Below are 128,317 nucleotides of genomic sequence, written 5' to 3'. Positions count from 1 at the left end.
ATTGTGAATAAATAATTAAAATTACTTAAAATGCATTATTATTTATTTTATATATTATTATAATTTATAAATAACAATGAAGTACCTATATTCGTATTTCTATAAAGCCTTGACTGTAGTATTATCAATCAAAGAATAATATTTATTATGATAATTAATTTATTAATTTTGTTTTGTATGTTTATCGCCAAATGGATCTAACCGTAGTTTATTCAGCATAATAAAAATTGTTATATTTACTATGGAATATATCAGGGACAAACAATTCAATATTAATAGAAGGCCAATTTTTAGAACTTTTAAATCTAGTAGACCAGAGAATATAGAAAGAAAAAAAAAGTCAATAAAATTAAAAATTTACAATAGAAATTTATTTTTATATTTAATTATTTATATACGTGGTATTCAATTATTAATGTGAGAATTAAGCCTTTTAGTTGCAGATGATAATTTAGTAAAATTTACTTCTATTTCTGTAGTTGAAACACGCAATAGATCAATAGTGTCCTTAGATATCATCTGTTAAACGATTTCTTTCTTTTGATTTGATATGCTTTAATTGGAAAATGTACATTCACATAATATGTAGGCAAGTAGTACCAAACAAAGATGACATTTTTAATCAAAATCCTGAAAAAATGAATATTTTTCAACTAGTTCCTAATGTTTTCCAAAATAATACATCAATCTCTTTTGAAGATAAAATGGATTCGTCTGCAACTTACATAATTCTAATTGAAAAAAAAACCATCTTCTTTTTCAATTTCAATTGCTATAGGATTATTAAATAAATTTAAGTACGAATAATTTGTCACGTAATGTCTTTTTAAATTATATTACTTTAATATTGCAGCAGTAATGTTTAAACAAACTTATCATAGGGTTTTTTTTTTTTGTTTATTAATAATAAATAAATATTCATTCTTCCATAGGTTGTTAAATGTTCTATTTTTGTCGTCAATTTTATTCTTTAAAGTGTACATTTTTGAAACACTACAAAACACAAAAATAATAAAACAAACGCAATCGGGCAGTACAATACGACGAATACAACTAATTTGATAACATAAATAAGTAGTAGGTACCTATTAGCTATGTCAACTATGTCTCTATAAATATTATTTATTAAGATATTTAATAATTAGCTGCAGTTCAATACTAGTTAAGAATTCATGTCTATACATTTTACGATGGGCATCATATCGATTTTATTAATATATATTAAAATAAAATACAAATAAATGCCTGCTAATATTTTATAAAGTACATAATTTGAAAGTGTAGAACGAGTCAGTTAAAAATGGTACGTGGGAGCCGCTAATTGCCCATCCTTGGTTTATACCAAAAAATATGTTATTGTTATAAATGCTCACTGAATACCACTGAGTGTTTATCGTCTTTCGCCTAACAGTAGTGGTTTTGACAAGACTTCAAAAAGCGGGAGGGGGAGGGGTGCAAATATAGTACCATGGCATAAAAAATCTGTCTGAATAATATTTAACATTATAAATATTCTTACTGTTGCCAGCGACCTTTTCAGTCTAATACGCGCGGGATGCAAACGATCCGACGTCAGCTGTAATAATACATACCAATAATATATCTATAAACATCAGGAACGTAATATTTCTCGATTGTTCGATAGAACTCCGTTTGTACGTTGGACGATTTTATTTGTGATCATGCGCGACTGTGGCTTTACATTATTTTATTTTATTCATCATCCCCACATTCGAAGTGGAAAAATATCATAAAAGCTATAGTTAAGAGAACGCTATATCCGCGTGCGGTGTCTACGTCTTAAAAACGCATGGCATAGCCACATTTTCGTTCTGAATAATTCATTTAACTCTGACATATTTAATACAACAGTGAATTAATCTATTATCAAATACAAACGTAAGAGTATTACGTAGTGAATCTCGTAGGTTTTTTATATTTTTATTTTAAAGTGAGTTATGAGCATTTTAAAATGTACAAACAATTCAGACTTTTTAAATGCTCATAACTCACTTTAAAATAAAAATATAAAAAAAACTATGAGGTTCACTACATAATATTCTTACTTTAAAATTTAATATAGTAGATCAATTCACTGTTGTATTAAATATGCTATAGTTAAATGGATTATTCAGAACAAAAAATGTGACTATCATGCGTTTTTAAGACCCAAACACCGCATGCGGGTGAACGTACTTTTAAAATAAACTTAGAAAAATATTTTTTTTATATTATCGGATTTTAATCAACAAAATTGCATTAGATTTAATACAATTATAGAATACCTACTGAAATAACTGGTTTAATACACACTATAATTTCAAGCATTATAGACCTAACTATACAGACATTAAGCTATTACTCATATCCTAAAAATTTCCCAGAAACGATGAAATTACAATATAAACCAATAGACCACCTTCGCAAATAGGTGGAAAATCTTCATTTAGGTTAGAATTTTTGAGAAGTAGACATACTATGCCAATTACAATATAATCTTCAAATGCTGACAATACTACACATAATCACGTTGATAGAAATCTTATATCGACAAAATATCCTTCGCACCGACAAAGCAAATAATCAATTAACAACAACACTGAACAGCCAATTAAGTTTTATAAAAGAAATATGACTCTGTTTTTGACTTATTTAAATATAATTTGCATAAACATTATATATTTAAACATGTAAAAATTGCGTCGGCTAACAACCAAATCTCGGATTCAGGTATTTCGCACCCAAACATAGATATTTTTCTTGTCTTAAAATATTAATGATAATTTGTGTACAATATAATCATATACATAAGTATATGCTATATGGATACAATATAATTTTACACAATTTAAATAAAAAAAACTTGTTCTCAGGGAAGATTCCCGCTCTGCTCACTTCATCCATAAATTCTAATAACCATGCGATCAATGCTAAAAACATATTTTTTTGTGCTTTAAACAATAAATAAAAAATTGTCTATTATTTCCAACATTAAAATTTCCTTTTTTTAATTTTTATTTGACATAAACAATTTATACAATTAGCGCAATTAGTTTATATAAGAGGCTAGTTGATTAATTTTAATTATTCATATATAAATTAATATATATATATGTTTATTTATTATTTTTTTTTAATTTTTAGAAGCGTTAGGTATTAAAGTTTTATAGAAGGTCACAGCACAACTTCCTGAACTTTTCCTAAAAATAATATAGTTGTATAAGTTTTTGTTGTATAATTATTTGAAATTCTAATTAAAATAATTAACACGTTTTTACATTATTGATTACTTATATGACCAACTTATACCTACGCATTGATGATTGATACATAAATGTTTTATGTGCGCGTGACGTAATCGATAATGTGATGTATAGGTACAAAAGTCATTAAACAAGAAGACCAAAAACTTACAGATATTTATACGCATCTGTGTTGCGAATGAAAAATGTTGACGATTAAAAACTCCTTACGAAACTTCTTCTGCGATTTATGTTTTTATTTATCTTCAATATAAGATGTTATATAAAAGTCTACGGAAACAAAAAGAGCGTTATATACGATTATATATATATGTACAGATAAGATTTGTATTTTTATTTTTCCTAGACAATAAGGGTGAATATTTTTTCTTCGAACAATACTAGCGAATATCTTTACTCCAATTCTCTACTTATAGTTTAATCTGGACCAAAGTCTTAACAAATTAACAAATTTAGAATGTATTTAAAAATATTATAATATACACAATGATAGACGTTAATTTATTTAATTTGGTATAAAAGTTATGTAATTAACATTGAATTTGCATTTAAGAATAACAATAATGAGTTTATTTAATTTACATTCATTTAAGTATTTGAGTCTAGGTAGTGTATTTTTATGGATTTTTCGATTTTCGTTTGGTTATTATTCAGTTTAACGAAAAATATCATTACCCACTAAAATTTTTGGAAAACAGTATTAAATATATTATACTACCTACTTGTGTTTGGCAAATACACTCCATAGACAATTTCATATTCAGAAGACTATGGAAAGTATCAACCTTGTATGATTAAATATTGTGAACTAACAAGGCACTATTAAAATTAATAATTATAGGATGAATCAGTGGCGCAACCAGGATTTATTTGAGGGGGGATCCAAAAAAAATTTATTTTTCTACTGTATTTCTATTCTTTTCCTTAAATAATACATACATTTTATTACTTAATAAACAAAATTATATTATTTATTATACATATTTTTTATATTTTTAAATTTATATTTACAATGTAAGTTAATCAATCATTATTATTATGCCAGTTAAATTATGGTATAGTCATTAGACATAAGCCTTAATATTGATTTTATCTATATATAGAATTTGATATGTTATTAAAAAAATACCAAATCTAATAATTAATCTAATAAATAACATTTTATAAAAAATTCAGGGTATCTTTAAAAAATAAAAATAAATACTATGACATAAGCCAAGAGAAGATCCACTCACCGGGTTTGTCACTGGATGAAACCAATATAAAATAATTATACATTTTCAAATTTATTCAACGTAGCCCTATTTTTATAAAAAAACTTATGATATAATTAATATAGAATTGTTAAAATTTCAATTTTCCGAAATTCATTTTATATTTTCTGATTATAAAAAAAAACAGTTGATGTATTCAAAATTTAGCTTTTAAATAATATTATTGCTCTATTTCCACAAAATTTCCACTCAATTTTTATTATTGCTAAAACCTTTATTATGTAATTACTTATTCTTCTTTTTACATCCTAGTAGGTATATCAAAAGAAATATTGTTATAGTTGCTAATATTGAAAGTAAAATTGAAAATTGAAATGTGTTAAATACTTGCCTTTTAATTATTTACTATCGAATTTATCGAATATTGAAATGTTTTTTATACTGTGTCCAATCTCGCTATATAATATAAAGTATTAAGTTTATTCAATATTCCTATGTTATGCATGCTGTATAGAATCGTTTGAAGCACATTAAAATATATTTAGTATTTTAATTTTGAGGATGTTAAAAAAAAACATGTATATTATATATAGTATTAAAAAAAAATATTTGAACATATATCTGAACTACAATATAAACTAAAAACGAAAAACAAATATTTAATGTTAATTATTATGATTGTATCTTAATTAATTCCTAATAAAGACTTATTATATAATAAAGTAATATAATATTTATGCATTTATAAATATTTTTTCATTTAATTTTTAATTTTTTCTATAATAGTTAGGTACAACATAAAATTATTAAAATTTTAAAGCGCAAAACCGTATTTTTAAATGTTTATGATGTTATGTATAGTTTGATATTAAATACTAATAAAGTTAATAAAAAAAAAAAAAAAAAAAAAAAAACTTTGAAATTGAAAATAAAAAATTAAACAAGTATGTAAAAAGTTGACATAAACTTTTATATTTCTAAGCATAATTTATATTTGATAGAACACTGTTTATACAATTATACGACTTACGACCTATACAAATAATAGTTATTATTTTATAAAAATATTGCACTGCCTCATAAACTTTAATAAATTAAATGTATGAATTGGCACAACTAAACTTAACCAACCAATATCATACGATAGTCATGATAATAATAGTATAATTACTGGTTTATGAAATATAGAATGAGAACACGCCATGACCAGTACATTATGTATGAATTAGCCAATTTTATTGCTTTAAGTCGTTAGGTGAAGGAGTTTATTATTATTATATACTATAATATTTTTAAAACATAAGTGCTTAATAAAATACAGGCTCATTATTTTATTATAATATGATGTAGGTAAAGTCAGATTGACTTGAATAATAATTGTAGCATGTAGATAAGTATACGATACACTTAAAGGTTAAACTTTAAGGTTTAAAATATAAATTGTATATAATATAAAAAGGATAATTATTTTCATTTATCCAAATAATCAATACTTTTTTTCTTTTTTTTTTTTATTAAAAACATGCAAATGTCTTTTTGAAGACACGGTCAGATACCTATCAATATTATTTCTGTATATTATTGTACGAACACTGACACAACATATGTGGGTATGTGACAGTCAATTATGTAGATTTTAAAAAGAATAATAATATAATAGTGTTCGTATGGTATACTTTACATATTGTGACATCGTGCATACGTTAGGCATGCTTATAGAAAACTAATAGCTTTAACGATGATAGTATGTGTGGTATAAGCGAAACACAAAGTGAGGATAGAATATACAGTGTCAGTTTCTCTATAACAAAATAAATTATAATATTTATTATAAATATAGGGCAGTATTTTCATATATCGCGTTTTCCTTTTTTATTGTGTTCGTCTTACAGGAAAACAGAAAAATACTGTGTCTCAGTATCCTGTATAAAATATTTAAGCATAAACAAAATAAATATATTTATTTAATATAGCGACAGTTAAACAATTTACTTAAGATGATTTAAATTTAGCTTATGATATACATACCTATGTAAATACTAATAAGTAATAACTATATTATAGGGTAGATAAAAACAAAACATATTAAAACTATTATATTTGTATAACATTCAAACATCGTTCATAAGAAGACAATTTTAGAATAGATAAAAATCAATAGCACTATTGATTTATCAATAATTTATTAATGTCACAAAAATTGCAACAAATTGGCACAATAATGTTACCTATTGGTCATCTAGTAATAACTGATAACTGATAAGACACCTAAAATTGAATTTATTATTTTATTTAATAATATTATTAAATTACTATTTATTAATTTACACACAGATAAAACCGTTATTTTATTAATTATACAATATAATTATATGTTTTTTCTGTTGGATTAATATTTTTAGAGCGATTTATGTGCCTGATACGAATAATTTTATTTCATTTAATAATAAAATTGTTCAAATAGAGTGATACAGAATTTTAAATTATTCAGTGAAAAGTGATTTATTTAATACTTTCACATGATAACCAACTAGGGTTTTTTCAGACTTTAAGATTTCTTATTAAGTGATATTATTATTAGATTGTTAGATAAATAATTTCTGGAGTATTGTTCTGTTTAAGTTTAAAGTAGTTAGTTTCATGACCATAATAATAGTTTATAGTTTTGTTGATGATGTTTTTGTTTCAAAGAATAAATAACATTTTTATTTTACTTAGTATAGCATACTTTTAGAATTGCAAGAATTTCAGTAATTTATTTGAATCTATATTTATTTTACATTAGAAAACTGTGATAACTATTTTTATTAAATAAAAATATGCAAGTAAAAGATTTTTTAATTCATAAAATTGTTTTACAATAGTAGTTATATACATATTATAAATATATATAAGTATAGTGTTTTGACATCGAGACGATCATCATATTAAATAATAATATTAAGAATAAAATAATGGTTTGAACTTATAAGAATTATAATATTTTTATTTAAATTAAAATTTGTAAAAAAAAAAAAAATTAAACATTATAATCACTACAAACATAATAGTATATAATAGTATGCCTTATCAACAATAGTAATTGTAAGTTCAATAAGTAATGATAAAACTGTGGATTAATTGATTAAATTTATTAAGTTTGACTTTTAAAATGATAACAGTATATAGATACCAAGTTCTACGGTATTTAAACTATACAAGTCTCATGGTAAAATGATTTTAATGACGATAGCAGTTTTAACGCGCATAAGGCTTACATAATTATAACAGTATACTAATATTATCATATTTTTTTAATTATTTGTGGTTAAAATTTTGAATAAAAAAATTTTTTATTGAAAATGAATTAATTTTAGAACACGCAATTTGAATATGATCACAATATTTAATTTTGAGTATATATATATGTATAATTAGTTTTCAATTAAAAAATCGAAAATATATTTAATCTTTTTATTTTATTTTATCATCAGTAAAATAACGCCCATTTCGCAAATTGTCAGCTGTTCACGATCAGAGGGATTCTCATTTTTTTGCAAACTATTTGAATTCATTTTTAAACTACATTTGATAATTTTAATAATTAACTAATTTACATAAAAATGTAATTAGTGACAGCAATAGTAAGAGTCATTTAGTGAAAATAAAATTTTTGTTCTACTAAAAATTTAAATAATAAATTTAACTTTTGTTAGTTTTAATGTCAAATTTTTGTTTTAAAAATAATTGCTTAGTTAAACGATAGTAATTTTAATTTTATTATAATTTTATCTGAATGATTTTATTCTACTTCGGTATTAAAATACTATACTAAAACAAAATACATATATTATTAATTAAAATTTTTGTTTTTTATTGTAATATGTCGTAGCTCATGTACAAAATATTAAATTCCATCTAATTTATTCAATATTCTATTTTAGGCGAAACCGATAGATTAGGTGCCAATTAATTTTTATATTGATGGTTTTTATCGTATTTTACTCGATAAGTATCATAAATACGATTCTGAATTTCCAATACGAAAATGTCTTTAAAGGACTGTATCCCGTCAACATAATATAACAAAACACAAAAAGAAGTGACCCAAAATATAAGGATAATAGCTGTACAATGAACAGTGAAATGCTTTCAGTGTTCCGTGAACGTATTACGTAAGATGTAACCATGTATTAAAATTGTAATTTGAATGAATGTCTGAAAAAGCTGTAAAAGTCTAAAATTTAATATAATTACAGTATCTTAGCGTAGAAAAGTCATGAGGGATTTCAGCTAAGCTTCCTCTATATTGTAAATTATATACCTTCCCAAAAGCAAAATTTGGGCTATGCCACTTTGTTGGTTATCAAAATTCAAATAAAATATGTTTTTTTATCAAACTATATTCAAACAATAAGTATACTTATAATAATAATGTTACATTGTAAAAATGTATAGTCAAATATTGTTATGTTTTGTGTGTTGTATTAATGATGAACTATTAAACAAAAAGTTTTACAAACACTTTTACCCCATTTTTTCCTTCAACAATGCCGTTATAAAAATATCTGTCTGATTTTTGGAATTTTTAATTATATTTAAAGATCATGTTTTAAAATTATTGAGATATTTTAAACTACCTATTTAAAAAGTGTTCTGTGGAGATATAAACTTCTGTTTTTAAAACAATAACCCCGTTTTTAAACATTAAATTTTTTAACAGATAATATTTTTGAAAATTTCAACTTATCAACATTAAACCTCAATATTGTAGTTTTAAAGTTATTTAATTTTGTGTACTGGGAATAGTGGTCCATGATTATAAGTTTGAAAAAAATGGAGACTATATTAATTTAATTTTTTTTTTTAATAATTTAAACTAATTTATAAATATTTATAATTTGTAACAATTTTTCAAGTATAATAAATACTAAATTCAATGTTACATTTATTTTATACTCTTGTTAGACTATTTTGAAAGACATTTATCCTTGATAAAAACATTTTAATAACTAAAAAATTACTCGTTTGAGTATTTAATTAGATACAAGAAAGTTTTAAAAAAATATCCTTTATAAAATATATAGAAAAAAATAGGGTTCTTATTTGAAAAACAAAAATTTGTTTATCGTCTTTTTGTAGTATAAAAAATCTTAAGAATTTAAAAATTTGGTCTTCAAGTTTATTTAAAAATTCCAACAATTAAAATTTGAATAAATGTATTATTAAAGGAAAAAATTTTCATAAGAATTTATTCCCTACACGATATTGTTTGAAATTTATTTTATACAAAATCCAAGGCATGGTTGTATAGAGTCTAGTCTAATTTTATCGACTGTACCAACGGTAGTTGAGTCACCATCGATTTTAAAATAATTCTATTGAAAAAAAATAACGTCAAAAAAATAATATTAAAAAATACATTAATACTGTAAAATTTTATAGTTTGTATATACCTAATCTAAGATGAATATTTTTTTGCAATAATCAAAATCATAGAGACATGAACTTTATTTTTATTCAATTTTATGGAATAATTATTTATAGTACAATAGTTAATTATTGTAGCACAAATAAAAAGCATAAAAATAACTATTAGATATATTATTATCTTATTGTAAATAAGCTTTTATATATTATAGATAATAAATAAAAACAAATACTTATTTTATTTTTATTTTGTATTCTTGTTTCATCGGAAAATTAGAAGACCTTTTAATAATAAATATACATTTTATAAAATATATATTTTATATGATATGATATAATTATAACATAAAATTATAGTTACTTTTCTCGAAAAATATTAATTTAAAATATTTTTTGTATAAAAGTTGTTAGGAAGATATGTTTTATTTAAATTACGAAAAATAACGATTTTTATGATGATTCATAAATCATTTTGATGAATTGTGTAATGTAAATAAAATGACGTGAAACTGTACTTTGTTATTTTATTTTGGCAATTTTTGTTTCAGAAAAGTATAATATACATAGTATATCGGTGTAAACTTGTTTACTTGGCGTCCAATCTCACTCGAATAATATTCACGTGCCAAGTCTTTATACGCGATTAAGTTCAAAAACGTTTTGAAATTAGATTTTTTTATATCCCGATATGTTTACAAAATGTTATGATATAACATTTACAATAGAAAAATTAACATATTTTCAATGATTTTATGTGAGAAGAAAAATAAATAGTACCTAATAATACGTGCTAACAATAATAAACTTTTATAAAATAATTGAAATATTCAAAGGTAGTATAGTATTGATACCAGTTTTATAGAAGATTTATGAAAAAAGATAGTATGCAAGTGTAACAAATATAAAAAATGACTTAAAGTATATATAAATTAATGCACGACTAAAAGTTCATCAGTGGAAAATGTATTTTATATGTTTCTATACTTTTTAAAGAACTTATAACTTTGTTTATTATTTGATAGCGGAGTAAAATCAAATATTTGTATATACGTTTTATTTTTTCCGTTTTCAGTGAATTTTTATCATATCAAACTTTTAAAAAATTAGTAGTTTTTTAGGAACACTTATAATTCGATTTAATTAAGTTTTAAGACTTTTCTCACCGTATCCAAAACAAAGTAAAGATAAAAATTTAATCCTCACTTAATGCAATTTTAATTCAATTTTACATTATAATATAATATTGAAATCTTATTACAAGTTATTTCAAATATAAATAGCTTTTAAGTACAAATATCGATATAGTTAATGATTCTATGTACAAATAATAAACGTCTAGAGAAAAATTTAAAACATAATTGTTTTACAGAAAAAAGAGTTATTTTATCTTGTACTGGTTCAAAACTTTATTTTTCTATGATAATAAATAAAAACAACTATTCACATATAGTTTGTTTTCAAATCATTTCAAAAGATTCTTTTTTAAAGCCTTTCAATTAAAGATCGATACTTGAAAACCCTATGATAGTACAACGATTGTACTGTAAAGATAGTTATATTTAACATTTTTGTCTAAAAACCTATTAGAGTTTTAGTCTCTAAATCGTAGAAACGTCGCTTATACATTATTATTAAAATATAATATTATCATGTAATATAGACTACAATACATCGCTCATTTATTTGGTATAGTGTGTCAAGTTAAAGAGGATGAGAACTACCATAATCGCCAATATTTTATGTTTTTAACTTTGATATATATAATTATATAGTTGACCTATTGCCGATGGTAAGTATTTGAAGTGGTAAATACTGAACAAAAACTATAATAAAACAGTGAACTACAATAAAGTTGAATGGTTATGATTGCCTCATTGCTTGGTATTATTTCCAATAATCGTAATTCATGAGTGTAATATAAAAAGCTTTCGGGGAAATGTATTTATTTACATAGTTCTAATATAAAGTAGAATGATCAGTCAATTTATTATTTATTATGATTATTTTTTTTTTTGATTTTATAGTTTTTTTTTTTACCACAGGTAATTTAGTGGATAATTTATTATTTAAGATTTAATAGTATCACAGAAATTAAGACTTAAATTAAACAATTATAAATGATTCTGTTTGAATTATATTGAATATTTATCAGCTTTTATACATTTCCTAATAAAATTGTACTTTGTTTAATTTATTTGATATTCATACTAATTGCATTTAAAATTTAACTTTAATTGACTAAAATTTATTATACAGTTTTTTTTTCTATTATTGGAGTTATGAATGTTATGACCATAGTTGAGGGGTGAAAATCCAAAAAGTACTATTGTCAAAACTAAATAAAATCGTGTTGGATATCGATTTTTATGGAAATCATCAATACATCGATAAGCGATGTCAAAATAGATAAAAACATACTATTTCCCGGTCAAATCAGCTTTTTAAAATGACTAGTTAATCCAAAACAAACCTTTTCCATGCATAAAACTAGTATTAAGATAAGCCAAACGTACTTTTTCCAGCTTTATGTCAAAACTTACTGTTGTCCGTGTTAAAAGAATGGGCACCAATTATTAACTATACCAAAACGAACTATTGCCATTAATTATTCCAAAACGTACTTTTTTTATGTTAAAGCAATACGTACTATTGCCCCTGTTGTAGGTATAGAGAAATAATGTTGTTAATCCAAAACGTACTTAAATGTATTTTTAAAAGTTTTAGTGTGAATTAAAAAAAAAATGAAATACTAGATTATTGAACACATTTGAATTGTTTAAAAAAGGAATTAATTTTTATCAAATATAAAATAATACCTTATCTTCAAAATCACTTGTCTATTTATAAATGGTGTGATTTTATTGAAAATGTTGTTTCTGCGAATGTTTTCATTATAACCACAAAGAATACGGCGCAGTCATTGTACAACGTAGTAAAGCCGTATTGCCTTATTTTTGATTTAATTATCAAGCTAAATTACAATAATTTGTTCTTAATTGCATTTTCCATACTTTTCAAGAGATGGAAAAAAACCTTTTAAATACATATCCCAAAATATATTTAAATATGTATTTATCACTCGATAACTTAATATTAGTTTTCATTGTAATTTATTGTGTGTGTTATTAACTAGCGAAAATGTATTGTGGATAAAATATATTGAAATTAAGTACTTGGTTTGTTTGAATATAATATTTTAAGTTTAAAAAAATACCTTTTAACTAATTATTAGTCATTATAATATTGTGCTAAAATAAACAATAAAATTAAATAACTGGATATCATTTTTTATTTTTATCATTATCTTTTGTTAGTCAAGTTTTAGAAGTTTAAGTATAGGTTACACCTTAATCTAATGGTAAAGAGAATAATAGTAAAATTACGTAAAAAAAACATTAAAAATAGAAAAATCTTAAAAATAATATATTATACTATTTTATTTTGAAAAAAGCACATTTTGGAATAATTTTTTATAGTTTTTCCAAAATTAACCATTTTCATTGAATTTTCCAAAACGTACTATTTTCAATAACTTAATTTCAATAGTACGTTTTGGATTTTTGTACTTTTTTAAAATGCCATAAAAATAGGGCTTATAGTCAAAAACTGAATATTTATCTTAAAAAAATCTATGTAACTCATTACACATTACATTTTTTGGGCTTCTATTAACTGACATTGGTAAAAGAATAAGAAAAACAAAAAATCGATTCTCCTGAAAAATCAGTATTTTAACAATAGCGAGTTTTGGATTTCCACTCCTCAGTTATACTGAGTTAACTGAGTTGTTAAATATAAACTGTTTATAGAAATATTGTTTAAATGTCTCTTTAATAAACAGGTATTTAAAATTAAAGTTTTAAAGTATAATATCATATATGTGTGATTTTTATATAGTTATATAATCGTAATATAATTTTTTTAGGCAAAGTTAAAACTAATCTTAACTTTGCTTAAAAAATAAAAGTAAATCCATAAAATATAATATTATTTTTAATTCATAAAATATCTGAGGAGTTAATATAATATGACAATCGTATGTTTAAATAATTTTCTTCCTGATTGTTTAATGAACCCACTGTATTTTAAGTATGAATAGGATATTTAAAAAGATTATCATTTTTAATTTACCAATTCTAACCTATAATATAAAATAAACAAAAAGAACTCATTGTTCACACTTATATTTTCAAAAAATTAATATTTTAAAATTTTTTTTTCATAATCCGGTCTTACAAAAATTAGAAAATAAAAAAAAGGGATTTTTATTTATTTAATTTTATTGTTGTAGGTATGTTTTGAATTTTCTTTGGAAAATTAATTACTAATAGTTTAATTTAATATTTTGAAATAAGATATTTTTTCATAGTACTTATTTTGATATAAATTATTATAAAATTCAAATTTCTTACAAGTTAGTAACTATAATTAATTATGATTATTTAAAGTTTAGATGAGTAGAGTAGTGTATTAACATTTTGGGGGAACCTCTGTAATATAATTATATAACAAATAACTCCAATAAACGCATTGCATAATTTTGTTTTGTAGACCATTGGTTCCATTTTTAGACATTTCGTGAAATTATGTGTTACAATAATAATATTATTATAAGACGGCGTCATAAATAGGCAATTTAGGTACATATTGGTCATGCGTTTATTTTTTAGCTATCTCGTAAGCCATGGATTGAAAGTCTATCTATATCAATATAATATAAATCAATGCTTATGTGTGCGTGAGTATGTGTGTGATATATATATATATATATATATATTCAAGTATATTACTCCATTGTTTTAAAAAATTGGTACATAGGTAATCGTATACTCAATAATGTGTACCCTAATGCTAATTTTTTAAATTACATTTTCAAATGTAGTTCAGGTAGGAATTCGCTCCAAAACAATCAAATATATTTTTGTTTGTATGTTAGGTTGCTATTGGTTACGGAAAATAAAATAGTTATTATAATAAGATATAATTTTAGACCTGTATTTTATATTTGAACGAAATCACCTATGGCTAGGTTTAATGTTTAAATTAATATAACAAAGTTTAAAACAGGGTAAATTCATTATTTAATTTGTCACGGGAATCTTCGTACAAGATTAACTAGTTCTTAATATGACATATTTAAAATAAACATTAAATGTTTTTGATCGATTTCGTGAACAATGAATACAAAATTAAGATGATAGTATAGAATTTAACTTGTTTTTTAAAATTGCTCATTAAATAATGATAATATAATTATAATGAAAAGATAATATCTCATAAACATACAGTACGATAATTTTAGGCTATACATAACATACAATTTGGTTACTTGTTTTCTTCAAATCTGACATTTAATATGCTAGAATGATGTATAGTATCCTTAAAATTACAGATAAACATTTTTTCAAATTTAGTGCAAACTTTGTCAATAATGTTTTGTGATAAAATATTATATCACTAACACATTAAATAAATTTAAACTCTTGTTTTAATTTATAAAAGCTTGTTTAATTCTAATATGTGATATTGATCTTATATGCGATTATACGCTGAATTAGTTATCTGTTTTGCAAAATGCAAAAAGCTTTTAACACATTCATGTTATAAACTTTCTTGCATGTGAAATTGACAGAGAAAAATGTTATGATTAAGTATTATAAAATATGTATATGATTGATGTTATTTAATGATTTAGTATAATATATAACTGCATAAACATAAAGCATGTGTTGTGTTTTAGTTATAAAATGAACAGCAATTTGAAATTAAATAATATTGTATTTATACTGCATTTTTTGTTTTTAGTACATTTTGGTATACCATTTATTCAATAAAATATATTTTTTTTTTATCCATATTTATTAGAAATTTTTTAATATCTTGTATATTATAATAAAATTAAAGTATTAGTATAAATTTTGGGAAAAAAATCAAAATAGTAGCATTATGAAATAATCATAATAGTCTGTAATAGTGTGAATATTTTTTATATGATGAATAATTATAACATGCTTTTTTACAATATTAAACCTTAAAAATAGTATGAATACCAACAAAATATAAAGCATGCAAAAGCTAATATTATATATCCTTATAAACTGTATTAGTTTTTTGAATTTTAACCCAACTATCCAAAATGGATACGATATTAAAACATACTTTCTTGGGTATGGTAAATATTATAAAAAACTATTAAATAGTTGTTTTAATGAACATTAGAAAAAATATTATTTTTGTTTTATCAAAGATACATCTAGATCAGAAATGACCATCGCAGATATCAGAAAATATGTAGAGATAATCTTAAAATTAAAATAGTAGATAAAATTATGGTTTTATATTAATTCTTAGTGGATATTGGTCATTTATATGTATTTGAGTAGTTTGATTGTATTAATTAAATTTGATGTGACATTTTTTTATCAAATAAGAATCACCGTTTCCTTAGAAATTTTTAAATGGAAGACATTTTTGAAAATTATTATGTATCTAAAATTTAAATGGAAACTCAAACAAATTGCTTTTAAGTTTTTTATACTTTTATATTAAATTAATAGTTTATGATAAAAACTGGGGCAGTCATTCTTCTGTTTTTAAAAATTATATACGTACATAAGCTTAAAGCAAATACCATTGCCCTAACTTCTTTATTTGTGCCTATAAATTACCATTGGGGTAATTATTACATGGAATAAATGTTATATTAAATGTATTACTTGTTAGAGACAGACGATATTCACAAATTCAATAACCTTATAGACAAATATGAATTGCTATTATTTTAAAACTATCATAAACTTCAAATCTTCCAGATCAATGGTTGTTCCAGCCAAAAAATGTGTGTGTGTATGGAGGACCCCCTCTCCATTTTTACAATTGTAAAACTATTTTTAAGGGCACCTAATATATACATTTTAATTTAGGTACACTAGAAAATGTTTGAAGAAAAAAATTCTGTTTAAAAATTTACCGCAAAAAAAGATTGATAGACCTTAAAATAATATATCTTTAAAATACAACAATCAGAATTTAAATACATTTTTTTAAAAGAAAACAAAGAGGGAAAGTATGCTTGAAAAGTTTTATTTAATACAAAAAATATGTCTATATTATCACAGAAAACGTACCACAAAATATTATCTAGTAATCAAAACGTGCACGATCAAAAATAAAAATATTAATTATAAGTAGTTGATTATCATTGACAGATGCATATTATTTTATAGTATTAAAGTAAATATAATTAATTAATTTCAGTTTCTTTAGAATTATACCGGAACATTTGTTGTTTAATGCTGAAGTCGAATTATAAGATAATATGATATTGTGAATGATTGTATAAGTATAAAGTATACTGAGTCTTAAAATGTCTTTCTAGTTACCCATATATCACTCAGTGTTTTTATAGCAGAAATTAGTGAAAATTTAAAATAATTTGATTGAAAATAATGAATGAATATTTCACGGAAAACTCATTTTGAGTTATGTATAGAGATTCACCTTCTTAGTATACTATATAGTAAATAGACTATAAATTAGGTTTAACTTATAAATTATAATACTTTATAAATAAAGAATGCAATTAACAAATGTTATAAAATGAATAGTTTTTGAATCAATTAATTTATTAATTTTAATAAAATACATTTATATTGAAATAAATAAATAATGAATTGCTTAAAATTGGTAAGCAATAGTATTTGTCAATATTTTAATTAATTTAATTTACTTGATATTGTTTACATCCACAAGCTGTTTTTCCGCTGTCACTCAATTAAATTAAATTAAAATCAATTTCCATTATTGTTTTAAAAACGTTTATTATCATTTGCTAAAAAATAACAATGTATTTATTTTAGAAAACTGTTGGAATTTTGCGAAACTCGTGTAAAGTGTGCACAATCAATTGTCGAATTCAAATCGTGATTTTATAATGTTGTGAATACTATAAAGTGTATACATTTTTGTAAAAATAAAAAAAAATCTTTTGATGTTATTGCTTTGATTTTATAATTTTTTCTAGATTTGGGTTTGTATATTTTTTGAAAAGCGAATTCTGTCCAATAAATTCTATAACTACATACATACAAGTGATCCTGTTTATAAGTAATAAACCCTTTTTATATGTTGTGGTATCAAATTACGTTCAAGCTGTCATTTTGAAATAAGATATAAGTATAATAATACATGTCAAAATGGGTAATTTGAAATTTTCCTTTACGGGAACAAATTATTCATCTACATCACTTTAATGATATATCACCTGTAATCTGTTTTTCCACTGACAAGTACCTTTTTATAGGCATTATATAAGTTTGACATAATTTTGAAAATTTCAAATTTACAAATATGTTTTCTAAAGTATTACATAACACTGAACACTTAAGTTTATCTAAACTAATAATTACTGTTATATTATTATAGTAAAAAAATATTGTTTCATCAGTTATATAACGAATACAACTATTTATGTAAATAAATTAGGTAAACCTGTTTACAACTTAATAAATAAAACTACTTTTGAACAATCATTTCAAATTGAAATAATCAAATTATCTAAATTCTCTCTATTTTTACAAATTTATATCATTATCACAACTTATTTTTAAAAACTATATACTTATGAATTTATGATTAATTTGAAAATTTAGAAAATTCAATTTAATTTTCTAAGATGTATACAATTTTTTTCATACCTTCATTCTTATTCGTTAGATAAAAATATATTGAAATTAGAAAACAATTTTAATTAACTTATTATATTCACATTTATATTGTTATAACAGTTTAAGAATTTAGCATACATTTTTATAAATGTAGTTAATAGATAGTATAATTTATATATATATAAAAAAAAAAAATGTTTAGAATAAAAGTTTGATGTTAAAGAAAAAATAGATAATTTTAATAAAATTTAAAATGACGATTTGAATACATTAATGTAGCCAATAATAAAATAATTAGATTAAACCATAATTGAAGTAAGATATTTAACATGGTACGTTTTAAATTTGTTTTTCAACTGTTTTATCTTATTTAACTTAAAATAACTGATTCACAAACTGTGTATTTATATCTAAATATTTGATAAACAAATTATTTATTTAAAGGTTTAACTCGTCCTCTATTGTTTTCTATTTAGTTATTAAACAAGTTTGGGTATTTTAATAATATCATTTCAGCAGCTGAAATTCGCGTATTTATAGTGAATGAGCAATAAAATAAAGTTCGAACAATCTTCTTTAACAGCTATCATTTACTTTAATTATGTATGTTGTTATAACACAGATAAATTAATTCAAACATTGAATATGTAGTAATTTAAAATTTTTGTAATATATTATGATTAATTGCATTTAGTTCTATTATTAGTTTACAAACAAGATACAAGTATTAATAAATTTTTAATTTCCGATGGGTATCCATTGTGCATTTTATTATTAATGTTAAAAACGGTATGGTATAATATCGTATCAATAGAAAAATATTGAGCATGGATTTTATTCATATCGTCAATGTCATAAGATTTTATTGTGCAACGAATCAAATAACAAAGTAAATAAACTAGGGCAAAAATAATTCCATTTTTTATTTAAACATTTATTGACTCTTCTTTTTTAAAATTAAACAACGATAATAAAATATTCCTTTATTTGGTGTTTTGCAAATAGTACATAATAATATATATCATACATTAAGAATGTATGAAAAAAATATAAAATATATACTCGTATTTATTAACAATGTGTTTCATAATACATTTTTATTAACATTATTTATCATTTTATTAGTTTGACAATTGATAATTTTTTTTTTTTTTTTTAATTATAGAATGTATCCCAAAAGATATACGAAATCAGTAGATAATCAATTAAAGTTGTCAGACATTTTTTTTGTATTAACATAGATATGGATTTATTATTTCCTAGATCCATAAAAGGTAGTAGTTAACGTTGGTTTTTTATTAAAGAGCTCTAGTGTTGTGTTTGAAAATATATTTTTTTCAATGTGTTTACAAACACATTGTTCTGCAGAATTGTTACAGCATTATACAAACACACTAATTTAAAAAAATAAAGCAAGATAAAGAATTATAAAATCGAAAAATACAACTAGTAAAAAAAAGTTAACTATATTGCTGGGTTAAACCTTATGAATTATGATAAAGTGTTTTTAAATTTTTAAATTTTTCCGAACACGAATAATAGTATGTCAAGTACAAGAACTTTAGATATTTTTCATTTTCAAAGCACTGGGTTTAAATTATAGTTTTTTTTTTCTATTGTTTAAAAATGTATTTATTTTTATTATTTAAAATGTATTGATATTTCAGTCATACTACTACCACCTTTAAGCATTGCTTGTCATGATAATGTTCACTATATTTTCTATATTTTATTTATGATCAAATAGAAAATATTTTTGTTACGTGTATGAAATAATAATTATAGGTATTTACTTGCTAAACAAGTGAAGCCATATTAGATTAAATATAAGCTTTCATTGAGTACATACAAATCTGAGATAAGTTTCGAAATCAAATGACATATTATTTAAGATAATTAAAATGATAATTGGAAAATATTACCTATCAATTTTTAAATTTTATATCGATTATAGTTGCTTCAACGGCTTCGCCACAAATATTATCTACATTATATAATAGGTACCTATTGTATTATTAATATTATTTAAGAATAGTATGGAATATTTAAAAACCCAATCCAACCTATTTATTTTAAACTAAATTAGACATATGTTTCATTAATAATATTATTTAATTTCAATAACATTTTTATATTAAGATATAAAAATATATGCTTAAGAGCCTGTTTCAAATTTTTTTTGTTTGAAAATCTGATTACATGAACTACAATATAATATAGTACATAATTATGTTATGTGTAATTATTTTATTACTAATTCCACTTCAATTAGTTTTAATAAAGGATTTTTCGACATAAAAGAGAAGAGCTATTGAAATTTCAGTTGAAACTTGAAAACAAATTAAATTCACTTCATACTTGTACGCATCTAATTTAAATTTTTGCCACGCTAAGCATGCTTAAAGAAACTGTATTTAAAAATTTTAAACTGTGAATATTGTTAAAGTGCCTATTCATACATTTTAAATAAAAAAAAATTAAATTTGTTTTGTTAAAATTACTAAAAGTTTTGTAAAATGAAATTGTTTATGTAATATACGATTAGATAATGAAAAAACATTTTTTTTTTTTTTTTTTACCGAGTAAATTACATTTTACAGTAAAATTTTAATTTGTAGATTTAAAATATAATTTTAAGAGATAAATTTTAGTTATCATATTATTACTATGGCAATGTTTAACCTTTAACTAAATGATTTATTAGGTCAGTAAGTTATTTAATCAATTTTGATGTGTACCTACGAGTTATTTCAGTTTAGGAGAAATGAAATATTCGTTTTCCGATGAAGTAAAATTTCAGCGTTTATCAATCAATAGATAATAATATTCACTTAATCCATTGTTTATATTCTTAAAAGTTTATATGAGTTCTATAGATTATAGATCGTAAATAATTTATTGAAGATAGATATTTTATTATTAGAAAATTTTTTATTTTATTGTTATTTTTACCGTTTTCTATAATACGGAACGAAACATGAATTTATCGGAGTGGAAACTCCGTTACAAATTTACAATATACTTGAACACACACCCGATGCACATATTACATTTCACATTGATTCACGTGTAGAGTTTTTTTGGCCTCAAGTTTTCTTTTTTTCACTCTTACGTAGAGTTTATCTATACATGTATATTATATAAATGTACGATGTAGCTCAACCGTGGCCGTGGCGAGAACACCGTTTCGTCGACAAAATCACTTCACGTGAATGTGGGTCGACCCAAAAACACAGGGTCGTTATCAAAACGCTTATAGAATTATTTTATTCCTCGCCTGCACCGACCTCGATATCGCGTATTTTCACGTGTATATTATGTGTACTAAAATAAACCATATATATGGCGTTGCAATCGTGTTATGTAAATATATCTATGTAAATATAATAAAACGTAGTCACTATAACAGTATAGGTGTAATGCAGTTAAAATATTTATCGCATATCATTAACCGGTGCAGTAATCTACCGCAAATGTATTAATATACCAATACATAATATAGTAAGATTCATTCACTATATAAGCGCACATAATAAAATTATATTATTATGGTACCCTTTATGATGAGATCCGCGCATGTTGCAATTCTCTCTCTCTCGGGATATTCACGTGCGTCGTCGTCGCATTGAAAGTAAAAAGAAATATATTGATATAGATATAATATTTAAGTATAATATGTATAAATAAAATGTCAAAATGTAAAAAGAAATCCCTTTCGTTCGATACGTGCATATATCATATACATAATATATTTTATAATATATGTATATAAAACCGGACCGGACGATAACGTTTCGGCGTGGCGTATAATATATTATAATAAACGCGCGCGTGAACTCTGAGAGTGAAAATCCAATTGTCCCCGCCACCGTCCTCCAGTTCCCAGTATCATATCGAGGGCACCACCATCGTCTGCACCACCGCGACCAGCAGCAAAAGTATACTCCTCTCCTGAATTCCCCCCTCCACTAACGTCATTCGATATACACACATACACATACATACACTCACACTCACACAAAACCCAACCGACTCTACTCTGTTACCCCGAGGGGCCGCCCTTTCTCGCACACAACCGGCAGCTACCGCCTCCCTACTCGTCGTCCTCGCACCCGGTGCAGAAACGCGTCCAGCCTATTGAACCACGCAGAAAATCCAAATACACCGTGGCGAGGGCGGGACTGGAACGCCGCCGCCGTCGCTGGAGCGCCTCTCTGTGACCCCGAAACGTTTTGCCCGGGCATCGGCGACGACGATGACTATACGATGATACGACGTAGTATAATATACTATAGTATAAAACCCCCTACCGACCCTTTTTCGAATGGGGGTAATATTCGTACACAGACACGACCGTTATCATCCTACTACCCTACATACGCACACGACCGCTCAACATCTTCTCCCCAAACTCGAAGACCACTCACCAGAACGCGTACAGCGATACAGCACACCGCGATTAAGAACATACCGTGTAATTTGGACGCGGGATTTCTATTTTCACGGTAGATCGACCATTTCGTGTGCATAGATTATGCCCAGGATCGTTGTAAAAATTCGGATATTCTGGGGGGGGGGGGGGGGGAGAAGTAAAATACCGTTATTCTATACAATACAGTGAAACCTCTAAATATACCAAACACTGTCGCTAAAAATGTCGTTTCAAAGGCGTCTGTAAAGAGAGGTTTCACCTAAAATAAATTAAAAAAAAAAAAAAAAAAATGTTCAACGAGAAAGAGATACGCGTACCCGGGTAAAACCCCGACAAACACCACGGGCCGCCGTCGCCCCGTCGAGGGGCCGTATAGCTGACGCCACCGGCATAAGGGGCGGGCGAGACAGTGAGCAGCGAGTGAGCGAGCGAGCGCGCCGGTCCGGTATTAGAGGTCAGTATTGATCCCGGCGGCGCGCGGCCCGTTTGACTGCACACACAAAAGCGACCCGCGCGCGCGCCACCGCCGCCGCCGTCGCACGGTTGTCGGTTTTCTTGCGCGCGCGCGGCGACGGGACGGCGCGCGATGGCTGGCGGTGGGCGGGCGGCCGGAGGCTTATATACATGCAAGTTCCGGGGACAAGCAGCCGATCCGCGACAGTCGCTCGTTACCCATCGACGGTGTCGCGCGCAGAATACACCGTGTGTGCGTGCGTGTGTGTGTGTGTGTGTGCGTGTGTGTGTGTGCGCGTGTGTGTGTAATGCGTGTGTGTACGAGTGTGTGACCGTCCGCGGCCGCTCGACGCTGGATTCGATAGTATAATATCGTAACGACATTGGCAGTTTTTATTTTTTTTTTTTAATATACACACACACACACACTAAGTGACTTTGGGACACGCGTAATACCTACAACAATAATAATATTGTTATTAAACATTCGTGATATGTATTACGCATAAGCGATGCCTTTATAATATACGTACGCACACGGTTAGGTGCACTCGCGAACTCAATAACTTACACGTCTACTGCGGAGTGTTGACCGCGCGAGAACACCACCACGATACAGCGTCATCGCGTATATAGTAGGTGTAAGACGACGATTAAATCTGCAGCGGAAGAAGTCTTCGTCTCGAATCGCGAGTCGCTGTCGCCGGATCGGTTGAGCATTCCAACGATCGGTCACTATACCTCGGCACAGGACTCGTTGACACGCACGGCCCGCGTCCAGTCGCGCGGCCGTCCAACGCACGCGTCCCGTCGCGTCAGTCCACAGATCCCGTCGCGGCAACACCCGCATCGCCGCCAACACCGGAACTACCGACTGGCCATGGCCACAAGGTAACAGCGCGAGCACGCCGGCTGGATACCACTCGTGTGGTACGCGACGACGAGACGTCGACCACGCCGTGGTATTTGATGTTTCCGGATCGGACGGCCCCGGCTAGGTACAATGCTTCCGGAAAGGCAGTGCTGTGCGCAGCTATGCCCGGTACAGGCGACGACGATGCCGCCGAAGACCGAGTGTCTGCAGGACCGCAAGTGGTGGTGCTTCCTGCTGTCCAGCGTGTTCACGTTTCTCGCTGGACTGCTCATCGTGCTCCTGTGGCGGTTTTTCGCGTTCCTGTTCACGCGCAAGCAGCCTGCCGAGCTCGCGGCGCCCGGTTGTCCGAACAGCGAGCCCAAGAAAGAGCCAAAACGGCAGGGCAAACAAGAGTTCGAGGGCACATTCATGACAGAGGCCAAAGACTGGGCGGGCGAACTGATATCCGGACAAACCACTACCGGGCGGATATTGGTGAGCATTATATATTTGAATATGTTAAAGTATAATTATTATGATTATTGTCATAAAATATTTATCATTATTACAATAATAATATTATATTGTTACCAGTATATAGTTGCACATTTGCAACCTATATCACAAAATCGTTATGTATAATATATATATATATATGTTATGTTGAAGAGTAACCATCTACTAATAATAGTATGCTTTATGATTGATAAACATATTGTTATTGTGATAGTGTAGAAAGAGTTTTCGCAGTGGTTGGAGCCAGAAGTTGATCGATTCGGTTAACTAAACGTATTCTGTAGAAAAACCACGTGCCTCGAAAACTTTTAAACGCTGATCGCGTGTTGATCACACATATATTGTAGGAATGGAAATCGTTATCACTATTATTGTAATATATTTTAATATTACCATAATTCTATTGCGTTTATTATTTGAATAATATTATTGATATTACCTATCGGCTGAACTCTCCTCAATCGTCGAATATTGCACTTTACATGGGAAAATAATATATTATTTTATCGGTAAACACACCAATATGTCAATATTGTGTTACTGAGCTTGCGTGTAAAAATTCTGTGGGCATTAATATAGTCACACTGGGTTATCAAAATTTCGAGTGATACATTAAACAACAATATTTCTTATTGAAATGTATATATTACTAAATTGTAAGTTCAAAGAGACTATAATGAAAAACCTGTAAAAGCGTATAAAGTAACGTTCTTTATATCTCTGCTGACGTCGTCATAATAGTCTATGCTTCAAATTTTGGAAATAATTATTGGCCGACAGCTAGTGGTGGACTATTTCGATGGAACATTGAAACTTTTTCGGCAGACCACTGATGTTAGTTGGTTCTTAGATACAATAATTAATAACTAGATACATTTTTGTTTTATGATTATAGAGAAAAATAGATTAAATAACATTGATGTCAAAGAAGTTATTGGCCATGTTAAAAATTAAAATGATTTGTTAAATAAAAAAACTATGTAAATATTATAATTGTAAACACAAAATATGAGTTATTTGATAACTAATTTTGGACCAATATGTTTTTAAAAACTTCAAAATAAGCATACATTTATATTTTTACCCTAAATTATACTCTATTTAGTGATTAAACATTTAAACATATCCAGGATGAAACAAATGTTCGAATAATTTCACGAGTTTTCATAGTTTACTAGTGTTGACGATTCGTACACGCGTACCTTTCAATCTAAAAATATTTTAGTCAATTGTACTCGAATAAATAAATATTGTTAACAGCCCGTTGACAAAAAATGAAGTACGCTTAAAGAAGTTACAAGTCTATATTTTATAGCCTTTTATTATCTTTTTTATTAAGCTACTTCTAAGTTTGCAAACCATTTTTTAACGATTATGACCTACATGATTCCATCAACCGACATCGTGTTTGGATATGAAATAACAATAAACTTGGAAAAAATGTCGTATTTTATTCAAATAACACGCGGTGTCGGTTTGTACCACGCAAAAATAATTTTGACAAACAATGTATATGTTTGTGTGTGTGGGTGATTGATGAAATTATGTATTACTACATAATATTTAGGGTGTTCAATACGTTTGAAACGGTCATTAGACTAATTGGAACTGATAATCGATAATACGAGTATGATAAAATTAATAAGGTTATTAAATATATTTTTACATTTTAAATGTACAACAGTTTTATCCGCTATTGCTCCATGTAGATATTAAAATATGTATACAGTTATTAAGAGTTTTCAAACTTATTAAATACCTTGTATGATAAAGCGATGTATGATATAAGGTTCGAAAAATTATAATATCTATTAATATATTATTATATCATGCAGATATGTTTTTAATGAAAGAACTAAATCACTACAGAAAGATAAAACTTTATATTGTCGCATGCAGATATCTCGGGTAACGTTTTTGAAGTAATTCTATATCATTTTCCAAGATTATTTTTCATTGTTTTATTATTTTTTTTTTTTCAACAAAATGCGTAGAAGCTCAAAAGTTTCAGTTTCAAGAATGAGAGTAAAATTTTCGAGTTATTATTATAACTTAATGTTACTCGAATGCACATGATGATTGCTAAAGATTAAATGTAGTGTTTGCGTTTTTAGACTATCAGAACTTTTAATTGTATTTATCTTTAAAAAGTACATACAAAATATAAATAATAATATTATTCTAACCTTTTAAAATACAGATAGCTGATTTTGTATTATATGGTGTTTTGTTAATCAAAACGCTATTCGATTAAGTTTGATAATTAATACTTATACGTAATAATATAAAAGTGTGATTTATAAACGAATAATCCAGTAACATAAATTATAAATTTAAGTTTTAGAACTTTAATAAAACTTTATTAATTATACCTAAAGTAGTCAATCTAAGTTGAGTAAACAAATTTGTGATTTTTAATCTTTTTAATTTTTTAAGAATACAAATCTGATTTTAGACTTCTTATTTGGTATATTATTTCAAAATATTTGGGTACAAAAAACTGCAGGTGTATTATATAATATGGATATTACATAAGTTTGTTTAGTAGGAATTAGTACATGACAATTTATTTTGTTAGCTTTTTTATTGCAAAAGTTTACAGATAACGAATATTAAACTCCAAGCTATAAAATTCCTAGTTTAAAACTATTTATAAATATTTTAAACAATGTAGCGTTCGTAAAATCAATGTATAAATTGTAGGTATATTATAGTTCTCTACAAATGTTTAAATTATTTATAAAAGTTAATTAAATGATGAAAGATTAGCGATGTTAATTATTTAATATTCAAAAAATATCTATTTTTTTATGTTATAAACAGTATACAGAGACAATTCAGAGATCATAATATATGTAATGATTTGTAAAAGTTTCTTTTTTCAATGAACTGTTTTTAAAGGTATTAGAGATAAAACCTAAACAAAATACACAATAATAGTTGCAAATTATAATAGTCTTACACTTATACAAAATATATGTATAGTCTTTATTTATTTTATTTACCTTCTTCATATGAATACACAATGATATGATATAATAAATATTATGTATTTGTAAGACAATAGAGGTTTTGATAAATTAGTCAATAGCTCGAATGCTTGATGGATAATAAAATTTTTTTTTTTCAATGATATTGATATCATGTCTCATGTATATTTTTCACAACTGTCTATTTGAATTTATGAGTTGTCGATGAATGGAGTATTGTATTTTACCGCTCAATAAAAATAAAAGGTATGACAAAAAAGAAAAGGATAGGTATATAATTTTCCGAACGGCAGACACTATCGATCAACCATTTTTAATTAAATGCATTAAAAACCAACTATTTTTATTCTATTACGTTTATTCGCACTATAGAGGCAGAATATAATTTAGTCATTCAGCGGAATGATAATGGACAATTAATAACACTACTCCAGTTTTAATGTTTTATATAAAACGTTCAATTAATTAACTGTTTGTTACTATAATACAAGTTTTACACGGTAATATTTATGTACCTACCTGTATTGTGTATACATATACCTAAGTACACAGACACACAGTCGTTTAATTTCAAGTTGTATCCGATACATTTCAACGAGTTAAACGCGCGTAACTATTATGTTTGTGAAAATCGTGTACTTGCGCGATTATTCAAACTTCATTCTCATTGAACTACCCACGTACTTTATGACTGGAAATAAATCAAGATCTATTATTATACACGACTATTATCGCGTAATAACAGACACATTAACACAATACCTACGGACTCGGCAAGATACCATAAAACATGTCTGTAGACCATAATTATTGAGATTTATAACGCACAAATACTAATACATATCATTTTGTATCGTATTTTTTTTTTTTAGTATTATTTTTTAATATAGTAAAATATCGTAATAATTGTAATCTTTGTTTATTTAAAATCATTATTTTAGGTATAAGTTGCTATTTAATTAGTACTTTATCAACAATGCGATATCGTCCTGTATAACGTAATAGTCAATATTGTTCACGTTTGTTATTCGAATGCTTTAATTAAATAATAAAGTATAATAAAATAAACAATATAATATTATGAACAAAAACTTTTATAGTTTAAAATATTATAAAAAATGATTTAAAAGCTTACAATCGAAGAAAATCTTAGTATGTGCTGGATTAAAAACAATAATTATAAAGTTCTCGGCGCATATCCAAAATTCAAGGTGCTTAGACATTTTTCATGCTCTGATTTTATTTTTAGATTTGTCTCTTTTAATTTTAAATATATACATTATACATTAATATATATATAATATAATATAATATAATATGTTAAGCAAAGTATTTTAATTGAAAATGTTGCTTATTTTCAATGGTTTTTAATTCCGTTATAAGTTATAATTTTTGTAATACTTCGTTTAAATATCAAATAGTTTGTGAAATATTTTAAAATATTCATTTTATACTTGAACTTAGTGAAGTTAAAGTTTTCTACAAGGTATAATTTTCAAAATGTATTGAACGGTTTTATACAACTATTATCAACTTGACTTAAAAAAAAATATTACAAATACTTCCTATATTTATAAGAAGAATACTTAATATAACAAAATATTAATTCACTTTACAATATAATACTCACCGACAAAAGAGTTAATTTGTTTTCTGTTTTGTAAAACGTTTAAGTCATTTTAGCTATACTTGCCAGAATATAAAATAGTTCAATTATAAATACTATACTAATTAATCTTCATTATCAACAAATATGATTCAAAAATCCATAGTAAAATAATATTAAAAATATCCTCAAAAATACCAACGTGCCTACATTATATAATAATAATATAATATATATGGCGAAATATATATATATATTTAGGTTATTTAATAATTAGTGAAAAATATAATTGTTTATAATAATTATCCATATTTTATATAGGTAATATTGTTTGATTTTGATATGTTACAAAAATATAGTTTATTTTATTAACTTTTAGTAATTAATACAAAATCACACAATAGTTTTCAAATTTAAATCGTGCTTTTAAATATTTTATTTTTTTTATTTTCAATTTATTTCATAGACGTTATTAAGAACCTTTTGGTTTAAAATGTTTTCATATTATGATGGTAAATGAATATGTGTGAAAATTTAATATTTGATTATTTGCATATTTCACATTATACTATTTGGATACATATAGGTATAAACGTTTCATTACATTCGACCTCTTCTTGAAACAATACAATATTGAATAACTATTAACAGATGATTAATTGATTTGGGGCATGTAAATAAAGTTGTCATGAACGGTCGATTGAATATTGAATATTTATTTTTGTTGTCTGAATACCAAAATAACAACCTACAATCGTAACTTGGCAACTACGAAACATGTATCATGCACAGAATGATAAAACTCTATTTGTTTTTTATTTTTAGTACAGAAAAAAATAATTATTATTAATTTTTAAATCATAATTAAAAATGTATTACAAACATGAACTTTTTTTTTAAATACAGTTATCATTGACCGAAAAAAAATATATATACATATATACATATAAACTAGGTCAAATAAGTAATAATTGATGTAGATTTTTATTTAAATTTTTTTTTTTTTTTTTTTTTAATACTAATTGCGTGATAGTGTAAAAAATAGTTTTTGACATTATATAATAAACTTGTCTCTAATAGATTTGATCACGATGAAACACGATAGTTTGAAAATAATATCATAATGTACATATTATATATATATAATCCTAAATAGGTATCTAGGTATTTATCGTCATACATTTTATCTGGCATTTAAAATCAAGGTTTCTATTGTAAACAGCCATATTATGGCTTTATATCATTGTTTTTGGGAGAAATGCAAGTTATCTTTTGTTATCAGAAAAATCAATGTAAAAAATGTATGTCCCAGTTTAAGAAAACTATGAAAAGTGTGACAATGACATGGTATAACTGATGCGTAATCATAAAAACAACGGGATCAACCACAACAGATGATCTCTTGAAAATTCGAAACGGACGCAGTTCATATTCGTTAAATCGTTTGTTTGACAGCCATTATTATTTATTATAGTGAAAAGTCTCACATACATTTACATGTAACTCGTACAGGTATACATTGTTCACTTCTTCACAAGCAAACGGTTTGATGATATCAAACCCCAAAGCGATGTCATCATTTAGAGTATTTTTAAAAGACACTTAAGTGGTGTATGTTTGACCTCTGGTTTATTCTATAGTATTATACGGCAAAGCGCATTCAACTTTCACGCAATATTAATTATAGCATTTTTTTAACTTTATCATCAAATTGTGATAGTTGTTTGTGGTTTTTTTATTTACTTGCAGTCCACATATGCATCTTGATACCAGATAATGTGTTTAAATCATTAGTAAGATCTCATTGATTAATTGAAATTTAGGTTTTCTGAAATCAAATGTTATTAAATTAAAATTGAGTTACTAAAATCAAAGTTCAATCTATATCTCGATCCATCACATGAAGATATAAAATCAAAAAATTGAATATTATTATTACGCATTGTATTATGTTTATTGGTTTATGAATATTACTAAATTGTTTGAAATCATAAAAATATCATTGATCAGTTCGTATATAATATAATAATTAACTTTCTACATACAGTAAATTCTTGGTTACAAAATATATTGAATAATTCAATGTTATTTCGCTCGTTTTATTCAATATACAGTAAACTAAAATTAACATCCATTTATTTTTATTTTTTTAAAAGATTTTATCAACACAGATAAAAAATAAAATTTTATCTCATTTTTTTATTAAAGTACACATTATGTTTTATGTAAAGAATCTTGTACAAGTTTTTATATAAACATAATAAACTCAAAACAATTTCTTGATTATATATTAAATACTTCTTAAGTAACTGAAGATCATCTATTTCTTTACAATAAGACTATTGTAATAGGTAGGTACGCGTAACATGGTGATTCCAATTCGAAAATAATACATCACATATTTGTGAGAATAATTTTTAAATTCACTAATTTAAGTTACTTCGTATCATTTTTTGTGTGACTATTTAGAATATTGAAACTATCATTTATATGTTATTTTTAAACTAAATATGATGTATAATATAATTATACATTTTAAAACGTCGAGTATAAAATATAGTAATTTTTAAAATCATTTTTATTCGGAAGATAATAAAAATAAATAACAAATTGTTAGAAAAATTATGTACATATAATGATATTGATAATCAATACTCAATGATGCGTTATATTTTGTTTGGGTATTTAAACGTGGAAATGAGTGGTTCGCCTTTGATAACCTGTTTAAGAAAAGATAATATTTCTGAACTGTTTTCGGGAACATTATTATTTTCATGTAGTAAATATTTAAAATCTATAACAAAGATTGTAAATGTTTTTAATTCAAATTATTTAGTGAATTAATAGTTAATAATAATAATAAAAAAAAAAACCCATTGAAAAATTTAAATTTAATAAAAATAGAGAACAATGCAGTAATAATTTATTATACAATACTTACCATAGACGAAGCTCAATATATTATGTTTGTATAAATGTAGTGAAACTGCTATTTCGAGGGAAGTGTCGGAAATGAATAATAATACAGGAGTACATAGAGTGAAATACACACACACACACACACACACACACACATATATTTTATAGAACAAAGAAAAAATATATTTTATTTATACTCGACAATAGATGAAAGCATCATCTGTATTTTCATACAAAAATTCGAAATCGATGAAACATGTCATTGAGAGATATAAATGCAATGAGTATGTGTGATAGATTTGATGGACAAATGTGCGTTATCATTTGACGATGATGAGTCTTCTTACCAGTCGTCTGTCTTACCAACATATGGGGCGAGGGGCAGAAATTAAAAATACAAATCGAACGACGTCAATCGACCGTGAATGGAGAAAATGAGTAAAGAATAAGAAGGAAGAGAAGGATTAGGGAGTTAGTAAGAACACGTCTAAAGGAAGTTACACGCACTCGAAAGCTGTCATGTTTAAGTACCGCATTTGGTTTTACATAATCCGCACACACAGTGACATACATATACATATTCACAGATGCGCGGGCTCGCGTGTGCGCATTCAGAATGTAGGTTACACTCGTTCCAGTAGCGAGGGGTAGTTTAGTGGGTGGGGCGGGGCACCACCCCCGCGCGCTCAAATCGATCGATCGGTTTTTTAGCGGCCTCTGCCGAGTCGTAAGCGCCCGTTGTACGTTTATTTTTTTCTCCTAGTTTGCAAATCGTCACACACTATAGTATGCATTATATCTGCAGCTGTATATATGACTATTCGTACACGTGTGTGTGCTTGAATCAAAATACGAATTCCATGGGGTGCCGGACGAACAAACAACGACATTATATATAATAATATATATAGTAAAATATGATAATAGAGATAGACGTACTGCCACGAAACATCGTCGTGACCCTTTTATGGCGTAAAACGCGTATATACCTATGTTGTTTTTTTTTATACCCCACAAAAGAAAACGACAATAAGGTCGTATCCGTTCACTCACTGCCCTTTGTATATCGGACTTATCGATTAAACGTCTTTTTGGGCGGTTTTTATTTTGCCTCATCCGAGAAACTCCTTCCCGCATACTATCCACTTTGTAGTTACTAGGATTTTAAAGCCCCCCAGGTACAGGTAGACCGGAGGTTTAAATTTGTTTCAGCTCTATAATATACAATAGCTGTACATAATAACCCCATTTAAAAAAAATTTTTCGATGTTATTTTTACTTTATATTCAAGTTTTATATTATAATATTATAATATTATATAAATTGTTTGTTTTTAGTATTATAATTAAATGTTATTATCGTGATTATAAACAATGACAAATTGATCAGAAAAGGAACTGGTGACCTATTATAATATATATTTATATAAAAATAATTTACAACTAAAAGATTAATTGAACCATAATTATTAATTATACGTAAGATATAATTAAACCTTAAAGATGAAATTCACCATAAATCTATAGGTATACAACGCCGTGGATGTTTCGTATAAATAATAAATATAGCAATTTTCAGTCATCCATTTTCATGAATTTTATTGGTGATAAAAACAAAATTTAATAGTACAATCGTCTCCTTTCTAGATGTTTTTTGTTTGAGAAGGATAATATTGTTTCGGCCCCGAGCATCGTAATTTTGTAAAAGTAACTAAAGACTGTTCGACCGGAAAACAAATAACCGTTGGTTCACCGCACACGCATTTACACTGACAATACGTTTATAAAACACATAAAACAAAATCACCGACTGACACGGAATGTCCATTATATTTTAATTTTTAATATACAAATAGGAAGCTTTAAAATTATAATATACTTATAAGCATACCATACTGGTTGAATTTTAAGGAGTGATGTGTTGGAGGAGGACGGGTCACGAAATGCCAAAAATGTTTTTATTTGAGCAGGTTGGAATCCATTTTAATCAAAATAATCTTTTATTTTTATTGAATTCAAAACTTTTTCAAACAAAAAAAAAAATTAAATAAATAAATAAGGAAAATTAGGTGGTGTAATTTCTCAAAGTTTTTACACATTCTGTATTAATAAGATGGTTATTTGTATTTATTTTCCCAAACCTCACAACCTTGCTTAACAGTGAATTTGATTTTGTCCAAATAATCGATATTTTTTATTCGATATGATAATTAGAAACAATTGATAAATTATTAAAACATTAGGTATTTTTATTTGCGCAACAATTATTGACGGTGTTTTAATTTTTATGCAATATTTAAAAAATTATAGTTCATTTAAAAATACTAATAATATAGTAGGTATGGATGAAAAATTGAAACATCAAAAGTATACTAATACAAAAAAATGTTTTGATTTTAAATATGACAATGAATTAATTTTCACTAATATATTAGAGTTAACAAATAATACGTCATATTAGCTGTGAGAAATACTGCAAATTTAACGTGTTGAATACTTAGTTGTCACTTTTAATACATTTCACATAGATATTATATACGAGTACCTAATACTAAATATATATATTATATTATATATATATATATAAGGTTATTTTATAGATACAAAGTTAAAGTTTGAGTTTATAATTTAAAGTGTGATTACAATTCTTCAAATTTTAATATTGCAAAATAGTAGTTTTTAATTTAAATTACTTACCAATATATTGCAGTTTTTAAATTTCATAACTATTATATCATGTATTTTTTCCACATTAATAAAAATATATGTTTTGAAAGTTAAAGTTAAGTTGTATATAGCCTTAAAGTGATTTATAATATAACCTTAATGTACATTCTAGCAAAAGAAAGAACCATCTGTTTATCATTTTCAGCTAAAAAAAAATTTAGCAGCTGAAATAATAAAGTTGTTTTTAGTCGAAAATAAATAGTGACGGCCATTTCAAGCATTATTGGATCACTTTGAAGTTTGAAGTAATACAAAATTTTCTTCAATTTTTGCTCACGGTATAATAATATTTTGCTATCACATTACTTTTCTTATATCGTACATAATAATATAATTATATAATTTATAATATAATAATTGAAAAAATAAACCATCTGACAGTGCTGTCGACGATGATTATGACAAATTACCATGATTAATTTTCTTGTGGTTATTTGTGGGTTATTAATCAAAGTTAAAAATCATTCGATCTGGTTGATTCGCGCGCATGCATTTGAAAAGTAAGACGACCCATGGTCACGTACATCGTTATATTAAATTATCTATTGCCTATTAGGCCTTATGATTAGGAAATACCTTCCTACTGCTATCGTTCCTACATTATATGACTTATATCCAGATGTCCATTGTGTACGCCAACGATCGAGCTTTGATTGATTCATATAATAAAATATTGTTTTAGGTATCTACGTGATTTGTTTTAATTCTGCACCCTCCTTTACACAAAAATAAGCTTCGTTCCTATATCTCCTATGTCATGATGATTGATGACAATGTCTTACCATGGTTAAAAACATCGTAAAAAAATCGTAAGGCGAAAAACCTGAAAAAAATTTTATCCATATTATTTTTAATAAAATATATAAATGTTGCAAACATTTTGGTACTCATTATGGCAATTTTATATACTTAATGTCCTGAACAGGATGGACAAATCCAACATATCTATTCGAAATTTAAAAATTAATATGAATAGAATATTTTTTTAGATTCAAATTATTATTGTGCATTATAATACATTTTAATACTTTGATACTTTTTACGTATATTATTTACTTGGTTTTAACTTTTATGAGTATATTTTTGTGTCTTTCTTGGCCACGTAGGTATTTAGTATTTACGTATTATAATTTTAAGTCATCATTCTTATCGTTTATGGTTGTTTTGTTTACAACGAGCCTTATGGTCGTTCTATAATTAATCAAAAATTATTAATATTTTATAAATATTTTAATAACTAAAATTTATATAACTTTGTATTTAATAAAATCATTTACTGTAACCTATTTTTTTATTCAAGATAATAGGATACGATATACCATACTCTACTGTTTGTGTTATATATGAACTATACGCAATTAATCATGATAGTAAAATATATTAAATAATATTGTAATTCGTAAACATTAATCTCTCTGCTCATTCATGTTCTAATTAAATAGTATGATAATTTTGAACAATTATGGTTTTTCACGTTAAAAATAATTTACATTTAATCTACAGTTTAAATTTTTTATGCAGACATAAAATTGCTCATCCGTCAAAACTGATCAAAACACATATTTAAAATTTGATGTTCTTTGGTAAATTATTTTAAGCAATATTTAGCTGCATAATAATGAATAAAATATAAAATATGTTTATTTTTCGTATGCATGACGACAAAAGCATAGGTTCTGAGTGCCTTTCTAAAATATGTTCAATTACAAACCAATGTTGATAATTATATTATTACGGTTTTATGGAATTATGTAGAATATGCGAAATCGTTGCCGAGTTTTACAAACGATTTCGCGTCGTGTAGTCGAGTTATTTAATTAACTCGGTGTAACTCCGTTGATAAATTAATATCGTAATAAACTGTTAAGAATCGTTCGCATTCCGTGTGAGTGTGCGTTTCCAGGTAAACAAATCTAATAATAATATCGTGTAGTAGTTATTTATGCACGAACCGCCACGAGGTTTATACCGAATTGACTCTGTAATAATAATATACGCGTTACAAACGTTACCACATTGGTATATTGTTTTTTTCCCGTAATTTCGTCGAAGTTATTTGTGAAAAAAACTTTTCTTAAATTCAAATTAACCACAGCATTTTGAGACAGACATAAAACGTTTCTCTAGTAGTAAAACTGGTAATATCGAGTTGTTAGAAACGACGATACCGTGTCAATGACGGCCCTTGTATAACAATATCATAGGTGAGCATTTTATTTGGTCATTACAGAGGTATAGGTATACACGCTCTTTCTACGGTCGTTTACCATCCCGATTTCTCTGTACACACTATTATTACAGGCGTGTATTATCAGTGATAAACATTTCGTTTTATTGTGGTCAAGTCACTTCTAGCTTGTACGGTATATAAAGGCATCACTTCTATTAGGTATTATTATAATTATTATTATTTTTTTTTTATTAAAATAACAATCTGCGGTTTCTCTGGTCATTGGATATAACAGTGCGTTACTTAATGTAGATTAAAAGACATAGATTACAATACCTATAGTTTATAACGGTGGATAACATTTTTTTTTTTTATAACTATATAAATTAAGTGAGATAAAACAAATTTAAATAGGGTAAACAAACATGTACAAATAAAGAGTATTTATTTTGATAACATTTTTAATATCATTATAAGAGAAGAGATAAAAGATAAGAGTATCGGAGGATGAATGTAAATATTGGGTAGCATTTCCACACGTTTATTGCTTTCTATGTAACAGTGACCACTAGAAATACGCTTTGGAGTCAAACGTTACACTGAAGTCTTTAACTATGGGTTAGACTTAGATTATAATATGATCTCAAATGTTTTATGTTTTTTTTCTTTTGGTTAAAGATAAGTAGATAAGTTTTAGTGAAGAAAAGTAGAAATTATCTAATTTCTACCGCGGCATGAGCTTGCTTGATGAGTTTTGTAATAATTGTTGAATATAGTTAGAGCTAGTGTTATAGAAAAGAATGATGGAGTTATTAGCATATAGAATACAGGATGTGGTTATTTCTTCAGCGATTTCATTGATGGCGATAATAAAGAGTGTGACAAAGATAGTAGAGTCTTGTGGGACTCCGTTTTCTTGAAATTATTTTGGAAAGATTGACAGCTGAAGTTGTAATTTGAAAATTACAGTGACTGAGAAAGTTTATGATAAAGTTGAGCATATTTGTTTGATAATGATTTTGTTGGGGTTGTATTCAATTTTGGGTCTCCATGCCGTAATATCATATCCTTTGGAAATATCGAAGTTGATCATTCTTAAGCTTTGTTTGTTGAGTGGGTACTGAAATAAAAATCTCTTCTCTTATGGTAACAGGTTAGGGGTGCTCCTATATTAATTAAAACGGTTTTTATTGGAGAGAAGACCTTGAAGTTTTCTAGGTGCCGTATAAAACGATAGTTAATAATTTTTTTATAATAATTTGCATAGAGTATTTAGGAGGTAAGCAATACGGAGCTTGCGGCAATTTTTATTATTATTAGAGAAGTTTTCCATGAATGAATAAGGTATCCATAGGGACTGGTACTTTTACTTATGAAGAGAGCTTCTTCAAGTTCTTCTGTTTTCAGCAATAAGTTAGGTTAGATTTGCGAAATTTTGAGGTCTCCCGTATTAATGAGATTAGCGTAACATTTAAAAGGAGGTGAGAAAATTGTGGTCATAAGTTATAGATGTTGTTTTCTTTTGGAGAGTGTACTGTTTGGATGTATTTTGTTCAATTAGAAAGGAGAAGAGTTTCCAATTAGTTTTTTATATTTTCCGTTGGGAGAGGAAGTAAATAAAATAAATGACGTTCAGTAGAAGTGTTTATAAAATTTTTATAGCAATTTAGTCACTGCTATAAATATTAAGAAGAGTTTTTCATTTGAGCTTGTGCGATCTTGTTTAAGACAGGTTAATATCTGAGAGCTGCCCGTTAAAAGAATTTTTTCTAGTGGGTTGTCTATTGCTTAGTATTTTAATATTGTCAACAGATAGAAACTTTCCAATAATTTTTCCTCTAAGGTCAGACTTATATGAACCTCAAGTTTCACTGTGGCTATTGAAGTTTCCAACAATGATGTACGGATAAGGGAGGTGTTGGACAAATGTTCTATATCCGAAAGACTAAATTATTATTTACATATTATATATGTATCTAACAAAAGGTTACAATTCTGTGAGAGAATGTAATAGTTTGGAGGGATGGAGTTTGTTGATTAGCATGTGTAGCAGTTTTTTTTTTTAATGTTGAAGTGACGGAAGGTATGGTTGCTTTTTTATTAAAGTTGGTTTGGATACATATAATTTTGAGGGTGTGGTCTCTGATTATAAGTTGAAGTTCTTCTATTATAGAATTCGTGGATGTTCCACTGAATAATATTCATTATGTTTGAAGAATCTTATAGCTTAAGAATGTAAATATGATGTAATATGATGTTTGTTATGTTATTTAGTTTATTAATAGTCCGATCTTTTTAGTGGAGGCTAGGCTTGGAAAAAAAGATTAAATAGTTTTGTTAGACGATTTCAAATGTTCGATTAATATTTAATGTCCGGATTTGGTCTATTAAATCCATTGTAGGTCAATATTTATCTCTTCAGTTTTGGGTGTAGATATTGAGAAATTTATTGGTGAAGTTATAAAATTTATATTTAATTTTAGTTTGAAGATATTGGATGGGTAATTGGCCATTAATTGTGAACTTTATTAATCTTCTATTGATTTTAGTTCTTCTTCCGAAGAAATCCTTGATGTGTTGGCTGAGTTCGATCGAGATCGTATTTTTGTTTTCTTTAATGTTTTTTTTTTCTTTTTAATTGGGGCGATAGAGGAGATTAAGTTATTTATAGAGTCAAGAGGTTTTAAAGACGACGAAGCAGAAATTTGTCTATTATATATGTATTTTTGTGTTGGGGTTAAGATAAGTTCTTTATCGTGATTGAAGATTATACTAATATAGAGTGATTTGTTTTTATAGAAACATTATCTATACTTGATTGCTCCTTGAGAAAATTGAATATTGTCTATTAGTTCTGATCATACTTCAGATTTATTGTTGTGTATATTGATTATTTGTGTCAATAATAAGTTGAATTTTTGATTAATTTTGGAATTTTTATTTTAGTTATTAGCAGTGTGATTAATATATTCGCAAAAAAAAAAACAAGTCAATATGTCAATATGTGTGTTTTATGTTCAGTAAAACTTATTCTAAATTAATTATTACTTGAATTAATTATTAATGTGCTGGATAACCTAACCTTTTGAAGTTTGTATACATTTGCTGATAAAAAATCTTGTTCTAAACTATATGTTCGTAGATTTCCTTGTTAATGTCAGCTTTTAAATGGTTTATTTGCGAAGTTGGGTATAAATCTATATTTTTTATGTGTCTAATATTGTTAGGCTAGAAATAGATATATATTGGACTTGATAATTCGTTTTGTAGTATTAATCAATCTACATAATTGAATTGTTTGATATTTAATATCGATTGATTAAGTGTGTTGCATTAAATCATCCATAACTTGTTACTGGACAACAAAAAAAAACACTTTTTGGAGATTCTCAATACCAAATAATATCTATAGATTTGACTTTTTTTCCGTTGGCTAGTATGCACTTTTTTTGAGGGACTCCGGTTATAGAATTAAATACTTTTGCTTGTTTTCAGCTCATAGTTCTTTCCGTTGCGATGACAGTTACGAAATGTATGTAAGTTTTTTTGTTGATAAAAGTAGATTCAATTGAATCTTAAATAAGCGGTAGATAGCCATTAGAAGAAGATTGTCTTTTTTTAGTGTGTTGTGTAGCAGCTAAAACTGGATTGTTTCCATGGGTTAAGCGAAAGAAGTGATATACATGAGAGTATTTTTGTATAGTGAGCTTGGTAAAGAATAGCTAATAAACGAGTTAGAAAGTCGATTTTTTCGATCACTGAAGACCGCGATAGCGCAACAGTTTTTGATTTAAATTTGATAGGTAGTGATGTATTCAAAGTTAATGAAGAAACATTTCTTTGTGAAGGTGAAGATTTATGTTTATTTATTGTATTAGGAACAATAGATTTATTAGATGAATACATTTTAGGCGAATTTCCCACCGTGGTTTTATTCATAGTAGTAAAATGGGTAGGCATACACGTTATGTAATGTCATTATATAAACATTAAATCATATTATCTGCTGAATATTGACTTGAAATAGGCACGTGCCATCGAAATTTATAAAATATCGCAAAGAGCAAACGTGTTGTACGGATGCTCTTAAATACAAACTGATTTTTATTATTATTATTATTATTGTAAAATAATATTACGTACGTCTCTATTCTCGAACATGGTGATTATAAATCTTGACTCTTTGTAGCTAATGTTTGAAAAGTCGTGGTCATTTTGTGTCTCAGATCAAATTTCTGATTTTTAATATGGTTCCTCCGGTGAAAGAACTCAGCCGAGACGTTTATTGTAATCATTGTTCGTTTAGAATTGTACGTATATTATAGTAAATATAAACCGTCAAAAAATTTTAAAAAATGTTGTACAGTGAGTGTGTGGTTTGTTTACATGAATATGTATCTAGTTAAATTCGTCTAAAGTTTATCTTGGAAACAAATTATCGGTTCTATATTAGGTATCCACAGCAAGTTCATAAAAAATGTTTATACTATTTAAGTTCATCAATTTCAACATTTCCCAGTAATTGACGATCAGATTTTGCCACTTATTAATAGGTAAAACAAGTAGATATTTAAAAATAATAAATTAATGTATAATAAAACCCTTTTTATGTAGTTTATCAATAATTTAAAAACTTCTGTTTATTTAATAATTTGTCTATTGACTACAAGAAAATATGTGTGCCAAGACAGTATTTTTTTTGGACAATATTTCTGTGTGTAGTTACAGAAATATCTTATTTAAAATATTATTATAATTATTATATAATATCTTAGGGCGGGCATGTCAAACTTAAAGTATTAAATAAGCCAAATATATTGAATAGTTTACGACGCAGGCCTCACATAACTATTTAACGAAAAAAAATAAATATTTTATATAAATACATTTTTTAATTTTATTCTTCACGAGCACAATCGGTATAAATAAATTTGAAAAGCTTAAAAAAATGAACATTTAAAAAAATAATATTAAATATTTGTGAGATAAGTATTATTTAAATTATAAAAAATCATATAAATAAATATTTTTGGACGATATTTAACATTTCTTTTCTCCCATCAACTTTTCAATTTCGGGAAAAATTTTATTGAATAAAGCTACTTTTAATAATGAACTAAGATGGTGTTGGTTAATCTGGTTTTAACGGATAATTCATTGCAGTCCATTAATGAGAATAGTTGCTCACATAGATAAATACGTACTATTAAACATAAACCTAGGGTATTCATTTAAGTGTGTAAATTTGTTTCACTGTCAGAACGTAACTATCGTTTTTATTTTAAAAATATTAAGTATTTTTATATTTGCAGGCTAGTGATAAATATTTTGATTTTCAACCAAACGATAATATAGAATATTTTATTTTTTAGGTTTCTTAGGCAACCACTACCGTGTTCGGTCAAACAATCCAGCATATTATTATGTAATATTGTATTAACTATGCTAGTTCGCTTTTGGTAAAAATATTAGTACGTTTACCGTTCGGCAACGCCCTTTCAAATACCTTCCCTAGTTGTATTCACTTAATGAATATTTAGAAAATAATTTATATATTGGCATTAGGCGATTCGATACGCGATTATCCAGCTATAGCCTATAGGACATGAATGCCACTGCAGCGTATATTGTTCAGTATGAATCGCCAAAAATTACTCTTTAAAACAATAACGGAGTACTGATTTCATACTGACTTGCATATGCACATACACTCATTTGGGTGTTTAACATTGGACACGTCGTGTAGATAATTATTTTGGATTTTAAATATTTTAATTTATTTTTCAAGGTACTCTCTTGCGTTTTAAATGCCAATGCACACAATGACTGATTATCGGCCACCCACGTGCACTGCAACGCGTCACATTTTAATAACTTATAATTTTTTTAAATAATATTATCTTTCTATCAGGTGCTCTGTTATTTGATGTGAGGGAAATGAGCATTTGTTTTTTTGGCTTTTTTTCATTTGGTGTTTATTTTATTATTTTCAAAAAACTACAAATGCAAATCGATATTTAGAATTTTTGAGATCTGCTGCTGTGGCTTCCCAGAAAAAAAATATATATTTATTATGTTGGTACCTAATGACTATCTACTATAGTCAAACATTTTCTAACTGGTAATTAAAAAGTGTACATGTCTTATATTAAGTATTGTTGAAATTGTATATTGTTGAAGGTTTACTTTAAGTCTTTTTCATAGATAGATTTAAATTTCATAAATATTTGTAATAATACAAACGCCCTTAAGGGTGATGTCATTATAGGATGGTGATAGGGTGAATAAAACAATTTTGAAAAATAATCAATATAGGAATATTAACCTTAGTATTTGAGTGAATAAAATAGAATCCTTTATTAAATATGTATATTATATTATATTATATTTTTATTATTCAATTGAAAAGTATATCACAGTATATTAGAAATGTTTCTATACAGTATAAACATTAATTTACACATAGAACTATTTATGCGTATTTGAACTAAACGGTTTTTTTGATAGAAAATGCACTCGACTAAATAATATATTACTTTCATAAATGTATATGGTACTATATTTTGTCCTAACAGACTGAAAAATACCAAATAATGACAGTCGCTACCTCGCTAGTTAAATATAATGGTAGGTACGAAAGAATTAACAAGAAAAAATCGAAAAAAATTGCATGAAGAAAAACATATCTAGTTTTTAGTAAACGAGGCCGGGATCGAAGTATTGCATCTACAGTCTAGTAAGACCTAAAATGAGAACGCCAATGGCTGCACCTACACCAGGCACGACACGAATTTCCGCGTTTTAATATATATATGCCTTAGTAACAGTACAATTTGTCAGTGGCGACTCTATACCCCGCACCCATAATAGTTCGTATACAGTTCATAAGACATGTAATTTAAGGTTTCGCATTCGTTTTACGGGTATTTGGCAGCTAACAAAATTTATTATCTGTAAAATCTACGAAAACTTTGTGCAACGAAATTGTAGTACCACGCACGCATGACCGTGATATATTTTATTTTCACCATTTCCGGACTGCGTTGAAAGACTAATGTTTTCTATACATATATAACACTATTCGAGTATATATACGTACATGACTATATGGAGTGCGAGTGTCTATAATATTATAATCGTACCCCGGAGTGACACTCACGACGAAATGTGCGACAAAAGTTATGATAATAAAATGATATACCTTACGTATGTAATATTATTGTCGTGGGTACTGTTTATTAAAATGAGTGCGCGACAACGCCTATCGTTAAACACTTTCCACGAAACGTAAATATATTGATTAAACGTTAATAGGTATAATGCGTATCATGATATTATACGTATTGACCTTGTACGGTTAATATTATATCGTCGAACAAACCGAATTAACCTGCGAGTCCGATAAATAATTGTTTTATTTTTGTTCCCGGCGGGTGTGCACATGCGATATAATGCACGCCGACCTAAGTTCGTTATTTTTCTTATCGCGATCAATTACGGGGCTTCTACCTCCTACTCACGGGTTATTTATAAAGAATTTATCGTGATGTGTATTTTTCTTGCTTTAGTTTTTATTTTTTACTCGTAGTAATACTTGCGGAGCTTATAACTATATATAAGATATTTTTTCTCGAATGTGCAGTTGTACACTTAAAAGTAGACAATAAAATTATTAATAAAAAAATAAAATAACCGTGTTTTCGTTCGGTTTTATAGTTTCATTAAAACCGGCGACAACTGTGGCTGACAACGTTCAGACATGCCGTGAACTGATGTTTTAATAGCGGGTGTGTAACGACGATGCATCGTTGGCGAACTTGTCCTAAAGTTGACGCGACAACGGTTTTCTGTTAATCGTATTTTATTTTTTACTCTTGATACGTTATATTAGTTTTCGCTATATTTTTCACAATCATAACTTATGAAACTTATGAATAAAACATAAAATATTTATAATACACATAGTTGTATTTGTGTGTGTGTGGGCGCGCACGTGAAACGAATACGTGTCTATCGACGTGTATGTATGGTCTAAGTATCTGTGTGCGCACTTTGTTGCTACTTTTAGAACAATTTCATACTACTATTCTGATAGTAATATAGATATATATATACAATATTCATTTTATATAATACCTATTTGCACACGAGTGCCTATCCTATAATATTGTTTTTTCTTGGGTGGCTTATAAAACAGCACCTTATATTGTTATAAGTAGTTGTCAGAATAATTTTCAAAAATAATCAAATCAATCAACTTTATATATTGTGAATTTGTAAATTATATTAATTTGATTTGGAAGATAAATGTACATGATATTTTCAGATATGAACTGGGTAATATATTATTATATTAAGTAGATTGAAACATAACATGATGTAAACGTATCAATTATGTTTTTCAACTGATATCTTTTTAGATAGTTACTTTGGTCTTCGAAATAATCAGTTCTTGTATCGTAATAAAATAATATAATAAATATAACCACTAAATGTTGGTATGTACACACTAATTAAAATAATTATTACTATCAATTTATTATTTAATATCTCTTTGTACTGCATATTGATATGTAATGATTAGCCGTACCTAATTAAGTCAATTTTTGTCTCAATTATTTTAGGAAACTTTTAATTAAAATTCTTTTAAAACTACAGCATATGTACAGTTAATTCATGGTTTTTATTATGTGGTTTTATGTACTATATAAAATTGTTTTAAATCCTGAGCCTTTTATATATAAAGATTTTTGGGTTTATTTTTTTCAGCTAATAGCTTTTATGATAGAATATTATAATCTACAACAAAAATTTCCCTACATGTGTATTACTGTAGCGTATAATGAAATAAATGGAATAAAAGATAAAACTGTAGTTTTAGTGTGTGAAAGATGCGCGGTATAACTTTTCAAGAGATCATAAAAAGTGCAAAATACGGTCAAATTTACGGTCAAACTTATAATGAAAGGATGTCCATTTGAAATTGTTTTTACTACGCCATGATTAATCACTGTTGGCCTTAAAAAGCTAACAACACATATTTATAAATTACCCTTCCGAGTGACTAAATGACTTACCCTGAAACGCGATTCCCGAGAGACTTTTATTGGCCGATACGAGTTAAAGCATTATAAACGCTCGACCATTTTATTTTTATTTTTTTATAAACCTTTTGCAATGTATTGAAAAATCAATAATTAAACATGAACAGCGAATAACATTGTACAAAATTTGCTTCGATACAATTTATTACCAACTATAGTTGACGATACATATCTTGCTCAAGTGAGCATAAAATTTTTTAAAAGTTGTAATTCAACCATCCCTATTTTTTCCCGTAATAACTGTTATAGTTAATTATTATTCTATGATTTTGTGTACACATTAAAACTATTTTAGTATTTTTCTTGATATAAAAATTAAATTATTGATGTTTAACGAGCATTGTCAAAAATAAAAACAAAATATTATAAGAATATCTGAATTGTATTATGACTGTTATGATTGTATATTGTATCATCATATACGTGACGTTACAGTAAAAATAAGGAAAAACTATCTTGTTCAAACTTTCTGTGATATATAATACATCAACAACATTTCTGTATAATACATTATACATTATCTTATTTTCGATGTGCATAAAAAATATTAAAAATTATTATTGATCATATATTTACTGTTTAAATTAAAAAACGTTTTTAAATTATATTTACATTAATATTTCAAGATCGTATATTATATGATTTTATATTATTGTGTGCAACAATGTTCATCATCTGGGCTAAACAAAAATTATTAGTTGATTCGAAATACGTACCTACATTATAAAATTCATGTCTGGTACATATCCCATAATATAATATATTTAGCAACATTTTTTTTTTATATTATAAAACGGTATTTATGTATTTTTGTTTTGGCCCTAATATGTTAAATGAAGCATCCTAGGTTCCATTTTTAATTTTAATAATGTTGTCTTTTACACATTTCTAATTAGGCTTTTGACTATTAAACGTATACTTAGCTTTATTTTTATACATATAATATAATAATCAGTGACCTTTGTAATATAATATGTATGGCTTGGTTCTTCGTTTAGTCAATGGCACGTAAATAATGATAGTGATTTTAATATATTAAAATTAATAAAAATACGTTGATAAAGTATGCATATTTTATAATATCCAATATTATAAAATGATTGCTCTAATTTATTGTTAAAATTTTCTTTCTTAGTTTCATACATAATAATTAAAATAGATATTTGTTAATGTTCAATTAATATCAGTTTGTTTTATAAATTTAAGACTATTAAAAGATTGCATTAAAAAATTCTTAATAGCATTTAAATAAAAAAATTATTAAAATATTGGACTTCCAAAATTACTTAGATGACTTAATTGAAATATTTATGATATTTTAACGAGTAATTTGTTTTTGTATTTTGTGTTTAGACTAATAATTATAATTTATTTAATAACTCGATAATTATTCTAATAAAAATTAATACTTATTAGTTTACTATATAATATGATTCAAATAATTGTACATAAATTCGTTAGACACCAAGTGCGTGTATTATCAATATGATAATAATGTGTAATGCAATTTACCTATCTTTAAATTTACTGCAAAATACCAGAACTAACATTTATATAACTATTATGCTTTATATTAATCTCATAATACGTTATAAATTAAAATATAGATAATATATTTTATAGGCTATATCTGGTGCAGTATAGGTTGTTTATTTCATTTAATCAGTAATTTATGCAATTATTAAAAAAAAAAATGTTTTAAGTTTTTAGCAATAATTGGTTAGGTAAGAATAGTTGGTTCATTTATTCTCGGAAAAAGAAATTTAAACAAATATATTAAGATTGAAAAATTTTGCGTGTTTTTATTATTTTATAATATACAGTATATACTTATATTTTCACTCGTGATTAAGATTTCATTTAATTTCGATATGCATGCAATTTGAGTAGCATACATACTGAACAAAATAATAATAATAATAATAAAACAAAATTATAGAAATAGTTGCTCATTAACTGCTACTGTTAATTGTTATTGGGGATCAAATAGTATTATATTTATTTTTTTTAAATCTAATACCACGGTCCATAAATAAATAAAGAGCCTAAAATATTGTCGTCGTCACTGCAGTCGAATGGCGCGGAAAATAATCAATTTCTATTAGGCCATATGGGTTTGGCAACGATACAATTTCGATGCATTAAAATATTTAACCCTCTAGGTCAGCTAACAAAAAAAAAAAAAAAAAATAAATAAATAAATAAAATAAAATAAAACAAATAAACGCACGAGCCGAATCATCAAAGAATATATTTTTATAATATATATAAAACGTGTCATTATTAAAAAGAAGAAAAAAACGTGTGTATAAAAAGTAAATGTAATGGTTTGGTTATTAGGTTATTACAGCAGTGTCGTGTCTCCCGGAAACTACTGCGTAGCGTGTGAAAGGGTAGAATGGGTGGAGGGGTAGATGACTTGGTCGTAGTTGTATAAATATAACTCATACCCGAAACGTTTTTTTTTTCGTTATCTATTTAGTTTTTTTCTTTTGGAACGAAATTACAGTTACCACGTGGTTACAAGGCGGCAGTTTCGCGCTGTAAATAAATAAAAAAAAAGCATGTAATTTCGTAGCAGTCAGTATATTATTATTATATATATATATGACAATAACTGTGTGAGTGGGGTTGTGGAGGAGGTCATTTTAAATCATCGTAAACCTATATAATACACGAAATTACCTTGAACTTTGCAGTAAATTATGTAAATTATCGTTTATATATAAATGCATACACTACGGATATGAAGAAAAATCGTATACATTATGAAAAGAAAAGAAATTATCGTTTGAATTTAAACAGTTATATTATATTATCAGTCATTGCAATGCACAATAAAATGAAACATGGTTTGTAATATTGTTTTGTTTCGTTTATAAAATTGCATTTTTTTTTTTTTCAATATTAATAAAGTCGCAAAAATGAAATTTTGATACATGCAAATTTACTGCAAGTTTTAAATCATTTTGAATACTTATGCCAATCTACTTATTTATAGAAGTAATACTACGAGTATAACAGCATATTGCACTAATATGTTGTAAATTTCAATATTTTACGTATACTTATGTATGTATATATTATCATTATTTTTTTTGTTAAAAAATGATCACTATCAGAAAAAAACCAATTTGATATTAGTGACGATTTGGATACTACAAGATTTGAACTTTTAAGACAGTGTTGTTGTATGAACTACTATTTATTGTATACATCAACTATTACTACATTATGTTCATTATTATTATGTATTCAGCAGCCGCAGTTTAACAGAATATTTTGTTTTACTATACACTTAAATAATTATTTTCTATTTGCAATTACTTTTTAGTGTTAAATATTTTTTTCTCATAGTATATCGTGTGCATATTTTAAAATTTTGAATTGACTTTTTCATACATAAGGTAATATAATTTTTATACAATGAAGGAATTTAATATTTTTGATTTTAAGTTATGTTTATGATTATTTAAAAATACGTTCTTGCGGTTATCGGCGTATAATAAATTCAGATTTTCGACCAATGTCTCTATACATTATTATATTTATGGCACGATGACAAGGTGTATTTTGCAGTGATGATGTGTCACCCCTGGAATTAGACATGTAGTCTTTAAGCGGACGAATGCACATTCGTTTATTTATTTATTTTTACAGCCAGATGTCGCTTGTCTGTAATGAGCCTTTCGATGTTTTCACATCGCAGACTATACCAAAAAAAACATGATGAATATAAAAACATTCGACGACGTCATAATGGACAATTTCGGTGATTACATCGCCATGCATCACATTATTATAATAATTTCGTATGATTATAAATATAACAGTATTATATTCGCGCGGCGAGACAAAACATTTTCGGATAACTCATCAAACTCGCAAATAAATCAATGAATCACACCTGTGGCACACATCTGTGGAGAATTTGAAAATACCTAATTGATTTTTATTATGTTAGTTTTTACAGAAAATTTGAATAGCCCGTTGGGTAATGAGTGATTGCGACGCGTTTAAATGTTGGCAATTTTTAATACAGACAGCCAACGAAATTTACAACACGTATATGAATATACTATGTAGTTCACTCTCAGAAAAAATGTACATATAGGAAGTAAACCTTAAACACGTCTTTTGACTTCCGACTCAAATCAGGTGGCGATTGGGGCGAATGTTATTATATTGCTATAATTATTATAATAAAGGAAATTACATGGTGAATCCAATAACAAAATTGTATTTAAACATATGGTTTCAATGTTTCACTCGATTTCGTATCGGACCACCGGAAATTAGATCCAACTAATTTACATGTAATGCAACAGAGTTCTAGTTCACAAATTTTGTTTTCACTATATATTTAAATTTCAATAAACTTTAATACTCTGGTAACTCATAAAACATACGTTTAGATAATTCAGTTAAAATAAAATGAATTCGAAACTCGAGTATAGTAAAACTTACATACGATGCAGAAATTAGCAGTCAAAATATACTATTATATCTTGCAAACAGACTTGTCATTTTGTCATTAATGAATCTTATTATTTTTTTTCAGGTGGTGCTTGTGTTCATTTTAAGTATAGCATCTCTAATTATATATTTTATCGACGCCTCCAAGTAAGTTGAAAAACACAAGTTATGTACAGCAGCTTCCAAAGGTTTTTATTCATTTAAATACCGTTATTTTTTTCCAGTGAGGAGGTTGAACGATGCCAAAAGTGGAGTCACAATGTTACTCAACAAGTAGATTTAGCGTTCAATATTTTTTTTATGGTTTATTATTTTATAAGAGTAAGTATGTTCGTTCTTAATATTGATATATAATCGAATTTTTTTCTTAAAAAGGCATAAGAAAAGCAAATAATGTTGTTTAAAAAATTAAACTTAAAATCTAGTATTTGAGAGGTCTTTAAATTGTATTTAGTTGTTAGGAAGTAACTTGTTGTTCATTTATATTAAGTATGTATTGTCATATCTATTACGTATTCTTAAATAACATTTAAGAACAAGGAATGTATTTTTTTTTTATACTTACATCAATGTTCTATAATAATTAAAAAATTAACATAAAGAAATACGAAAATGAGCAAAAGAAAATTAAAATAATATTACCTAGATCGATAGTAAAAATTATTACTACGCAATTTCCTGTTGATTTTTATGGCTGTTGTAAAATTAAAATAATTTGCATAGTGTAATTTATTACTTATGCATCGTATAATAGACAATTTTTTAGATGAGTACAAATTTAAATAACATGAAATACTGATGAGAGCTTATAAGTTAGTAATTGAATGTTTTTGCGTTAGACTAAAGTTATTGTCTTTTCTTGTTTATTATGGACTAAATAGTAATAAAAGCAATTACATCAAGTTAACAATAATTTAAAATTTTATTGGGTGCTAAAAAAAAATAAAAACACAATGTATCACAATACGCTGAGTCCTAAAATTATTAAATGCTAAGTAAATTGTAATCCTATTCTTGTACATTAAATGTCGGTTTAAACTAATCAGAAATTTATTGAAACCATCAATATTATGCTATATTATATTAATTATATTTATGAATTTTCAATTAAATGTATGTCTTTGGATTTTTAAAATGTTTTCTATTTTATTTATAGTTTATAGCCGCCAGTGATAAGTTATGGTTTATGTTAGAAATGTACTCGTTTGTAGACTATTTCACGATTCCGCCGTCGTTTCTATCTATATACTTGGGTCGAACTTGGATCGGTGAGTGCGATGAAAGTTTAAGAAAACTATTATAACAAATATCGTTTTATTACTAAATTTATAATAGACGAAGATTTATTATTTATTGTTATCGTTCTAACCTTTAGAATATACATAGATTTATGCGTTTTTTTAGGTCTGAGGTTCCTCCGAGCTCTGCGCCTAATGACAGTGCCTGATATTTTGCAATATTTAAACATTCTAAAAACGTCGAGTTCAATTCGACTTGCTCAACTCGTGTCTATTTTTATATCCGTGTGGTTGACCGCCGCCGGAATCATCCATCTTGTAAGTACTGTACTGAAATTGCATCATTTAATTCATTTGTATGCTTTGTTTTGTTTTTTCTAACTGTAAAAACAATTAATCACCCTACAAAAGTAACCAGGGAAGCTACAATAAAATTGTCTATCTATTGTCCGATGTTTCAATTTTCTTCTGAAATAAACGTCGATTAAAGGTCATATCTTATAAGAGTATCATGATATTTAAACACTGTATTATTATTTCTTTGCCAGTTTTTTTCATAGTATATTTATACATAAAAATAACGTTTAGAACTATATAAAATAATTGAAATAATATAACAATGTGTTGTATATATATTAATTTGTTTAACTTCAATGATTAACCAATTATTTTAATTTCTTAATTAATGTTTATTTTATATATGGTTTGAGAATTTACATAAAAAAAAATAAATACGTATATAACACTCAAAGTTTTGGAAATTTACCACCAATTTAAACTTCTATATCAAACATGTTCTTAGTTTCGATCTTCATCTAAAAATATATAATTAAACCAAAATAATTTTTGTAATATTTTAGCTGGAAAACTCGGGAGATCCATTCGAGTTCCAAAACCAACAACGGTTATCATACTGGACTTGTGTGTACTTTTTGATTGTCACCATGTCCACAGTTGGATACGGAGATGTGTTTTGCCAGACTATTTTGGGCAGAACTTTTCTAGTATTTTTCCTACTCGTTGGCCTCGTAAGTGATATGTTTCTTTTTTAATTATATTAAATTTTAATTTCTTGTAATTTGCCTCTTGTTTATATTAAGTGTTAAATAAATATAATAGTAGAATCACTTAAAATACAATGTCACGTGCCACGTGAATATAGGGACGTATAATATATATATATATATATAAATATGTATATATATATTATATATGTATAATAAGTCGTTATTTTTTGGTTAAATCATGATTTTATTACACAATCGAGAGCGATAATATTGTAATACTTGCAAAAGATAGAATAAAATAAAATGTAATTAAATAAAATGTATTAAAAAATGAATTAGCAATATTTAAAAAAAAATAAATATAAATTATGATACTATCTACCGTTGTCACTTATTATATGTTTTGGCGGTATATGAGTAGGTACTATTCGTCTTTATTAGTATAACTAATATTCGAATTTAGCATTGATAATATAAAAAAATACAACAAACGAATAGATTAATTTTATTATACAAAAATTACTAAATAATATGATATGGACTTTTTTACGCACATTAAATAATAAATTACAATCATAAGAAAAACATGTTTTATTTTTACTTTGCGCTAATTACAAAATTATTTAATATTTATTTATACTTAAAGATTTATTTTTTAATCTAAGAATAAACGAATAATATTTTTGTGGCAGAAGCTTTCAGCAGGTAAAACGCTATAATACACGTTGTTTTAGTTAGATTTATTATTACTATTATTTTTTTTTTTTAAAGCTCTAAAAAGCTGGCTGTTATTTTTTTTACACACACATTAGCATTACAAAGTAGGTATGAGCATCAACAAAAGCTCTAGTTTAACCCTCCCCACCCGTACGGTATTTGCCTCTGAGAGACAAATTGGAGTAAAAGGTCATACATAATTTTATTTTTATTATTACTATTTCACTATACAATAAATATCCACTTTAGTTAAAATAGCTCATAATACAGATCAATAGACTAATATTAAATATTACTTAGTTTATTACTTATACATCATAAAATGTATAACATTTTTTTTTATTTATTGACATAGTTTAGCTTTATTTAAATACTTGAGGCCTTTTCTTCTTTTGGGCGCTTTTTATTATTATATTTAAATTTAACATTGACATGTCAAGGTAACTGCTAAAATGCTTGGCAGCTTATTGAATATATATGAATCGTTAAACTATTTCGCTATACAATAATATTCGTTTACATTTTGCTCGCGCTGTTTAGCTTTGGATTTGCATGGACTGCAGGGTCGTTTATAATGCCAAGGGCGGTTACGGCGCTCCGAATCAATTATTTTTTATCACATTTATCGTGGAACATGACTGCAGTTGACGAAATATAACATTTAAAAGTTATATAATATTATTATATCAATGCATGGAGTTTATTCAATCATATTTTTTATTGTTATTATATCATAGTAGAACGACATATTTTAGGAGAATAAGGTGACGTCTATTTGTATATATCTATAAAAACTCACAATACATAATATGAAATAATGTAATATAATATATAACAACCGCACGGAAGTGTGTGTGTATACGTTATTATAGAGTTCTTAAATTTTTCTGTATAATTATTTTAATTAACAGCTAATATTTGCTTAAAAAAAGTTATTTTATACCATAACTTTATACTATAATAACTTATTTTATATCAATAATATTGTAATTTGTCATACGATGGCATTGAATTATATATTTTTATTATTGCATATTATTGTTCTTGATGAGTTTGTATATTACATTGACATTATTAATCATATAGATACTATGTATTATATATTATGTATATATAAATATATTTTAACATAATTTAATATTATAATACATATAAATTCATTATTATTTTATTTTTTTTTTTATATCTATTTTGTTTTATTATCACTTAGGCAATATTTGCTAGTAGCATACCAGAAATTATAGAACTCGTAGGAAGTAGACCAAAATATGGTGGAGAGTTCAGACGTGAACATGGAAAGAGGTATATACAACATAAACACCTTAGAAGGAAATTATAATATAATATTATACATCAGTATAGTATTATATTTAATTTAATTATTTTTTAAATTCTGTCTGCCACCTATTTAGACAATTTTTATTATATCAATTATTACATTTTTAACTTCATCATGCGTTTGCTAATATTCTACATTTTATGAAGACTTTTTTTTTTTAATTGATTTTTGTTTCATTTTACTTTTTTTAACTAACCGGCAATACTCGTGTTATAATTATTTTTATAATTTTTCATGGGATTTTTTATTATTTCGATTGGCGTCCATTTTCTGCATATACGTATAATTAATATGATGAAAAAACCTCTATTTGCATGTAATTTATTTAATTTTAATTTTTTTCTTATTCTTGGTTTGCCTTGTTTATTTTATTTTTCTATCTCACAATATAATTTTTGTCTGCTGCATTAATCCTTTACTTGAACCATATATATATAGTTAAACACGAAGGTCATAAAACATTGAGGTTAACACAAAATGTGGACTAATATACAATAAAAGGTAATACATAATATTGTAATGGGAATTTTAAAGAAATTATTATCATTTGAATGGTTTTATTTTAGAAATGTACAAAGATAATGTAAATAATCGATGTATAGTTATAAAGAATTAAGTGCAATTATTTTTTATTTTCATTTAAACAATAAAAAAGCTGTATAATAATATAATAGCCATCAATGACCTTTTACTCTATGCAGGTATAGATTGTCAGAATCATGTTTTTTAACGTGGCTTTGATTATTAAATATAAACACAAAATCAAAAACTTAATACCCACCTATGTTCTTAGTTATTATTGCTTTTAATGAGCAGTATAATATATTATTCGGAGTTATTTTTAAATTTAATTATTATTGTTATATTATTATCAATTTTGTAATACACAAATAAGATTTGAAAATTGAATATTATTTTATGTAAATTGATGAACTAAACGTGGGTTTTCACGAAAATTAAGTTATTAAGTATAGATGCACTAATAAAACACTAACTACGCTAATACTATTACATTTTTTATATACACCGAAGATTATATACTATATACAAAAATAACAATATAACATATGTTTTTATGTCTGTATACACAATGAAAAAAGTTTAAATAAATTGTATAACTCCACGTGCGATTAACCTTTTAAACTTTTATATACATATATAAAAAAAAGAAAATATGGGTCACAGGGGTTTGCTGCGGTCGTCGTACCAGCCGGGGCGATACCGACGACAAAACGTCTTTGGCGCGTCACTGATAAATGATTGCAATGTCGTTTTCATGTTAAATGTTTTATGGTTATTTGGCTATATACTATACTATATTATACTAGTTGTAGACCTGACGTTTAGCCGATACGGTACTTACAATGTACACGCATAATAATAATTAATCGGTTCTTTCGGTTACGTCGGAATTAATCTTCTTTATTTCGCCAATCCATTATTCTCTATCTCTAGTCCCCACCTCTAGTTACCCTCTTTTTATCTCTAATTCTACCCTCTTTATCTTTCTACCATTCTCTCTCAAAATGTTAAATAGGTTAACGTCGTGAACTGGCCTAGACTTAACACAATTACGTTCAAAAGATATTAATGGCTTTTCGAGTAGAACTCAGAATAGCGATGGACAACGCGTTTCGTTGATCTCATCGACTGCTCGACTATTACAATATATATTAATATATAACTGTCACGTTAATAGATGATGTTTTTTCATTTTTGACGTAATCGGACGGACCACGGGAGCAAAAAAAAAAAAAAATAAAATACACTCACTCACACGATTTTAGAAAAATGTTCACGATTTGTTATAATTATAATGTTTATTATTATTATTATTTGTTTTTCTTTTTTGTTATTGTTTTGTTTTGTTTTTTTATTTTTGTTTGGGGTTTTTTTTAATATTATGTTAATATTGTATTGTTAACCGAACGGTGATAGGCTGTGATGGCAAGCTGGATACCCGAAATCACCGAGCTCGCTGGCAACAGGAAGCGATATGGTGGGGAGTACAAGCGAGAAAGGCGAAGGCAAGAATCGCCAATGAATTATTATTATTTTTTTCGTATTTCGTACATTACACATTTTATATGATATAAATATATATTATATACTATAGTATATGTTTATCATTTTATATTTTTATTTTTTTATTTGTTATTTACAAAAAAAAAGTAATCTTCTGAAACAACTCGGACCGCATTTGTTATACGCTTCGATGGGGTTAATACTATTTTCCTTTAGTCTTTCACGATCGATTAGATTGCATTTTGTTCGCTTAACGCTATATAATTTATTATAATTTTAAACATATTATATATAAATATATATATATACATACATACATATGTATATATATATATTTTATTTTTTTAAATTTGGAGTATAATGCAAAATGGGAACAATGTATTTTCACGGAGTATTTCTGCGATACAATTTTTATGGACATGTATTTTTTTATGTTTTTTTTTTTAAACGGAAATCGTCTAAAAAACGTTGGGCTCGTTCGTTTATGGGTGTTTCCATTTAAGATGCCAATTTACGCCCTTTATCGAGTGTTACGGTTTGAAATTAATACTGTTATGGTTTGTATTACTATACTAAATATTTCGGAGCATGTTTTATGTATTTTAAAACGATTAAAACAACAATAATTGCTACAATAATAATATAATCGATTGATGCGAATTGTTGTTATTTGATTTCTGTTATTATTGTTATTATTACAATAAATAAAAAAAAATATGAGCAATTAATTAAAACTTATGGAAATTCATTTATTATTTCCGTGGTCTATGGATAATACAATAATGCTAATCATCATGATAACTATTATTATAATTATTATTACTATAACTATTAGTATTATTATTACTAAAACTATTATACTAAGTATTATTACTATTATTATTATTATTATTATTATTATTATTATTATTATGATAATTATTATTTCTATTATAATAGTAAAACGCGCGATATGTATTTCCCGAAACGGCTGCCGCCATGCCGCTGCCATAACGGTCGTTTCGGAATAAAATGTGATTTTCTGAGGGCCAAGCGTAAAAACAGATGTTGATCTGTAGACTAGTAGGTGTAATCGTCACGTGTATATGAGATTCAAGCTAAAAATATAATATTAGTTTGTTGTTCAGCCAGGCCGTGAAAATACATTGTCACATAAACATCACGCGACATCTACCATCGTAGCCAAATCAGTTATCTTGGTGGCATGAACAAAATATTCCCTAACATAGTCGAAAAAAAATAGTTTAGAATATATATATATATATATAGTAAACAATATCTAAAATTTAGATGTTAGATTCGTTATATTATTATTATTGTTATTATTATTTATTTATTTTCTATTTTTTTTGCAAACCCAATACATGTAGAATTCGCACTTAATAGCTTCATTAGTTTTGTCAGTAATAAAAACATAATATACATAATATCAATATATTATTGTCATAGGATATTACTTTTCCTCATGAATAACATTTTTGTTTTTTTAAGCATTATTATCTAATTTTTTTCGAATATTACGTGCCATGAAAAAATGTAGAAAATATCTAACCATATATTATATTTTATTTATCTAATAATTTATTTATAATTATTTTTGTAATATTATTTTTGGATAATTAAAATTAAAATAAAAGTTTAGATTTTGTTTTTAAACAACTCGGCGCGGATATATATTTTTAAAATATTTTATTTTCGTCATGAAAAAAAAAATATAGTTAACATTTTGATAACTAGATAGATTTTAAAAGAAAAACAGGGGCAAAGGTGCTTTACTAGATACAATAAAGGTAGTTTAATTTTTATATTTTATTTCGTATTTTTAAGACGCTGACAAAAGGGTGCCTAAAATGAGATAACAGTTTTTTCCGCCACACAGTTTTATTTTCATTTTTATTTTTATTATTATTTTTTTTTTTTTGTTATTATTATTATTATTATTTAAAACTCAAAACATTAAAATAGCAGGTGCATTATTATGAGTTGTTGTGTGTTTAATATTTTGTTTTTTGCATTTTATTTTGTTTGTACACCAAGAAACATTGGCTCGTTGGTAGATTTCCGAATGAATCATAACAATAATAATTATACACTCACATGATCTAACCAAAAAACTAGGATAGAATAGCTATTACAAAAAAAAAAAAAAAAAATAAATAAATAAATAAATAAAAATATAAAGCATGAATATTATTTTTTTTGGAATGTAATCGTCTTATTTTAACAAGACTAAAATATTTCATAAGGTTTTGTAAGTGTGAATTTATTGAAATTATATCGAAATTGTACAGAAATAATTTCAAATTACGATGTATTATAGTTGTTTTTACGTAAATACCTAACAAAGTGTTACTGCTGATCGCTAACAAGCCACGTTTCTTTAGGTGTGCTCTCTTTAGGTGTTTTATTCCTTAAAAAAAAATTAATTAAAATTATTTTTTAAATGTACGTTTTTTTTTTTATTATTTTTGTTTTATAATTTCAAAAATACAATAACTCTAGGGTATTATTATTGGCGGTAAAAACTGACAATATGATCTCAAAAAAAAAAAAAAAACAAAAATATACTTAACCGTAAAACGTTTTAAAAAAAGTTAAAATATTATTATAAAATATGGGCTTTATTTTGGTTCTAACAGATGCATACTGAACGTAACTTAAACGATCCTACCCGAATGCTTCCGACTAACTGTTCTCATTTTGTTCAGTAAGCGTCTGTCATCATGCACTCTTCTAATGCTGTCAAAGATCATACAACTACACACACTCAAATATATATATATATAACATACACACACACACATACTTATTTACACATAAATACAAAATAATATATATATTTGTACGAGCAAATGTAAACATTCACAGAATACCATATAAAAAAAAAAAAAAATCAAATAGGTTCTTATATGATAATAATATATGTTCTAATAATTATTATAACGTGGCGCAATTTTCTCATGTATGTTTCTTGAAATTTTGAACTATCCTTGAATGATTTGGGGTTCCTTAGGCGATTTTTGCGAGTTGTATACCCGAGATAATTGACCTGATCGGAACTAGACCAAAATATGGAGGAACCCTGAAGAATGAACGTGGAAGGAGGTAATATTTTACATACCATACATATATATATATATATATATTATTAGCATTTATACACCTTTATATAATATTAAGTACTTTATTTTATTTTTTTTTTCTACTAAGCTTCAAACAATATTTTTCTACGGATTTATAGGCCTACGATATTCAGCGTCAATTAAACTAAAGCACGTTTTTCTATATTTTAAAATAATTTTCTTCTTTGTCATCACAACATGGTACTATAATATTTAATATGATACGATCGTTTTACATTATTCATATAATATATGTATACACAGGCAGTACCTAATACGAGTATTGTACGATCTAAGTACGATACATAGGTACACTGTTTACGGATTACCACGCAACTTTAGCTACCGTGCCGAGTTGCTAAATTAAATGTAATTCAATTGTTGAGTGGCTAAAATGTCATGAATAACACAAATTCGTAATTTAATAGGTTAAATTTGAAAAAAAAAACGTATACATATAGTAATGTGTATATGTGCATTAACTTTTGTTGTTTATTTAAAATAACTGCACGTAACATTATTAATTATGCCTGAACCCTATTTTTTTTACCAAAAATATTAATATTAATGTAAATATCATTGATTGTAATATACAAACTATATTATTATTATTATTACTATGTAGTTTGAACATATTCAGTAAACACGCTTATATCCGTAGTGTCTATACCGATGACAAAATAGTAAAATTAATGTATCAATAAAGTTATTGTTTATATGTTTATTTATATTTTTAGGAAAACATAAATTAAAACACATAAACAATGTAACATTTTTAAAGCATTTTGACAAATTATTAATTATATTATTATCAATTTATTTTCAAAAGCTGTGTGATCTCTACAGAATGTAACGATCACACAACATATGATACATTTATACAATATACAATATACATATAACAAATTCGTACTTTTTGATTTAGTTATATCCTGTTTTTAATTATTTATTTATCAAAAATGCACTTCACCCGAGTAATCATCATGCTTAAATATATAATATTAACGTAATACATAACGTAGTCTTATCCTGACTGTTTTATTAGGATTTGTTCGTAGTGCCCCTCGTCGGTGCATATACAATATTTTTAATTCTTATTTTTATTTTGATCAATTTTTATTTTAATCTTTATTATTTATCTTAGAATTACGTAAATATGTGCGTTAATATATTTTTATGTTTATAAAAATAGGCACATCGTCGTTTGTGGACACATCACTTACGAGTCAGTGTCGCATTTTCTGAAAGATTTTTTACATGAAGACAGAGAGGACGTAGACGTGGAAGTGGTATTCTTACACAGGTATGACAAAACATTTTAATAAAATATTGTATTTATTTAAAATAATTATAATGTCAAAAAATCATAAATGATAAATACTGAACGATAGTTAAAAAAAAATTCGAGACACAATTTATCTGTTGAAATCACGTTTTAGATCTTTACTGCCAAGCTATAATAATATATGATCATGTATATGTATTTCATTATAATAATATATACCTATATAAACGTTTTTAAGTCGAAAAATTAGGTACGACGTTGTGTGTAATTTGCAGAAAAGAGCCAGATTTAGAATTGGAAGGGCTGCTCAAACGTCACTACACCACTGTCGAGTTTTTTCAGGGTACAATGATGAACGCAGTAGATCTAGAGAGGGTGAAGGTAAATACCCACTCTCATCCTGATTCTTACTGTCGACATTTTTTCTTATCGATTTGTGCTCAGTTTCCATACATAGATCAATATTATTATTATTATTATAACAGCTATATGTAGTCTGATACGAAATAGAAACAATTCTTATTAGTTCTAGAGATAGATAATTATATATTGTGTATAGGTATTTTATTATATACAAGTTGATTTTTTTAAAGTGCAACACTATTTTTCTTGAAAACCATTTATGTTATTGGAACATTTTTTTAAATAATTTAAAGTTATAACAAAAAAAAAGTAAAAAAAAAAAAAATTGAAAAACAATTATATTTATCACTTTTTATTGTTAAGTAGGTATTTGAAGTATTTTGTTTTTTTTAGAATAACTGCACAGATAATATAATATTTCAAAACAAAATATTTTTTCTGAGAATTTTGATGCTTAAAAATTAAATTTCTAATCAGTTATTAATTAAGTATAAGTATCTCAATTTTATACGAGCGGAGTGTTGTTGTGCTTAATGTTGTCCACTACTCCGTTTAGTGTAATTTAAAATACTTATAACTTATTGATCCAAACTCGTTTAATATATATTTTTAATGTATTGACATTTTCAGATAATATGCTGTTTTGGGGTAGAAAATTAAAATTGTGTGGAGTCATTTAAAAAGCAAAAAATTATAAAATGATAACAATGAAAAATTGTAAAATTATATTGATATGAAGTAACTTTAAATTATTTAAATAAAATTTTTCAAAAAACAAAAATAATTTTCAAAAAAATGAGTGTTTAATTTAAAAAAAAATTACTATGTATACGTATATGTATGTACAATATTTAAATACATACAATATATAAATGTATACCTATATATAGATATACGTATATTATATTATTATTCATAAATTTTGTTTTAAATATATTCCTTTATTTATTTACACCGAACATTAACTATTATCGTCATTTAGATTTGTTAAGCCTCTTGATCAAACAGTATTTACATATTAGTACAGACTATAACAAAGCCGTTGAAACTGTAAAGTGTTAATGTATTTTGCTTTGAACCATGTATTTAGCTGTCATTTATTATATATTTATATATATACACCCATATATATATATACTTATATATAAATACAAATACTAAACATTTAGGACGGGAACTTGAACAGACCTTGACGATGGTAATGTTTTTTTTTTTTTTTTTTTTTTTATTATTATTATTATTATTATTATTTGAATTAGGTAGATGAGTTTTTTGTTTTACATCTATTTATAATTTATACAAAAGGAAAGTAGTTTAGTATTGGAAAAATGATTATTCTGAAATCAATACACTGTCTTTATAATATATATATATATAGTTTATATATAGTTTATATATATATATATATACATATATATTTTATACATGCGTGCAGGTCTAAATTGGCAGAAATATAAAAACCCATTTGTCGTTGTAATAACATCACTAGAAAAAGAAAAATAAGATTTATTAATTTTATAATTTATATAGCGTTTATATTATAGCCGTCTATTGATAAATATTGTACCTGTTTTTACCACCTAGTAACTAGTTAGATACTTGAACGGATTTCTAAAGCATAGATTTTATATTGTTTATACTTGATTTATATGATATTTTATATTATAAATAATTACGATACAGTGTGCAATATATAGAAGACTTGTCAGTATTAGTTGTGCTTCAATTTAGTTATTTTTGGTATTTTCCAAACCGTAGGAAGCCACCTGACCTGGAACTGGAAGGACTTTTCAAGCGACATTTTACCACTGTCGAGTTCTTCCAAGGTTCTATAATGAACCCTATTGATTTGCAAAGGGTAAAGGTATGTCCAAACAAATGGCTTTAGCACAAATTGAATGACGGTTGCAATTTTTGGATTGGTATGACGCTGGTGATGGATTTTTGTGATTTAAACAAATATATACATAAAAATAAATATGTATACATGTATACTTATATATACATATTTATACATAATATATAATACGTAATATATATAAGTGTATATGTATATATATATAACTTACAAACATTTCACTCGATGCTCACATAGCTCGAAATAATCAAACGAACCGAACTGTTAATATATTTAACACTAAACGACGACTGTGTTTTATATGATTTATTTTTTGTTTTGTTTATAAGTATGATGTTTTTCTAAAATTCGTTTTAGCAGCGCATGCTTTTATAAATTGTATTATACTGAGAAGAAAAAACATGTACGACAACCGATCAGACGATCTTTACGTATACTTATACTTTACTGTACTCGACAAAATAAGACATTTTCAATGCCCGAAAAACGCATCATTTCATTTCATCGATATTTAATTATATATTATTAAATTATACATAGTTTCATAATAAAATCATACAATAAACGCATAGTTAGTTGTATTATTTGAACATATATTATGATAATATATAATTAAGTACTTGTTACACAGTAGTGCAAATTGTCTCGCAACGCGTTATTTTATAATATTATTATTCTCTTTTTCTCTCATATACGTTTTTGTAAAATCATATTGTACTAACGCAACGTGTAAATAAATTGAAAATTTGATAGTTTATTTATAAACTACAATATGACAATGATAATAATAATAATAATAACTGTAGTAATAATAATTATAATAATAATGTTAATAATACGCGTTGTGTAGTACTGTAGACATATTTTACCGTAATCATAGTTGTCCGTTGTTGTTAGCATGGTATTTATGTGTTTTCTGTATTGTGTGCTAATAGTATAATAATGTAATGCATGCGTGTGTTTTATTGTAGCTGAATTCATTATAATATTAAATAATATTATTATACTATTTTTTGGAAAATGAGCTTTAGTGTTTAAGTTTAACGTATACAAGTTAAACTTAAAGTAATAACTATATTCGATATACGCGAACAATATTGTTATTTTTGTAATTTGTATTATATACATACAATATATATATATATATATATATATATATATATATATATATGTGTGTGTGTGTGTATCAAAACCAGATTATGAGGTAAAACACCGATAATGACGTTTCAGGTCCACGAGGCTGATGCCTGTTTGGTGTTGGCAAACAAATACTGCCAGGACCCGGACGCCGAAGACGCTGCGAACATAATGAGGGTCATTTCTATCAAAAATTACTCGGACGATATAAGGGTCATTATACAACTCATGCAGTATCACAATAAAGTGAGTATAAATCATAAAATAAAATTATTGAATCAAATATTATACGGAGCAAAAGGGTTGTTTAGATTAGATAAATTCAGTGATATCTAACGTTTACTATGTCATCGCCGTAGATTAGACTTATCCATTCTACTGGTATTTATGATATATGGTATAAATTAATTAAATGGCCAAGAGCAGATTTTAAAAAGTTTCCGAATTGGTTTTCATTAGAATCAGGTATTTTAATAAGTAAGTTCAATTGGTTCCTACTTTTCATGAATATATTTATTTAATATTATAATATACATTTTATATCAATTATTTAAATTAATTTGATATTCATTATACTTTTGAGCTTGTGGTTTATAAAATATTCTTTTGTTGGTCAATAGTCAATACATAAAAAAACTTTTTATTCATTACGTATTATTGTTATTATTCATTTTTAATATGAATATTGAGAAAATAAAATATATATTTTTTTTAAGTTATTATTTAATAAAATCTTGGTAACTTATACTTTTATTATAAATATATTTGCATATTTTATTTTAAATATTAATAATAGATTATATGGATCTCAAAATCAAAAGCGAATCAATTTACCTTACGGCTAAATGAAAGTATATATGGTATAAAAACCATTTTGGCAGTGCGATAACTGCGATAGGTTCTTAATAATCATTAGATGTCAGCTGGATTTGATTTCATGAAATGGTTGTTTATTTTTTCGTCAATTCGTATAATTCTCACAATTGTGTTTTTGATTTGGTCGACAGGCGTATTTACTTAACATTCCGTCGTGGGACTGGAAACAAGGAGACGACGTGATCTGCTTGGCGGAGTTGAAACTTGGTTTCATTGCGCAGAGTTGTCTAGCACCAGGCTTTTCCACAATGATGGCGAATTTGTTCGCCATGAGGTCATTCAAAACGGTGAGTCATTCTAAACCAATATGCTTGAGCTTATTAGAAAACACTTCTCTAACTCTTGTCGCGCGCACGCGCTCACGTCCATTCAGAAAGACGAAACCAAAGTAAACAAAAAAAAAAAAAATTTAATGGAAAATAAAACGTTATAACATGGTTATTGTACATCGTTTACCATTCACGATATCGAGATTGATATGCGTAACAATATTAAAACAATAATATGTTTTCGATCCGTTGTTAAATTCTATAAACTCAAATTAAGCTATCTTCGTCCAAACCTACATATCATTATAATTCAAATGATAAAAATTATATATTTGTTTAATAATATAATATTATTATGCCTGCACTGACATTATTAAGTACTTTTGGTGTTTTTCTCCTGTGTGTTAGAACGTTTTTGTGCGTGTGCGATCAACTATTTTAAAAATGAACCTAATCATATTAAAAATCAAAACAAAAAATGAACCCAATTTTATCGGTTGTGGTGAATAAGCGTGTTAGACGATGTCTGTTAGCAGAACACGAGGTGCGTCGTGGCACCGGATGCTATACAAACGTGGCAGAACGACTATCTGCGCGGTACCGGCATGGAGATGTATACCGAAACGCTGAGCCCGACATTCATTGGCATGCCGTTTGCGCATGCCACTGAGTAAGTGGACTTAAATAACGTGTCCAATATATTGTACCGGCGGCCGATACTTTGTTGTTGTTTTTGTTGTTTTTTTATTTTTTTAAATTTATTTTTCAAATTTTTATTCTTCGGAAATCGTACATGATTTTGTGCATCTCAAGTCTGTTGTATGCCCACGTGTTTATATATTTTTTATTTTTATTTTTTCGTACGCCTCTAATATTATACGTATCTACGATCTGCAGCATAATTTTAATATTTTATTCAACATTGATTTATTTCAATAATATTTTATAAATTGACATTCAAAAGGGCTCTACTTGGACTACGGAATACTGTAATATTGTATAAACAGTGTTGAGTATAGTTACGTAATTAATAAATAAATACTACGAGGAAATTACTTTTTCAGTATTGCAGCAGTAATTTCATTTTGATAGACACAAGTTACAAAATTATTTTTAAAATATTATTTCCATGAATTTAACTCATTATATATCACGTTATTCAATAATATTAGGTATAGATGTATATAAAAAACTAAGGTTGCTTAGAAAAATTGGATAAGAAGGAGGTTTTAAGTTTATAATTTATATCACCAATATTTTTATTTATAAAAAAATAAAATGAATTTCCTAATTTTTCGTATTGTTAAAAACTTTTAGAGTATTTTTACACATTGAAAAAAATAATTAAGTTCATTGTCCCTACTTTTCAAATGATAGAGTAATGAGATCTGATAAAAAGTGTATGTGACGTAAAAATAATCAAAATAAAATAGATTTGTAATGTTTAATGGCATTTTATGACTTTTTAAAAATAATTTACCCAACACTGTATACAAGTGGATACACATACAAGTTTTATCACTATTATGTTAACATAGTTATTTTCTATTTCCATAATAACAGTAAGAGTCATTAGTGGTAATACTAAACATTAATCAAATACCCAATAATAATACTAATTCGATATTGTTAGTAGTTATTGCTCGTTGTTTGTAGTATAAAATTGTATTACTCTGTACGATTTGGAATCAACGACGCGTGATGTAGTGCAAATACGTCAGAGCAGTATCTAATCAACAAATTCGAGAGAAATATATTTGATGGATAAAAATTTCAGGGAAAATAAAACTTAGAAGAAAATTTTCCAATATTTTAATAAAAATGTACACTAAAATCAAGTACTTTTTTTTTTGTGATTTGGCTTACTTGTAATTTAGAAAACTGTTTAGAATAGTATGACGGATTGATTGTTTATTATTTGTTTTTTTGCAAGAAAATTGATATGAAAAATACAGATTTTTTTTCTGTCATGTTATTTCGGGAATTTATCTCGTAAATATTCTTATCTGGATGCAACGAGCACTAAGTAGCATTGTGTAGTGCATATTGTTTTTAACCAATGTGTATAATTCGGTTGACTCTGTGGTCGAGTAGAGACTCTTTGAATGTTTCTTTTTGTTTTTAAAAACGATGGCTGTATTGATTTTGTGTACGTGATATAAACGAAAGAAATTAATAATAATAATAAATAAAAACGACCTAAGATTAGATTCGCTTTTGGCTCTTTTTTCATCTTGACACGCAGCTGAAAAATCAGAATAAACGTACCTGTTTTGCAAAAAAAAAAAAAATGCAACGCGCAAAAAACACTGCTGTTTTGCGAGATTTTCAAAAAAACATTCAGCTTGCAAATTTATAATACATTATTATTATTATTGTTGTTATTTTGTTATTGTTGTTGTTTTGTTGTTGTTGTTGTTGTTGTCTTAAAATATTTATTATTATTACCATTATTATTATTATTATTATTATTATTATTATTATTATTATTATTGCACGTACGTACGCGCGTCGTACACGCCACACGTATGCGCGTACGTTGGCTTGTCATTTTTATATCTGATATGGTGGACGGTCTCACGTCCTGATTTTTTAGTTTTTTTATCATGATGGATTTTCGTGACCACTTGAAAAATGTATACGTTGTTGAACAAAATGAAAGGGAAAACATTTTAATATTTAATCAGTCTATATAATGCGCGAGTGTACAATATAATACACGTTGTATAGGTATGACCATATGTTTTATAGTACTTTACGAAACAAACTGCGTAACGCCAAAAATATTCATATGTATACATATCATCGTGTATCATACCTATAGATTGATCTCAGTAGAGTGTAGATAATATAATATGTGTACCTATAGATTTTAGTAAATAATATTATCAAAACTCGAAGCACATCGTATACATTACTGTTCCTCTCGGTTTTATATTTTTTTTTTTTATATTATTGTTTTTATTAACTTATTTGTTTCTTTTTTATGTAATTAGATACTTATTTTACTTATCGTTTTGACCTCTATCCAAAAACTTTAATAATCTTACTTGTTGTGCAGTAAAACATTTTGATTATGCATTTAATAATATCATATATCTACTCCTTATTATTATATTCGCATTAAAATCAAAAGGTTTTGAAACAGTTGCGATTGGAAAGACCGTAGTAAATTTCCCATGGAACTATAAATCCAAACTAATTTTACATTTACTGGATCAGGAAAATACTATTGTTTTACGTTCGACCGAATAAGTAATATTCAACATCAGTATTGCATTCGGTGATATTATATTTATAAAGACATACCGCATAACTATGTGGCAATTTTCGAATCTACTCGCGGATATAATATATCCAAGTTTGTTTTATATTGATAGATGCCCAGTTTTCGATTTCCGATGAACAAAGCAAAAATATTTTTTCGACTTTTATTGAACGTAGTGTATTTTGTGAAATTCATATAATAATATTATAGTAACGTGACTCGCACACCTGTTTGTGCTGAAATATTATTTTTGCATTGGATACCTATATCATTAATATCTATTATATTATTATAAACATTCCTTCTATTTTTTGATAAAACTCGTGAAAATATTATTATTTTAATAATATTATATATAACTATAATTATATAAATTTTATGTAAAAATAAAAAAAAATCATAAAAATATATCATAATTCATATTAATATATAATATATTATTTAACATATCCAATTCCAGAAATTTTTTTATCCCACACCTTTTGTTTAAATTATTATTGTTATGATTTATAATTTTGTTATACTTTCCACATTTTTATTTTTTTTTGTTATACCTACGATTTTTTGATTTTGATTTTGATTTTGTTTGTTTGTTTTTTTTTTTCTATCATTTGTTTTTATTTTCGGTCTGCGACCCGATGAATGTGATGTAGAGTAGAGATGTGATAGAGCGTTTGATACCGTGTATAGTTCCTGTGAAGAGTGTGGAGTTTGGTGTATTTCAGTCTCCAGATACGCAAGCGTGGCAGAACGACTATCTGCAAGGAACCGGCTGCGAGATGTATACGGAGACCTTATCCCCGTCATTCACCGGCATGACGTTTCCGCAGGCCAGCGAGTAAGTCCCTCCTAGAGCCACACATACACATATTCATACATTAGATAACACGTTCAAAAACATACATACACTTACACATATTACTACACTTCTAACCAGAAATCACTTTCTGTCATCCCCACTTAATATTCACATAATATTATGATATACGAGCTGATCCATTTAACTGGTAAAAATAATAATTTGAAAAAGGTTTTTTTTTTAATATGAAAAACATACTGTTTATGATAGGTAAAGTTTTAAGAAAAAACATTTTTTTAATATATTTTTGACGTGATTTTATTTATTATAATTTTTCTTTATGACAACCCATAATTTTTAATTTATAAATATTGATCTTAAAACTTTTTAAAATTTTAAAATTTCTTGATATTTAATTACTAAATAAAATACTTTTTTTTATTAAATTAATAGATTTATATTATGTGTAGAATATAGGATATCTTGAAAAAATGATGATTGACTATTCAGTTCGACTAAAATTTAAACGGCCATATTCAAAAAAATAAAATATATTTATTCTTATTCCTATTACAAAATAAGAATACTAAGTTTACTATTGATAAATTTAAAATCTAAAAATTATTTTTGTAAAATATGGTTATAATAATTTCATTTTTACTTTTAAAATAATAAAATTTAACTCGTAGATCGATTGTAACCAGAAATTAATTGGATCACCACGTCTATATATATATATATAATTATACATTATACATTACACATACCTTACTCTATACAAAATACGTTTATAAATATATTATACTTAATATATTATTATTAGATTTCCTGCAGAGCTGTTTTTTAATTTAGTCTGAATATGATAACAATAATAGATAATACATTAACGTTTATTATAACAAACATTTTATAAATATATGTATAGTTTTTTGTTATATAGTATTTATCATTATTATTTCAGTAGGTTAGACCAGTGTTCCCCAACTATTTGATCCACTGTAAGTTAGAATCTTCTGCCATGCAAAACGTAAAAAAAATAATTCTTATTATATTGTTAAACTGTAATAAGCACTGTTATATAATAATATAATTTAATCTTTAAATTAATAATATCTTTAACGGGTCAAATGAATTTTGTGGTAATCCCATAGGTTGGGTAACACTGGATTAGTCGTTAGTTGTACTATATATATTATACAAATAGTTTAATATTATTTATTATATTGGACGCGGTATCGGTTCAACACGGTTCTGAGCTAAACATTTTTGCATCGGCAATATTCAATAGGTGTCTATGTGAACGTAATAAAAACATATATGAATGCGGTAGACCAACGAGTGCAAACATGTAATAAAAGGTCAAAAAAACAGTGAAAGAGTACACTTGTGCAGTATACTAGGGTCGCGTTAAAATGGAAAGTACTTTTAAAAAAATCGGATGAGTGATTCTTATTTTACATTTAAATTTTTATGTCACGTGAAAATACAATTTTTTTTTTGTTACCACTTGAAATATAGCCGTTTGTGAAAATAAAACTTCAACCCGATTTGATCCGAAGTACGTAATTGGGGTTTAACGGGTTATCATTAGAATTAATATTTAAAATGATAATTTAAAGCTCGTTCCACGACAGAAATTCATATTTTTACCATTTCCCAGGTCGGCACTGTATGTATGTATGCAGGTATAAAAATACACGCGAAGTAATTAATAGTATACTCGTACAGGTTAATATCTACGTATTAAACGATATGAGGAAATAAAATGTCATCTACAATCTGTATTTAGTCTTTTATTCCAAATACTTTTACGTTGATACAAAATCATCAAAAAAATAAATCGAAATCGTGTTAAAAAAAAAAAAAAAGTTTAAATGTTGACAATTGAATTTATCATGATCATCTAATTACACCCATCGTTATCCCAAAACACATATAATTATATTCTGTTTTCCATATTCATGGCTCATAAATATCAGTTAATCATATATTTTATATAATTATAAATTATAATAATATACGAGTATTATTTTATTATACTTATCGATATAATTTCCACGGCGTGGACATTTCTTCATTACAGTATATATAACAATATTTGAATTGTCTATTTTCATATACAATTTTTTTGAGTTGCTATATTAAAATATATGTTATATACCTATTACCTATACATATTAAGTTTGTCGAAAACTGTCAAATATAAACTTAAAGTAAAAGTAAAATTTGTAAATTATAAGTTAACAGTATAGTATACTGGTAATTGAACAACGGATTTCGTCCATAGCTTTGTAAACCAGACTTGTATAGACCTTATTTTTGTACTTTTTATCCGGATTAACAATATCTAAAATAAAAAATTAATTCTGTTTTTTTTTTTTTTTTATAGAATCTGTAGTTTTCAAGTAATAGTATTTTAATATAATTATTCAGTTATTGTAATTAATAGTCGGTAATTAAATAAATGATCATTTATAAAATGGAAAACTATTCTTTCACCATTTGAATATTATACGTAATAAGATTTTTTCCCGAACTGCGAATTCAGCCGATAATACCGCGTCCGGTGTGTTAGTAGCGTGTGGTGAAAATGTATTAGTTAAAATAATGAATGATATATAATATATATATATATATATATATAATAATATATATAATATATCTGACGTAATAATATCCAAGTTATTAAGAGTCTAAAATATTTTTAAATTTTTTATTCTTTATTTCTCGATGTAACGAAGCATGATGTTGGTAGTTCTGCTGCCAGTAGTCTTGTTAAATTTTTATTTTAAATAATATAGGATATTTTATATGCACGGTGATTCATCAAGCATGCTCACCCCAATTTTGTCCTTTGATGATAAATTTATGAAAAGTCTGATGTTTTGAATTAGTAAGTATATGCAATTAATAAAGACCATTTTTTCAAAGATTTGGTAATTTGTATGCCAGTTAATGAATAAGCTATGTTTATACAAACTTTTTTATTTCAAATGAGAACTATACTTTTTTTTTTTATTATTAAAAATTGCTATAAATATTTATTTATTTTTTATTTTAATGCAAATCTAAATTTAAACTCTAGTTTCTCAGTTATTTAATTCTATGCACTAATAATTATTTATAGGTTTAACGATATGGGAGGTATGATAAATTAAAAATTATAGTTTTTAGTATTGATATATTATGTATAGTATTTTATGGTTATTAAAATTGATCGAGTATGATAGGACGTACCAAACTATACATTGCATACTATATTTAATTTCAAAACATTATATTTTAATGATTATTATCTTTATCTTGGTTTTAAAGAGATAAATAACGTAGAAAATACTCGTTTATATTTTTAATAAAATGTATTAATATTTCTTAGCAAATAATCTTCTAAAAGCTTATAATGAATAAGGTTGATCATCTTTTAAAATTAAAATAATTTTTTATCGCTTCTGGAAGCATCTTAAATGGTTTAAAAATATAAGTTTTGAAAAATATGGTCTTTAAATATACTTAAAAATTCTAAAATTCACAATTTGTATAAATGCGCTATTAAAGGATAAAGAGAAAGGGTGACAATGATAGGTGAATTACTCTGTATTTATTTTTTTATGTATTTTTAAGTGTCAATGAAATTCAATACCATATTATAAATACATGTTACGTATAATATCGTCTACCGCGTACGTGTGTATAAAGCACGGTATTTGCATGTAAAAAAAAAAATAGTTATTAATTTTTAACAATATACTGTTATATGGTAGACATTTTAGCAAAAACAATATTGTTATTCCAGTAATACATTGTAATTTATTCATCTATAATTATATTTATTAAAAAATACGTAAATATATTCGAGAATTAATAATATTATATTATATAGTTATCATAATTTTTTCACTTAATTTTGTTTTAGTATTAAACATTTTTCAATTGCGTTTAATTATTTGTAAAAATATTTAAAATTTTTCTCTTTAAAAATATTTTAATTGATAATTTATTGAAATATTTATTACTTTTATATTAATTAATTAACGTTTCATGATATCTGTCGAAAGATATTAAACTAAACAAATAACTCATTTATTACAATAATTTCTACGTATAAGTAATATCGCGTTAAACATTGATCCACACGCTACTTAAATTATTCATATACATAATATATCTTGTGAATAATAAAATTAATTTAGTTATTTTACGTACTTAATAAACATATTACATATAAATAAATATTAATATATCATAAAATTCGTTGTTTGTTAGTTTTTTTTCAATAGTCTTAACATTAATATAGTTTTTATGGGTTAGCTGATTACCTCTGAAAATTTTTATCATGATATTTATATTATATAATATATGATTGTATAATATACCAGGTCACGAATAAAATTTCCAACCCTAAGTCTGTATACGTGAGGTTAACAGCTAAAACAACCCAGCATGATAGATAAATTAATATTTCAATGAATATAATATTATTGCCATTAACATTTTAATTATTATTATTTATAACTATAAAAATCGGTCGAGAACTCCATGATGAAAACATTAATCAGCATGCACAAAAATGGCTTATTATTTTGTTTATTAAACGCGTATAACGGCATGGATGCATGGTGCATAATATTTTGTATCGCTGTCTTGCGTCGTGCTTGCTTTCGTGTGGTTTGCGCATGATTTTTATATCTATTTTTCAACAGCCGACACAAATTTTGACAAAAAAATATACATATAATAATCACATATAACTCCTTATGATTCTGAAAAAAATCCGTCTAATGCTCGTCCGTGTTTTAACGTGCAGGTTGTGCTTCACGAAGCTGAAACTTCTGTTGTTGGCAATTGAAATAAAAGGCGAAGACGGACGGGACAGCAAGATATCGATAAACCCCAGAGGTTCCAAGATACAGGCGAGCACGCAGGGGTTCTTCATTGCTCAGTCAGCTGACGAAGTCAAAAGGTTTGTACGGTTCACTATGAGGCGTGCCAAAACGCGTTGTGTATCAATTGTACTCAAATAGAATTTTTTTTTTTTTTCATTGGTTTGACGATATTAATTTTTAAAAATCTATTCAAAAAATGTATTCTTACATACGAGAACGTATTTTATAAAATAACTTTCATGGAAACATTGATATTTAAATCCTGGCTTTTAATGTCTCTTGATTATTAATAAAACGAGTAATCAATAAAGATTTAAAAATAACGTTCACTATCGAAGTAAAAAACAAATTTTTTACTTATAATTTTGTGTTTTTAATTATAGTAACTTTTTTAGCTGTAATTAACACAATAAAAATTTGTGTTTGTGTTGTGAGTTAAATAAAAATATTTCAAAATAAGATTAGATATTCAAATTTCAAGAGTCGATTAAATTAATATACATCAGAATAATCGATGATCACTTAAAATAATATAATATAAAACGCACTTTTTTAATATTAAATCTTTAAATTCAATTTTTAATTTCATATTATAATAGAAAACGTTATACTGTAAATACATACGATAATTAAAATAGAAACTCGTTGTTAAAAGAGCATACCACTACGCTAATGGTAGAATTTAATTTAAAAAATACTATAACAATAATTATTCTAATTAAGTACGAAACTTGTTAACTAATAACCTTAGTAGTTAAAGATGTACCATGAGAATAAAAAATAAAATAATTATTCAATATTGTATGTTTGAAAAGTATAATTTTATCAATTTATTATTTATGTACATTTAGGGCTTGGTATTACTGTAAGGCATGTCATGAAGAAATTAGAGATGAAACGTTGATTAAGAAGTGCAAGTGCAAAAACTGTAAGTATCATTCACGATAGTTTTCTTTTACAATCCTATTGTGTATGTGAATCAAATGCACTGATCGACAAACCTATACATATATTTATATATATTTATATATATATATATAAATATCTAAGTATAAAGTTTCTATATTATTTATTTTCATGCGACATAAATTATCTTCATTATTTATGTATATTTGTATACCTAATGTATATAAATATATATATATATATATATATGTATGCATATACATATTAATGCAACCTCGCGAATAAACAAAAAAGACACATTTTTTTTTCATTCTTTCATTTAAGTTTATTTTTGTTTTTTCTTTAGTCCACCCATCTCCTGATGATGTAGACTGATTTACTGTGCGCCGGAACAATGCAATACAAACTTATTAAATTCATAAATTCGAATCACGCGACTATGCAATAACGACCAGTATTGTTATGTGTATTAAGACTTTAAGTTCGGGCGCATACTAAATCGACTTGTTTTTCAATACAAAACAAAAACACTTATGTCCATTTGCACTCCAATGTAGAAGGAAATGTATACACATATAATTATTATTTATCTAACTACATAATATATCAATATTTTACATGAATATACAATATAAATGTATATAATATTATATACATATATATTGTAAGTTGTGCATATAATATATTAAATGTAAGCCATATACATACATATTATTATTTTTTTTTGTCCACCACCTGAATACCGCTCACGACGATCACACGTTTTACGAGCTTAAGCAGCTTTATATTTTATTTATTTTTATACATATCGTAGAATTTTATTTTCTTCCATTACACAGCTATGTAATAATATATGCTGCATGTAATGTAACAACAGGACTACTACACTACCTGTAATAGTTTTTTGTTTACATTTTTAATACATGTTATTATTATCAACAAATAAAAATACGATTATATCTGAAATATTCTAAACTAAAATTAAAAAAAAAACCTAGTATTACCCGATTTGGTTATATTTTATTTTATTTATTTATTACATAAACTGTTTACTTTTACGTTCGAGTATTATAGAGAGAGACACCATGTTACAGATGTCGGTATGATTATGATGGAGACTGGAATGTTGGCACATAATTATAATTTCGAGGGTACTTATAAAAATTTAAGAAAAAAAAAATAAAAAGTTACATGTGTTTGTGTTTTGAAGTCCGCTTGCCTGAATACGTCCATAAATACATAGTCAATAACAATTTCAATAAATTAACAATAACATATTATTATAACATTACGTTCATATATATTATAATATAATTTTTTTTTTCGTAATCATTCGAATATCGTTGAGTTCTAAATTATTTTTGTACAATTTTAACTAGCCATAATGTCATTGGAATAAGGTCCGGATGTCGATAGCGTTGAATCAAGTGGCTATTATTTTAATTAAATATTATATATTATGCATTACACATACCTTTATAAAGAAATTTGTGATATTTAAAATGTTGTTTAACATATATTCCACTACCCCAAAGTTCAATTATTACTTTCATGCCTAAAATTAAATTGTATTGAAATTTTTTTATGAATAGAAAATTTCAATCACTATATTTACAATTACATAATTATAATGTATGTATGCAAGTGAAATAACACTATGTTTATTCTCAGGAATATTGATCAATAAATTGCTTTTATAACACGTTTTTATTATTTTATTTATTCAAGGTCATTTAAAAAATAAAAAAAATATTTTACCTATTTATAGAATTGTATTAATGGTTAATTCCGTATTTGGTACGATTGTACAGTATATAACTATACGCATTTGATAAAAAATAACATAAACATTGTATAATTAAATCTATTTTAATTAAGATTTCTATTAAAAGGTGGTCAGCAATTTTAAAGTTTATTTATTTAAATTATATTCATGTAAATATAAATCAATTGTATATATCGTAATAATGCAACTTTAATAAATTAAATTCTGCTTAAGTTGATAATAGAAAAAAATCTGTAAATGTGTAATATTTATAAAACTGATGATTAATAATTCATTTAGTAATATTAGTCTGATTTTAATTTGAAAAATTTTCCTAAATAATTGATTTTTTTTTTGGTTATAAATACTAATAAATTTGAGTGTTTAAAATAAATGTTTTAAAATTTGAAGGACGCATTAATTAAATCAATGCGATCAACCTCCGGTCCTTATTTTCGTGAGTATACGTGTGTACCTTGTACGAATGTCTTTTGCAAGTCTAACATTGGAATACTTACTAAATTACAATCCCATGTTTTTTTTTTTTTTTATTATTATTATTATTATTATTGATGATTTAAATATAAATTTGTTTTTCTTTTACTAAATTAGGTTTTCTGGTTTTATATGTACGTGACTAAAAATGTGAGATTTTTTTGTGTGTATATTTGGACTGAAACTAATGAAACGTTTTTCAGTAGCGTATAAATGACAATAAAACACAATAATTTTCACGTTTTCAATTTTTGTTTGTTTTTTTTTTCTAATTTTAACACAGTGGCGACATTCCGGAAAGGCGTTCGCGCTATACAAATGGTCGGACGGGCAAGTACGTTCAAATTCTCCTTAAATCAAATTTCTTGTTTGTCTACGAATTGATGCCTTTTTGATTAATTTTTTAGCTGGTTTTCTATAGTTAACAAATATTGTTTTAATATATATATATTTATATTTGGTATATTCATGTACAGATATATATTTATTTATATGTTTATATCTGATGTATACAATATATGGATATATATATCTATCTATAATATTTATTTAATAAAAATGTATTTTCCTCTTGGTTTTTAATCGGCAGTGGGTTTATTTTTCTTTCGTATTTTCTGTGCTGTTGAACGTTTTACTTTGTGTGGTTTTGTTTTTTCCCTTTTTACGCTTTTTACCTGAGATAACCAATAATACCAAGTTAACCTTCATACAACACAACCTATCGTAGGTATATAATAATAATAACATAACGATCACATATTAGTAATGAGCATTTTTTTTTTTTTTGTTGTACTTATGATTTTTATTCAATAAAAAATTATATTACATAACAAGTAGGAAATATAATATAGTTCTTATTACAAGCAATCAGGCTAAGTTATGTTATAATTACACGAGTAGTTAAGTATCATTACAAAATGAAAAATTATTCATCATTTTTCTTTTCTTTTTATTTTTGGACTCAACTATTGTAGTTAGTTATGGGATGGCTACTGCATGTTTTCATATTGGGCTCATATTTATTTATTAATATTATCCCGTAGGTATATTAGTTGGGTCGATTTGGATTAGCATGCTATTGTAATATTTAGGTACCTACGTAATAAAAACCATTCACAATTCACAAAGTTATACTGATATGATTAATATTAGTTTTTCTATTATTATTGGTCGACCGGTTTAAATAATTATTCGTATCTGTTAGTTTTTCATTTATTTAATTTTTTTAAACACAACGTTATAATTTTTAGTAAATATTGATTGTATTGTATCATATGTTTTTTGGATAATGTGTTCTCAGAAAATTGTATTAAATTCGACGTGTCTTAAATAAGTACACATGACGTGTGAAAGCATAATATCTTATTATTTACTTTGACTTTGCTTTTATCCTTATATTCCTGCTATAAAATACCAACGGATACTCTTGACAGCTATAATAACTGACATAATTTGACGGTATAGATTATAATATTACTGTTTTGATTAGTTAGTATCACTTAATATCTGCGCTCGTGTTATCATAACAACACCGGTGGTCTGCTATCGCTGTCGTACGTTGAAATAAATATACCGAGGCGTGAATAATTAACCAATATAAATATTTTTTGGCATGTTATTTCTTCAGTGAAACAATAAATACCATTGGCAGTGGAACAGGCTCATTGTGGGCAAACTACATATCTACGAAATTCCACAATTTTATTTAATTATTAGTGCTGGTTTTAGGAAAGATTGAGTTTGATTTAAGGGAGCACAGGTTGATGCTTTAGATTTAATTTAAAATTTTGTAAAATTGTTATTAAGAATATTGAATAATGGTAAAAAAGAGTATTTAAATAAATATCTGTACCCGCTTATTGTTAAGTATTGTGGACTCAGTTTTATCACTACTTGTGAATCGATTTAACGAAATATACGAGCAAAATGTATTAAAATGGTTTCTTATTTATATCCATTTTCAATTTTATTTATCAAATACTAAAAAAAAAACATTTTTAATCAATGCATTAATATTGACTTATAAGTAGCAATTTTTAAGTAACCTGCAATATTAGTAGTTGTACTCTGATTTTCTTAGACTTAAATCCGGCACTGGTCATTACACCTATATTTAGTCGATCGATCTGTAAGTGAAATGCGAAAGCCGATCCGCGCCGTCTTAGTTTCCGAACAATACCGTTTCTGTAGCGTAGGTACACGTACGAGTATACACACGATGATTATTGGCACTTTCGAGTGTCGTCAAAACATCAAATTGCGTTGCGACTAAAGTACACAGTATAAAATACAGAGTTGTAAAGTAGGATTCGTATATGTGCGTATTAGACAATGTGGACGGAGATACCGACGGCGGCAGCGGTGGTGGCGACAACGACGAATACGGCGCGCAAAGTTTTTGGCGGCTGTCCATGTTATATACAGTTGTAGGTACCTTTATTATACGAATGCGATTGCAACTGAACTTACACCCACCCCGGAGATTGATAATTATCACTTTTACCATTACCATAACTACCATCGTTATTATTATTTTTCAACGATAAAATAATATAAAACTTATAAGCGACTTTGATGGGTTTTACGTGTTTGCTGAAGATATGCACGCATAATATTATTTATTGTGATAACCTCGCATTAGAGTTGCATGCGGTCTTTATCCATTACTGTTTATTTTTCCTTTTTGTTGTTTAAATGTTTATTATTATCATTATCATTATTATTATTATTATTATTATTATTTTCGGAACAGAGTTGGATGGTAAGAAGTAAGTTAATAATAATACGAGTATATTGAAAACCGAAGAAATATATCCACCGTAGATTTAGGTGTGAGTAGAACCGAACGCGCGTTGGCTTGACCTTGTATGACAACGCGCCGGCAAACAAATAATAATATGATTCTTTATTGAAGATGTTTTCGTAAATCAGAAATATATGTTTACTTATTGTTGTAAAAATTTATCTTATTTATCCATCAAAAATCATAACTTTTTTGGTTCCTAATAGATTTGTGTTGTATGTCATCATTATTATTCGATAGCTTTTATTTAAAAAAAATATATTTGAAATCTAATTTATCGATTAAAATCTAATTAACAAATTGCAATTTCATTTTTTGTAATATTTTGCATTAAAAAATATATTAATTTTATATTTATATATAAAACTGTTTCAGTGGCGTGTTGACCGTGATTTTGAAGGGCAGATGCCCGATCATTTTTAAGGGGTGGGTGCTGGGTTGGTGGGTACTGGATTTAGTAAGAAATATTATTATACAAGACTACCTGACTACATCATCTGAATTAATTTGTTATTTAATAAGAATAATAACTTCAATAGTTATAATTATGCTAAGAAAAGCTATCTAATAGTATACCTACATATTATTAATTACACATTATACTACAGTGTACATTCTACGAATAAGCAATAAATTAAAATAAGAAATTATAGTATTATGCTAGTGACTATGAGGGCATCGGCATAGGCATTCCGGCATAAGCATCTTGAGAATATTATATTATTGCGATATAATCTATTTTTAGAATCATATACTCGGAAATATCCAGGTTTCAGCCGTTTGTAAAATAAAGTAATTTATATTGATTTAATAAAGGTACTTTTTTGTTGTATATAGTATGGCACATGGGTCATGGGTAGCGGGTACTGTGTAAGAATTAAGGGGTGGTAGGTTATTCAAAAAATGAATTGCCCGATAAAATATTTCACTTCGCCACGCCACTGAACTGTTTATATAAAATAACTTGTTTGTTTAAGATTTTAACAGTAATCAATACAAATTAAATATATTTAAGTTTGATTTAAACTTCAAAATAATATCCGCATATTTATATTTTGAATTGATAAAATTAAATTAAGTACTAAGTACTTAGTTAAAACTACAATATGAATAAAATGGTGTAGTTTCCCAGTTGGAACTTTCGTTCGCTATTAATACATTATATTTAAACTAGATTTTAATTAAATGTATTAAATAATATTATGTGTTATACTATATTATTATAGTTAAGAGTATTCGTTGATATAGTCAAATATTTACTGTTCACTCCTTTGAAAATATACGTCACGTTAGGATTTTAAGCAAGATAAATGTATATCTACAACAGATAAGATGTTTTCCTCAGTGGTGAATAGGGTTCATAATAATTATGTGTAATCTAAAAAAATTTTTAAAAATGTATACTTTCTTGAGTCAAATAAATTATTGTTATCATTATTATGTAATAAAAAACAATACAATTTTCGATAAAGAATCGAAATTAAATTCTTAACTATTATTATCAATGCTCAAATTATGTGGTTTTTGTAAATTGCGTATGGAAATATTACGGTTAATTGTTCACATGTGTTTGTTGAGGATTAATGATGAAACTATAATATAATATTTTAATATAACATTCTTTTTTTTTTTTATATAAAATCATTTATGTCGGTTAGTGAATTTTGGAATGTATGTTCTTTCAGACGATCATCCTCCCCCCACGGAAACTCCACCAACTCTTCCAAAGAGAGTACATAATATCAGAGGTACAACAATAAAAACAAAACAAACTGCTGTTGCTTTTGCCTTTATATTGTCTTAAGTGCATTGTGTCTTCGACGTGGCACTCTTGATGTTTCCTTCATCCCTTCATTTTTCTTACATATTACAATACATTAATCCTTACACGTGTTTTTGTTCACAAGAAAAAAAAATACATTAAACAAATAAGCACATGTTATATATTATACAAACTCTCATTATGCAACACAACAATACGATTTTCTGCAATTTTTCATAATTAAAATTATTGACAATTAATCTATTCGATTTCATAAACATATGTTTACATCTTTACCTATCCGAGTAAAATGTAAGATGTATCATCCCGTTTGTTTGAACATTGTTTTTAATTTTTTGTTTGTATTTATTTCATCAACCAGTAGATTATATTATATTAATTTATACGTTTATTATGCTGTGTTCATTGTTATGCAATGCATCATAATAATGTATAGCGAAATATTTTACACTCGCTAATTTATTATTACTTATTATTTACAATATTAATCGCTCTTGAGAACGTTGTTTTTTGAAGCCATAATATTTACAATTGCTTGAGTGCGCTGGCATAATTATATATAATTCTATTGTTTATATTATTGGGTTTTGTTAATATTGCTTTCGTGACATTTGTTTGTAATTTTGTTTTTGGTTTTTTGAAGTGTTTTTATTTTGTGTATTTGACGTCTACTAAAATTCTTACTTTCTATATTAACGCTTTTTAATTGTCTTTGTATTTTTTTTTCAACCTTTTCTCAGGTGACGTCGGAAAGGAAAAGGAAATAACACGTAAGTCACCATATAGCACTGTAAATTACATGTATACAACCAATAGTTTTCACACAATGCACTTTGCCGCGCGTTTAAAAGTAAACAACTGTCGTAGGTAGTGACTGTTGTCGCAAAGCTTATGGACCATTATATTGTAAAATTAATGGACAGAAAATCACCCATAGAGCGTGGTAGGGAAATTTCATACGACGAATTCTTGTTCTTAATAATAGAACGATATCTTATTAAATTATCGTTGTAATAAATCTCACTAATAAAATACATCACAGACGTTGTACCAAAATACGCAATAAGACAAAAATCATCTGAGTGGGTCATTGCCGGCGCGCGTTTCATAGATTATTTTTGTTTGCAGTTTTACATGATATAATATTAATTTAGAGTAGGTTGTGGTATAATTTTATGAGGTGTTCTGTGGTCGAAGTGGATCAATATTAAATGGTCGGTGAGGAGATGAAGAGGAGTTGCCACTTATTCTAGTTAATTCGTAAAATGTGCGTTCTCATACATTTCAATAAAGCCGTTATCGGTAATTAGTTACTCGGTGATACTTATTATATTTTTGTAGATCTTATTGTGAAATTATTTAGTTTTAATAACTAAGTGACTCATATTTCGTTTAATGATCTTCGGTGTTAAATTTTATTATTTTATAAATCAGACATTTCTTTTATAAAATAAATTAGTCAACATTATTTATATGAGCTACAAATTATGCAAATAATTAATTGTTCCATGTTCACGATTGATGAATTATTTTAAACGAAATAAGTAGAGAGGTGGAAAATGGATCGATTACTAAAAAGATAAATGGATGGATTGGTAGACGTAAAGGATTTGTTCCTTTAAGATGGAATCACTTCGACCACTGAACCACTGAATACGGCTGTCACGTGGAAACACACTAGGCTCAAAAATGCAATGGAGTTCGGTTCAACCACAGGGAGGTTTTTATAAATTGCAGGACGATGATATCGATACCAAAATATTTACTAATATTTTGGAAATAACATTTTCATGTATTCAATTACTCTTTCGTCACCTTTCTCACTCACCGTGTTCTATCTTACCTTTTTATTCTTTCAACTTGTAACCGATATCAAGTTATCGTTTTAAAAGTGGTGATTAGAAAATTTTGATGAGAAAATTTAAGTGGGATTATTGTTTAGATATTTAGGTTTTCATATATGATAAAAAGTAATAAGTTTTAATGTAAATGAGAGTAGATCAGATAATTAATACTAATATTATCATAACTTTTTTTTTTTTTTAATTTTAATGAAACATTTTGTTTTCTGCGTAAGCCGTCGTCTCATATACAAAGATACAAAGTTGATAAAAGCTGCACAAGTAGGTGTTTGATTTTTTACCCATATTTTAAAATACGAATTGTTTTCAATGCTACTACTATTTAATCGCTACTTCGTTATTCTAAATTATAGTGTTTCTAAAATAATTACCAAGGTACGCCTTTAAATTGGTATCGTACCTTGATTAGGTTACCTAACGTTGCTTCATATAGATTATAGAATATTATAATGCAATTATAACTACAACCGCTGTACCAGCTGTATAACGCATTAATAACAATACTTTATACCATCGTCGTCCTAATGTTTTATATCCTCAATTTCTAGATGGCATCCATTAATTTATTAGTTTACTGATAATATTTCGTATTTCGATAACTATCGTTGGTTATTTATAAGCCCCTTACCTTTTGTTCATAGACTATTTGCGATAATAAGCGAAAGAGTTTGATAACCGTTACTAATATTGTAGATGCTCGTATTTTAACGTACCTATTTTAAAGGACCCGGCAAAGCGCATTATAGTTTGCTTGGTCAAATATAGCACTTGACTAATAAAGGGAAAAAATCTGGTGGTGTATGGTGTATTATAATATAGTTTATTTTAATATAGCGTGTATCTGGAAAAAATGTTAATGTCAGAAGTAGCGAAAAAAGAAACGAAATTTGAATGAGATATTGTGCGAGAGTATGATGGCAGTACTTGAGATAGGTGGTGGTGCTGGTAAGAATACAAATGGGGATAAACTAGTAAAGAAGATTAAGGAAAGAGATAAATTACCGGCTCTAATTCGGACAGTTTTAGCCGGGAAACTACGCACAATGGTAGCAACAGAAAATAGTTTTTGGTTCTTTGGTGTTTGTTTGGTAAATTGTAAATTCAAATTAAATGGTGAGAAAAGAACAAGCTCAAGACCGTGAGTAAAAGTTTTGAGCACAATGTGGTGTGAGTGATAAAAAGAGGATATTTTAAAAGTGAAGCAAAATTCACCAGAAAAAAAAAAGAAAGAGAATAAATAAAACCGTTCACGAGTTCTGTAACGTTAAATGCTTTATATTTTCAGTGTTGGGCAACAAAAATACGCCAACGACAATGCCTAATTCGATAATGTCTGCGGCAAAACAAGTAAACAAAGTGAAACCAATCAACCGTCCGGCAGATAAAGGGTCGCCTAACCAAAATTACAACCGGTAAGATACATGACCTTTTTCAAAAACCCGATACGATTATAAATTAATACTATGACATACGAACAATATATTCGGCCTTTTTGTTGTTGTTGTTTTTTTTTTTGTTTTTTGTTTTTCATTTTCATTTTTACACTAACGAACTCTTAAAAAATTCTATTGCATTAATTCCTTACACGAATCCAATCTCTAACACATTCAACTTACACATACAGTATAACCACATTTGGTTTATTATTATTTTCTTTTTTATTGATTATTTTCATTTGTCTCTCCTTTTTACTTGGTGTAAATTAAATGTTTGATCGTGGTCGTCTTGAATATATTGCAGAGCTCAACAAGAAGAAGGAAGCTACGCCGGATATCAACTCGCATATGAAGTTAAAAAATTATTGTACGCTTTCTACTTAATATATTATACTAATCCACCAATCTTGTCCTGCTTGTTTCTATATATTGATATTTTTTCAATCCTATGTTGTTTGCTTTGTGTTAATTTGCTTGCCTTATAGTCCTTATAGATATATTTTACGTTTGTAGCTCGATATGTTTTTTATTTAAATATTTTTTTATTAAATGTATTATCTTCTTTATAATAAACAGGTATTAAAATTAAGGCACTTAGATTATTTGAGTTATTTAAAAAAAATAAATAAAAATTATTTTTTCCTAATTCTTTATTTACGAATGTCGATTGATTTGTATGTGATCCAAATTAATAATACATTTTTAGAATTAAAAAATTCAAGTTGAATAATTGCGATTATATATCATTGACTTAAATTTGAGTAAAATATATTACAATTGTAAAAATTGTTTTATAATTTTAAAAAGTTAAAAACATGTTATTAAAAAAAAAACGTTACTTAAGTTCAATTATTTTTTAATACGAATCGCTCATTTCATTGTATGTAATCTATTTTATAAAAAATTTAAAATATTTATAAATGATAAATTATTTTAAAAACTTCATCATTATTTAAGACAGATCTTTTTTTCTTATTATTATTTATATTATTTATTTACTTATTTATTTATTTTTTGTAGCAGCGATATTATTTAATTAAGTAAAATATTATGTTGACATTATTATTGTTAAATTTGCTTTTAGTAATTTGTATTTAAAATAAAATGAATTAAGAAAATTTTCATTATTTTTATGTCTGATCAAAGACCGACGACTAGAGGAGGATCGGCCGGCACAAACATAAACAGCAACGGTATTCAAATCGGTATCGCTGACGACCAAGCGAAAGACTTTGATTTCGAAAAGACTGAAATGAAGTACGACTCCACTGGTATGTTTCATTGGAGTTCGGCTAAAAGCCTTGAAGAATGTATTCTGGTGAGTATAACATAAAATTGTATACTGTTTGACGAGCGTGTCTTAATATTTGGAATTTGAATGTTTACAGGACAGGAACCAAGCCGCGATGACCGTATTGAATGGCCATGTCGTGGTGTGTCTGTTCGCTGACCCAGATTCGCCGTTGATTGGACTTAGAAATTTAGTTATGCCTCTACGGGCATCAAATTTTCATTACCACGAGCTAAAACACGTGGTGATCGTCGGCGCCGTGGACTATATTCGCCGCGAGTGGAAAATGCTACAAAATTTACCGAAGATTTCTGTGCTCAACGTACGTCATATAATATATTTTTTTCCAATAAAATAATATTATAAAAATATATCTCTATCAACACCCGCACTACGTTTTTACTAGACTAAAAAATGTATACTACAGCAGTTTTTTTTTTACATTTCAGGGATCGCCACTGAGTCGAGCTGACTTACGAGCGGTTAATGTAAATTTGTGCGATATGTGTGTGATATTGTCAGCAAAAGTTCCTAGCAATGACGACCCTACGTTGGCTGACAAAGAGGCCATTTTAGCATCGCTAAACATCAAAGCAATGACTTTTGATGACACCATTGGAGTGCTTACGCAAGGTAAAAAAAGAAGAAAAAAAGTAAAAAGCGTGGTTAAATATTTGTTTAAAAGTAAACACAGCTGACACTATATTTTTCACACATAAAAATAATGCCATTTAATATTTTATGCTAACGTTATCGTCTTTATAGTTTTTATTGTTTACTATATACTACTGTAAGACATATTCGATCTGTGCGCAAACATTTTTGTATGTAAATTACATCGTTTACTCACAAACAATTCAAAACTTTTCGTTGAACTTATAAAATTTAAAACAATAACATTATAGCCATTTTTTAATTTTCATGGGACCTTTAATTTTAATCATAGATGTATACTCAAGAAGTTTTAATTTCTTAAAGATGTGTTCGTTTAGATTCGTTTAAATCAATTCTCAGTTCAACTTTCAATTTGTCTTTCCAATTTATCTGTATGACCATCACTTATTCTTTACTTAAATTCGTTCAGCACAGTGGCCACACTAATCTCGATTTACAAAAAAATATATTTTTTAAAGTGCAGACCTCCAAATGAGTTGAATAATCATATAATTAAAAATTGTATAACACTATTTTAGGTTGTCTACCATATAAACAAAATAAATTGGACTGTTTAAGAAACGATAATAATTGGATTACTTAACCATTTTAACTAATATGATTTTACATGATTAATCGTGTATTTACATTATTCTTAACATCTATTGATATATTTAAACCCTAGTTGACATATATTTAAATCAAATTTTAAGATTAAAATGTTATATTGCAGAATGCGTAAATTATTCCGATAAGTATAATTTTCTTTTATGCATAATTTATAACTACATTCGTTATTTTTTACACAAATATCAATTAAGCATTTTTAATTATTTTTAAGATACATAAAATTAAAAAAGTAAATATCTCAACCACGATTATATTGCCATAAATTAGCATAATAGTTAGTTATAGTATATTATTTTAGTAAAATATTAATAAAATTGTTGATAATGATTAAATATCATATCCAAGTCGTCTTTATTATACTAGTGATATTGCATTTCAAACACCTTTTTTTAATTTTGAAAAATCTTAAAGTTTTGAAAATTTTAAATGATATATCATTATTAAATAAAACGAAATCTTAACATGTTAATTTTCGATTCAGAACGTCTATATAATTTTTCTGTTGAACTCAAAAATATATTTAATGGTATAATAATACATATTATAGATACCTACACTGTATATATGATATCTAACTTAAATTATAAAACATAATATTAAATGTTGTAATTGAATATTTTTTTTATTTTTATTTTTATAAAAATTACCTAAAAACATAAATATTTGTTTAAGACTTAAGTAAAAATATGTTATAAAATAAATTCACATTTGATTTGGTTTTGATATGTTACGCAGATGAGACTGCGGTGACCAAGCAGTTTGATCCGGATGGTCTGAATTGTGCCGGTGGGCCCATAGTGTTGCAAAGGCGAGGATCAGTTTACGGTGCAAACGTTCCCATGATTACTGAACTGGTCAACGACAGCAACGTACAGTTTCTTGACCAAGACGACGACGACGACCCTGATACAGAATTGTACCTCACACAGCCGTTTGCGTGTGGTACAGCTTTTGCCGTCAGTGTCTTGGACTCGCTCATGTCAACGGTAAGTAATATAATATAATATAACTCCATCAATCATCAAAAATAGTAATAATATTCATGATCGCGATTCAAATAAAACAATATTTCTTTGGATGTGGACTTCTCACTCATCAATCTTTTCACCAGTATAATATATATATATATATATTATAGCCTATAGGTATGATATACAAAAAATATTGCTTTGACTGTATAAGTTTATTAATTTACTAAATGAACATGAACCTATATTTTTTTTAGCAACTAGCTATATGGGTTGAATTGGATGTGAAGTGGAGAGTAAAATGACTCATCTATCCTCCTTTAGACTGCACTTAAAAAGCGGTCTCTTTAAAAATATGCTAATATGCTGAATTCCTTAAAGATGAACTGTGATGATTTCTTCTATTTAAAATAAATATTTATTTTCAGGATGTTATTGTTTTAGTCTTATAAAGTTATCTGTTTGATTATTTTTTAGTTTGATAAAAATATTATACATACTACAGAAATCAATTACTTTTATAATTTGACTATTCCATATGTTTCATAATACAATTTTTACTTTATTTTATGGTTATACAATAAGAAAACTAATGTATAAAATGAAAAATGAAACACTTAGTCTTAAAAAAAAATTATTATTATACAAGATTTTTAAGGAAAAAATTCGATATATATCGATACTTTAAGTTACCCACTGATTAAAATTAAGGTCATAGTCAGGTACAAGTTTGTAGGCTTCATTGGTAAACCGCATATATTGGTATTATAACCTCTTAAACATTTGATTAACAATTGATACGTATCAGTATACTAATTTTTTTTTTTTTTTTATTAAATATTGAATATTACTATTATATTTCTTTATATTTCTAAAACTTTAATTCAAGAATATCACATTTTACTTAAGATTTATTTTTTCATATTATCTGGAAAAATGTGTGCTAGAATTTGAATTATTAAATTGGTGAAAAAATCTACTAATCTACATTTAAATTAAATTTATTATACGAAAATAATATTTTATAGATTATAAATGTAACGGTAAAAGTACAAATATTGTTGAAACTTATGTTTCACTGGCTGTTGTCGTAAATGTCTGAAAATGTTTATTTTAACATTTGTAACTTGAAATTTTACAAACAATATTTGGTATATCTTAGAGTTTGGTGAAAGTCTGAATTTTTTTTACTAATTCTATAATATTTTTTCCCTTGATTATACTCATATATTAATCAAATTAAAAAGTTATGCGTTAGCTTAAAAATTATAATCATTATTATCGAAAATTATTATGCTCTACATTAATAATACTTAAATACTAATAAATACAACACTGTTAGTTCTAACTCACTCTCACTAGCAGTTGGGATAACATATTAATTACTAATTACATTAAACAGTTTATAATAGAATACAATTATGTATTTAAATTTAGTGTTAACATATATGAAATATTATAGAAACCATATTTTTATTCATTGCCAATTATATTATTATAACTATATTATGCCATCTTAAACCCTGATTAGGTGGGTTATTTTTACATTGCGTTTCCCGTGTATTTTTTACCAGCTATGGATCGAAGACGATAACTTAATTCAGCTATCTATTAGGTGTTCGCTTGTCAGGAAAATAATTTAAATCTAAAACAGCCGGTCGAAAACTTAAACACATAGGGTGATAGAACATATCTGTACATGCTTTTGACCGCATTTACCATATTAAACAACTCTGTTATTATAGTAACATGTTATAAATACTTGACATTAATATTTGATAACAACAAATATATATATATATAATTTATATATATATATACATATATTGTATAAAGTTCTATTTTGTTTTTGTTTTTTAGACGTATTTCAATCAAAATGCGTTGACGCTCATTCGATCGCTGATTACCGGTGGAGCAACGCCTGAACTTGAACTTATTTTGGCCGAAGGGGCTGGACTCCGTGGTGGCTATAGGTTAGTTTTAATAACTATCTTTGTACGTGCACTACGTAAAATATATTTAAGCATTTAGTTTCTAAAAGAGCAACTAACGACTAATCGAGCGATGTGCTTTTGTATTCATATGGTTAATCTTTTCGTGTAATTTTGTACTAAACTATTTAAAATGAACAGCACTTATTTATTTTGTAATTGATGATTCAAACAAAACAATTAAATTCATTTGACCAAAGTATTTGAAAAGCAAAAAAACCTTAAATTCATTTTAATTAATAAATTATAGCACATAAAAATATTATTATTATTATTATTATAGGTTATATGTTATTGTTATACCAACCTAACTGTGTCATATTACCCATAATTAAATCGTCGATTTCGTGGTTTCGCCAATGGTAATTTTTCCCTCTTCTAGCCTTCTATTTTACTTGTATCATTTGCATCTCATTCGCTTATTGTATAGGCTTTACAAATACAGATTGTAAAAAACCTTTTTATTTTGAAAAAAAAATGTTGATTTATGTAATTATAATATATTATTTAATTACGAAAATATTATACAAGTAACAGATTACTTACTGAATATTTATTGAATAGAAAATTAGTTTAACTTATTAAAGGTCACAATATTTTAATCCTCAATTTAGTATTGTCAATAGTTAGTAAAATAAGCCAAAAAACTTTTTTTACGACTAACAGATTTATAATAATTGGATTTATAATGTGACACTTGATTATTTTAATTTTGAAAAATATTATGAATATACCATAAAAATACCATTAATAAAAAATTAATATACCATTAATTTTTTGAAATTAATATTCTTTTAAATAGATAGTAAATTTAATGCGGTTTTTGTTACAAGAAATTGAATAAAACCTTGTTATTAAGGGTGCCCGGCCCCGGCGATAAGTTCTTAGTTAGATTAAAAACAGAGTTACTACTTTTTAGCTTGACTCAATAGAATCATGTTGACTATTAAATTTGTATGATTTAATTTTGAACGATCAAGCGTCTTAATATAAAATCAAACCAATAAAATCTTTTCTGGGCCAGTGTAATACATAATAATTGCGCAAGCGGTAAAGTTTTTGAATAAAATATATTACACTGATATTTTATGAGTACGTAGTTTAAACACGCAATCCACCTGACGTTATTATTATATTTACCGTACCACTGATAAAATACCGCGTGTCATCAGGCAGTTATTATTTATTTTTTTTGGTTTTCGTAAAATATACATATAATACCTTAAGCGCAATGCCATTAATATTAAAGTGAAAATAATAATGACACGACAGTATCAAAATTGAGTGTTGATAAAAATAATTTGTAGGATGAGTATGATATTATTATTATTTATGTTTTAATATTCGGGTAATTTAGCTCTATTAAAACCTAAAAAAAAAAAAAAAGGGTACAACAATCCTAAATAAAGCAATTATAAATGTATACGTAATTACGTTTTTATAAATAATATACACTAATAGTTATGAAAAGTACAAATAATATATTATCAAAATGCATTAATTTCATTATATAAGTTATGATCGTGCTTATGGTTTTTTAGCACCGACGAGAGTTTAGCCAACCGAGACCGGTGTCGGGTCGGTCAGATCTCGCTGTATGACGGGCCGCTGGCACAGTTCGGCGAGGCCGGCAAGTACGGCGACCTGTTCGTATCCGCCCTCAAGTCATACGGGATGTTGTGCATTGGTCTATACAGGTACCGGTATGAACAACTAACTATACATGTTTTGTAGTTTGCTATTAATATTAAGTGCCATAACGAATTAACAGGGGTCCGAATCCGTACCCTAAAACATAATCATTGTGATCGCTATAATTGTGATCCACTGTCGTGATATTATGTTATGCCGTAAGAAACACAAATATTTTTTATTACATTATTGTCGTCTACTTATCCTTAGATTATATCGAAAGTTAGCTTGGTTTTATGCTGGAAAAACTTTTTAGAAACTTTAAGTAGATATAAACAGGAATGATTTGTTTGTATTCGAATTATTGGTTTAAAATTACAAACATTTAAAGTCGTGAAGAAGAGAAGTATTGAGTATAAATATTTTTTAACTATTTAAATATTTTTATTATGCGAAGAAGTATTCGAATATTTTAGTTTCCTAGGATTTTGTATAAAAATATTTTATTCATCACAGTATACCATCATCCATGTGTTACTTATCATTAATACCAACACATTATAATTTGTTAATCCTATGACGTAGAATTCCAATAGATAGAAAGTAGGTATTTTAAATTAACTTTGTTAATTGTTTGGGAGAAATATAATTTAATTTCAAAGAATAATATTCTTAAAAAAGTAAATAGATTTAATGTAAATTAAAAAAAATATGTATTGTAGGAATTTTATGTTGAAAAATAATGAAGATATTATGGTTTATTGCAAAACTGAGATACATATTGTTGGAATCAAAAATTATGATGTAAACACTTGATTTTATCAAAATAATAAAATCGCACTGTATTATAGCTTATAATAAACAACGTTAATATAAAGTAGATAAAAAATATAACAACAAAAAAATAAATAATAGTTGTAAGTGAACTGTGATAATAATATTATGAAGCTTGAAATCAGGCGTAAGAAAGTAAAGAGATTTATTCAGGAATTGAATGTTTTAAAAAAAATAAAAGGTCGATAAAATATAATCACCAAACTTAGTTAAGTTAATAATAATAATTATTCAGAATAACTTTTATGTTTAGTTGATAGAGCAACGACTATTTTTTTTAAACTAAATAAGTATAGTTCGAGTATTAACACTATTTTTAATTTTTAAGACGATTTTACGTTTTATACATTGCATAGATAACATAATGTTATCATAATATATACGTTATAAAATAACTTAAGATATTCTTAAGAGAATAAAGATCGTTTACTTCAAGATTTAATTTATAATATTAACTAGTCATGTAATATTATTAATATGATTTAAGGTCATATTATTTTAGTGATATCTATATTGAGTAACTTAAACTATAATAGACACATAGTGAAATATTATTTTTAACAACAATAAAATATAGTATGTAATTGAACAATAGATATTTTATACATATATATTTTTTAAATTTACATTTTATAGTGAAATTATTATTTTTTTTATAAGAAATAAAAATAAACCTAATTAATACATCTTCAAATTACATAGTTTGAAATCAATTGTGTTATCGATTCAAAGAATTAGCATTGGATATTTATTTATTAAGGATCATATTATACAGAATTTCATCCGAAAAAAGTCGTAATTTTTTACTTATGAATAATATTGTGGTCTCGGTGTATGTAATTTAAGTGGACCGACGATCTTAGTTTTTTTTTTTTTTAATTACGTTTGAAAACGTCACAAAACTGGGGCAGATGCCCTATAACCATCAATTATATTACTATTATTACTAGTAGTGGCATGTAGACGTCTTGATGGCAATGTATGTGTGTACGTGTGTGTGTATAAAATGTAAAATTCTTTAAATTATTTTTCGACGTTTTCATAAGATCTTGATTTTATGATAACCATAAGAAAATATTATTATTTGTACGTCAGGGCCCAGTATAATGGTTTAAACACATTCGAATATGTATAATATTTTTATAAACACATGATTTTATTTTTTTAAATAGTCGTAGTGCCGTATAATTCATGTAAATATTCAATGCGTTCATTAGAAAAAAATGGAATAAAAAATATCGTTCTCAACAAAGTGGTTATTTTATTGAAGAAAAATCATTTTATTATACATAAGTTTCATGAAAATGTTCTTTTAAAATTACTTTAAATTTTAAAATATCAATTTTTATTTTTATCTTTCATTATAATTTTTAAAGTTATTCGTGTTTAAAGATTATTAAATTGATTGGAGTACTTTGATATTTTAAAACTGATTTCGTATGAGAAGTTTATACGTTTTAATGAGTGATAAGGTAGGCCATAAAACGTTGTGCAGTACCCCTTTTAGTCACTTGACTCATATTTTAAATACTTGAAATACAATTCACAAACTTCTTTCCAAAATTCGATTCTTATTAAATATAAAATATTTTCAAAAATTTTGATAGTTTTTGAAATAATGATTGTTCTTTGATAAAACAGTCACTATCATATTACATAAAACTCGACCATTTAAGTTATTCTCTTGTTTTCCTGCTCAGACCGGACCCCTTTTAATTCACCCCTCCTTGTCCCAGGTTGTATTTCTGCGTGTCTGTATGTTTGTGATATCGGTGTACTTTTAAGTTATACTGTTTGTGATGTGTGTTGTCCTCTTTTTTGCGTATTTTAACGCTGGCGACGGGACGTCGCTATTCTCATCCGATCTCTTTGATATTTTTACAGATTCAGAGACAGGAGTTCGTCTTGCGATGCGTCGTCAAAACGATACGTCATCACGAACCCACCAGATGATTTCTCACTGATGCCCACGGATCAGGTAACCTTTTTACTGATATAATCGTTATTGTCGATTTATTATTTTATTTCAAGTGTAATATGTGCGACGATTCCAATACTACAGATAAGTGTAATTTAATAGATCACGCGCAATCGTTATTACTGTGATGCAAAGATGGGCGTCCTTTTTATATTTGTAATACTTTATACAGTTTATTGTAAAATTTCATAATATTCATACATAAAATCGATCTTATAAAACATTTTGTTAATGATAAATGGCTATTGTTCGAATTTTTGTAACGTTTTATGGACGAATCGACATGAATCCTAAAACATTGTTCAGAAATTAATTCGTAGGAAGTCAAAAATAAAATATCATCTATATACGTAGTTAAATCACGTTATCCGCTTCGAATCGAAACCACCGTGAAACGAGGTTCATTAGTTATTATTTTTTTCAATCCTGTTCAAACCAACAGATAGACTGTCAGGCAGGTCTGTGCTCTGCCGTTGTTGCTGATGGTCGATTAATATTCACACAATTTAATAGTTGTGGGCACGTGTAAATTTATATGCCTTCTGTCGTGATGGCATTCGTAGGCAATAAGATTCGAAAAAACGTTCTATTCTGGTACGTACACTACACCGGGTCACAGCTTCCAACGATGCGTAGCGTACTCTTTTACCCGAGACTTGGCACTCGGTCAACACGACATCAAGCCCGCGTGCGAATGTGCAGCGTGGCAGACTTGGATAGTTCGTTTAAAATATCATATGGTGAGGGGGGTGGGGTAGTCATTATTATGTTGTGAATGTAGTGGAGCGTTTAGACATTTGGTATAATATCATAATCATTATTTGAGCATACATTATTATTTATGGACAACGGGGGCGGTTCGTTAACACGTGGAACACGTGGAATCAAAAAAAAAATTTTCGAAATCCGAACAAGACAAATACAGTTATTATTCTTTTCATCAGAGTTAGATGTTCGAAATTTAACGATAATATTGTTATTGTTTTCACACAACAACTATGGCATCGTCATATGACATGATGGATTTTTTTTATTAATAAGTTCGTGACAATTAGCGTTTAACTGTTTATTCATATTTTTTATTGTTTATCCACCACAGGTATTTGTGCTGATGCAGTTTGATCCTGGGCTTGAATACAAACCCACAAGTCGAAATGGAGGACGCGCCAAAGATGACAACTCCTGACTATTGCTTTGTAGCGCTCTCACAGACGGTCCGTATTCGTACATCTAAATCGCACGGGGCCGGGCTCGATTTAACGGCAACCGCACACGACAAACACGATCGCCACAACCATCTCCACAACCACAACCATAACCTCTATGAACTCCGTCAAATGTTGCAACACTACGACGATTTCCTTCGAGTCGTCTTTAGTTTTCGTTATCTGTAACAAACGCTGATATTTGTACTTTTCTTAATCGATAACGTTATCAATAACTCACCGGGAACCATAGGTCTTACGGTTGTATCATTTGTTCACTCATCAATGTCAGAGTACGTTTGACGATTAATTTTTCTGATACTATTATTTCTATGGCAGACATCAGTTAGGTACTCGTCGGCGTACGTGATCGTTGATCTAAATTATACATACTACAAAATATCCACTCAGTCAATATGTTAGGATTTCTCGTGTTCATCTCTTACACTTTCGAGTAGTTATATTAACTTGTAAACACACACACACCTATGCTATGTATATGTTTGAAATGGATTGTTTAAATTTTACGTACAACTTAGGATTAAACCTACAACGTAAAATTTTATTGATCTATTAAATTTATACAAGTTCATATTGTATGGTAAACGACTACATAAGGTATACTTATATGTGTGTTGTGTGTATGTGTGTATGGGTGTGTGTCCGTCGACCTGAAAATCTTACGTGCATGTACCGTTTGAAAGATTAATGGCTTGGAGATTTCTTTGCGCTTTTTCGAAAATCTATATTTTCTGAGGAAAAAAGACACAATACAACTGTTACACTCGTTAGTATTTTTCGTTTCTTTCATCAAAACAATTGTCATGTACTATCTAAACATTCATTTCGATTGACATCCCAGATGGAATCGTGTGTCATTATTATCATTATCGTCCGAATATACAATTTCACGTCCACTTTTTACATACTTCATCTCCGATATTTATAAAATACTTTTCTGCCGATATTTTTTACACTTTATTCGATCGTATTGCCACAATGTGCGCCACCCCATTTTCGAGCCTTGCTGCTGCGATTTAGACGACTAACGGACAACGTGTTAGCGCTACACCCATCGGTAACTTTTTCTGTACAGTATTAAATTTCGTCATGTAATAGTTTACTTAAATAACTACTTTATTGTTCATACCATAATTGTCTTGTAATCGTAAAATTTGATTAAAATAATGTATATTATGTAGGACATCAAAAATTAAAACTTAAAAGGAATATGTATAACGCTTGTTGTACTCTATAATGTTTTATTATTATGAAAATTGTAGTTTAAAATTATAATTGCCTATGTACTATACAAAAAAAAAAAAGTTATAAGATAAAACCTTAGGAGAGCCAATTTACAAAAAAAATATTTAAGAAAAAAAGAAAAACTGAAAAAAAAATTGTATCAGTATGCTGTACCCTAATATACAGCATTGTTATTTAGAAAATTCTTTATATATATATATATAAAACAAAATTCTCATTTGTTTTTTTTTTTTTTATATAATTGTAAATATCAAATGTAAAGTGGTTAAAAAAAATTTTAGCGTGTAAGTTAAATAACTGTAAATTATTAATTTCGAACATTATTTTATACACTGCGTTACCGAATTTATAATTGTATTTCAATAGTCTGAAAGTTATCATTTTTGAGAAAAAAAAATTCGTTCATGAGCAGCTATATCTTAATTTTAATTATTTTTTTTATCATCTACTAAATTAGTACGATTTTTTATCATTATTATTATAATTATAATTATAACCATCATAAATCGCGGCTGTTTATGAATTCTTGTTAAAAATCATAATAATATTTTCAAAAATCACTACAACGGCACTAAAAGGTTTTTTACACGCAATTTTTGTATGAACTTAAAATTAAGTTCATTAAAAAAAAAGTATTTATAGTTATATATAAATTAAAGTGTTATAGTTGAAATTACAAAATCACTGTTCTATTTATTCAAAATTGGGGGAATCAGGGGGGCTTGTGGGGAGCTTGTTATTATAAAATATATTTATTTTTTATTGTTATGAAGCGTTTTACATATTGCAATTTCGTGTAAACAATAGCAATACAAAATGAACAAATAACTATTACGAAAAAAAAAAAAAAAAAATTATATCTATAAAAATACGAACAAAATATAATATTGGCTTTCTGAGACAATCAATATTTCTAAGGATAAACATGTTAAAACCGTATCAACCTTAATCGCGCAATAGAAAAAAAAAATAATAAAAATAATAATAATTAAATATTTTATTTCTTGAAATAATTATTATAAATATTGCATACTTGAATCATAATGACGAGCTTTTTGTTAAAAAAATATCCCCTTACAATATAATATTATGTACACTTTTTTTAAAAAGACAAGTTTTGAATTTTAGTAATTTAAAATATCGCTTGAAAAAAAATTGACATCGTTTTTTTTTTTTTTTTTGTAATCAGTTATGTTTGAAATTATTGTTGTTATATTATTGTTGTTTATTGCTATTGAAATAAAATTATATAATAATAAAAAAATACTTAAAAACTATGCATAGTATTGTTTTGTTGATTTTTTGTATATGCAAACAAATGACTGCTGAAAAAAAAATAAAAAAAAATATATGCTTTTTCAATAATGTGAGTATATTTTTGAAGATAATATACAGGCTATATTGTAATAATATGGTTAATATGATTTCATATATGTGTACAAAACTACATGAAAAATAAGACATGTATTAATATTGTAATAAACAATAACTCATATTTTTGCGTAGTTTACTACTTACCATAAATATTGAGTAGCAATTTTACGCGTACATTGAAGTTTATATGTAAGTAATATAATATATTTTACTATGCAAATATAAATATACATTTTTATTTATCAAGCAAAAAGAGCTAAAAATGTGTTGAAAATTATCATAAAAATTTAAAATAAATTTCAAGAAACAATGATCTATTATTTTTGCTATTTTAATACTGATAATAATTAATAACTTATTTAGGTATAAAGAATTATCATTTCAGACTTTATTTTTTATTTACAGTCAGAATATAACACGCCTTGTAATGTATTCTTATTTTTTTCTTTCTATTCCATTTCATTGATATTGAACAAATGTACAGAGTATCTAAGTTAGTTTATTCTAAGTTAATTATTATTGAAAATATTTTTAAATTAAAACAATAGACATCAAAACACATACTGCTCACTATTTATAGTATAACACATGGTACATTGATTAGGTTAGATTTTTCAATTTTAAAATAATGTTAACTTCTCTATATAATAACGATATAAATCTTATAATGTTATGAGATATTAGCATAGTTTTATTTTATGCTGTGTACAAGTATAAATGTTTTGGTATACATAAAGTTTCCACTCACTTTGTCCAACTGATTTTCAAATACCATTAAAAATCTTAAATTAAGTTTCATTAATTGCAAATCATCCATTTTTTAACGAAATAAAATAAAATATCGAGAGTAACTTCATATAGCTCCCCAATTTTATTTAATCAAGTTCAAAACACCACCAATTGCTGCTAATTGTAAGCTAATTGCAAATAATTAAAAATCGAGTTCTCTTATTGTAACTGTTTTTTTAAATATTTTTTAGGAATTTTAATATTTTTTTTAGTTAGTATCTCACTTTATATAATCAACTTCAAAATACTACTGATTAATTGTAAACTAATTGAAAATAATTACAAATCGATTTTTGCTAAATGACAATTATTTTTACGTTTTTATGAATTTAAAAACTAATTTCATTTTAGTGTTTACATAGGTACCCTACTATGTAACCATACGAATGATTTTTTTTTTTCATCAAATTTATTAAATGTAAAAAAAATTGCTTAGTATGTTAATTTAACTTAATTTTACCACACTAAGCTGTTTTTTCTATAAAATATAATTAGTAGTATCCCTAACATGATTAAATAAATTTACAAAACGCAAAAACTAATCATATTATATTTAGTGTTAAAACATTTTTAATTTAATTTATTTTTTTTTTTTAATTAATGTGAAATAAATGTGATATTACTGTTTCTGAATGTAAAGTCGTGTAAGAAGGTGCGGGTTTATTCTTCTTTTTTTGCGTTTATATAAAATTAATGTTTTTAATTTTTTTAAGTGTTTTTTATACACCATTGAGCCTTTTTATTTAAGACATAATATAATAACCATATCCATAAGTTACCTACTATGAAGTATATAATTATTGAAATATTAAAACATTCTTTTTAGGATAGTACCTATAATTGTATATATTTTATAATTTATTTAAAAGTAAGTCATATAACAGTAATATGGTTTAATTTTATTTTCTTCAGCATAAACTATTTTAAAGTGTGTGACTTATAAAGCATAAAATGATATTGGTATATAGCATTATGTACTTATTTTTACGTGTTTCAGACAAGTTTTAGTATTAATTTTATTAATAATTATATGACGTATAAAACTTTTTTTGTCAATAGATTACTTTTTGTACCTTCTCCTTTCCAATTTTCAAAAGAATTTTGATCACATTTTAACTATTATCGAAATAATAATTTTTTTGATAATTCAACAATCTATGACTTTCAGTCATATTATTATTATCTCTATTCAATATGTTTTTTTTTAGATTATCTTCTTCTCTATTATAATCTATTGTACAATTTTCTTCGTTACCAACCAATACAGCTTTAGTAATGCTTTTATTAGATGAAAATATAAGGATTTCATCGTCAGAATTATTTAAAACAAATTTACATGTTATAATTTGTTTTTTGTTTATCTTTTTTTTTGTGCGCTTACTAAATGTTGTAGTGTCACTGTTAATAACATTGATATGCTTTATTACGAAATCGATCTACTGACAAGGGACTCAACGAACCATATCATTTGATTTTTTTTTACTAATTGAAACTAAAAACTACTTTTCATTGGAGCTTATTAAAAAGAAGAATCAAAAAAAGTTTTCATTTTTCATGTTCAAAGTTGAAAATCATGAGTTCACGATACAGTTTTTTTATATATTTTTTTAATTCTGGTAAATAATAAGCTGACATTCGATTTCCTTTAACTGATGCATTCGCCTTACTTTTTTTTCAATACTATTAACATTTAACATAATTCACAATGCTTCGGTCATAGCTTACGATTCCATCGTTTTCAACGAAAATATAATTACTATCATTTCCATCATCATCAATTGTTACAAAAGTATCATTAGAAATCTTTTTCATTAACGAAAGTAAATAATTTCTGCATTTTTTTTATAGAAGTGTCAATAGCTTCATCATTCATTAGCCGAAGCGAAGTTAACGTAATAAAACTCAACAAAAGTCTTAGTGCTCGAACATTAAGAATTTTTCAATTATTTTAAATAATACCTCTCCCCCTCCTTAAAATAATATTCATGTCATAGTTATTTTGCTTCATTTTAGTGCATATAATTCAGATTTATATAATCATGGGCCATGGACCATGGTTCATGATTCATCAATCAGTTGTGCGTTGTAATTTACCAAATGTTCTCATTAAATAGATTGTCTTCATTTATAAGTACCATTTTAATGAATAATCTTCGAATATTATTTTGATTCAGTTGTTATGCAATTGTTAAACGTTGATGGCTGGACATTACAGTTTATATTAAAATAATTCTAGTCTATATTTAATTCCATACAACGATAATCTGTACTTCTGTTTACATTAATTTGAAATCAGGCTATTTTTATTTTTATAAATTATTATTTCATACCGTTCAAATATTTATTTATTATTTGCTTTTCGGGGGAATATATGGTTTGTAGGCTATTTTTAAACAGTACTGAAAGTTCTTTAGTAGTTGAGTTTTAAAAATAGAAACTGAAAATGTAAGAAGAATATTGTAATTATTTTGATATTGATAATATTTAATAAATCTTTTAGTTTTTGATATCTGTTATAGTCGATAGGCTACGTAATATAAACAAACATTAATTATTTACGGACTATGCAATGATCATTATTATTATGCATTTGCATTATATGGTATTAATAATGTAACGTTTAACAAATACAATGCATTTTTAAATCAATATAATATGTTAAAATTTAGAATATAAAATACATTTTTAGTAGGAAGGTATCATAGGCATTTGGAAATAACTGATGTATTCGGTACTTGGGATTTGTTCAATACATCGTCCGAAGTACGAAAGAATTTTGTTTAGGAAAACGAATACTTACGTATTTATCATTACACAGAAATCGTTCATATGTAGTAGATGAGTTCCCTAAATTTCTATCAAGTCCCAATATCATTAGCTAACTTCCATCGAGCGCGACTGGCATACATTTTTTTTTATACATTTGAATTATTATTTTAAGTGTGCGAATCGCCTAATTTACTATAAGTGTCGTATTGACTCAAATAGCTAGTAATTATTATATTGAACTATAGGCAGTACGAATTTCTACTAATATTATTAAATTGTACACCCGAATCGCCACCATTCTTTTGTTTTTCAGACGCAGATTGCAACTCAATAATAAATAAAGGTACTCATGTGCGTTAATTGCAGATTTAAATTAAATTATACTATATTATTTTCGTGGGAATAAACTCGCCTTTTATTACATTTACGTGCGCGCAAATCGTTGCGTTCGGTTATTTTTTATTACTATTATGTCTATAAAACCAGCTGGTGGCCAGTTTGTGCTCCGACAAATTGTGATTTTATTAAATTTTATTATTATGTATTATAAATTTTTATTGTTGGGCCAAGAGGGTCGTATTATTATTATCTTTTATACATTTGTGTTCCTGTGATTTTTATCTTAGTGAATTTCTTTTTTTTTTAGTCATTTTTTCTTTAGTTATAGTATCACAGTAATTTTCCGGCAATCCCAACTTCTGCTGTCCGAATTACCACACCACAACACACCCAGATATTCCTTCATTATTTAAGTTCTATATTGTGTTAGTTGTGAACATAACATAAGATTGGTAGGACGCGTGAATTAGCGACATTTTCTTCCAAACCGTAGTGAAAAGTAACTACTCAACGACTTTAAAATGCGTGTAAAAATCAACATTATTATAGTTTTATTAAGTTAATATAATATAGAATACAAACTGTCTTCAAATTTTTTATACAATGACTGTACATAGTAAGAGAGTATCCGAAAATGTGTACTCAGCTCGGATTCATGTGGGTAATGTAAATTAAATAGAGCGCAGTGCACACATTTACATCGAATGACATTCATATGTAAAAATTAACTATAGTTGATATTAGTGTTTTTTTGTTTTTAAATTTTAATACATTAATATTAGTTTTTATGGGTGTCTAAAATAATGACAAAATTAATCAAAAAATCGAAAATTTTAAGTTTAAATTTTTTATAGCTAAGAATTGAAAATTTAAACAAAAGTTTTCATTGATTGTTCATAATGCAACCAAAAAATCTAAAATATATACCTACTTTATGCTTGATATTATTAAAATTAAAAAATAAATTATTATAACAACTATAATCTCATAATATATACTATATATTATAAACTAATCGTCTTAAAACCGTTTTTTATATACTATAACATTAATACACACGACGTTCATTAAAGTAAATCACTTGCTTACCTTTCATGATTGTTGTTATAGAAAATTAACCAGTTCTCGTTTTTTCATGACATTATTATTCGATAAGTCTATAAAAAAATGTTTTACCCATAACTTTTATATTACTAGCTATGACTATTGCTAAATTCGACTGACACATATCCAAATGAAAATGGAAAATGTTAAGATATTTTAATAAAAATAGTCACTTTAAAAATTTCGTTGTAAATACTTTAAGTAGGTACAACTATGTTCTTACCATATGTATTCAAAAAAAAAAAAAAAACACATCTACAAAAATACTGTTACACAATTAGGTAGACTATCAGTATTTGTTTTTAATACCTATTTACTAATTATTATTTGGTGGTAAATGATGATTTTATACATTTATTGCCTGATGCTATTTTTATCAGTAATTTTGTTGTATTTACTTCAATTTAACAAATTCTATATACTTGGACATTATTGCCATCATGTATATTTTTATTCAATATTTCTTATACACAATGATATCTTAAAAATTTTTTAAAATGCATAAATAATAATTAAAAATTATACTTCAACTAAAAATATTATAAAAAAGAATCTGTAGTAGATTCTGATGAAGTTGTTTATGTACTTAGAGATCTTAAAAAATTAATATTCGATTCCAGCGGCGAAGAAAAAAAATAAAAAATATCTGATAATATATGGAAACATTTATTGAATCTTATTGAAAAAAAATAATTCTTCCAATCATTTAAACATTTCTGTATATTAAATTTGTTATCAATCCTATAAAGTAAAAAAAAAAAAATACTTGGCTAAATTATATTTCAAAGCAAACAGAAGAAAATAATTATAGTACCGATGGGCGATGATTCATCTTCCATTTATAATGATAATCTTAACGTGTTTTTAATAATATTACCTTACGGCTTAGGTATTTCGTAGAATAATGCTAATAACATTAAATTACAAAAGTAATAGAAAGAAAATAAAATATAATATTCTTAAAAATAGATGGACTTTTATTATTAATGATACATTTATTAGCACATAATATGGACTTCAATGTAATTTTAAATACAAAAAGGCAAAATTATATTGTGATTCTTTTAAAAGTAACACATTCATTACATTTTTTGTAAAATGTTAAGATTGTAAGTCCAATTTATATGGGCAAAGTGATAAAGCACCACAATTTTAATAAAATTACCACTAATAATTCAAGTACAGACCAAAAATACTTAAAGTAGAGAATAGAACAATACTAAGTATCCGTTGAAGGTGTAAAACAATCTATCATAGGAACAGAACTTTAAGTTAAATACCTTTGAATTGGAAAATAAAAACTAAAAAGTGTATCTAACCTATAGCTAATTATAATTTTTTATTTTCGAAATTATTTTATTCATGTTGCATCCCTCAGTTAGTTTATTTTCAATAGTGGTCGAAAGTACAGCTATGTGCTTTTAATTGACACTGTACAAATTTATTGCGTAAAATCGATAGTCTAAATTGAACGTAGGTACAAATATAATACACCTATGGAAAAGTAAACTATTTACTAATATTCCGATAAAATAAAAATATAATTGATTATAACTCAAAACGTTTCAACGTTGACATTGTAGATAATTTGACTGTCATTTTATTATTTCCGACATTTACATTTATTACTCCGTTTTAATGTACACCCCATAAAATTTTGTCAGACGTGAAATCGATGTCTTTTCTTCTTTCTTTCTTTCTTTTTTTTTTTTTTTTTTTTTTGGTTAAATTGACACGTTTTATGTGCCATGTTTGTTTGCGTGTCACACAAGAAATCGATCAAGCTTTTGGTAATTCTCATTGAACAAATTTCACAATCGAGTGCTGTGGGCAAATACCTTCGGGAGTACATTATTGTTATACGTATTTACAAAACCACTTGGATGTCAAATAAAATGGTAGTTATATTATGTACCACTTCGTGAAAATCGAAATCAAACATCATTTTTGTGGAACGGAGTATTCTTTTTCCATATTATAGTTTAATAATGCGATCCAATGACCGTTGAAAATTATTATTTACTTGGTGTGCAAACTTTAAAGTATTGCAAGTTCGTCGCAGGGAGTGGAACCTATATGGTTTTTTTCTGTTCCAGTTCCGGACTGTCTTTTAAACATAAAAATAAGTCGGTTCTTATAACGATTCCGGTTCTTAGAATTATTAAAAAAGGAGCCTGGTTCTAGTTTCGTTAATTAAAACCGGTATTCTTCGAATCTTAAGAATGCATATTTTTACTTAAAATTTTACAAAGATATGTGTTATAAATCACTTTCGTACATTTAAATTAAGCTAATAGATATTAGTTTATAAACAAATAAAATATTGACTTAAGTCACAATAATAAAGTATTGAAAAATTAATTAATCTACATCACCATAAATATTTGTAGCCTTGTAGGAAATATTATAAGATTAATTATACCTATTTAATAGTAATTGAAAAAGATAATTGTAGAAAGTAGAACATATTTTTTAATAATAGTCGTTGAAACTCGGCCTACGTTGAAAATAATAAAATACAGAACAACACAGACACAGAGGTAAATATAATATAATATACCTAATCGGTCACTGAGCTATACCGCACCTAGGGAAGCAAAAACGTTCTTACGGTTTGTGTAGTGTCCTGAGCCAGCGTACTTGGCTTGAATATGGGTTTCAATAAAGGTTCAAGTTCTTAAATTTTCTCTAGAAACCGATTTCAGAACCAGTAGGTACTTCTGTTTCGATTTCAGTCACTGATTCATCATAGTTATGTGGTAAAAAAAATAACGCAAATTTCTTATTTTGCAAATATCGAGTATGCAGTAGATATGAATTTGTATACAAGCGAATTGCGCACTGAATGGAGCACTGAAAAATTTACACAATCAACTTTAGTGTTTTGTAATTGGCGGGGAGGGGGAAGTAAATGAAATGTTTTTCCAGCCACGGTTTTTTGGCAAAAACAACTAAAAGCGTACACATTTTTAAAATGATCAATAGTTATACAAACACACTCAAATTGTTTTTACCTACTAAATATTTGCAAACAAAATATACACATAAATATATAAATATATGAAACTCGTTAGTAGTTTTGCTGGTGTAACGTACGCGATAAACCGGCGTAGTATGATTACAGTTATAATAAAAATACTGTCATTTTATCGTCTGAATATGTGGAAAAACATACCGGTATTATTTATTAAAAATATATGCGTATTTATCCGGATAAAAGTTTGAGTTAGATGTATCACTTCGTTGTAAAGTCGTCATCGGCCGCGGGCTCGTTGAAAATGGATCTTGGCGTTGAGTTTAAGACTTTCAAAAGAATATTATTACAATACCCTCTTGTATTATTATTATACTGCTTTCGCCTCTTCCACCACAAACTGATTGTGCGCACGTACCCGCGGTATCTAACTATCCGTAAAACTAACTGTTCATAATAAATTTACGGCAATCGTCACCGCCCCCTTTTCGAGTAGTTGTATACACCCGACTGCTATACATATACTGCACCCGACCGGAACCAAACTAAACCGGGGCCGCACAGCCGCCCGTATATCCGGTCCAGACGGATCACCGGCGAGGAGCTCGATGCTGACGGCGCCGATGGTTAAAAACGCCAAGTAAACGCACCTTTCATCCTCCCGTTCATCCAAATTTCACTACGAGATGCAACTCTGATTTCTTGTTGGGTTCGTCCATAACGTCTCCCGATAAGGAAGGTTACGCATAGTGCCATTACCTACTTGCTTAAAGCTGTCCCTTTTGTCACGATAGAAGTTCTCATCCCAGTGATCTTAGTACTATAAACTGTAAAATATTTTTAAAATATTTCTTATTAATTTTTATTGGAGAGACACGTAAATCTGAACTTAATGGATTGCATGAACTTGTGTAGGTCTTCAGAGATCTCGAGACCATTGAACCAGTTTGTACGAAAATAGAAAAACTCTTCTACCGATCAAATCATTTGGATTGTATGATTCAAAACCTTCATCGTCGTCAGAATTATTTATGTCAATATTCGGTTTCCGTACAAGGGTACAAGTGTACTTTGTTTAAAATTTGAATTGATAACATATACACCGCTGTTGAGTTAATCTTAAATGTCAAAACGCGCTAGTTATAATTTTTAATGGTGTACATTTAAAAAAACGTTGGATAAGTGACATTAAAATTTATAAAATGTTTCAAAAATGTATAATATTCGAGAGGATTTGGAAACGCCATATTGGACAACACGATTAGGGTTAATATAGAAGTATAAAAATTTGAAAACCAGTGAATTTTCAGAACACATTTTCTCGTAGTTTTAACTATTATACATTATATAAGACAATCAAATAAAATTATAAATCATTTATTTTTTATTTTTATTTAGTATTGTATAATATATTCTTATTTCTGTTTAGATTGTAATTATATAAATTGTATAACGCTTATACATATTTTTGACGCAATAACAACAGTATTTTTGTCCAGGATGAGCCGAAAAATACTTTTTTTTAAATAGATCTAAAAACCTATAGTTGAGCCATGCATCATGCGTAATAAGAAACTCTAATTTTTAGAAATTTGGATCAAAGATAAATTATTTAATACATTTTATTCAAAACTCAATAAAAGGCTGTTCACTATAAGATGAGGAAATAAATAACAAATGATTGAAATCATGCTCCGCCGTAAGATAATCTGCTCTCGCCTGTATCATTAGTGATAATTCATCGCCTTAATTTTGTACTATTACAGTAATAATATCATTTGTTAAAATTTTATTTTTATTTTTGGTTTTTTTTAATAACTAATTAAAAATATACGTTCAAATAATGAAGTACATTAATAATTAAAAAAAAAAAAAAAAAAAACCATGATACCTAGAATATTTAGTTTACTTTTAAAAGATAGGTATTATCTAAATTGATTAATTCCTATAATTTGTATATTTAATCAATATCATAATTAGTTGTTACTGAAAAAAAATTCAAACTAAATAATATATAGATACGTGTAGTTATAAAAAAAAAAAAATAACATTACATCCTAAATATATTTGTTTTCATTTCAAGTTCAAATATTAATGAAAGACAGATCGCTAAACGTGAAAAAGCGGTTTTCACCTTTCAATCATCATTCAGAATTCCGAATAAAAGTTTAGTATATAAGGTATAATATGTTAATAATAATATTTTCATAAATAATAAAAATAGCATCGATCGTAACATTGATTTGTTTGATTTTTGATATATCACGCGTTCATATGTGATCCAAAATGTTTCATTTTTAAATTTTACGATCAACTATTTTTAAATTACAATAAAGTAAATAACATTTATCATGTTAAATATTGCTATTTTCTTTATTTTTTTTCCTGTTTTCTTGATTGTTTTGAAAAGTATCAAAAAAATCTAATTTGATAACATAAACACCATACCTTAAGTTAAAAATCAAAGAATTTATACTCGAAATTTGTGTTACAGGTGATATTTATAAACATAAAAAACACATTTCATAGTAAAAACAAAATATTTATTGTTTCGTTAAATAATCTAAAAAATATCTTAATTTATCTTACACTATTCCACAAAATATACTTATTCATTTTCTATTTTTTTAGTGCATGTGGTGTCTAAATAACTCATCAACTACATACATACTAAATGCCAAGGATATTTCAATACCAGAAAAAATTCCAATATTTCCAAATAAATAACTGAAATACTACAAGACCGTTCTCAGTCAAATTTTAATATCATCAATTTCATCTTTTAAACTTCAAACTAAAACATGATAAACCTACATTATAAGTATATTATAATATATGTTACGTTTATTCGATATCATAATATTCACAATGTCTAAAACAGTTTTGTACATCCATTGGGCCATACTGACAAAGGTCTTTTATCAATAAAAAAAAATAAAAAAATAAATAAAGTAAAAATAATCTTCATTATATAATATTCAGTTTAAATAATTAACTAACTACAATTTTTTTTTTTTTTATATACCCTATTTATAATATGCTCTTAACATTTTTTCCACGAACACAATTTTATATAATTTCTTGGAAACATAAATTAATTTATTTCAACTTCATCCGAAAAACATTTTTAAAGAAAAACAAGTTGCATATCTATGAAACTTCTGAAATTAAATATTTAAAGAAACCTTTTTTAATTATTGAAATGAAACAAAACTCATTTCCTTAGTTGAAAATTCACTACTTATAATTAAAAACGTGATGTAATTTTTTTATCTCGCATATTAGTCTATGTATATTAATATTGTTTATTTTTTTTTCGTTAAAAATCCTTTCCTTAGTTTATTGCCTTAATAAAGAAAGAGCACTTGCAGTTGATTAGTATTAATATTTTGGATAATAAATTCTGGAGAATATAATAATAAGGAATCAAAATATATTTTAAATTGTCGTAGTAAGTATGTTTTTTGTTTATACCATACCAATATTATATACTGGATGTTTTGAATCGTATTTTATTATGTAACATATCTTTTTTTTTTATATTCAAAGAAAAAGAGATATTCTATTAATATTTTGGCGGATAAAATTAATTATTTAAGTTTCCTGTTTCCGGCGTTTATGACGAAAACTCTTTTGTGCCGATAAGAAGACTTGGAAATCCAGTATAAAGTCATTTACTGCCTTTAGAGGAAAATCAAGATTGTTAAGATCTTTTGTTCGAATACTCTTGTTCAAGAACTGAAACGAATTATTTAAAACCAGAGTATTTTGTAATTCAAGTTTTAATTCTCTTATGCAATTTGAATTTACAACTATGGCTTTATATTTTTGAAAAGAGAAAAAAAATTGACTACCTACTTATTGTTTACATAACCTGTGTTTCCATAACATTAGCTCAACAACACTTGTTTATATCATTTAAGCATCAACAGCACGTGGTTTAATTTAAAGACTAAATGAATGAAAAATGATAAACTTACAGTAATACGATTAAAGAAAAAAAAATCGGTTCATAAAACTGCTGATATTGAAAAGATGAAATGAAATGTACATTAAATTGGCCTTTTATTATTTTTTTTTCTTTTTAAACATTCAAATAATGCTACAGAAAGATCGTTTTATTTTCACTTATAAATATGGCTATTTAAAAGTTTAAAAATAAGGATTATAATATTTATATAGGCTCAGACAAAATAATATATTTGTGGTTCGTTTTTCAATGCTCAAAAATAATTTAAGAATTTTATACAAGACAAGGCTTTTAGACAATCATTTTTAATTATAGTTGATTATAATAATAAATTTTATTAAAACTTGAACTTTTTTTTTTTTGGTCATAGCTCGTATTTTTGGGGTTATTAATACTGACCAAAGCTATTTAACATTGTTTACTTAATTTATTAATTATCAATTCTGATATTAAATAACCTAATGTATTTTTCAAAATATTAGGTTGAAAATCAAATATTGACGGAATTATCGCTACTTACGATAATTATTCAAATAATTAAAATATTGAATTTTTAACAATGTAACATTTGTTGCCATTTATGATACAGAAAATTAAATATTATTAGTGGATTATATGATGTTATATTATATTAATTATTCTATATGTATAATGTTTTTAATATTTTAATACGATAATACGAGTATCACAAATAAATTAAAACATGAAATTAGTTAAAGACGTTAAATATTTGGTTTACATAATAATTATCATTATTAAAAATGAAAAACCTTAATAAGTTATAAACAATTTTTAACATACGAGTACATATTAAAAAAACGAAATTAAATCATACTTAGGTTGTAGGTAACTACACAGTTAATAGTTTTTTTGTTTATTATAACAAAAGAAAAATATACTTATTAGAATCATGCATAATAGTATAATAACTTTGCTATTACTTCATTTTACAAATTTTCTTAAATAATAGTTTTGATGTTAAATGTATTTGTTATTTTAAAAACAAATTAAATTTATTGTTTAAAATAAAATATTTAAGTTTAAACTATTATAATTAATGCTATTAAAAAATAACAAAAAAAAAAAAAAACTACAGAATATTATTTACTCGGATTTAAAAACACATTAAACACATGTATATATACGATTATTTAGTGCACTCCATATTGAGTTCAATTAAAAATATACGACATTGCAAAGATTTTTCAGTTAATCAAAAATAAATTATAACATCTCTAATCGTTTATGAAAATTTATATTAAAAAAAAAATTTTAAATTTTCGATGAGAAGCAAAAGTGACATTAAATACGTTTATGACCATATTCTAAATAAAAATATTTCAATAATTGAAAATGCTTAAAATTTAAAAATGTATTACATTTTACGCTAATTGATTTTTTTTATAGAGCTGTGTCAATAACTATTTGTATATTTATTATATTTATTTTAAATTTTAAATTTTTTTGATTAGTATAATATAAATAGTTGTAAGTTAATACATTTTTACATTTTTACACTCAGGCCTAGTATAAAAACCAATCTGTATTAAGAAAATGTAGACAATTTATTGAGTAATAGCCACGATGCTTTGTTTAATATAATCTTGCACCCAATTTCACAGTTTTCGCAGAATTTTACTATTGGAGCATACTGATTTATTACCAGTGTACCAGTGTAGTGATATCCATTACATTAAATCATTATAAATTACATTTAATTTTACATTTTTATTAGTTTATATTTATACTCAAGAAAATAAATTAAATACCATTTCATAAAAAATAGAAACCGATAATAATGTCACACATATAATAAACAAATGTTTGAGATATACCGCAATCTACAATTTGATTATGTTCAAAGGTGACATTTCAGAACAAACACATATAAAAACCAATAATACATATAAAACAGCGTTCAGTCGCTCGTTCCACAATACAACTAACGATTATATACATAATATTTATCCATATTATACTGTATGCATTATTTATTCAATTTTTTTTTTCAATCATTGAAAGTTGAATATTAATTTACTTCTCCTGCTTTATTATTTAAAACAATTATTTTGATATGTTTCTATCAAGACATACAGTAAAAAAAGAAAAGACTAGAATGAATTACGGATCTCATAAAAAGTAAGAGTTATTCATTCAGAAAAAAATACATATTGTTTTGTTTTATATCAGATACCTATGAAAAGAAGACAGGCTTTTGTGATCACTCCCAGATAAATTTTCACGTCAAATGACTAAACAGTATAATAATATCGATTAATTATTCGATAGAATTGAATAATTATCAAGAAAAATATATTTATATTAAGTCTAATTTAATACTTGTCTTAATAGTTTTAGCTCATTACTTTTGTATAGTCACTTGACATGACAATTTATTGAGGAATGAATACGAGAGATTTTTTTTTTTTAATAGGTATCTGATATAAAATAAGATAATTTGTAAAATTTGTTAAATTAATATCTCTTACATTTTTTAGGATCCATAATTCGTAATGTAATTTATTATGATATGATATGTAATAATGCATATCACACTACATATCAATCATTACTACCATTTTTTTTTTGTTTATTTTTTTTTAAGTGTAAATCAAATCGAATGTTTACAAAAATAATATGATATTTTTTTTTTTCGATTATAAATTTGTTTATTTACTTTAAAAATAAACGAAAAATAAACACGTCTGATCTATATGGGGTTTTAGTATTAAGGAAGTTATTGCCTATGTCATTATATACTTACTTTCATTTTATGTTACCTATTCGGCATGCTTCAATCTTCCACGCGATATGGGTGGTATTATCATTATTATAATAATGATACTATATTATATGGCTTACTGTAAATATATTAATCAAATATATCATTTTATATTGCCTATATAACACAATTTTATATACATATGTATAGTAAATGGGTTTAAAACATATTAATTTTTATTTGATAAAAACCATAATATTTAACTGACAATTTAGTAAACACATTTAATAGTTTATTAGTATAATTTTATGTAAGTAAAATAATAAACACAAATAAAACATAATTTGGATTAACAATGATTATATTGATATATGATTTACTTTTAAAATATTTTTTAGCATGATATTAGTTGTTATAAATTGCTTAAGTGATTTTCGTTGACAACTATAATTTTTGTTGTTTATTAATTATAGTTACAGACACATAATTATAATTATTTATTTAATGTACTTGCATAGTGTTTATATAACAAAAGTAAAAATATGTTTATTTTTTCAACTAAAATTCGAAGTAATTAATACTTCGGTTCAATTAAATCGATGTTATGCACTAAAAAAAAAAAAAAAAAAGAATAATAAATAATAATAATAAAATAGAAATAAATTCAACTTAAAATAATTCAAAAATAAATATCGTCAAATAAATTATTGTTAGCTTGATTATATTATAATTTAAGAAAATTACTATTATAATTATATTTAAATAGGTTTTAAACAGTTTGCTATGAAAGGTTTTTAAATTAATAATATTGTATAGGTATAAATTTAATTTCAGAAAATTTAACTGTCATAACGGCGAAGGTTTACATATTATGCAAGAAATTAATTAATTTGTTTGATATTGATAATAACAATTTCTATTAATAAGAAAATTATTATCCATTTATCATTAATATTTTGTAAGACTTGACTACGATATATAATATATAAAAAAATAAAACAAAAATAATAATGATCATATTCAAGGAGCCATTATTACGGGAATGACGTTTAATTTAGAAAATATGACAGGAGTTAAGAACAAGGGCAGTGGATGAAAATACTGTCAGATTATAATAATTACTAACGGAATACAATCGGTTAATTAAAATTTTACAATGAACTAACCAGGTATATGTTTAAGTATATATATATACATACACATAAAAAACTAACGTTAATTTCGATGCGGACCGAACAACAAGAGCCTTTATACAGGAAAATGCGTTTTCTACCCTTCTTTAACGATATTTTCTGAATCCTTGACTTGTTTAATTTTTTTTTTTAATTTTCACCGAGTGAAAGTCGTGTTAACAGTAAGATATATAAATGAATACATATTAAAAAGTATAGTTTAGCCGCTAGAGAGCTGTATACAGAGAGCTAAGTCAAATACTTGTCCCGCGTTGTTTATACAATTTATACAGTTCAAGTACGAAATCAAAATAAAAAATTAAATTTGTTTTATTATAAAAATAATAATATACACATTTATATATGCATTTTCATAACGTAAAAACACTAACTTCCAGTCGGCACGTATCTGTCCGTGTGCAAAAAAAAACTACTCATTTATACACAACAATATACTTCAAACGTATTTATTATAATATTAGCTGTATTACATTTATTGTTTATATGGCCAGTAATTAATAAAGATTTAATTTACCATCACTGATGTTAATTTTAGTTGAAACTTCTCTAAATGTTCTTGTATCTATAAAATCAATCAATGAAATATTTGTCAAAATAGTTCGTGTAATTCTACTAGCTAAAACCATACACATATTACCTTTTATATTATGTACGATGTATATATAAAATGATGTAGATACTAGGTGCAAATGTTATGTGATCAAATAATACTATAAACAACATTGATTAGAAAATAATATTAATTTTCATAATTTTTAGGCAATCGTGCATTTAGTAATCTTTTTTAGGTAATGATAATTTGTTCTGGTGTATTTCAATATTGATTTATGAAAATTTCTATTGAATTTGAAAACAACTTCGTGGTATAAAATATATTTATTTAGTCAGTAGTATAGATTCTAACGTACAATACTTTTGAGTACAAAACTATATCCTTCGGATACATCTTTTTAGTGAGTATACAATATAAGTCTTGAAAATGATTTAATTTAATATGTATTATATAATATAAATAGATGCTTATTAGCATATTATATAACATAATGTAGTATATATCTATATTATAGTTCAAGTTTTGTTGTTTTAAGTTTCTAACTCGTTTTTAATATTATGTTAAATAAAATTATCAATATTATCTACCAGTATTAGACATTATGATAATTTTTTGATCATAGTTATAAATGAATTACTAAAATGTTTGATTTTACAGAATTTTTTGTATTATATTATTTATAATGCTTGGAAATTGACGATATCGCCAATACTAATTTTAAAAATTAATGATATTGGCTAGGCATTTACGTTATTACCTAAATTACATCATTGCTGGTAATAAATTATACATAGATAATATTCAAGTGGTATTTGATAGCATGTACAATTTAAATTAGAATATTGTCATTATTATTATTATTATTATTATTATTATATCTGCATAATATAATCAATTTATACTGTTTCATGTTTGACGTCCGTTTTTCCTCACTGATGGACAGAAATAATCGTTTTTTTTTTGCAGCAGGATAATAATATAATAAGTGCTGCCATAATATATTGTAGTTTTAATTTCTTCTCATTAATTTAAACTTTTTTGAACTTTTCTAAGAAGTCTATAAAAACGGTTACTGTTACAATTAATATTAATAATATGATTTATGTAAAAACAAATGATTTTAGACTTTTATCACCGATACCAACTGATATTGATTGCACATATCATATTTAATGTATCAAATGATTTATTAAGTAAATATATAAATGAAATAAATTTCATATTAATTCAGATACTGACGCGAAGAAATGATTCAAAAATTTAAAAAAATATATTATTATTTATGTAAATAAAAAAAAAATAATAAATAATGTTATTTATAAAGGAAAATGTTAAAAAGTTAAATGAAAAACTTAACCATACAATATTCTATGAATGGTATCATATCAAGCTGTTTGGATAGGGTACAATGTAGAGTTTAGAATAAAATGGTACATTTTTTTTTTCTAAAGGTATTAAGGGTATTACAATACAAAAGTACATTTTCTGTTTTTTTTTTCAGAAATAACGATTTTTGCAAAAATGTACGAGCATTTTTGGCATTCGTGTTATAATCGATAAGTATATTATTATGTACGATAAAACTAAAATATAGAATTTTATCAGTTGTACAGATAATTGTGAATAAAATAAAATAATATATTAAAATTGCATATTTAGTAACTATAAATAATAATAATAATATACAAGTAAAAAGAAATTAGTCATAGACTATTTTAAATGGTTACATGGACCAACATTAGGTTGGTTTTAGAAATTTTTTTGAGATAAATTGAAACCTTAATATAATATTCGAAGATGCTTTTAAGAAATATTATGAAATTTAGTTAAAAATTCCCAATTTTATTCTAATAGGCTTTACATAAATGTACATTTGGTCCGTCTTAGTTGTGTCTTAGTCTTTCGTAGACCAGTCCAGAGTTATAGCAATAATTTTTCTTGGAGCTTATATTTCCTTAAGAGATAGCGCATATAGTAAATTAAATTTTAAATTGTATTGTTTTATCAAATTTTTGTGTTTCGTAATTTATAATTTTTCTTAGCTCGTTGTCATGTTTAATATCGTAATAGAATTAAATTTATTTTCTAAACGAATGTTATTTTTCGTTTATTCTACCTAACTACACAAAGAAGATGACGTCTCTATATATAAATGAAATTGTATTGTTCAAAAGATTAATATTTTGTTAGGCCTCTTGATTTTCATTGTGTATTGAGACCACGTTTGCTGTCGAAGATTAGTCTGTTAAAGTTTTCTAAGGTATAGTTCCCGATAATAGTAAAAGTCACGAAGGTCTTAAATATATTTTCTGATTAAATAAAGCTAGCGCAGTATTTTATTTATGATAAATCGAATCTAACGCCAATCTATATTACTTACAATAAAAATTAAAAACGTGTCTAAAATTCAGAAAACTACACAATTGTCATAATAATTTCAATGGTAATTTTGAAAAATATAAAGATTAGACGTAAAAAATTATCATAAAACTATTACCTAAATTATAGTATAATTAAAAATATATACTTATTTTCACCATGTTGTATTTTTAAAAAAATACAAGATGATAGTTATATGAGTTAACTATTAAAACTAAAATACTTTTCTCCTTCTTCACTCTCTGTATATATAATATATATATATGTGTGTGTGTGTATATATAAAGTATTACTACACAAGTAAAATATTATAATGTTAACCTCATTAGTTGATTAAAAACAAATATGGTGCTTATTTTTAATGTTCTAGTTAAATAAACATTATTTTGAATTATTTATTAATATCATAGTACATCCATTAAAATATAATATTTTTGTAATTACTCAGCGTTCAATATTTTTGTTGCTGTTTTTAATCCGATCGCTATCTCACTCTGTGCAATACAAAATGAACATCGCTTAATTCCTACTATCTAATTCATTGTATAGTTCGACAAAATTTGTATATGTACTTAATGTATACGTAACAACTCATAATTTATGTTAGAATTATACACGTAAGGTCGTTATAAACATAATATGAATTAATAAAATAAAATAAATTAAGGTCATAAGTTAACAGAAGTAAAATATAAAACATGAAAGTAACGAGTGACATATTATTTAAAAAGTCCGAAAAATCATATATTTTGTTTAGAGTACGATATGTGTATAATGGATATGCTACGTGAAATGAAATCATATTTTTTTTCGAAATTAACTATTCTAATTATGATTTTTATACGTGTATATATTTACTTGTATTTATACCTATTATTATTATTATTATTATTATTATTATTATTATTGTAAAATATTCAAGGTTTTAGAATATTAACAATAAAAAACCGTACTTATTAGATAGTTGAATATTTAACTTATTTAGTGTTAGAAATATATTTATTTTTTTTATATTTTAACAGTAAAAACCAAGAATATAATAATATACTAGTTTTGTTGTTAACATAAAGTATTCGGTACTGTTTTGTAAAACTGAAGCAATGAAATTTGAGACTTACTTATTCTACAAAAAATGTATTGTTTAAAAACACTGATAAAAAGTTTTTTACTATCGCATTAAACTATTACAAGTTTCAAAAAGTTTATATTGTAATTAACTACCAAATTATTGGTTCAAGCTAAATAATCGAGTGCAAGCAATAAAATTCCTATTATTCCTTAATAATATCATTTTAAAGTTATAACGAAAATCAAGAAGGATAGACATCTTTTTATCTATAAAAATTAAAAAATTTTTTCAACTTTAAAACACTTCTAATTTTTTTCATGATTGTATATACTTATAGGTATACTTAGTCCAGATCGTTTTCATCAAACAATAATTTCTGAAATAATGCACTCAATTAACATTTCGAGGTTAGCACTGCTTAGTATTTGCAATCTTTTGAATTTTGGACTTAATTTCAACAAGTATATATTGAGTTATAAAAAAGAAAAATTCGACATACACCAATTAACTCATACGCAGTGTCTTGTACAAAGATGTATGTTAATACATATCACTTATATATTACTCATATTTTGAACGTTTGGTTTTGCACCAATACGTATCGTTACATTTGAATTATTCATATTACTTTCTAGAGCTATTAAATATTCTTAAACCTCGCGAACAATTGCATATAACTTTTAAACTTGGCCATTGATCTTTCCAAGTTAGCGAAATAGTAACGAAAAGTCGACGAGATATTCTTACAGGACTTAAATTAAAAATAATAAGTACGTTTAATAAGAGTATTTAAAATTTTTATAAATTATGTATCATGAATAAAATCCAACCAGAATTTACTGTATCAAATATATATCGTGATAAAGGTGTACCTAACTATATCAAAATTAATTATGACTCTCGTGGGAACATGCTGTGCTCACATTATTATTTTACTGTACCCGAATATACGGCGACATTTAAACGATACCTAAAAACTATAATAAAAACGGAGAAGAAAAATAAATCTTCACTTTTTTTATTTTTTATTTATGGTTTAATTTCCTTTAATAATAATAATAAAAAGAGCGAATAGCACCCGGGAAAGTAGAAGTGCATGAGTGTGTATGTGGTGTGCATGCGCAGGTTTTGAGAGCTGTGTAACGGATGTGTGGAGGGGTTGGGATAAAGTACTGGATGTCGTCAGTTCGTAAAATATGGTCTATGTTATTATAACAAATAGTCTTGGACCGAATGTCAATAATACAGAGATCCGAAAAGCCACCGTCCATTTCATGATACATGATCTCGTTCAGGCTTTGCAGGCATTAAGAATAATTTCCTTTTCGTTGTGCATACATAAATCCCGATTTTCATTCTATGACGGTGATTTTACGGATTTGTTTCCTCAGAAAAACATATGCATGGCATATTAACTTAGATATATGTGTTTTTATTTTATTATGAATATTATTTATACGTTTGTGTAATATTTTTTTGATAAATGATTGATACTATTTTAATATAGCAGATTTTTTCTTTTTTATTCATATATTTAATATTTAAATATGTGCAGATAAATTGTATGGATATAATTACAAATAATATTAATTTTCTAAATGAGTAGATCATATATATTTTATATTAATTAAACATATAAAACGATCTGAAAGATAAAAGTCTAGATTAGGCTAATTATATTTTAAAAGCAAAAAATACATTAATACATTAGTATTTCTTGATCAATTAGTCGAACTAAAAGAGGTAAAGAGGTAGATCCGACCAGCGATAAATTAATAGAGAAAATAAAGATATAGAAAGCTTAGAAGCGATAGAAATTGAATTATGTAGATGATCGAGAAGGATAAAAAATTTTGTAGCATTTTTGAAATATCTATATATATATAGAACAAAAAAAATGAAAAGACGGAAATTCAAAGACTCAGATTAAAAAATGTTGTTTTGTAATGAATGGTTTTTAACGATTTTCAAATGTGAAAACTCACAGAGGTTTTTAGCGTTAAATCTTGTAATTTGGGTTTGTTCTAATTAAAAATTAAAAAAAAAAAAAAAAAAAAAAATGATGATGACAACATTTTTAGTAAAGGGCCTAAGTTGGATCTACTTTACTTTTCATTTTAGGTCATTTTTTTTTTTTATTTCCTTGAAGTTTAAATTATAGTAAGCTTGTACCATGGAAATTTTGTAAATGATTTTTATAGAAATTATTTATTTTATTTTAAATAATTCAAAGTATATTTTATCTAAATTTAAACCTTTTAGATAGCAAGGCAGTTTGTTTTAATTTTAATATACTGACCATAGACATTTGATACTTACAGTTATTATTCTTCAATGATATATAGGTAGTGATATAAATATATAATTTTTATTTTCAAGAATATGATTATTTAGTTCACATTGAATATTTTAAACAATTAATTTTTATTTTTATTTTTATATTTATTTTTATTTTTTATTATTATTCTGAAGATGATATATATTTTTTAAATTCAATACATTTTTTTTTTTTCATTACAGTATTTGCTAAATAAATGTAAATGTATCGCATTTATATGTGATGGAAATACTTAAATTAAAAAATTGAGCGTAACTAGAAACCAGCCGAGCTTACATAATAATATTTAATTTATTATTTTTTTCTTATTAAACAAGCTATTTCAGTAAAGACCATTGGATTTTAAATTATATTTATTTAAACAATAAAATAATAATAACAAACATTTATTATAATTATTATTTTATGACTTTGCAATGCATATGGAAAAACAAAATCAAGGATATAATATGTGCTTAACATTCTTGTTGAATATTCAGCATAAATGTAGGTATGGCATACGTTGTATAAGTAATAAGTATATATATATATATATATATAAATATATAAAGCACTTCAATTGGTAGAGCATTTTTATTGATCCATTTTCAAAATAACAGTCAAGATTTTGACAATACGTTCATGTACAACAGTTCTTATGTAATATTTGTGAAACAATTCGATTAAGTAACGTTTGTTAATGAAAGCTATTTTTCTTTTTTAACAATAATAAAAACAAAAAAATCGGTTTTCTTAGGAATTCAAATATTTAAATCCTTAAATATTTGATTTATTTCATATACAATGGGATATATTGAAATTTATATTTATACAGAAGTATATTAAAAAAAAAGTTTAGGTCGAAGGTTTAACGTTAAGATAGGTTAAATAAAAATACACGGCATATGAGGAAACATAAGTCCATACAACCTTGTATTAGTACCTATAACATGATATATATATATATATATGTATCACTTTTTACTAGCAAACAATAAAATATAGTGAACTCTGAATAAAAATATTCATTGATGGTGTTTAAAGGGCTCTTGTTTTTACATCGTTTACTGAGCATCATAGTACTCTGCTGGCATCGTGTAATATTTTGTAATATTTTTTTATTTTAATACCTTTATACTTCTACGATTAAAATTATATCAGAATTTAGTTTCAAGACTATCTTAAAATTTTCTCATCAAATATTTCAGTTATCGTGACTACCGTGGTGTTACAATTTACTAATACAACGATAATACATTATCATCGTATTCAATAATATTACCATAATTTACAAATTTTCATTTTAAAGTTATATCAATTTATGTATTTCTATTTACATTTAACTATTTTCTGTTAGTATTTATATTAAAAATATATATAAAAATTACATGTTTGATTTTAAATTATTCTGAAAATAATAATTAATTATAATAAAAAAAAATCGTTTAATTTAACATTAAATTTTTAAACTATAATTAATTCTTAAATATTTCAATAATGGATCAAGAAGCTAAACCAAGCATTGCTGAGGATAGGATTTTTTCAAAATAGTCATAAACCTTATGTATATTTTTTTTTTAAAAGTATTTTGAAAAAAAATTTAAAAATAAAATGGTATTGATTCACCATATCATCTTTATGGCGAATGGTTTGAAAATGTATTTAAATGCATATTTATTTAGGTATGAATGAAAAAAACGGGTACAAACTAAAATTATATCATTTAATAGAAATATGATGAATGGTTGTTGATTAAGTAAAAAAGAGAAAATTATATGTGAAATAAAGTTATTGTTTAAGTATTCATTTTCAAAAGAAGAGATAATTTCGAAGAAAAGATACATTCAACATAGATGTTGTTTTGAGAAATATGTCTTAAGACAAAAACATTTTTTTAAGTGCAGGTTGAAGCCAGCATAAAACATCTATTTAGAAATAGAAAATAAATATTCTTCTGGCTTCAATAGAAAATAATGTAAATGTTGATTCAAACATTTACTTAAATTGTTAGCACGCATACTATACCGAGGAAATTAGTTATAGTCAGTTATCATGTTATATGGTAAATTATGCGAACATTTTTTTTCAATTTGATTAGGGGAGTACATAATATATTCTAATATCATACTCAAATTTGTAAGTAATTTTTAGATTGAATAAAGATTGAAATAAGATATGTAGAAGAACGGCGGAGTATCTTACTTAGCTGAATTAATTTAGCATAATTTTTGTAACATAAATGTATGCATTTGATTATGATAGCCTGAAATTACTGTTGTTTTATCGTATAGTTTTTATTAGAATAATAGATTTTAAAATATTTTAATATTTTATTTTTAATTATTTTAAAGTTACTTATTATGCATGTAACAAGATAGAATAATCTTCAACAATATGTGCAATAAGTTGAATGATCTTAATGCATTATACTAATCAATATATTTAATTATATATATGCTAGATTACACTTTCAAATTATGGTAAATATGTAGGCTTACATGAAAAAATTGTCTACGTTACTACATGTAAGTTATGTTGACATGATTCTCACAGTGATGTGGTCTTGTGATTTTTCTCATCAGTTTTCGCTATACTATGAACCTTATGATAGAAAAACAAAACATTTTATTATGATAAAACCATAAATATAATATTATGTAATATGCTTGTTACGTGAAAAAAAAATCTTAATGTAATAAAGAAAAAAAAAAGAAATGCAGAATAAAAGTTTCAAAATTGAATTTGTTGACATATAATTTAAACTTTCTGATAGCAAATCTATATTTTAAAATTAGCTAAAAAAAATACTCAAAGAATTCAGTCTTAGTATATTGTCATATACGTCAATGATTTAACCTATACCTATTACCTACTTATAAAACAATGTTGATTACTTAGTGTTTTCATCATAAAATATTATGATCTATAGTAAATGAAAGTCTGTATTACTACATGATCACAGCCGAAGAACCCCTTATCATTCTTTTTTATCTATTATAAATGTATGCAGTAATATAATCCAGTTGTACAGTCAAGACTTTTCTCAGGGAAAGGGATAGGTTAATTTGTTATTTATATAAAGCTTAATAATTTTGGTATGCTAATGCCGTGAATATATACCATTTTAGATAATTGCAATAAAATCTATACAAATTGAAATTTTATATATAGTGGTTTTGATTTGTACATTTTTAATTTTTTTCTTATGAATATTTATTGAGCACATAATTGGTATTCAACTCCTATTTATAATTAATTTGGTAATCCTGGAGAAATCCGTCACGTCATATAATGGTGTTTTATAGTTTTTATTATAAACATGGTATAAATTGATAGAAGTAGAAATTGTGTTCATTGTATTATATAATAAATATATTAAGTTATAAAATTTTCTGTGAAAATAATATATTATGATAAAGTTTTATAAGGTTTAATATTTTGACAGATTTTAAAATTTGTTCGACAAATTTATAAACTAAGCATAAAATATTATTTAGATATAATTACTTGGAGAAGTTATTTTAAAACAATATTTTTCTTCTAGTTTTAAATTTTAATAATGTGTATGTACTAGCGTATTGCTCCATATTATTATCTTGGGGGTCTTAAACTCAATTCATACGTTCAGTTAAGAAAAAATATAATTTCTCTTTTAAAATAAATATTGAGATAATATGTGTTGCTTTAGTACGGATTGACAAGTGAAATTTTAATAGATTTTTTAATTTCTATTAATAGGAAACAGTATTATTCATCTCAATGTTCGTAAATTATTTGTAGTAATAGGTACCTATGTTAAATATTAACATATATAACTGAATATTACCATATTTTTATTTTGACTACTTTATACATACTATTATTCAATATTTGATCTAAATTATTATATTTTAGACACGTGACTATTGGAGATATGGAAAAATCTCAAGAGCTTTGAAGTTCAAGCCATTAAAAACAAATAAGGAAAGTAAACTATTTTTACATTATAATGAAGCGTTACAAGTTTGTTACGTTTTGCGTTGAAAATTTTTCTCTTATTCAAGTAGGTAAATATGTATTTAAACGAGAATCATAAATGCATATAAATATATTATACCTGCGAAGTATAAACGCGACACTACTGATTGTTGAACTATATTACCTATATAATTTATTTATTTAATTAATGATTTTTTAGTTTTCACTAAATTATGCATTTTATTATATATTAAATATAATTTAAGAAAATGAATCAGAAACCTTCTCCATTAAAAACTATTTTCTCCTAAAAAAAAAAGTAAGTAGCTCCATTGGGAGCCCTCCTACATTGCGCCTCTTTCACGATATGTAAACCATCTACATCAATAATACTTGTTGTGCAAAATTTTGTATAGTTGAATATTTCTTTTACCAAATGAAAAAAAAAATAAATATTTTAATAGATTTTATTTATCAACTTCTAACATTGATATTTTGAACGGTTCTCATTGCTTACCACTTAATTTAAATAAAATAAAATATTACTTAAAAAATCAAAATATTTTTGTTTTTCTATATATTATTCACAATTTAATTTTTTTTTTTTTTTTTTTGATAAATTATTTCATGTATAGTAAACATAATGAAAAAAAAAAAAAAAACGTTCCACATAATCTTCATTGACGATAGTTGATTGCAATAAATGTTATTGAATATTTTTATTTGGTTAGAGGAAAAAAATATTGAAAAACATGCAGCTATCCAATGGCTATAAAACATAATATGTTTTTGGAATACAGAAACACACAATAAGTCTAGAAAAAAATTCAACATACCAGAACACATTTACATTTTATTTGGTATTGGTCCAAATGAAGTAACTAAAAAAAAGTATTTTTATTTATTAACTTATAAAAATTAATTTTAGAATTTTATAAATCTAAGCCGCTCATCTAGTTATTAAAGCTTTAATATTAATAATGTATTTTTGTAATTAAAGAATAATTTATAATATATAATTCTATAATAATAAAGTATATTATATTTGACAAAATGAAAAAAAAAGGGTTTTATGGTTATATTTATTTAATTTATAATGAATTGTTGTGATTACACTATTTTATACAAAATAATTAAGCGTATTATGTTATTCATTATAAAATATATTATATCTAAATTGATGTATTATTTAACAATTTATTGAATAAAAAAATTATCTACCTACTAATTTCAGTTCAATTTTGTAATTTTTGGAATATTTTATGGTTATAAGTTATTTAATTGTTTATAACAACTAATTTTTAATTTAAATACTTTATGTACGTTTTATAAACCTACATATTAAAATGTTTTTTCTTAAAATATTAATACCATAACTCATTGTTAAAATTAATTTTTTTATTTACTTTTGATTTTCGTATTCAATGTAGTATCGAAAAAGTTTTGCATCTTTTTACCATATGCATATTTGAAATAAATACAATTTATATTTTCAATAAAGCCAAAAGGTTTGAACTCTATGTTCAATATTGTATGTATTAAATCTTATAGTTAGTTATTTTATATCTTATAGCTATGATTCTATTACATGTATAAGGTTTCCAAAAGCGGATATTTTATGAAAGTACATTTACGTGCTGTTTCGTAATCCACTTCGTTTATATTAGGTTAGAGTATAATACATACATCAAATGTTGTAAAATAATTTTATGTCGTTATATTATATAAATATATATATATATCATTTATATTAATTTCCTTTTGTTATTATTTTTTCTGGCCGGATATTGCGATTAAAATATAAAAATATCAACGATTTGTTTTGTTTTTTTTTAATTTGGCACAATAAAGTTATATGACAATTTTAAATTTTTTTTTATTTAAATTTGGTTTTATTAGAAGAATTACAATCTATACAAGGTACAATAAGTAATAGTAATAAAAATTTACAGACAATTAACAGGAATAAACACATAAGGAGGAAGTCACACATTTGTGACACTTCTTAGAAATTTTTAATTTAAAAATTAAATCTAGTATGTAGATTGTAGGTATATAATAACATAAACTATTAAAAACCAATAGTTTTCAGCTATTTTTTTTTTTTTTTTTTGTGAAATGTTTGCAATTTAACCACATTTTACAAGCATTTGTAAGTACAAAACATTTTCATTATATTAATTTTGTTAAATTTCAATTTTTTATTCAAGTTATTTTAGTCATTAAAATGAATAGATACAATAATGAGAGTTTGATATTTTTAATTTGTAAGTTGATAATACTTCTATAATTAATTAACTACGTCGTTTCAATGGTGCTTATACAA

At 25.9% G+C, this 128,317-nt stretch overlaps 1 protein-coding gene across 6 annotated transcripts; it reads left to right on the top strand.

The window, feature by feature from the left end:
* Window positions 1-23,607: 23,607 nt before the first annotated feature.
* On the top strand, window positions 23,608-98,519 carry LOC112604124 (calcium-activated potassium channel slowpoke). 6 transcript variants are annotated; one of them, XM_025353012.1, is made up of 28 exons: window positions 23,608-24,785; window positions 50,883-50,944; window positions 51,022-51,118; window positions 51,954-52,065; window positions 52,202-52,353; window positions 52,896-53,063; window positions 60,137-60,228; window positions 61,438-61,548; window positions 63,652-63,757; window positions 64,982-65,134; window positions 65,896-66,051; window positions 69,955-70,139; window positions 74,905-75,060; window positions 75,835-75,911; window positions 76,984-77,040; window positions 78,433-78,483; window positions 82,638-82,700; window positions 83,476-83,505; window positions 85,883-86,009; window positions 86,338-86,400; window positions 87,180-87,351; window positions 87,422-87,646; window positions 87,774-87,957; window positions 89,344-89,594; window positions 91,437-91,549; window positions 93,109-93,264; window positions 95,918-96,011; window positions 97,111-98,519. In XM_025353012.1, the coding sequence occupies exons 1-28, from the start codon at window positions 24,441-24,443 to the stop codon at window positions 97,195-97,197; spliced, it is 3,645 nt and encodes a 1,214-aa protein (XP_025208797.1). In that variant the 5' UTR covers window positions 23,608-24,440; the 3' UTR covers window positions 97,198-98,519. The 6 variants fall into 6 exon arrangements, with proteins under 6 accessions (XP_025208797.1, XP_025208795.1, XP_025208796.1 ...); XM_025353010.1 differs by having other exon boundaries at window positions 93,109-93,270; XM_025353011.1 differs by lacking the exon at window positions 63,652-63,757 and adding an exon at window positions 61,806-61,911 and having other exon boundaries at window positions 93,109-93,270.
* The last annotated feature ends 29,798 nt before the right edge of the window (window positions 98,520-128,317 follow it).

Source organism: Melanaphis sacchari, unplaced genomic scaffold, assembly GCF_002803265.2.
Source record: "Melanaphis sacchari strain LSU unplaced genomic scaffold, SCAv2.0 Contig11_pilon_pilon, whole genome shotgun sequence".
Taxonomy (NCBI): domain Eukaryota; kingdom Metazoa; phylum Arthropoda; class Insecta; order Hemiptera; family Aphididae; genus Melanaphis; species Melanaphis sacchari.
This window is presented reverse-complemented; position numbering and strand designations above follow the sequence as displayed.

Excerpts from the sequence above, each read along its gene's own strand:
- LOC112604124 (XM_025353010.1), top strand. The coding sequence starts at position 24,441 with ATGCTTCCGGAAAGGCAGTGCTGTGCGCAGCTATGCCCGGTACAGGCG. Across the intron at positions 93,271-95,917 it reads ATTGGTCTATACAGGTACCG|ATTCAGAGACAGGAGTTCGT; the intron begins GTATGAACAACT and ends ATATTTTTACAG. Across the intron at positions 96,012-97,110 it reads CACTGATGCCCACGGATCAG|GTATTTGTGCTGATGCAGTT; the intron begins GTAACCTTTTTA and ends TATCCACCACAG.